The 144,179-nt window shown below is 42.4% G+C and overlaps 2 protein-coding genes across 11 annotated transcripts in view; one reads left to right on the plus strand and one right to left on the minus strand.

The window, feature by feature from the left end:
- The first annotated feature begins 6,225 nt into the window (after nt 1-6,225).
- Nucleotides 6,226-79,932, plus strand: LOC138761992 (TNF receptor-associated factor 2-like). Of its 6 annotated transcripts, none has more exons than XM_069935123.1 (11): nt 6,226-6,310; nt 12,414-12,646; nt 13,558-13,636; nt 17,496-17,594; nt 25,012-25,173; nt 31,319-31,393; nt 35,507-35,581; nt 55,450-55,881; nt 56,494-56,671; nt 73,494-73,642; nt 74,898-79,932. In XM_069935123.1, the coding sequence occupies exons 2-11, from the start codon at nt 12,444-12,446 to the stop codon at nt 75,114-75,116; spliced, it is 1,671 nt and encodes a 556-aa protein (XP_069791224.1). In that variant the 5' UTR covers nt 6,226-6,310; nt 12,414-12,443; the 3' UTR covers nt 75,117-79,932. The 6 variants fall into 6 exon arrangements, with proteins under 6 accessions (XP_069791224.1, XP_069791240.1, XP_069791208.1 ...); XM_069935139.1 differs by lacking the exon at nt 6,226-6,310 and adding an exon at nt 6,422-6,563; XM_069935107.1 differs by lacking the exon at nt 6,226-6,310 and adding an exon at nt 6,574-6,793.
- A 6,847-nt stretch (nt 79,933-86,779) lies between these two features.
- Nucleotides 86,780-144,179, minus strand: part of LOC138762014 (F-box/WD repeat-containing protein 5-like) — a 62,718-nt gene continuing 5,318 nt past the window's right edge. For all 5 annotated transcript variants that reach the window (XM_069935184.1, XM_069935176.1, XM_069935204.1 and 2 more), the window contains exons 3-9: nt 137,217-137,374; nt 136,124-136,298; nt 127,506-127,654; nt 105,480-105,936; nt 101,795-101,942; nt 92,352-92,564; nt 86,780-88,467 (exon numbers count right to left, since the gene is read on the minus strand). In XM_069935184.1, coding sequence (XP_069791285.1) covers nt 88,230-88,467; nt 92,352-92,564; nt 101,795-101,942; nt 105,480-105,936; nt 127,506-127,654; nt 136,124-136,298; nt 137,217-137,374 — 1,538 coding nt within the window. In that variant the 3' untranslated portion in view covers nt 86,780-88,229. The remainder of the gene's footprint in view (nt 88,468-92,351; nt 92,565-101,794; nt 101,943-105,479; nt 105,937-127,505; nt 127,655-136,123; nt 136,299-137,216; nt 137,375-144,179) is intronic.

A 144,179-nucleotide genomic window follows, 5' to 3' on the forward strand; every position in this document is an offset into this window, starting at 1 on the left:
ATTCGACAGACTCAGTAAACCTATTGTCCAAACTGCGCTTGAGTTTGGAAGACTGTGGGGAGGTCTCCGGTACAAGTTCAGTTGGGACAAGAGAAAAATTATGTCACTTATGGGAGGGAACTATAGCCAATGTCAAAAGAATAGTTTTCTAAGGTGGCTGCAAAACAGGATTAAGTAACTAGGAGTCAAAATAGATAATAATCTAAACAATTTGTACAAATTAAATTATACTCCCTTGCTGTGAAAAATCGAGGAGGACCTAAATAGGTGGATGTTCCTGCCCATAATGCTGATGGGCAGAGTCAGCTGTGTGAAAATGAATGTGTTGCCAAGACTTCAGTATCTCTTTCAGACATTCCCCGTGGTGTTGCCCATGGCTTTTTTTCCAATCCCTGCTCTCATGACTAAGAATATTCCTATGGAATGGGAAGGTAGTCAGGGTCTCTATGGAGAAATTGACCTGGGATTGCAGTCTGGGCTGATTTCGAATGCAAGACTTTAAAAAATATTATTGGGCAGCCCAGTTGAGATACATCTCCTCACTCTTTGTGGGGGGGGGGGGTGGGTGGTGGTGGGGAGAGAGGTACCATCCTAGGCACAAATTGGTCTGCACTTGGTGGGCGAGAGGGTAGCAGAGGACTTTATTTATAAATGGGATGCCAAATTGTTATCTGGAAAAATAGACAGCCCCATATTTTAAAAAAAATTGTATTTGGAATATTAATCAATATTTAGGAATAAAACTGGGGCTGTTCCCAAAACCCCCCGACTCCAAATTGACTAATACCTTTGATGGTAGGTAACAAGATCCTGTACAACTCGCATCGAAATGGAGTTAGGTGCACAGAGAACTGTTATGAGCAGGGGCAATTAATGTCATTCGAACAACTTAGGCAGAAGTATGATTTATCAAATAAGACATTCCACTGCTACCTTCAAATAAGATCTTTTCTACAGAACAAATTAGGTCCAACCGTGGTCTACCAAAGTGCAGTGACATAGAGACTTTGATTCAAAAGGGGAATCACATGGAAATGTATTTCGGCAATTTGTTTTCCACTCCAAGTGGGTGGACCTAAAAGAAGTCTCCATAAGTCAAGGCAGAGGTGGGAGTTGGATTTAGGAATAACAATTGATGAGCAGTGCTGGTCCAACGTGTGTAAGACCAGCATGATTGGAGTCATCAATGTGAGGTACAAACTGGTGCAATACCTGACACCGCAAAAGATTAATAGATCTAAGCCAGAACTATCAGATCAATGTTTTAGATGTGGCATTGAGAAAGAAACCTTTGTGTACGTGACCTGGATGTACAAAGTTGAGGCCCTTCTGGGTGGAACTAGGCGAAGTCCTAGGGAAATTCATAGGTAAGGAATTCCCACAGGACCCAAAGCTGTTCCTGTTTGGTAACATAATGGACATAAGACTTAAAATGAAGCTGTCCAAATTCCAAATTCAATTTGTAATGATCGCAATGGTGGTGACCAGGAGGTGCTTAGCAGTTACCTGGAAGACCGACTCTTGTCTAAGTATTGCACAGTGGAGCAAGGAAATGCAAGCCTGTGTTCCCCTGGAGAAAATCACCTTTAACTTAAGGGGAAGGTTCGGCACTTTCCAAAAAGTTTGGTAACTGTACTTGAACCACAGAGGAGCACGGTTATGAAGAGGAAAATTTTGCCTCATGGCCCGGTTCGCTCCAATTCCTCCCCAATTTTGAGGGGGGCGGGGTGGAAACGAGGGGTCAAGGGATCCACCTAATTCCAGTCAGGGAAAAAGAAAATAATGGCCTAATCCTGGGCTGCCAGGCCATGTCAGACCTATAACTCCCCGATATGATTTACTCCTTTGTTGTGAATGTTTTTAATGTCTTTAGTGTTTTTCTTTGATTGCTTGTGTGTCAAGGGTTGGATGTTGAGTGATTGAGGTGGGGGGAGGGAGAGAGAGGGAGGGATGTTTGGCTTGGACTTGATAGAAAAACTTGATAGATTGGGTAAGATTAAGTTGCAATCAGTATAGATCTGTAATTACTGATAATGTTATAAACTGTTTTAGTCCAAATTTGAAAACTACAAATAAAATATATATTTTTTAATTCATATAGATTTAACATTGAATCCTTTGGTGGTCTTCTTTGACACAATGGGAGAGAATCATTCTTCTCTGTCTCTGGTTCAGAGCATGCTATCTCTTTTGCCTCTCTTGGCAAGGTGAGCAATTTTACTTAAATGGAAGGATGTTGCCCCACCTACTCATGATCAGTGGTTGTGAGACATCATGTCTTGTTTGAATATGGAAAAGATCTGTTATTCAATTAATAATTCAGATATAAGGTTTCAGACGTTATGGGGGTTATTTATGACTCATTATCTTACTTTATAATTTCATCTTATGGTAATTAAATTGTTTGACTCGTATCTTTTCAAGATTTTTTTCTTTACCTTCAATTTTCTTTTAATATTAATCATGTATAGTGTCTGGCAACGATGATAGGCAGGGTTTGAGTTTTTCTCCTTTTTTCTTTGTATTATTTTTTAATTCCTTTTTGTTATTAGTTCTTTTTTTATATAGATATATATATATATATATATACATACATATATATATATACTACATGAAATATGAATTATGGATATAATTTACGTTAATGTTTTTGATACATTGAATGTTTTATTAATTCTATATAATTATCCATGTAATTTTATTGAATTATATTATCTATATATGTTATATATTAAAATTAATAAAATATTTTAAAAAGAAAGAATCATGAATGGAAATTGGAGATAATGTGGCTAGGTAAGATATAGTTTCAGAGAGAAAGGGATTTAAGGGTCATCGTGGATGAAGGTTTGGAGTTGAGGAGTATGGCAGGATTTGCTGTATCTATTCCTGGTATGAGGAAGCAACTAAAGAAATTAAATGTGCATAAAATTAGATACAGATTTTAGAAGAATGAGAGATGGTCTTATCAAAACATTCAAGATCCCTTGAGGGAAATGATAGGGGAGTTGTCACAATGTTTCCACGCAGAAGAATCTCCAAGAGGGAATTAAGTTATGCAATTAGGGGACCATCATTTAAAGCTGATGGTGGTGATCCTTTGGAAGTCTAAAAAAAAGAAAATGGTGCTGCTGCTGGAACTGCTGTAATGGCACCGCTACCACTGAAGCGGACCAGGGAGAGTGATGAGCAGAGATATAGTGCTGAAGCACAGGGTCCTGCTACCTGGTCCTGATGCGGACTGCTCTGCACAGGGTTTAAATGGCATGTTAAAGGAGCTGATGATGTTTTTTTAAAATCCTGCAAAGGTGGTGGTGCCTGTGCTGGGAAGTGTACTATGAGGGATTGAAGACTCCAAAGGAGTTACAGACTGCAGGGTACCAAAAACAGGAAGAAGAAGCATAGGAGACGATTCTACAGAGAAGGTGACCATGGTAGCAGACCTGCGAGGGGCTCAAAAGCTGAAGGACTCACACAGGCTGAGGGGTGCTGAAATTGGCTCTTGGGCACCTGGTATTGGAACAAAGATTAGAGAGGGTCAAGAAGGGCTCCCGAAGGGCCTCGGTGTTTAATGCTTTCTGATCTTATCGGAGGTTTGGATCTCCAGCTCGGGCTGCCAATGGTTTGAGCAGGTACTTGTGCAGCTGTAGAGCCTGTGGGAGTACTGGAGGTGAATCCACGGACACACGGTGTCTCTGAAGGGACTCTGTTTTGCTTCTCTTTCTCATTGATAGGGTGCTGGGCAATGCTCATAGCAACTCTGTTTGCCTTAAGGCAGGCAAAAGTTGCAGTATATCGTGTACATTACAATTTTATGTATTATTGTGTGACAATAAAAGGAACATTGAACATGATCATTGGGGTGCTTAAAGGGGAGATACATCTCTGATATTTCCAAAAAGTGAGGGCTTAGGGGGACTGGGGCAGAGTAGCCATGGTCATATTCAGGAGCCAAGTGGTCCACTCCTCCTATTTTCTTATCTAGTGACCCAAAGATGTCTGATGTTTCAGAGAGGATGTGAGGAGTGGGACTTTGAAAAAAGAATGTGACTTTGTCATGGGGAGGATGGAAGATTGAGGGTTAACAGAAAAACAGAGGATTGAGATATTAAGGGTAAGCTCGTTATTGGGAGCGTAGAAGAATGAGGGGATTTTGGATAGAGATGTACAAAATTACGAAGGGTATCAATAGAGTAAATGCAAGCACCCTGCTTCCACTAAGGTTAGATGAGACAAGAACTAGAGAACATGGATTAAGAGTAAAGGGAGAAATGTTTAAGGGGAACTTTAGGGGGAGCTTGTAAATATAGAGAGTGTAGAACAAGCTGCCAGTTGACTTGAATGCTGACTCCAACTTAACATTTTTTTTAAATGGATAGGTACATGGATGGGAGGGGAATGGAGGGCTATGGTCTGGGTTCAGGTCATTGGGAAAGGCAGAATAATTGTTTGGCAGAGCCTAAATGGGCCAAAGAGCCTTTTTTGGTGCTTGAGTATTCTATGGAGGATGGAAGATGTATTAATGAAATGGAGGGGGGAGGGGTCAGGTTGGAGCTTGTTGAGTCTGGGATGTTTGGGGGGCAGGATTGGGTGGCATTCAGATAGTATGATTTGGATATGCTTTGGGAGTAAGGGGTTTTGGCAGGATTTAAGGAATTTGGAGTGGTTTGGTCAGGGTTAGGAGGATCTAGTTGGGGTGTGGTTTCAATGGGCTTTCGGTGTTGGTGTTTAGAGTATGGGTTTGTGTGTGGTGGAATTTTGAGTTGGGATTTGTGCTGAAGTTTGGGCTGTGGGGTTTGTTGGGAATCAGATATTCTCTAGTTCAAAGTGTTGAGGTCTGGGTTTGGGGTTGTGATGTGGGAACGTTGGGATAAGGATGTAGGAGTACCTGTACTGGTGTTGGTGTTCATGTGAGGAATAGTTGGGGTGAGAGTTGTTAGGTTTATGAGTGTGGGGTATTTGGTCTTAGGCTGTGGGATGTTTAGGGGTTGGGGATTGTGAATTGAGTATAAGTGTTCTGGATGGCACTTTAAGTTCAGGTTTGGCAATTAAAATTTGGGTGCACAGGTGTTGGGGGTCAAAGTGTGGGATGTTTGCAGAGCTGGATGTCATGAGGTTGTTGGGGCTTACATGTGTTGGTGTTTGGATGTGTGGGTTGCTGGAATTTGTGAATGTAGGGGTTCTGGTGTGGGGGGGGGGTATTGGGTCATCTATGTGAATATTGGGGTTTGTATTGTTGAGATTCAGGCTGTCAGGGTCCAGGTGATGGATTGTTGGGGATTGTAGTATGGGGTTGTTGTTGTTTGTGGTGTCCTGGTCCTGGAATGTAGATTGTTGAGGTTCAGGGTTTTACATTGAGGTTAGGTGAGACAAGAACTAGAGCACATGCATTAAAGATGAAAAGTGAGATGTTCAGGGGAAACATCTTCATGTAAAGAGTAGTAAGAGTGCAGAATGAGAATGTGGGCTTGATTTTGTCATTGAAGAAACATTTTGTTGGGTACGTGGCAGGGAGGGATATGGAGGGCTTTGGTCTGGGTGCAGGTCAATAGGACTAATCAGAATGTTGGTCCAGCACAGATGAGATGGTCTGTTTCTGTGCTTTAGTGGTTTTATGGTTGGTGTTTGAGATGGTATTGCTTTTTATTACTTTCAATAATATACTTGCATTATGTAACCATTAATCAATGATTATTTACTCATTATTCAGTTAATTCAGATATTATAGTTATTTCAGTTATTCACTTTTACCATTAAACAATTATAATCAAAGGAAGGACATAAGGATGGAGAGAGAAATTGAATCACATGGTAAGAATATAGGATAAAGAGAATGGGTTAAAGTTAATGGTGGCTTGGAATAACATCGAGAATATGCTTTGAAGCATGATTAGACAAAGGAATGAGAAATAATGGTGGCAAACCAAGGATTGGTCTGCTGTTAAGATAAGGGACATGATTGATTGAACAAGCAAGGTTAGAATTTAACATAAAAAGAGGGGGATCAGTGGGCAGTCAGTGACAGGTCTTTTTGATTGCCTCAACTTTTTGTTTTTGCAAATTAAGATTTAAACTTTTCTGAAGAATTCTTCGTGTTGCCTGACTCATTTTTGGACATCAAAAAACCACAACAATGGACCTAGGGTATTCTGATCCTGCTGCTGAGGATAGGGATGTAAGGATTTGAATGTGGGGAGGTTGGGGGTCTGGGTCAAGTGAGGGAGTGTTGGAGTTTGGGTGTGGGATGTTCCGATAATAAAGCTTGACATGATGATCGTGGACCCTTGACCTTTACAGAGTTGGTGTCCAGGTGTGGACGATTTCGGGTTCGGGGCTAGGGGAGTGGGAGCGTTGGGGGACGGGAGAGGGAGGGGTTGTTGCGATTGCTGAAGGTGGGGTGAAACAATGAAGTCAAATTGCCGGAGAAAGTCCGCAGATCGGAGCGTTGGGGATTCGAGTGTGGCGTCGCCTCGCTCTTTCTGCTCGCCCTCCCCCGCCGCTCTGGTCCTGACCCCGCCCAGCAAGCTTTCGGTTCCGTCCGGCGGCGTTCCGTGGAGCGACCGGTGAGTGGGGCCTGTACTTTGGGGAACGGGCTGCAACTGAGGACGAGGTGCCGGGATCCCGGGCCCAGCTGGCTGGGCGTCAATGAGGCCGCTCCCCTTCAGCCCCACCGCCGCACGGCCCAGGCCTCGTTCATCAGCCTGGACTTGGCGCCGAGCCGGACACCGCACCCATAGCCGGCTCGACCACCCGATGTGGCCCGGGGTCGGAAACGGGGACAGGACGGGCGGAGGTGCAGTTAATACACGAAAGTTCTGGAGAAACTCCGCCGGGCCCGCAGCTTGGAGAGAAGACCAGGGCGACGAAGGGCCCAGACCCGAAACGTCCGTCATGCCCCTTTGCTTCTTCTGAATGCTGCGGGAGCGGCGGAGTTCCTCCACCACTTTAGTTCTAAACTCGAACGAAGGTGTCCGGGTTTGGGCTGAGGGGACTATTGTGTGTGGGAGCGTATTAACATTCTGGTGATGAGGCGTTGGAAACGACCAGACTGCAGCTGAAGCATGTCTTCAATGATGGGGGTTGTTGGTTTCAGAGGGACTGGAATACCGCTGGATGTTGTGAACGGTGCATTCTGTCGGCTCCGTGCACTCAGTAAAGGGAGAGTGCACAGTAAAATAGTTTTTGTTTAAAAATACCTGGCTGCTATAAAGCTTCTCCAACGATGAGAATGGAACACACCTCCACGTGTGCCTTGGAATTAATGGGGAAGAGTTTGGGGAAGCAAAAGGTAAGGCACTCACGACAGAATAGGCAGCCTTAGCCTCTTGTAGCCACAGCATTAATGTGGTTGAATCAATGCTGACTTCCAGGATGTTGATGTGGGACTTGGTAATGGCCGTGCCATTAAATGGACAGCAGATTTCCAATAGGTTTTACTGCAGAAACATTCGGGTGATGGGAGCATAGAGAAGGAGGTTGTTGAGAGAGGGAATGTTGACATGATGGAGTCTAGGTGTGGAGCTGGTAACCTGGCTTCACTCAGGGAAAATGTCTGGAATGTCTTGGCGTGGAAAAGTCTTCTCCCTTGTAGATTGACCAGCAGGTTGCATGGTTGCAGCAAGTCTGACCCCAGGAGCAGTTGGGCCACGGTGGCCAGTATGAATTCCTATGTGAATCTGCTGTTGCCAAACTTATAGCTGGACTGCAGGTGCCATAGGTCCATATTCTGCTGCTGTTTGCTGCCCTCAGGGTGGGTGCATTCTTCCTGCTGTGGGTGTCGTGTCCTGTCAGGGGCAGGACACTGATCTCCGCTCCTCTGTCAACCAAAAAGTGGCATCTGGACTGTTTGCCCCAGACGTACAGGAGGCTGACCTGGTGGCCACCTGCCTTAGCTATCAGCGGCAGCTGGCCTCGGCATTTCCTGAGAACGTGCAGGTGGGTTACAACCCCACCTCTGGTGGTAGAAACACCACTGCTTGTTTGGCTGTGAGTGTTCCATTCCTGGGCCCAATCTGATTTGCTGCTGCTGTGGGGCCTCATAACCTGTCCAATGGACACCGTGCTCTCATTAGCCCTCCATGGCACATCTGCCTGTGCCACCTCTTTCCAGGCTCACTGAAATCAGTGTTGACCAGTAGTAGGTGTATGTCCTCAGGTAGCCGTTCCAAGAGTGCCTGTTCAAACATGACACAGGATGTTTGTCCTTCAGCCAGGGTCAGCGTTTCGTTCATCAATGCTGACGGGAGTCTGTATCCCATCCGGAGTAGGTGTGTGCCTCGCTCGTGCCGTGAGAGGCCAAAGGTCCTTATGAGCAGCTCTTTGAATGTTACATATTTGCCCTCTTCTGGAGGTGAATGTATAGTCTGCAACCTGGCTTGCCGTCTCCTGGTTCAGAGAGCTTTCTATGTAATAGTAACATGTCGAGTCTGAGGTTAATTGCTGAATTTAAAACTGGTCGAACCACATGCTTGGCTGTGATGTCCAGAAGGTGGATAGTTTCAACATGACTGCGTGCATGGATGAGCCAGTAATCTTTGGTTCAAATAATGTCTGGACTATTGGGGTCACCTATTATAGTGATGTGCTACACACAGCGCTAAGGTAATGACAACGTACAAGTATGGAGTTGAACTCAAGAATACTTTATTTGGCCCCGAAGCCCTGACTTTACACGCACTTACGTTTCCACCACTTCTGGCGGAAATGACGTCACTGGCGAACACAGAGTTCTTCTTGGATGCGGGCTATCTCTCCTCGATAAAGGAAGCCCCACGCCATCTTGGGAGATGGCCTCTTTGCCGATGTGTGACCACCATTTTTGGAGCCAGTTTGCGTGGGGCACCACAGCGTTCAATTTTCCCATTTTCTTAAGAATTCCTTGGCCGTCTTTTGTTGAATTCCAGAACACTCATTCCTAAGCATTGATGCTCTTTCTGGCACATATATCAGCTTTTTCCCACTGTAATTGACTACTGTATTTTAATTTCTCTTGTAATGAAAGGTTTGATTACTTTTTTAATTTGAGTCTTGATGGAATCTATATCTGTTACAAATCTTGTATTTCTATTGTTTGTCATAGCCTGCTGTCCTATTCCTTATTATAGTTTCCTTCAATCTGTCCCCAGAATAAAACTTCTTTTAGGTGACTGTCTTGGGACAAGTTTCCCTATCATAGACAGATGATATTCAGCCACCTGGCATATGACTTTTCAAAGTTACAATGTTTGCTGCATGGTGGTGTTAGTGTGACTCATTATGGTTTTCATGCAACAGCTGCTGGATGCTTTGGCTGGTACTATATTTTATGATTAAAAATTGATTTTTTTTCAGTATGCAATGAAAGGTGTTCATTTAATTATAAAATAGGTTTTGTTTTGGATAAATTTGCCCAGTTGTAGGCTATGAGCACATTATGGTAGGCTACATTATGATGATCAGTAGGTGTGGTATTCTTTTTTGACTTACGATTTTTCCACTTGCGATCGAGGTTTACTGAATGCAATCCCATCGTAAGTAGAGGAGAACCTATGCTGTGTTCATGGAATGGCCTTTCACGAAATTCAATAGAACTTTCACAATTCAAAATTGGAGCTTACTAAGAAGTTTTGTCAAAGTTGAGATTTATTGTTATTTTTTAAAATAATTTTATTTAATATAAAACGACAACAAACATATCACAATATTTCAAACAATCCAAATACATGGTATTTTATATATAAAAAAGAAAACAAAAAAAGAAAGAAAAACCTCCTCAAAATTCCTCCCCTGACCCCCTACAAACTTTAAAAAGGAGACAAAGAAAAGGGACAAGAAAACCACAACAGAAGTACTTAATTTTACAATACTTCTAAACTTCTATATATTCATAGAGACCGATAGGTGAAAGGGAATGTTTGAAATTCATTTAAATTTTAACACCGACAGTTTATAAAAATATGGGTTCCATATTTCACAAAATGTATGATATTTATCTCTTAAATTGTAAGTAAATCCAGGATTCAATTCCAGGGAGGGGTACAGAGGCCCATGTCTTGGAGTTGGCTGATCAGTTTTGAAGGGATGATGGTGTTGAATGAATCGAACAACTGAAAAGTGGCAAAGCAGCAGGTATGGATGGAATCCCCCCAGAGGTCTGGAAGGCTGGCGGCAAAACTCTGCATGCCAAACTGCATGAGTTTTTCAAGCTTTGTTGGGACCAAGGAAAACTGCCTCAGGATCTTTGTGATGCCATCATCATCACCCTGTACAAAAACAAAGGCGAGAAATCAGACTGCTCAAACTACAGGGGAATCATGTTGCTCTCCATTGCAGGCAAAATCTTCGCTAGGATTCTACTAAATAGAATAATACCTAGTGTCGCCGAGAATATTCTCCCAGAATCACAGTGCGGCTTTCACGCAAACAGAGGAACTACTGACATGGTCTTTGTCCTCAGACAGCTCCAAGAAAAGTGCAGAGAACAAAACAAAGGACTCTACATCACCTTTGTTGACCTCACCAAAGCCTTCGACACCGTGAGCAGGAAAGGGCTTTAGCAAATACTAGAGCGCATCAGATGTCCCCAAAAGTTCCTCAACATGATTATCCAACTGCACGAAAACCAACAAGGTCGGGTCAGATACAGCAATGAGCTCTCTGAACCCTTCTCCATTAACAATGGCGTGAAGCAAGGCTGTGTTCTCGCACCAACCCTCTTTTCAATCTTCTTCAGCATGATGCTGAACCAAGCCATGAAAGACCCCAACAATGAAGACGCTGTTTACATCCGGTACCGCACGGATGGCAGTCTCTTCAATCTGAGGCGCCTGCAAGCTCACACCAAGACACAAGAGCAACTTGTCCGTGAACTACTCTTTGCAGACGATGCCGCTTTAGTTGCCCATTCAGAGCCAGCTCTTCAGCGCTTGACGTCCTGCTTTGCGGAAACTGCCAAAATGTTTGGCCTGGAAGTCAGCCTGAAGAAAACTGAGGTCCTCCATCAGCCAGCTCCCCACCATGACTACCAGCCCCCCCACATCTCCATCGGGCACACAAAACTCAAAACGGTCAACCAGTTTACCTATCTCGGCTGCACCATTTCATCAGATGCAAGGATCGACAATGAGATAGACAACAGACTCGCCAAGGCAAATAGCGCCTTTGGAAGACTACACAAAAGAGTCTGGAAAAACAACCAACTGAAAAACCTCACAAAGATAAGCGTATACAGAGCCGTTGTCATACCCACACTCCTGTTCGGCTCCGAATCATGGGTCCTCTACCGGCACCACCTACGGCTCCTAGAACGCTTCCACCAGCGTTGTCTCCGCTCCATCCTCAACATCCATTGGAGTGCTTTCATCCCTAACGTCGAAGTACTCGAGATGGCAGAGGTCGACAGCATCGAGTCCACGCTGCTGAAGATCCAGCTGCGCTGGATGGGTCACGTCTCCAGAATGGAGGACCATCGCCTTCCCAAGGTCGTGTTATATGGCAAGCTCTCCACTGGCCACCGTGACAGAAGTGCACCAAAGAAAAGGTACAAGGACTGCCTAAAGAAATCTCTTGGTGCCTGCCACATTGACCACCACCAGTGGGCTGATAACGCCTCAAACCGTGCATCTTGACGCCTCACAGTTTGGCGGGCAGCAACCTCCTTTGAAGAAGACCGCAGAGCCCACCTCACTGACAAAAGGCAAAGGAGGAAAAACCCAACACCCAACCCCAACCAACCAATTTTCCCCTGCAACCGCTGCAACTGTGTCTGCCTGTCCCGCATCGGACTTGTGAGCCACAAACGAGCCTGCAGCTGACGTGGACTTTTTACCCCCTCCATAAATCTTCGTCCGCGAAGCCAAGCCAAAGAAAAGAGTCGATAAATAGCATCCTGATGCATGCATCTTTGCTGTCCAGGTGTTGCAGGGCTTCGTGTAGAGTCAATGAGATGGCATTTGCCATAGACCTGTTGCTGCCAGTTAAATGATAATTCCATATGCCTATTAATCAGATGAGAGTTTACTGTAATTTCTTCACTTCTAATTTATTTGTAATGCTAAAGTACCACAAAGAAACTGGTTCAATGCCCAGGTACCAACTTTAAATGTCTGGAAAATTTGTCTGTAATTCCCAATTCTATCCTTATACCATTCCCATCTGTGTACTGTCAAACAAGGTGCATTTCTTTTTGCACCTATTGTTTTCAATTTCTCCATCTTGAGATATTTTGGGTTTGGAGTGCTAAAATCTATATTGATGTTCTTTCATGGGCCATTGACTCTTGGTACATGTCAGATTGCAGCAATATTATGCATGAGCTGGCAGTGAGAGGTGCAGTTCAGAACTGATGTGATTTTTTTTGTCAGACATGACCCACTTATTGAATCTTGAATCTTCTGAATCTTATGAAGTTGCAATGGCTTATTTCCTTTTCTCAGGCAAACTGTCATCTCTGGAGATTACAACACATGGCAGCAAGGAATGAGAGGAGCCCACCAAACTCATTAGAATCCCAAGCACTGGGGAATCATACTGGTTTTCCTAAAGAAATTTTAGCAGGTAAGGTCGAGGGGAAGTACCTGTGCTGCAAGTGCCACGGAATCCTGAGGAAACCCTTCCAAGCACAATGTGGTCATCGTTACTGTGCCTCGTGTCTGATGGGCATTGTCAGGTGAGAAATTCCCATTAAAGTCACCTATTCTAAGCTCTCATCCGACAAAGTCAATCTGGCAATTTTTGTTATATATAGAGAATTTTATTATGCCTCAATGCATCATGGGAGAAAAATTAAATTGTCATATCAAGATGTTTATTATCTACAATGTGCACTCGGCCCTCTTGAGCAGCATCATGTTTGCAGACTGAAACCAGTTAACTGCCTGAAAACTCATTCCTGTGAGATTAATTCTGCTGTCTTGTGAAGAACTACTGAATCAGAATGTATTATCATGAACACGTCACCAATTTGTTGTTTTGAGGCAGCATTTCAGGTGAAAAATTGCTATAAATTGCATTTTTTTAAAAATGAGTGTAAAAGAGAAAATTGAGATAGTGTCTGTTGTCCATATAGAAATCTGATGGCAGAGGGGAAGAAGCTGTTTCTGAACTGTTGGGTGTTCATCTTCAGGCTCCTGTAGCTCCTTTCTGATGGAGCAGTGAGGGTATGGCCTGGCTGATGAGGGTCCTTAACAATAGAGGCTGCTTTCTTGAGATATCACCTCTTATAGATGTCCTTGATACCCACGATAGTGCTGGCCGAATTCACAACTCTTTGTACAGATGCCTTTTACTGTTTGTGGATCGGTACCTCCATACCAGACAGTGATGCAGCCAGTCAGAATTCTCTCCACCTGTTAACATTTGCAAGAGTCTTTGGTGACATACCAAATCTCCTTGAACTCATCATGAAGTAGAGCTGCTAGCATGCTGCTTTCATGATTGTATTGACATGGAAGCCCCAGGAAGAACAGGATATGTATTAAAGGATACTTTGAGGCAGGGCAAGGAGAGACTGCTTCAGTGGTGAGAAGTTTCTCCAGAGTGCTTTTATTTTGACTGCTGATTTGTGGCTTTTTTTTCCAGTACTGGCCCACAGAAGTGTGCAGCCTGCATTAAAGAGAACATTTATGAAGAACCGCTATCTCTTCTGGACCTCAATTCAGTAAGTCAAATGCAACAAACAGCAATGAATGTTACAAGACTTTCCAAGATATCCATGTTGGGATGAAAGAAAAAATAACAGACCACAGCTCTCACATCGCCTCGTTGGTTTGGGGAAATCAGATTGCTATTCTTGCGATTTAATACAGAAAATCATGGACCACAGCATCCTTGTCTTGTATGTAGAAAATCCCTGTCTATGCTTAGTGAATATCTACATGTGCAGGCTTTTCCCTGTTAGTCTTGAGCTTCTTCCAAAGATGTGAAAGTCTCACCCATGGTGTCATCGGCCTGCTTGATGTCTCACCAACAGTGTTAGACCACATCCCCCTTACTTTGCAATCAAAGCCCCCTTTTCTGTGGCTTCGCCCACTACAGTTACCCTTACGCATTCCAATACAAATACACATAAAACATTTACGATACCCAAGTCTTTCTTGACTCTGGGTGTTTTACAGTCTCTACAGATTCAGTCTCTTCGGTCTCTTTACTTCTCATCCAGACTTCGTTCTTATTATGCCAGGCGAACTCTGTGTTTCAGACGGCAGAATCTCTGGACCTGCCTTTGCAGGAGTGTCTATTTCCGGCCCATGCTGTTGTTGCTTTTCACCTGGAGACTCTGGTATGGGCACGAGATGTTGGTGATTCTGTCTCCGTGTTCCTTGTGGACTATGTCCGACTATGGGCTGTGGTGCACAGAAGTTGCTGTACTTTTGTGTGTCGGAGATCCACAACTCATCTCCTAGTGCCAGCTTTTCCAGGTCGCTCGTTCTGTACCTATCATTATACCACTTTGCATTCTTATACCTTTTCTCCCTCTCCTCTTTCTGGATTTGCAGCAGGTCTGGGAGTTCTGGCTGCAACACCTCGGGAGGGGTCTGTAGAGTTGTGCAAAGGCGAAATCGCATTAGCAATTGGGCTGGATTGTAGCTGTTACTCAGTGATGGCTCTGTACGCCTGAGGGGCATGGTAAAGGTCTTTTGCTTTCTTGAGAAGGTTCTTCACTGTTTGTACTGCTCATTCTGTCTCGCCATTTCTTTGTGGATACTTAGGGCTACTGGTTACATGCTCTAACCCATAATCTGCAGTGAAGGCTTTCATGGATTCGCTGCATGGACCCTCGCATCGTGTTGGTCCTTCATGGTCCCCCAAGTGAAGATATCGTCTATGTGGCAGACAACTCCTTCCAGGCCTACGGTAACCTCGGTCACCATTCTGTTCTGAAAGTGTTCAGGGACAGAGGAGGTACCAAAGGGTAGGCAGTTGAAATAGTAACCCCCGAATGGTGTGATAAATGTCATGTAAAGAGCTGATTCTTAGTAAAATATAGTGCACCAGTGAGCATGCCTAGGGTTTGATCCACCGAAGGAAATACAAACTTTTCTCTGCACAGTTTTCTCTGCACAGTGATCCATTCAAGGGTGTCAAGTCCACACAAATCTAAACATCTTTATTCTTTTTCGGTGCTACCACCATGCCTCAACACTATTCTGTAGACTCCTCTATGCAGCTGATAACTCGAAACTTCTCCATTCTTTCAAGCTCTCTCTTCACTTTGTCCATGAGTGGCAATGGGATCCTTCGAGGTACCTTCAGTAAAAATGGTATGAAAATGATGTATGGCTTCTGTACTAGCCCGAGTCCATTGCAAAATTTGGGGTATGCCTTCCTGACCGCCTCCTGGTCTAGGGCGCCCAATCTGGCCACTAGCTGGAGCCTCACTGAAGCTGGTCTGCTCAATAGTGCCGCTTGTAAGTCTCTCACCATGTACACTTCTTCTATGGTGCTTCACCCTCTATAAGAGCGTTTTTTTTTTTGTTTTGTTTTTATTTTTTGCTGATCAATTTCACTCCCCCCAGACCTTTGAGTGGCTTCTGTGTTTTTTCTAGCTTGCTGTCTCTGGGTATAATTCTTTTAAACACTTGCTTGAGAATGGCTGTTAAATCGGCCCATGTCGATTTTGAAGATCACTTTGCTGACTCCTACGTTAATGTTGGCCATCCAGGGCTCCTCGCCTGATGTTATTTCTCCGAGGAACAATTTGTCCACTTCCTCCTCTACCTCATTCACCATGTGGGTTGACCTACAGACTTTTCTGTAGTGTCCTTGTTTGCTGCAGCTGTGGCATTCTGCACTTCTGACTGGGCACTGAAATGCTAGGTGAAACTGTAGTTTTCCGCACTTGGGGTATGTCTTGCACTCTACTTGGCTCTGCATCATTCTTTTAACTTTTTCTGTCTGGTGTCTGCCCTTTGCCTTTAAACATCTGCTGTCTTCCTCTCAAGTTGCACTGCATCTACTGCTAGTTTGCTTGCATACATTTTTCGCAATTCAGTTTACTGCTGCTTTATCACCTCTGACTATCTAGCTATTGTGACTGCTTTCGTGAGGGTGAAGTCTTTGTCAAGTTGCATCCTCTCTGACTTGACGAATCTCTTAGACCCACTACTAGTCTATCACGTAAAAGTTTGTCATGCAGATCCCCATGTTCGCAGTTTACTGCCAGTGCATGCAAGGCTGTAATGAACGCGTCTTCTGTTTCCGCAGGCTGCTGCACTCTTGTTAAATTTCGCTCGTTCGTAAATTACGTTCTTCTTAGGCACAAAATAATAATCGAACCCTCTCCGTACTGCTGCCACTGCATGCCTGCTAAGTCTAGGCCTCGTAGCATGTTGTCAGCCTCATCTCCCATGCAGTATACCAGCGTATTCACCTGGTTAACTTCAGAGGAATTATTTAAATTACTTGCCAGTCTGAAGTGCTCGAACCTTCTTATCCGCTTCTCCCACTCCTATGGCTTTGAGAAGTCGAAGGGTTCTGCAGGTTTTATTGTGAAAGTTACCATTGCAGGAGTTGCCACTCCCAATTGGCTCATCCTCCATCTTAGCTCACCTCTTTCACTTTTATTCTTTCACAGCCCGTCCTTCTCTCTCTGGCTCAAAGCTCCACTTCTGACACCATGTTGGGTTCAGACACACTTGTTATAAAAATATCCTTAAGCCTGGAGTCGCATTTGTAGCTTGTTTTATTTTGCCATATGCTTGGAGAAAATCTACATGGACAGGCTTTTCCCTGCTAGTCCTGAGCGCCTCTCTCTCTTCTCCCCCCCCCCCCACTACCCCCAAGGTGCGGAAATCCCGCCCCATAATGTCATCGGCCTGCTCGATGTCCCACCAGTAGTGTTACACCACGTGGGTAGGGATAGATATTGAATCATTGCTATCTCTGGAGTTCAATACCAGTGGGTGTTGGTACATTATGGTTATACTGTGTACAATGTGAGTCTATGAAGGAAGCATGGTAAGGGATGGATTTTAAATATCAGACTATTTGGGTGGATTTAATATTTGGCTTTGCCTGGAGGGTTTGCTTTGTCTGAGTAGAAATTTTCAACATTTGTGAACTGGGAATTGGTTTGCTGTGGAAATTGTCACACAATATGGCCCATCTAGAATCAGTACTCTGTCCAAATGGGTCTGACTGGATGTAGAATTAATATTACAACTTAGATATGTGGCCAAAACTATAATCACAGATTCATTGCAAGGTAGCAGGAAGCAATTTAATCCATTGGGTAAACGCTGGCTTCCTGCAGAGCAATGCAGCCACTCTTTTTATTTGTGTCCATTCAAATCATTTCTCCTCAAGTACCTATCCAATTTCTTTTTTAAGCTCTGACTCTGCCTGGAAACATTTACTTCAAGTTGAGTAGAATTCTCTACATTTTAAATTATATTGGTATTCTTTTCTGCCGAGATAACATGCAGTGATTCTAATGTTTTTATTCACAGTTCTCCTCACTGGTAACTGGAATAGCAAACTGGGAAATGAGGCATTATTGTTGTATTTTTGTCCTTTAGGCTTTCCCAGACAATGCAGCTCGCAGGGAGTTGGACAATCTACCTGCAGTTTGTAGTGATGAGGGCTGCCCATGGAAGGGCACCATCAAGGAATATGAGGTGAGAGGGAGACATTTCATGTAAAGCCAGAAATAAAAGTGAACTGACTGGAAATGGGCAGAAGATATGGTGGTATCAGAAAGAAAATGGCTGACAAAACATATTTTGTTTTAGTGAGGAAATGGAAATCCCCCAACCTCCAACCACAGTCTCTGACAGGATGGGTTCATTCCAGATACTTTGTTTTCTTCTCACGTCCCAAAGGTAAAGCAAGATGATGTGTTGATTGCCTCTCTAAATTGTCCCAAGCATTGGTGGGTGGTAGAATTGATGGGAATGCAGGTTACAGGAATGATTAGTGGGTGAATGAGCTTCCTCTATGAGCCAACATGGACTCAGTCAAATATGTTCCATATTTCCTTAGGACATAGTCGACAAAAGGATAGACTCCTTTGCAGGAACCATATGAGAAATAAAAGGTTCAAACAGGATATAGAAAATGCAGATTCAATAAAGGGTTGAAAGAGAGAGTGAGGGGATGAGTGCTCATAAAGATTTTTAAAAATAACAGGGCAGCAAGGATAGCGCAACACTAATACACCGCCAGCGACTAGAGTTCAAATCTGGTGCTGTCTGTAAGGAGTTTGTATTTCTCCCTATGTCTGTGTGGGTTTCTTCTGGGTTCTCTGGTTTCTTCCCACATTCCAAAGACGTATGGGGTTAGTAGTTCAATTGGTCATATTGATGTATTTGGATAGTATGAAGATATTCTGTGACATTCCTCTATTATGTACTAGATCAGCAGTAATAGAAATTCACCAAGACAATTGTATTTTCTGTTACGAGCCCAGAGGACCCATAAATCCAGCAGCAATAGATATTCACCAAGATAAATGGTTACTTAAACAAAAGTTGTTTTTAATTATCTTTAAACATGAAAACAGGATCACATTTTAACTTATCACAATTAACTTAACTAACCTAACTTAACCCCCTTCTAATTCTAAGCGTACGTGTACGTAATGTGTGTGTAAGTTCAGAAAATTTCTTTGGTTCACAGTCCGATCTCACTCTCATTCCTCCAAGTTCACTGGTTGCAGGAAATTCTTATACTGTGCACAGAATTTAACATTTATGAATTTCTCCAGGGTTTGGTGCTTGAAAGGTAAATGATTGCCACTCAGTAAGGTTCTTGTCGGATTTCAGAGAGAGATTTGTTGTACATTTTCTTCCATCCGCCAGTCCTCTCTCTTGCATGAACCACAAGGTCTTTGACCAGGCTGAACTAAGAACTTACAACCTGGCTTCCAATTGGGGTTTTCCACAAGCTTGCCAGCTTGTCCTGTTCCAGACCCAGCCGCTGTTGCTGACTGTTAACACTGTAGAAGTGATCTCTGTGTCCCTCTCTCAGAGAGAAAAAACCTCTTTGACTCTCTCTGCTTGCAAAACCACGTGACGCTCTTAGAGCAGCAGTTCCACTGCAGACAGAATGCGGCTCCGACAGGCTCTTTCATCTGTTGCCTTTTTGTAAGCAACAATCCATTAGTGAAGTCTCAGGCATTCTCCAAAGCTTTTGCAAAGGCTCTAAGTCCCTGACATGTCTAGCATTAGCAGAGCTCCAGGATTTTAAATAAGATCTGTTTTAAAGTGTTTGTATGTGACCTACACTAACAAACCCTGCCCCAATTGATCTCCCAAAAACATATCTATATACTCTGTCACACTTCAAAACAATATTTTTTATTAATAACATACTTCTTACTTAACTCTAAACTTAACTCTAACTTAACCCCACTATGTGCAAATATGTGTGCGGTGTAAGGTAAAACATCATGAGATGGGAATGTGTAAGGAGTTACCCTGTACAGGGCTGTAACAAGATGTGAATGCATCCTTGTACTTACAAGATAAGAGAGACATTGATGGATTGAGAGGCAGGAAGCTAGCAGGGAAAGGATAGCAACAGTTTTAGTCATTGGACAAGTAATGATATGATGATGTTCTAAGCATGTATCCAAGGGTATAAAAAATCACCATTTTGCTGATAACGGCAGAATGCATTCTCCGACTAACATTGTTAGTCGCAAGTGTTACAATCCGGTAATAAAGAACAAAGAACCCTGATTTCGACTCGGTCTGGTGTTTGTCTCACTCATTCATGAACAAAGCAGACCTAACAGCGGCAAAACCCAAAACCATTACAGTTCAAGCCTGTTTCTGAAGAGATGATTTTAAAGTGGTTAGTTTTGTTTTTAAAAACTCAAGATTCTTTAAATTGTTGCTCAAAAGCAATTGTGGAGTAGCTGTAATGCATCAGTCTTCTCAAAACTCACAAAATACTTGTAGTTTTCAGAGAATTGTTTCTTCATATGAATAATTTACTAGCACCTCTCTTGCTTGAAGGTTTCAGAACTTGTGTTTTCTTCCACAATGATTTCACAAATTCTAATATTAGTCTGGTGAAATAACCATTACAATGGTTATGATCCAAAAACAAGAATGATTTTGCTTTCTTTTACCCAGAATTGGGTCAGTTACATGTGGCTGTTTAAAATACCACAGCAGTCGTATCTTGACCAAGAGAAACAGCAGAGTGGTCATCCCTTCTGGAGCCACTGTCAGACTGTGTTACTCACAGAATGTTATGGCATTTCTGCCCTCCGATGTTTTTGGTTCAGTAGTATTAAAGTTGCCTCTTGAAATGGTGTAATCACCTGACATGATTTCTCTGCTGCCTTCTGTTTGAAGTATATCTCTTCCAAAGGTTCAAAAATCATGGCAGGTGGTGGCCTTTTGGCTGTTTCAACATATTATCAAACAAAGGCCTGCTTGTTTGACCAAGTGTTTCATGAGTGTTTGAAGTTCTTCAAACCACTCAAAAGTATGAATCATGAGCAAAGGGACTCTGGCCTGCTGACTATTGAATCCAAAAGTTCTCTTTGTGTACACAGATGTTTCTGAGCAAATATCTATTGTCTTGGGTTCAGTGAAGAATCACTTCAGTTTTTATAGTTTACACAGCTTTAGCCAAACAATGAATTTAACAGACATTTGGACTTCCAAATGTATATAAGGGTCTGGGTCTGTGAATGTCCCCTGTCCAGCCCACAATTCCTTTACTAAGAAATATATAAAATAACTAAAGATTAATAGCACAATTCTGTCACTCCTCAAGGATAACTGTCAGGACTGTTGTCCTTTCTGCTGTCTGAATGATTTGGCTTGGGTTTGTAGCCCCCATCCCCACCCCACCTCAGAACCAGCAGGAAGGTTTGTCTGCCCTTTCCTTATGGGACATACCATTATACCTGAAACAAAAGAGCTTTTAAAGTGTCATACTTGCTAGTACATGGTGGATCCCATAGGAAGTCACTGATCCTCAGGGCACCAACGAGATGGTGTCCACCTCAACTTTGCGAAGATGAAATTGTGTTTCAGCCTGTGGGAACCACAATTCCGGCACAGCTGTCCAGAAAGGCTTCACAGTAATGACTGCAGAGTCCATGTTTGTCCAAAAATACATTTTTTGGACTCTTTTGGGCCACCAGTTGTGGCCACTTGAATCACAATGGACACAACAAAATAATCACACAAGGCATTTTTAGAGTGAATCAAATGGATTTACTCTTCATAACCTGCGCAACCTTTTAAAAGCGCTGACATCACGCACTGACGTCACGTAGCCGGTTTGATACCTTTAGGGAGTTGTAGTGCTGCCGTAGCGCCACTGCGCAGTGATATTTTGGTTGGATAAATGAAGAGAAGCCACCTGAACCAAATGGTGTCATACATAAAAATGTTGGAGAAACTCAGCAGGTTATGTAACATCCATAGTACGTAAAAGGCAGTCGATGTTTCGAACCTGAGGTCTTTATTGGGAAGCCTTTGACTTCCTAAGAATTCTGCGTGACCTGCCGAGTTTCTCCAGCATTTTTGTGAAATGCACTAGATGCAAACATCTGCAGATTTTCTTGTTTAACTGAACCAAATGATACAACTTCAGAGGATGTGGGAACAGAGGCTTGTGAGTATTTACACACAAGCCTTTGAAGGCAGCAGGGCAAGTTATAGAGGCTGTTACAGATGCAGAAAGGAACCTTTTTTGCCGATTTGTTGTGAGTTTTTGTGCAGCACCTGAAAAAATGCCTTCTGAATATGCACGTCTATTAGTTTCCCTTTACATACACTAATTATTACATTGTTGAATAATGGATTAATTTCTCAAACACAATTTCACTTTGATAAAACAATGTGGACTCTTATTTGTAACCTGTACTCTAATCATTGATTTTAGTATTTTTTCAATGACTGATGTCAGCTAAGCAGGGCTATGGTTTCCTGTTTACTATCTCCCTCTGTTTTTGAAAGTCACGATTATTTTTATATCCTTGGGGACTTCTATGAGAAACTTTGGGAGATCACAAACAATAGATTTACTGTGTCTGCATTCGCCCCTTTGAACACCCTTGAATGCAGGCCCTAAGGTTCAAGACATATAACAGTTGGAGAGACTCAACGGGTCGCTCAAAGGCCATGGAGAGAATGGTCAGTCAATGTTTCAGGATGGTATCTTTTACTGAGACTAAATTAGGAAGGGCAACATCAGCTATATCCAGAGTGGATGGGAGGAGGGGGAATGAAGTCTGGGAGAGGTATAAAGCTTATAGGGTATTGAATAGGAGGTGGGAGAGACAGAGACCTTGGAGGTGGGAGGAAGGTTAGAGAGAGGACTAATTGAAGAGGTGGGGGTGTGGTCAGCTAAAGTAAGAAAAATAAATGTTCACGTCATTGGATTTAAAGCTGTCGAGGAGGAATATGATGTTCCTCATGTTTATGTGTGACCTAACCATGACAATGGATGAAGTCAAGAAATGACATCTGTGTGAGAATGGTGAGGGGGGAATTAAAATGGTTAACTGGGAGTTCCAGCATGGATTCACAAGCAGGAGCTCAGCAAAGTCCTGTTTCTGCCTTTTATTTTTCTCAAGTGATTATAATTATTTGAAATTCATTCTTTGTGTACATTATTTACTACTTTAAATTGTGATGCTTTTAGTGTTCACTACCATGAAGACAGATATTAAGTATTTCTAGGTGCTTGAATAAGATCAGGATTATCAGTGATTCTCCTTTGGTTTAATAATTTGTTTTCACTGCTGTGGTGGCGCAGGACTGTCATGGTCTTGGAACTGCTTGGTTTTAGCACTTCAGCATCTTCAGAGAAACTATGGAACAATGTTGTGCAACAGTACTCCAGTTCTGCATAGCATTCTAACCACTGAATACCTGAATTCATGCACACTTGTGATACTATTGGTGAGGCCAAATTTGGAGTATTGTGTGCAGTTTTGGTCACCTACTGTATATACTTGTGTAATAGTTGACCCTTTGGCCCAAAAATTGTGTGTTTTCTGTATGACCCGTGTAAAAGTCGACCCCCCCCCCCCCCATATTTTTGGCCATCCAAGCTCCCAACACCCCGACCACAAACCTCTGCCTGATTGCCCCCCCATCCAAGCTCCTGATTCCCTGACCGTGAACCCTCACCCTAGCTGCCCGCCCACCAGAGCTCCCGATGCCCCTATCGCAGATCCTTGTCTCAGCCACCTACCCACCGGAGCTCCTGATGCCACAGACTATAGACCCTGGCTGCCCGCCATCCAAACTCCAGATGCCATGAACGCCGACTTACCACCTTGTCCTGGGCATCCAAGCTCCTGATGCCTTGAACAACGCAAGTACTTTTTGCGATCAAATGTATGGCCCGTGTAAAAGTCATTTTTTTCTTTTCCATCCCCAAATTTGATCTGAAAAATTGGTCCAAAAAACTATTGCGCGACTATATACGGTAACTACAGGAAAGATGTCAATAAAATTGAAAGAGTGCAAAGAAAATTTGCCAGAATGTTGCTGGGATTTGAGTTACAGAGAAAGGTTAAACAGTTTAGGACTTATTTTCCCTTGGAGTTTAGAAGAATGAGGGGAATTTTAGTAGAGGTATACAAAATTGAGGGGTATAGACAGAGTAAATGCCAGTAGACTTTTTCCACATGGGGGAGGTGAGATACAAACCAGAGGACATGGATTTAGAGTGAAAGGGGAGAAGGTTATGGGGAATATTTGGAAAAATTTCTTCAGAGAGTGGGAAGTGAATGCAGGCTCAATTTTAACATTTAAGAAAAATTGGACAGGTACATGGATAGATATGGAGGAATATGGAATGGGTGCAAGTCAGTGGGATGAGGCAGAACAATAGTTCAGTACAGACTAGAAGGGCTGAAGGGCACATTTTCTGTGTTGTAATGTTCTTTAGTTCTAGCAATCTATCTGTTAGATTACTGGTACATTTGGGTTTGATCTCTTAAATAAATGGAATGAGGGTCTGGTAGCTGTTATGCATGCGAAGTAAAAAAAAAATGAAGTTCAGGTGGGAACATGAACAGTTTCTCACTTTAACCCTTCTCTCAATGGATGAGGATTTGACCTTGGTTCAACAATGGTTAATGATTTAACTTTTGCAAGCACAGCTGTGATTGGTTGATGGCTGGGCAGTTTGATCAGAACTGCAGATTTACTGTGTGGAAAGTCCCTGAGAGTTTCAATACCCTGCTGTAACAACAGAACAAGTGGAAAGTCCCTAAGATTTGCTGCTTTAGGTGATATAATTGTCCAGCACTTCTACAATTTTCTGCCACAAAGCTGCTCATTGTTTTTTTTTAAGCAAGAGTTCATTCCATTTCCATGTTTTTATTTGCAATGACTGCAACAAATTGAACCACTTTTAAATAAAGCAAAACCTTGGTTGATCTTGCATTGGATAGCTTACAAAAATAAAGGACGTGTCCAAACTGAAATCCCCTTCTTCATCCTTCCATGAAGCATTCCAAAGAGAAGTAGAATTTTGGGTCAAACCATTTGGATGAAGAAAGTAGAAAGTGAAGACAGACTCCATTCAAGGAGTGTTCTAATAAAAGGTTATCAAACTGATAGACTAACCCTGTTTCTCTCCCTCATGATGCTGTCTGACCAGAGTTTTCCAACAGTTTCTGTTTTATTTCACCGTTGTTCTGCCTTAGTCAGAAAATGTATTATGCTCTCAAAGTCCAAGTGCTGACCTTGGGTGGAGGATATGATGGATTTGCCTATTGGTTTCAAATAACAGCTGGATATCCACTTTCTCTCTGCATTTGCCTGGATGGCCAGAATAGATGAATTAACACCTGCTAGTTCATAAATGGCAATGCTATCACTGAGCCAAAATATTTAATCTGTTGATTGATAGTTTAAGCTTCCCTTTTCCCAAGTGCTGAAGTTTTTTTGTACTTGTTGGTGTCACATGCTGGGTAAATGCACAGTAGTTAGATGATGAAAGAATTCTATCTCAGCCAGGGAAGTGTTGAACACTTGCTTTCCCGGCAGTGTTGCAGACATAAACTTGACCTCTGACCTTATTACTTGTATCAATTGTTTATTGCAGGCCGACCATGAAAGAAGGTGTGAATACGTCCTGGTGCCTTGTGAAGCATGCAGCAAGAAGGTGCGTCTGGTTGATCTACCATGGCATTTGGAACGTGAATGTCCTGAAAGAAACCTCAACTGCAAATATTGCAAAATGTCGTTCCACCACAAAGATATCAAGGTCATTCTCTTATTACAGTTATACCTAAGAAAGAAAGATTTATTAAAACTTGAAATTTATAGGCCAATTTCATTATTAAATGTTGATTATAAAATTATAGCTAAAGTTTTAGTGAATAGGTTGACTAAATATTTACCGAATTTAATTAATTTAGACCAATCTGGATTTTTAAAAAGATACTGTGCAGATAATATTGCTAAATTAATTAGTTTAATTTGTGTTTCCTGAATTTCGGATTTTTCTGGATTTCAGCAAGCCAGATTTAAACCCACCCGAATTCTGCTGCCGTATCCACCCCCACCCCCTTCCAGTCGCGCTGCCGGTTCCCCCCCCCACCACACCCGCCTGACTCGCACTTCCGGTTTCCCTCTCTTTCCCCCCTCCCCCCCACTGCTCGCCTGCCCCACTTGCCAGAATTTGGAGCTTTCTGGATTTTCTTTGGCTTGGCTTCGCGGACGAAGATTTCTGGAGGGGGTAAAAGTCCACGTCAGCTGCAGGCTCGTTTGTGGCTGACCAGTCCGATGCGGGACAGGCAGACACGGTTGCAGCGGCTGCAGGGGAAAATTGGTTGGTTGGGGTTGGGTGTCAATTATCTCAAAAAATTTTTAAGGATTTCAATACATTTCTTAGGAAATTTTTGTGGAAAGGGAAAATGGTTAGAGTATGTTTGGAAAAATTAACTTGGAAATTTGAATTTGAAGGCTTACAACTTTGACATTTTCAAAATTATAAAAAGCTGCCCAATTGAAATTTATTAGTGGAATGTTTGATTTAGATAATTCAAAATTATTAATTGATATTAAGGATCCACCTATATTGAAACACTTAATTGAATTATGGAATAAAGTAGATTATGAGATAGGTGGGAAAGTTATGATTTCGTGTGAAAGACCTTTCTATCAAAATAAACTTTACTTTTACTGTTAATAATCAATTTTTGAAGATATGGAATCAAATGGGGATTAAAACAATAGAAGATTTTGAAGCTGGTAATTTTATTTCTTCAACAAATGAAAAAAAAATTATATCCCGAATAATACTTTTTTGTTATTTTCTAATTGATTTATTAGGCCAAAATTTAAGATAACCTGGACAGTCTGAATTAGAAATGTTGATTAATAAAGAAGATCTAAATAAATTTATTTTAGAAATGTATGAACTACTTCAAAGAAAAACATCTGAACCAAATATTCATTAATCAAGAATGAGATGGGAAATTGATTTAGTTTGAAAGAGAGATGAAAATGACTGGAGAATGTTATGTAAAGATAATATGACTAAAATTATAAATGTAAGTTGTAGATTACAATATCATTTTTACATCAATTATATTTAACACCTCAAAAATTAAAAAAATAATTTAATACAATTGGACTGATATTTTAGATGTGGTAGAGAGGTAAGTTCATTTTTCCATTCGACTTAAGGTTAATTATTCCATTTGTAATAAGGTTAAATCTTTTTGGATACAAATTAAAATTTTTGGTTTAAAGGTAAAACTCCCATTGGATCCAATGTTATTCTTATTGGGCATATATTAAAATGGTTAGTCTAAAATTAAGATTAACTATGTATTAAATTTTTATGATTAGCTTTAGCTAGTTCTAAGAAATGTGTAGCTATTACTTAGAAATCGGATATGCATTTAGGAATGCAAAGGTGACATACCGAATTGAGATCTTGTATTCCTCTTGGAAAAAATAACTTGTAGTTTACATGATAAGTATCATTCCTTTCTGAAAATAACTTGCCTTGGTAGTGATTTTCGGTTTCACAGCAGTTGATTTGAATTTGTGTATGTATTTTTGATAATCTCCTCTTTTTGGGGGTAGATGGAGGAGGGAGGGGGGGGAATCAGGGTTATATATCTCATGTACCTTGTGTATATTTTTAAAATAAAATATTGTTTTAAAAAGTCATTCTCTTCAGCAAAGAATGAATTCACTTCCCTCATTTACTCGGCTGTGCTGAAACATCTCCTCAGCCATCAGATTTGTTGCTGCAGTTTGCTTCAGTAGGCCTGCCATTGCTTTTTGATTCTAACCACTGTCCATTTATTTTCACTAAAGAACTGAGCAGATAGCTGGGAATTTTTGATTAACTGGCAAATATTTATGGTAACTACAGAAGTCAGCCACGGATATTTCTTTCGGCGATGTCTCAACTGGTCACAGCCACTTGCATTTTAATTTAGTTGTGGGATATAGACATTGCCAAGGTCAGTTTTTTTTTATTGCCTATCTCAACCTGCCTTTGTAAAAGTTCAAGTTCATCTGTGGTGGTATGGGTAAGCCATGTTTTTGAACTGCTTCAATGCAGCTGCTATTATGTTTGTAGTGTAAAATTCTGATTATTTGGTATGTAATTCCTCACAAATCCTAATGATTTGGCATCTGTCACACTGGATTCTTCTTCTCTGTGCTCTCAGTAAATACATTTTTCCCCTTTTGGTGTGCTCCCTTTAATCTTGCTGAGGCCCTGTTTCCTGTGTTTGAACACCAGGGACCCCTTTTTAAATTCACTAAGACCCTGTTTTCCATGCTCCTTTTATACTAGTTGGGTCACATTTTCGCAGTCCTTCTGAAAGCACAATTTTATGATACCAATATGCAACATTTATAACAAAAAAAAACAAAAATATATAAGGGTATGAATACAAGGATTCCAAATTGTGTAGAAAATATGCTTGTGAGACACCCCCAAAGTCCCTTGTTCGTCAGCATAAATCGGAGTTTTGCTGTATTTGTGTCTTAGACCTAAGAAAGCAGTGGTTAGGTAGTATGAAGATTAGAAACAAGAACAAGTCAGTTGGTCCCTTGAGTCTTCTCTGCCATTCAATAAGCTCCAATTCTGGCATCAAAAATATTTCGTCCTTCTTCCCCATATCATTTTACTCCATTTAAATGTCTCATCTCCTCTGCTGATTTCTGTGGGAGAGAATTCCAACAAGTCACAACCTGTGAGGAAATAAATTTCTCATCTGTAATGATGAGAAAGAATTAAAAGTAGGAAATGCTTCTGTCTTCTGAAACTTCCCTTTCACTGATTCCACCGTAACCTATCTCTTTTAGGAAACCCAGGATTGTCTTGTCTGATACTTTTACTGAAGCACCTTGGAGCTGAGATTTATAAATTTTACAAAGGACACTTCTAACCAGCAGATCAGATAACTCAGCAAGGATCTGGATGGAAGCACAAATGACTGTAGATGACTGTATAATTGGGGGGGGAAAAATCAAAACTCTTGGAGGATGCCAGAGGGCCAGGCAGCATCTGGATGGTCAACATTTCAGGTTGAGATCTTGCATCAGGAGTGAGTGTAGAGGAGAGATAGCCAGTATAAAAAGGGGTTGGCCAGTAATATGTGATGTCGCCAGGTGTGATGGGAAGAATGGAATGGAAAGGAAGAGACTAGTTCAACAGAGAGCAAATAGAATAATTATTAGGAGGGGAAGCTGTGGGTAGATTTGGAAGCTGGGAGATAATAAAGAAAAGAAGAAAGGACTGCATATGCTGGAAATCTGATGAGTACTGAAGGTAGTTGGTGGAACCAGATAAGGGAGAGATGTTGGGCAGATGGAACCAGTTGGGGAGGAGGGGACTAGAGCCCTAACTGGGTCACAGGAGGAAGGGAGAGAAAAAGACAGTTCTCAGAACCTGGGTGGATTGAAGGAGAAAGAAAGAAAGAAATGCAAGTTAACTGAAATTGAAAAATTCAGTGTTGTAGATTGAATAGAAATGGATGCAGAATAAAATTCCACCCACTCTATCCTTATAACATCCCTGAGTCTTAACATCAAACACATTTTGTTTGCTCCACCAGCTGCTCTGAGGCCCTCTGTGTGAGGTGACATGGTTCAGCTGAACTATGGCAATGCTCATTGGGGGTTGAACTGTGAGCGATAAGTGGGTTTAACAGAAGTCACTTCTAGCTTATCTCAGTGAAACACGAAAGTCTGCAAGATGATGTTCAACAAGAATGAACAGACTTTTAATTCTATCAGCTTCACCCAGTGTACTGGAGAGCCAGCTTTGGGAAAACAAACTGGAGCAGTCAGATTGCTAAGCAGTGAGGGAGTGGTAACTGGAAAGGATACAATTTACTCATGTTCAGCAATCTGATGTTAAGTGTCATTTACTTGATTACAACACTCTCCCCAAGTCTCTGAATGTTGAAAGTGGTCTTGGGTTCCTCGGAGATCTCAGTAGTTGTGTGCTATTTAATTGTCTGGGACAAAAGAAAGTTTAGGCACGCACGGATTCGACTGGTTGCAAAATCTTCCAGAAGAGAATGATCTCACATTTAAATTTTAAATTTAGACATCCAGCATGGTAACTAACCTTTCTGGTCCATGAGCTACAGCTCTGGTATGTTTTGGAGGGTGGTAGTAAACCGGAGCATCTGGAGGAATAGACATGGGCAGAACATGCAAACTCCTTACGGACAGAGCTGGATTTGAACCTGGGTCACTAGCACTGTAACAAACCATGCCACCCTTTACTTGACAAAATTGGGTTATAAATTAAACATGAAGCATTCTGCTCCCTGTCAGTGTTACTGTGATAATATTATGGAGAATAGGAAGCAAGTACAATGGGCAAAGCTTCCAGGAAAGCCCATTGTTAATTTAATGTCTGTTTAGTGCCGTATATATCCTCATTCCTGATTGGTGTGCTTTTGGTGTGAAAATATAGTTTCACTAATAGATCATTGAGGCATATTTTAGCACTCAAGTGTGTTATCTGTCTAATTTGATTCTTTCTATAGGGCAGGTTATCTGATGATGCACATATTCCAACCCACTGCCTTTTCATTCAGAATTTCCTTTTCTAATTGTTTGCTCCCTACAGATTCAGTTAGTGTCGGAATCCTCTCTCCAACTTGAGTCAGTTATTGTGGGTATTGCCACCCAGGCCTGATCTACTTATGAGTCACGGTGTAGGCACCCCCTCCCCTCTCCACCCTGACTAACTGAAGGGGTCTAACACCAAAATGCCATGTAGTGAATCATTCATTCTGATATGTGATCGTCCTCCTCCAATCCCGAAACTAGTTATTCAATTTGTAAGGTTATTCAATTTCCAATGTAAGGTACAAAATGTATGAATACCAAGTACAACTTCTATCTGTCCATCTGAGTTATTTAATATATGGATATGTCCCATTTTCTTAATGTGAGATACCCCTTCCCCTCGAGTTGGTCAGGTTATGGACATCCCTTCTCCAATGCAATGTGAGTTATGTGAATTATTAAATTTAAATTTAAAAATTTTGATAGACAGCATGGTAACAGGCCATTTTGGCCCACCAGTTTGTGCTGTCCAATTTACAACCAATTAACCTATACCCCCGGTACGTTTCGAATGATGGGAGGAAACCAGTGCCCCTGGGGAAAACCCACGCAGATATGTGAGAGCGTACAAACTCCTTACAGGCAGCGTAGTATTTGAACCCTTGTCCTGATTGCTGGCGCTGTTAAGGTGTTGCACTAACCGTTACGCCAACTGTGCTGCCCTTTGAGTTACCTGGATGTAGATGCTGCCCAAAACTAAGTGTGTGCTAATCCTTCCACTTGATTTGTTCTGTCTGATTGTCCGTCCAGGTTATTGCATGAGTGAACACCATTCTGGGTGGGAACAGCTTATGGATTCTCCCACTACTAATAGTTAACAGATGTGTAGATACTGTTCACAATTGCTTCACTGTTTAAGGTAGTTGACAATTGAATTGTAGTTCTGAGTTCCCAGAATTTTTCAATGGTCTATGCTGTGAGCTAGTCTCAAACCAGAATTTCAATATTTGTGAATTACATGTCTAATGCAAAGAATATATTGAGAGCCTGATTGCTATCCAGTGATCCAGACTGAAATTTAACTGGAAGTGTGACCAACTCTGATAAGACTCTTGCTTGACATGGAGCCTTTTCACAATGTCTGGCAGTCCAAGCGAGCAATGAATTTCATGAGCTGCATTTCTACTCCAACCTCATTGAATTGTTAGTGTCAGACAAGTCTGAAGTATGAGGAGGGGCTGTGGCGGACCCAGCCTTTGTTTCATTTGAAATTTGTTAGATTTAACTTATTTGTTTGCTATCACTCTTGTGAAATAGATTCCTGAGGTGTCATTTGTACTTGGCATCCACAGGCTCATGATGAAATCTGTTCAAAGTACCCATTAACGTGTGAATGGTGTGGGAAAAAAAAGATTCCAAGAGAAAAGGTAAGATCTGTGTGGATATAAAAATCAGTCTGATTAGATCCCGTGAGAAGGGAAAGCACAAGAGCCATGCTTTGCTAACTGTGAAATTATTTCTTTAATTTCATATACTTTCTACAGTAGTTATTTCTGCTTTTTTTAATCTCCAGAATGAATTAACTCTCTCACAATTGCATACCTTTAGATACTGTATGGGATACCACTGGGTTATTTTATTAGAATTGACTTCAGGATATAAATAAGCCAGAGCCATCTTTCCTGGGCACTGGTGAACACTGGGGCATGTTTTCCTGATCACTGACAATGACGTGGGATGTGGTTCCCTTGAGACAAATAGGGCACAGTTCCAAGACATTAATGACCACTGGAGCCTAAATCCCCAGGCTCTATTCAAAACTTGCATGCAATCCCCTGGGCATTAGCCTTTGGTGCATGATTCCCAGGGCGCCATAAACAGGTGGGGCTTGATTTCACCTATGTTCTGGTTCCCTGAGGCTCTGGCGACTGATCAGGGCCTGATATCCCTGAGCACTGGCAACTGGTGGAGCCCAGATCCCTTCACATCTTACACCAACATCTGTTTGCACTGATTTACTTTGATTTACCAATATCTGTTTCCTAGTTTTGAGGACAGTTGGAGCATGGTTTGCAACATAATGTGTGGTAGATGAGTTTTCCTCTGGTTATTTCTTTATCCAGTATCTCCTTGAACAATGGAAAAGTTTTATTTATTGCCTTTTGCTAATTCCATGGTTCTTATAAATCTGTGAGCAAATAAGGTCCTTAATAACTTTTTAAAATTGACTTAATCTTGTATGGTTTCTTAATTATTTTGGAGATTTATTTTTTCTGGTCAATGTTCTGTCTCCACAATTCTCACTTTCATTGTTCCTAAAATTTAAGGAATTGTCCATGCTTGTTTTGATTAGTTGTGTAAACTATATTTGCTGCAATGTGATATTCCAGCAGGTGTATTTAGACTCAACTCCACACACATTGTGCCTGATTTTTGTACCAGTCATTATCTGGTAGAACTTCTAGTATTTATTAAAATTTCACAAGCCTGAAGTAAAAATACAGAACAAAGTAATCTAAACTGTTTCCAGGAACACTTTTCTGGATGTGGAGGGGGATAGTGTAGATTTGGCCTTCATTCTGTAGAGTAAGAATGACAGGTTTTCTAACTGAAATTTACAAAGTTCTTACAGGGCTCAAGAGGTTGGTTGCAGGGAAAGATGTTTTCATTGCCTGAGGATCTGGATCCAACCGTCACATTCTAGGAATAAGGGATCACTTAGAGGCTAGCAAAGCAAGAGCAATAGATTTCTGGACATTATGAGAATCGAGGGGCATGAGAATAATGCAGGAAAATGAGGTAAAAGATCAGCCATGATCTGGATGAATGGTGAAGGAGGTTTAATGGACCAAGTGGACAATTGCTTGTGTTCAAGCATGAGAATACCCAGAAAGATGTAATGGAATGCTATTAATAACAAAATTTAAATGATTGTTTGTGTTCTTTAAAAGTATTTGAGTCTGAAGTGGGAATATTCATTCCCCAATAAAAATATTTTGCATCAAAATGTGTACCAAGTTGTTTAAGAACTTTTCCCTCCAGCTGACCTGTCACAAAGTCGAATATGAGAAACTAATTAGTTGGAGGGTCATCTTCTGTAATCTCTCCCCTTATCAAGTTAGTATCAGAAAAAGATGTACTGAGATCAAATATCTAAAACGTTTGCTGAAATTTCATAGTATCAATCAAGGAATATTGAGATCTTAGCATGAGATATAGCATACTTCATTAGAAATATGACCAAACAATATAGGAACAGGAGTAGGCCATTCGGCCCATTGAGGCCTCGTTACTGTATTGAGGTACATTGATCTAATTGGACTAAAGATGAATGTAACAAGAGGTGGGGCTAAACATTCAGGAAACGGACTTGGAATATGAGAATATTCAGTGAACGAAGGAACAGAAGCTCCATTGAATAAGCTCAATTTTTACCTCCGCACCACGAAACCACACAAAGCCCCCCCCCCCCCCCCCCCCCACCCCAATTCATAATATCCAAAAATGGATTCCTGCCTTGAATTTATTTACTCAACCATAAGCTATTTTGGATAGAGAATGCCAAAAGGCCATTCTTAAGGAAATTGGTTCTTGGAATTTGGAAGTTATAGCTTGGTGCCAGGACATCATCTCTCCTTCAATGTTAGTCTGACCAAGAAGCTGGTTAGAGACCAGAGGAAGGGGCAGAGTTCACTTACCAGTCTGCATTATTGATGCTTATCTGGAGATTGTAGTCATCTTTAAGTTCCTCGATAAATATCTCCGGTGACTTGTTCTGGTCCACCCAAGAAAGAACACCAATGCCTCTACTTCTCAGAAGCCGGAGGAAATTTTACATGTCACCAGCATCCCTAAGGTGCACTATTAAAAGCATCCTGTCAGAGTGCTTCACTGCATGGTTTAGGAACTTCTCTGTGCAAGACTCTTCAGAGGGTTGTGAACATGGCTCAGACCTTCACACATAAGCCCCTTTCGCACTGGCACCTTGTCCCAGTAATGGCTACCTAACTGATTAAGGATCCAATGTAAAATCTCCTTAATCTGCATGCAGGCATCCAATCACTCCAGGGATGATGCAACCTAGGTAGGTAGTATCATCCCCAGTGTCTGATGATGCCTGCATGCAGATTAGCCCAGTGTGAAAGGGACATAGAGTATCCTGGGATAAAGTAGTGACATGTTTATGATGTTTTTGCGTGAGTGCAGGAACATGAAGGAAACAAAGATTAAAAATAAGGTATAAAATTTGCTGACCTATATAAACCTTTATAAATTTCTAAAAGACTGTGGGAAATTTGCAGTGGGGGTGGGGAAAAGAAAGGTGGCGGATCTATCCTCCCAGAATTCTGTGTGGCAGAGAAACCCCTCCATGAGTGCTTTGTGCATACAGCTCTTTTTCTGCTGCACAGAATTCTGGGAGGGCAGGTCTGCCATTGCTCTTTTCCATGGTCTTTATAAATTGTGTGCTATTGCCACTAGGACTTTCCCATGTCTTTATAAATCATGCAGCTATGTGTTATACAACTTTCCCATGGTCTTTTTTAAATTTATAAAGGTTTATATAGGTTGGCACAACAACAGGGGTTGTACAAAGTACTTAATTATGATATAATTAGGCATGATTAATTTTGTTTAAATACAAGATCATAATACATTGATTAGGATTTAGGGCAGGCTCGATGCGTCACTCACCCGTCACCAGTGGACTATAGAATCCCTCTCTCTGGGGATGCCTTGTGATGAGTATGAAGGGACACGGAGAACCAGTTAAGAATGGTTCAATGAAAAGCCAGAACGTCTTCCTTAACTGAACGACCAATCTACTGGTTAGCCAGTGTTAAAATGGCTATAGCCGCCGCCTCTCTATTTCCATCATACTAAAAGACTGATCCCACCCAGTCATGATCACTTCACTCCCTCCCATCAGGAAGAAGGTTCTATGAAGTAGCGGCTCAGATGGTGTCTTCAGTGGTTGGGAGTTGAGAGCCTTTAATGGCTATCTTCTGCAGCCTTCTGCGTCAATGGGTGTTCAAATTATCAAAACATCTGCTTGTAACCAACCTCTGTCAGTGTACATGTGACAATAAGTTTGAACTTCATGCAATGTATTGCTATTGAGGAATGGAACGCTATGTTTCAGACAAAGGTTTTGAGAAAAATTGTAAGATAAAATTCAGGATGGTTTGGTTACTGAGTAAATCACCTCCCCTTCAGAGAATTGCAGAGTGGAAACAACAAATCTGATTCAGTGTAAATTCTTTTTCACTGTTCAACAATAGATTTCAGTTAATGATGTCATGAGCAGATTTGTTGAATACTAAAACAGAAGGAATGTTGTGGGCTTTATATGAGTAAGTCATTTGTATTTTCATAAACTGGAATTCTAGTTGGTCTTTTATTTGACCATTCCCAAAAGTAACTGACAAAATGTTTATCCTTATTTCACCCCTCCTCTCCTCTGGTTGCAAGGATGTGGCTTTGAATAACAGTTCAGAGTTATTTGTACATCTTCACTGAGGGTTATTTTGTTTTCTTTGCAGTATGGAGATCACATTCGAACATGTGGGAAGGTGAAGCTCTTTTGTCGCTTCAACCAAATTGGCTGTGAAATGGCAGTAAGTGCATTTTTTCAGTTTTGTTATGTATCATAGCAGCAGGCGCTGCTTATTCCTGATGCCAAATCAGAAAGGCAGTTTGGTGCATGGATAAACTGACCATGCAAGGGATGCAAAAGGATAGATTTTTCACTCAGAGGGCACTAGGCACGTGGAATGAGCTGCCAGACAAAGTGATAAAGGCAGGTGTGTTAGTTTCCTTTTGGGATGAGAAAAGAACACTGAATTGCTACATGGAGGGGTATGGGCCTAATGCAGGCAAGTGGGACTAAAGCAGGAGGGCACATTGTTCTGCACAGACAAGCTGGGCCTGTTGCAAATCAACTTCTTCCCCCTCCACAAACAAATTTCTGAATGGACAATGAACCTATTTTCACTAATTATTTTTAAAAATCTTGTATATATGAAATTGTAATTTATAGCAACTTTGTGCTATAAATGCTCATTACTATTGCTGCAAAACAACAAATTTTGTGACAAACCTGATTCTAATTCTGTGACTGTACTATGGGCCTCTATGATGCAATTTTGTCAATTGGGATTTATCATTTTATTGATCTAAGATTTATTTGAGCATTGTGGGTGAAACAGCTCATAGTTCCAGTGACCTTGATTTCCAGAATTCTCAGTTTGGAGTTTCTATCTCCTCTCTGTGACCACAAAGATTTCCTCACTATCCTCCAATGTTGGAAAAATATGCTGAGAGGTTAATTGCAAACCATAAATTACCCTTCGTGTACATAAATAAATTAAAAGGGAATGGAAGGGCATGAGAGAGAAAACGTTGCAGGGCTACAGGGGGGAAAAGTAGAAAATGTAATGGGAGCTGTCACGGAACTAGTGGGCTGAATAGCCTTGTGTTTTAAAATGTGAATGTGATTGCCTTGTTCATCCATGACTTTTCATACAGTGGTTCTTCCACAAAAGTGGTTGAAAATATTGGTCTTGTAATAAGAAAGGATAACTTTGTAAATCCAAAAACCTCAGATGCTGAACATGTGAAATAAAGGCTAAATATGTTGGAAACACTCAGCAGATGAGGCAGAATTTATGGAAAGAGAAACAGTTAAAATTTCATGTCCTGTGCTATTTATTAGAACTGTAGAAGGGAGAGGTGAGGAAATGATGGATGAGCCACAAGTGTAGAAGAATCAGGATAAAAGCAAAAAGTTCTGGAACTACCCATCCTTTGATTAAGCAGCAGTTGGCATTGAATAACTGATTAGAATAAGGTCAAGTTGTGGGGAAGAGGTAGAAAAAGGAATGTTCTCTGATGGGGTGGAGACTACATTTGGTGAAAGCTGGTAGGGCCAACTGAGTGGTGAAAGCATTAATGATGGTGAATATTCTGGTGGAGATGCAAGTAATGGGGAGATAGAAATAAAAGCAATGGTGGAGCAGGCTTAACAGGCCAGATGGCTTGCTCCTACTTGTGCTCTTGTGTAGAGCTTTGCCTATTATGAAGCTGTGCTTGGGGATGAGATGATGATGAGGGTGTGAAGCCATGGTAAGGCAAAAAGGAAGATAACTGATATGGAAGACGTCAGACTCTGAACAAAAATGTTTCTGAGACTTGGGGGAAGGAATGGTGACTGGAGTTGCCTCTAACCAGACAACAGTGTGGATGAGGGGGAAAATAGAGAGATACAGCCATGTAATCAAGGAGACTAGAATTTGTATTTCTTACATTAAAGGAATAATTGAGAAGTGTATGGCACCTATCAGAGCAGTTCCATGCAAATTTGTGTCTCTCATGTCCATATAACCTTGATTCTCCTGTAACTTAACTGCACAAGAGGCAATTTACAATAAGCAATTAATCTACCAGCAGGAGTTGGAGCATTTAGGAAAATATCACACAGAGAACTTTTATTTTAATTTTTCACATTATAGTGAAAAGGGTGATTCAAACAACTCTAACATTGATGCAGCTGTGTAAAGAGCATAGTTGACTGAGTATAGAGAAACATTGAAAAGAAAGAAGGATTAGTACCAAGCAAGGGCAGTATTAGTGCACCACTGTGGGGATCATTAATGAGCCTGATGGCTGCAGGGAAGAAACTCCCTTCAAGATTGTTGGAATGCACTTTCCGATGGGAGGAGGAAGAAGAGGTGTGTCTGAAGTGTAATGAATCCTTTATGGAGGGGAAGGAAGTTTGTGTTGTGCTCTGAGCAGCATTCACTACCTCTACAGCTTCTGATCTTGAGCAGAGTAGCTCCTGTCCTATGTTGTGACACAGCTAAGCAAGTGTGCTTTCAATGACGCACCTGTCGAAGTTGTTGAGGGATAAGGGAGACATGCGAACTTCCTTCGTCTTCTAAGAAAATCGACTTGACTGAGTGCTACAGGTACCACGTAACCCATTACTACCTGTTGGATGGTCAGTGACTAAACTGGCTCCCCCATCAGGGCTTGCCTGGTGTGGAGGGTGGCTAGATATCTTGCAGAATGAAAAACAAGGCCTGTCAAATGGTGTACGAACCCTCTCGCAAGGTCAACGGCCATCGAGCAAACATGTGCCATGAAGCCTGGTAGGGGCATCCCTTGCATCGCAGCTTGGTCTGGCCATTCACTGCAACAGAACTTCCCCCAGCCATCTTGGACCTCACCATGCTGCTGAATCGGGGAGGGGATGTCGAGAAGGTAGGTCTGGACCTGTGCAACCCCATCTCACCTAAAATTCTTTCATGTATATCCTGTTCCTTTCTGAGGAGTGGGGCATTCCTCAACACACCCAAGTCCTGTAGAGAATGACAAGTGGCGAAGTGGTAGGCTTGACCAGCTGGGAGCCGTAGTCACAAGTCTGCATGCAGGTGGCAGGAGGAGAGTGGTCGCACATGGATTACAGAGTGGAGATCCAGTGAGGCAGCACCCTCTGTGTCTGAGCAGTCTTATTTAGGAAGGCACTGATTACCCTACAATGAGGGAAGGGCCTAGAAAAGGGGATTCAAACAAACCTTGCTCACACACCCCAACCTGGCCAGTCTCTGCTGCAGCTGGCGGGTCATCCAATGCTAGTGGTAAGAATCATAAGTGGAATCTGATCATCACCTTGTGGACTATATGAACCCTATTGGACAATGCTGTTTCTGATCACCTAGAGAGATGTACTGCACTTGTTGCTTGTGTGCTCAGGAACTACAGAGTGGACATTGTGGCTCTCCAGGAGTCTTGACTTGCTGGAGAGGGTGCACTATGAAGAGAAAGGAGGGTACAAATTCTTCTGGTCTGGCAGGTCTGAAGATGCAAAAAAAGAATCTGGTGTGTGCTTGGCTATCAAGAACTGCCTTGCAGCAAGGCTACCAACCCTGCCTGTTGCTGTATATGATCAAATCCAGACCTTATGAATACCTCTATAAGCAAAACGCCACCTCTCCATAGTCACCGTTTATGCCCAACTCTAATTCCAAGGAGGCATTTTATAGTGAGCTGAAAATGACATTCATTAGCATGGCAACTTCCAATAAGCTGCTGTTGCTGGGAGATTTGAATGCTTGGGTTGGCAAGGAGTCTACTGTGTGGCCTGGTGTGATTGGATGCCGCAGGATTGGTAATGGTAACGGACTACTGCTTCTCTCGATGTGCACAGAATTCAAACTGTGCATTACTAACACTCCGTTCAAACAAGCTCAAATGCATATGGATGCTGGCATCTCATTGACAATGTCATCACCTGCCAACGAAACACCTCTGACATTCCTATCACTGGAGTTGAGCATGGAGCTGAGTGTTCAACTGATATGGTCAGATCTACGTTTATCGATCAAACCTCTATGCAGACTGATTGCTGCCCAACCACCTAAAAAAAAAAGCTGAACACCACCAAATTGAAACACTGTGAGTGTGCCTGATGCCCTGAAATCCTCCATGGAAACTGCTAAGCAGACTGGTTGAGAATCCACCAGATAATATTACTGAGCACTGGAATGCTTTCAAAGAAACAGTTTACAGCATTGCCCAGGAGCTATTCCAGCCCAAAATCTCCTACTATACTCCCTCTACACCCACCACTGTATAGTAAATATCGTTTCAATTTGCTGACAACAGTAGTGGGCCAAGCATCAAATAATGTCAGATGGAATATAGAAGAGAGTGAAAGTCCAGTAGCATGATCCACTCAACATCAATGAGACTAAGGAGATGATCACTGACTTCATGAGAGGAGGTAGAGATCATACCTTTGGCACTCAAGTGGAAAGAGTTTCAGGTTTTCTTAGGAATTGACATCGCCATTGACCTGAGCTGGGACATGCATAGTGACATGACAGACATGAAATTCCATAAACATATCAACTTTCTTTTATTCTTCTGGCTCTCCAGCCTGTAGGATGATGACGATGCTTCCTTTCAGTCAGTTTGTGGGGTTTGGTATGCACGTCCTGGAGTGGCTGGACAGGCCGATCCTTGACAGGCCCTGCTTGCCACATACTTGGCAGGTGAGGCCCGGAGGGGCAACGGGTAGAAGCTCTGTTGTGGCACTGGCTGTGCCTTTCCACTGTTGCCTCTGAGTTTTTTCTCAGCAGCATCCACCCCTTTTATAATGGCGTCCCTCTACTGCGAGTGACCTTGACCCCGATCCTCCCATGTTGATGGGGCAATATCAGCTTTCTTGAGGTCCTGTGCAAAACATCCTTGCAATGTCGTTGCCAGCCGCCTCAATTTCAGGTACTACTACACATTTGGCTGCACAAGATGCCTTGGGTAGTGTTCCTTCAGGCATTCTGATAGCGTGTCCTGCCCAGCGCAGTTGGGCTGATATCACCATGGTTGAAACAGCTGGCATTCCGGCTCGAGAAAGGGCCTCAATATTGGAGACTTTGTATCGCCAGGTGATCTACATCAGAGAACGCTGATGACATTGCTGCAGTTGGTCAAGCTGAAGTAAGTGACTCTGATATTGGCATGACGTTTAACGTCCATATAGCAAGGCTGATATGACAACAGCCCTGTACACCTTGCATTTGGTGGTCAACCTGATGTCCCGAGACCAAACCCGATCTTTCAGTTAACCAAAGGCAAAGCAGGCCTTTCTGGTTCTTGACTCAATCTCTACATCTAGAGAAGCTGAGGATGTTATGGTGCTGCCCGGGTAGCAAAAGTTGTTGGCAGCATTGAGACGAGTGTCATCAATGAGGACAGTTGGTTCTTCTTAACTTGAGCCAGGGGCCGGTTGGTACATGCATCTTTTTCAGACTGATTGTCAATCTGTAGCTCTTAGCAGCACTGGCCAAACAGCTGGTGATCTCCTGTAAATCTTTGAGAGAGAGGGCAACCAGGGCACAGTTATCTTCAAATTGTAGCTTGTGAGCCACAATGTCCTTTTGTTTTTGCTCTCAGTCTTCAGAGGTTGAGGAGCTGGCCATCAGCCCTCGTTTGTAAGAAAGCCCCTAACTTCATGTCTAATGTGGTATCCTGAAGAACAGCAGCGAAGAATAATCTAGGAACCAAAGCACAACCCTGTTTTATGCCATTGCTGATGGGAAATGGGACTGACAACTTGCCACACATATTGATGCAGCCTTCCATACCTTCATGGAATTGATGGATTACGTCGGTTAGATGTGAGGGGGCAACTGAATTTTGGTAACTTCCACAGGCCATCTCAACCAACATTGTCAAACGCTTTAGTTAGATCAACAAATGTGATATAGAGACTTCACTGCTGCTCAACATATTTCTCTTGGAGCTGCCTCAGTGAGAAAGTCATATCCACTGTACTACGGCCTATTCAAAAACCACACTGGCTTTCTGGAAGGACGTCTTCATTGATGTTGGACACCAAATGTCAAAGAATGATCTTCATGAGGCATTTTCCTGCAATTGACAGAAGAGATATGCCATGATAATTGTTGCTGTCTCTCTTGTTTCCCTTGTTCTTGTAGATGGTCACAATTGATGCATCTTCGAAGTCTTGTGGTGGTTCTGCAGCTCCCCACAACTTTGTGAACAACTGGTGCAGGCAATATGTAATGATAAAATGTCAGATATATTCAGAATTTTGGAATTTACTCAATTTATATTCACTTAATGAAGATGATCAAAAATTTATGCAAGATATCTTTTTGAAGATAGCAGATACGCAAGGGAACATACTAAGAGGAGGGGATTTTAACCTTAATTTGGACTCAAACATGGATAAAACTGGAAAAAAAACTAACAGAAAGAGCAAAGTAACCAAATTTATAATTAAATCGATGCAAGAAATGCAACTTTTGGATGTATGGAGGAAACAACACCCAAAGGAAAAGGAATATTCATATTATTCGGGTGGACATAAAACATACTCAAGGATAGATCTATTCCTGTTATCAGCCCACATTCAAGGGAGAGTTAGGAAAACAGAATATAAAGCAAGTCTATTATCGGACCACTCACCCCTGTTATTGGCAATAGAGCTAGAGGACATCCCACCAAGAATATATAGATGGAGATTAAACTCCATGCTACTTAAAAGACAGGATTTTAGAGAATTAATTGAACGACAAATTAAAATGTACTTTGAAATAAATACGGAATCAGTGAAAGATAAGTTTATACTATGGGACGCAATGAAAGCATTCATCAGAGGGAAATAATAAGTTATGTAACTAAGATGAAGAAGGACTACAATCGGGAAACAGAACAGTTGGAAAGGGAAATAGTAAATATAGAAAAAGAATTAGCAATAAAGGAAGATACAACTAAAAGAAGAGAATTGGCAGATAAAAAAATAAAATATGAAACACTACAAACATATAAGGTGGAGAAGAACATAATGAAGACAAAACAGAAATATTATGAGCTAGGAGAAAAAACGCACAAAATCCTAGCGTGGCAACTTAAGACAGAACAAACTAAAAGAATGGTATTGGCATTAAGGAAAAAGGACAAACAAATTACATATAATCCAACGGAGATCAATGATAACTTCAGGGAATTCTACGAGCAACTATATCAAACTGAAAACGAAGGGAAGGAAGACAAAATAGATGAATTTCTAACTAAAATTGAACTACCGAAATTACAAACAGAGGAGCAAAATAAATTAATAAAACCATTTGAAATAGAAGAATTACAGGAGATATTAAAAAAACTACCGAACAATAAAACACCAGGAGAGGATGGATTCCCAATAGAATTCTATAAAACATTTAAAGACTTATTAATTCATCCCCTCCTGGAAGTAATCAACCAGATTGATAAAACACAAAACATACCAGATTCATGCAAAACAGCAATAATTACAGTAATACCAAAGACAGGGAAAGATCCACTTGCACCAGCGTACTATAGACCAATATCTCTACCTAACACAGATTATAAGATAATAGCTAAACTATTAGCAAACAGATTGGCCGACTATGTACCAAAAATAGTAAATCTAGACCAAGCTGGATTTATTAAAAAAAGACGAACAACAGACAATATCTGTAAATTTATTAACTTAATTCATGCAGTAGAAGGAAATAAAACTCCAACAGTAGCGGTTGCTTTAGACGCAGAGAAGGCCTTTGACAGAGTAGAATGGAATTATTTATTCAAAGTTCTACAAAAATTCAGCAAGAACACTTGCTCAGAGAAATATATTAATTGGATTAAAGCATTATATAAGGGGCCATTGGTGAAAGTGACAGTAAATGGATATATATCAAAACAATTTAACTTAAGCAGATCAACAAGGCAGGGATGTCCACTATCTCCCTTACTGTTCGCGTTAGCTATAGAACCACTAGCAGAACTGATAAGAACAGAAAATAAAATAAGAGGGATTAAAAATAAAAGAGAAGGAATATAAAATCAGTCTATTTGGAGATGACGTTATAATATACTTAACAGAACCAGAAATATCAATAAAAGAATTACATAGGAAATTGAAGGAATATGGAGAAGTATCGGGGTACAAGATCAACGTAAATAAAAGTGAAGCAATGCCAATGAATAATGCGGATTCCACAAAGTTTAAGAAAGAATTGCCATTTAGATGGCAAACACAAGCAATGCGATACCTAGGTGTACAACTAAATAAAAACCTCGGCCATCTATATAAACTCAATTACCATCCATTAATGAAAAAATTACAAGATGACTTAGAGCATTGGAAAGACTTACCACTAACACTAATAAGAAGGATGAACTGTATTAAAATGAACATTTTCCCAAGGATACAATACCTATTTCAGTCATTACCAATACACCTAACAGAGAAATTCTTCAAGGAGTTAAAGAAAATAATAAGGAAATTCTTATGGAAAGCGGGGAAACCGAGGTTAGCACTAGATAAATTAACAGAATGATACAAACAAGGAGGCTTACAACTACCAAACTTTAAGAATTATTATAGAGCCGCACAATTAAGATACCTATCAAATTTTTATCAAACAAGGGAAAAACTAGATTGGACCAGATTAGAACTACATAAAATAGGGGAGAAGATACATGAACATATACTATATAAATGGGATGAAAAATTGGTGCAACGTAGGAATTCACCGGTATTGAATCATCTGCTCAACATTTGGAAGAAGATTCATGTAGAAAGGAATAAAACAAATTACCAACTACCAAAACTAATATTGACGCAAAATCAGCTAATCCCTTTTACAAAAGATAACCTTTCCTTTAGAGAATGGGAGAGAAAAGGGATCAAAAGAATAGAAAATGACAGAAGGAGAAGATAACGAAAAGAACTGACTCAGTAAAATTTCTTGTTTATTTTTATTAAGTGACAACATTGTTTAATGGGTTTAATGTATCTTATAGATTGAACTTTAAATAAATAGGAAAGGGAGTGAGGGAGGGAGGGAAGGGAGGGGGGAAAAAGGGGGAGAAACCGACACTATATTTAAGAAGGAAAATGTCTGTGTGTATCTTGGTCAATATGGTTTATAGTGTGAAAAATAAAAAATTAAAAAAAAAAACAACTGGTGCAGGCAGGATGTCCGTGTGTTAGCACCTAACAGGTAGATCTCGGCTGCAAAACTGTTAAGCCCTGGTGCTTTGTTGGGTTTTAGCTGTTTGATGGTTTTGACCACTTCATGAAGAATAGAAGGAGCATCTAGCTTGAACGATATGGGTTAAGGGTATACTCTGCCCATAGGAGATGGTTCCTGGTCTATTCAACAACTTGTAGAAGTGTTCTTGCCATCTTTTCATGTGCTCTGACGTCTCAGTGAAGATGGACGTATTGTCTTTGCTCAGAAGTTGCAAGGTAACTTGCTTTGGACCATACACAATCTTGATTGCTTCATAGAAGCTTCTTGAATCACTACAGTCAGGGAAGGCTTGTAACTCCTTGGCTTTGTTTGCCCATCACTAGTCTTTCATAGCTCTGAGCAGCCTCTGCAAAGTTGATTTTCCACTCAAAAAGGCACTTTTTTTCGAATGAGTTTGGGTGTTGAATAAGGGCTTGGTGTGTAACTGATTTAACTCTTAGAAGGTCTTGTGCAGATTGGTTGTTCTCATCAGACCAGTCTCAGTGTCCATAGGAGCTAAATGTATATAATGATGTTTCGAGCCTGAGCCCTTCTCAAGGTATGAGTAAAAGGCAAACAGGCACCTGAATAAAAGCAAGGGTGGGGGAGGAGTGCAGACCAACAGACAAAAGGTGATAATTGGATATGGCTGGGACAGGAAAGGAAACTTGAGAATTGATTGGGGAGGGTGGTGGTGTGTGACTCTGTGAATGCAGATGTGGAGGAAAGGAGACAGAGTGAAAAAGAGTGATAGCGAGAGGAAAGGAGAAAGAGGGCTAATGGAAACTGGAGATGTCAATGCTAATGTCATCTGATGAGAGGGTGCCCTGACGGAATATGAGGAGTTTTTCCTCCAATTTGTGGGAGGTCTCAGTCTAGCAGTGCATGAGACCATAAACAAACATGTCAGCATGGGAATGGGTTGGGGAATTAAAATAGGTTACCACTGAGAGATCCCCATTATTGCGGCGGACAGAGCTGAATTGCTCAAGAAAGCTATCTCCCAATCTTCATCTAGTTTCTCCATAGAGGTAACAACAGTTGGAGTACTGGATGCAGTAGGTAATCCCAGCAGATTCTCAAATGAAGACTTTCTCTCTTGGAAGGACCATTTGGGCCCTGAATGCTGGTGAGGGAGGAGGTGTGGTCGTAAATATGGTATTTTCTGCGGTCATAGGTGAAGGTGTCAAGTAGACAATTGGTGAGGAAGGAGGAGTGGACAAGGGAGTCATTGAGGGAGTCTTCCCTGTGGAAGACAGAAAGCGAAGGAGAGAGGAAGATCATGTGGGATTATTTAGTTGGTGGTGTAAATGGCGGAGGTGATATGTTGGATGTGGAAGGTAGTGGGTAAGGTCAAGAGGAATCATGCCCTTGTTGCATATGGGGCTGGAGGGGGCAAGGGCAGATGTGTGGATGATGGAGTATCTGTGAGGGCCAGGTTGATGGTAGTAGAGGGGAAGACGTGGTTTTTGAAGGAGAACATCTCGGATAATCTGGCATGGAAGACCTCATCCTGGGAGCAGATGGGATGAGAGACAGAGGAATTGAGAGAAAGGAATGGAATCCTGACAGGGTATGAACAGTTGTAGTCAAGGTAGCTGTGGGAATTGGTGGGTTTGTACAAAACATATATTAAGAGTTTGTCTCTCAAGATGGGGACAGAGAGATTGAGAAAGGGAGAGTGTTGCTGGAGATCGATCAAGTGAATTTGAGGTTGGGGTGGAAATTGGCAGCAAAGTGGATAAAGTCAACAAACTCATCATGGGTGCATGAGGCTACATCAAAGTAGTCATCACTGAAGCAAAGGAAGAGTTGTCTGTAAAGGCCCATAGGATGGATTGCTCCATGTAGCGAACTAAAGGGCAGGTATATTTGGGGGCCATGCAGGAGCCCCTTTGACTTGGAGAAAGTGGGGTGAGTCAAAAAAGAAGTAATTGAGAGTAATGGGAAGTTCTGCAGGTGGAGGATGATGGTGGTGGAAGGGTTGAATCTGTTGTCAAGAAAGAAGCAAAGGGCTTTGAGGCATGAGGGATGTTGTTTCACCTTTGTGTTCTTGACATGTATGCACTAAAATACAGCTTTACTAATGTGCTGTACAATTTCTTTGCACAAATCTGCAGTAACTTAGCTGGGCTTTCAGCTATGCAGTGGCTAGGTCAGCACAGCCACCGAGGGCAGCCAGCGGGACTGATTATCTGAAAGACACTCAATGTAAGTTTCTTGAACACAATATGAGGGGCATTGCTGGTTTTCTCTCAATGAGGGATTTGAACCATAAGCCAAGTCAACAATTAATAGTCAGTGAATTGATGCTGGTTTAACTATGGGTGAGAGTACCCACTGGGGAGGGAGATGTCTCTGGAGATTTGGGCATTTTCTACCCAATGAGTGAAGTCCTGAAAGCACTACAGGACCAGACAAGCAAAAGTATCATGAAGAAATTAGAGGCAAAGAGGGTTGTGCAAAAAAATGCTTCCTCTTTAACTGTCACGAAGTAGCATTTAATGGTGTTTTAATTATTTTCTTTTAACCTTCCAAGAGCACATTGAGCAGGATTCCAAAGTTTTGCTGCAGCATTTGGTGAATTTCTGTGTTTTTGTAGACAAAGATTATTCTACTTTTATGTACTGAGACTGTGGGTACTTAGTGATTCTAGGTGGTTTCAGGGGTGATATCAACAAGGTGTGTATGGAGGTAAACCCTAGGTTCCTCTATGTGCCAGGTTATTTGTTATCTTGTGCTACTGTTGATCCTCTGAGAAAAATGAGTGTATTTGGCCAAGAAGCCACCTTCACCTGGGTGTACTTCTGTATCTTCTGGTTTGGAATCAAGGATAGACATGTGGACGTTGAACGATTTGGTATTTCTGCTTGGATGGAGGTAAGGCATCCATACTTGCACCACCTAGATCCAGACCCTCAATATAGTTTGTGAAATGTCGAATGAGTGAGCAATTTCAAAGGGAAAAAAAAGTGAGGGAGAAGTTTCTGAAGTGTATTCAGGAGAACACTCTCAACCAATGTGCTTCTGGCTGTGAGGTAGGTGGTATTGATAGATTTGGTTCTGGAGCATGGACCAGGCCAAGTGCAGCAGGAATCTAAAGGGAAATATCTAAGAAACAGGGATAGTATTGCGAGCTTTAGAATAGTGAAAAGAATGCAGTCCATTGCAAAGTTGAAATAGCCAATTAGAGAACAGCCAAATGTTAATGAAATGAAACCTGTTTGGCTTGGGTAAATTGTAATACAGCCACTTCGTTCCGGGATATTTGTGATTTTATTGCGCTATGCCTTCCGTGTAAAAGGCACGGACATTGAATGGGGGGGGGGGGTTGTGGTGTGGTATTCCAGTCCCAGTCCCACCTTTATTCCAGCAATAGAGGTAGTAACAGCGTTCGATCGCCATCTGTGTAAAAGGGGTCATCTGGAACCAAGAGGGGAAAGTATGTGTACCTTTATTTTTAGTCTATAGGTAAGCATTTAAAACTTGGACAAAACATGGAAGTAGGACTGTCCCAACAGTGCGCGGGGCAGCGGGACCAGCCTCCGACAGCCCGCCACCAGCCCCCCACTCTGATCCCACTGCCCATTCCCAACTGTTTCCAGGTGTCTCTAGTCACTTTGTGCTGTGAGCAAGCTTGTCTATGGGCTTGTCCTCAGTTTGTAGTTTGAAGCCCACTGCATCACTCCTCCCAATAGCCCACCACCAGCCCCCAACGATAGTGGTGATGAGTAAGGATTACCTAAGGTGGTATGTGAGTGGAAATAAAAAGTTTGAAATCCACTGCTATAGATCAATACTTGCAGTAGATTTTCCCGTACTTTTTTATAAATTGTGCACGTATGTTTTATTAAATTGTGCGTGTATTTTCCCATGCTCTTTTATAAATTGTGGGTGTGTTGTATTCCTGCTACAATTTTCTCACATTCTTCTATTAATTGTGTTAATAAAAATAACATTTGATTGTAAACCCTTTTGTCTAGACTCGTCTCTCTTGAACCTGACACTTTCTCAACACACCAATGACTAGTGTGGGGACTGACAGTGGGCCGCCAGGAGATTCTCCCATCAACCCCGCCGCCTCCACCGACAGCCCTAATTTCAACTTCACATACAAGTCTGGGGGAACATTTTTGAGCCATTTTTGGGAGAAAAAAAAGTGGGTCTAACATACGATCTAATATGCTATGTTATATGTGACACTAGACGCCAATGCTATTGTGTTACATGTCCTGCTTCTTTTGATCCCTGAATGGAGGTTTGCTGTGTAAAATTACACACCGACCCACCATAGTTTCTACATCCTTCCTATAATGAGGTGACCAGAACTGGACACAAAACTCTTGTGTGGTTTTACCAAAGATTTGTAGAGTTACAACATGACCTCCCTACTTCTGAATTCAATCCTCCATTAATGAATCCCAGCATCTCATATGCCTTCTTAACTAGCCTATCAATCTGAGTGCCAACCTTGAGGGATGTATGGATTTGGGCCACAAGTTCCCCCCGTTCATCCAGACTCTTAAGTAACAATTAACCCCGTACTCAGCCTTCTGGTTTATCCTTCCAAAATGCATCACCTCACACTTAATTGGATTGAACGCCATCTGCCACTTTTCTGTCCAATTCTGAAACCTGTCTATATCCTCTTGTAGTTTTTTTTAATATTATTTTTTATTTGATTTGAAAATGTACATAATAAAATCTTCAATATTACATTATTATTTTTAAAAACAATAAAAACAGTCCCTCCCTCCCTCCCCCTTTCAGAGCTTTACATGTCTTTTAAATATATAGAATACAATTGGGGAAATCACATTTGGTGATGTATAATAGTAACATAGTCCTTTTTAATTACTGTATTTGGGCCCCTCTATGGTCCAGGTATGCCTGCCAGACCGTTAGAAAAATGTAATATTTATTTTTTAAATTGTGATTTTTTTTTTTCTTTCCATAGGTATACCACTGTTCATTTCCACAATCCAGTGTGCTATAAGTAGAAGGGAGTCAAGTGATCGCAATACATTTTGCGACTGCCAGTGCTATTTTTATAAATGAGATTTGATATTTATTCACTTTGTTGTTTATTTCCAAAAAATTACCTAATAGTTATAGTTCTGGGTCACCCACGAAGACCACTCCTGTTATCCTGGTTAATTTTTCTGTGCTGTCTTGCCAAATTAGCCTCACTTTCACACACGACCACGTGGCATGTAGAAGAGTTCTTGTCTCAGTCCCACATCTGAAACTCATTTCTGAAACTTCAGCTTTTGATCTATGCAACTTCTGTAGGGTAAGATATAATTGATGTTTAAAAAAAATTGTACTGAACCAGTCCCTATCTTGCATTTATAATTGATGTCCTGCTGTCCTTACACCAATCTGACTGGCTTGTTTCTGAAATCGCCACACCCAAGTCCGACTCCCATCTTTCCCTTGACCTCTGTAATCCTGGTTTTGCACTTTTGCTCTGGAGAGCATAGTACATTTTTGTTATAAATTTGGATGTATTCCCCATCCAGACCATTCATTCCATTTCACTAATTTGTTCAATTTCACTAATTTCAGGTGGGGTCATTGTTGGTCCTCATCTTTCTCTTAAGAACAATCTAAGCTGGAGAAAACAAAAGAAGGTCCCATTGGCCACTCTGTATTTGTGTTTTAGTTGTTCGAAGGACATAAGAGTTCCTTCCATACAGCAGTCTTTAATATATCTTATGCCTTTGTCATATCACAAATTTAATATTCCATTGCCTAAGTTCATAGGCAATAACATTTTTACACAATGGTGCTTTTATTTATATCCCTACTTTTTTTCCAATACATTCATTCATTTCTTCCCACGTTGTGATCATGTGTATTAGAATGAGATTATCTGTCATCTTCTTGTAATCTTTAACAACCAGTTCCATCCACAACTTCTCCAACTTTCGTGTCATCCATAAACTTACTGACCCATCCTTCTGCCTCTTCATCCAGGTCATTTATAAAAATCATAAAGAGCAGGGGTCCCTGACAGACCCCTGTAGCTCTCCATTAGTCTCCTTCCACTACTATAACTTTGCTTTCTTCCTACAAGCTAATTTTTTTATCCACACAGCCATCGATCCCATGCCTCATGACTTTCTGGATGAGTCTCTTGAGGGGGTTCTTATTAAATGCCTTGCTAAAAATCCACGAAGACAACATCTACAGCCCTACCCTCATCAATTTCTTTTGTTACCGTGTCAAAAAAAACTAAATTAGGATTGTAAGGTACAACCTTCCCTCCACAAAGCCATGTTAACTGTCCTTGAGTAGACTGTACTTTTCCAAATCCTCATAGATCCTATCCTTAAGAATTCTCTCCAATGGTTTGCGCACCACTGACGCAAGACTCACCGGTCTATAATTTCCAGGATTCTCCCTGTTACCTTTTTAAACAAGGGGACTAAATTTGCCATTCTCCAGTCCTCTAGAACCTCCCTTGTGGAAAAAGAGGATTCAAAGATCATTGCTACTGGCCCTGCTATTTTTTTTTCCACTTTGCACTGGGGTATATTGCTTCTGCCCCCTGGGACTTGTCAATCTTGATATTTTTAAGATCCAACACTTCTGCTTCCTTAAGCTCCACATTGTCCAGCACACAGGCCCATTCAATTTCTACCTTTTCCCTTTGAATACTGATGCAAAGTATTCATTGAGAACCTCCTCTGTCTCTAAGTACATGTTGCCTCCTTTATCCTTTAGCAGCCCCACCTTCATTCTCGTCATCCTTCTGTTCTTCACATAAGCATAGAATGCCTTGGGGTTCTCCGTAATTCTGCAGGCCTTTTCATGCCCCCTTCGAACCTTCCTTAAGCTCCTTCCTGGCTGCCATATAATTCTTATGAGCCCTTCCTAATATCTAATATATGATTCCTTCTTCCTCTTGAATAGTTGTTTGACCTGTTTCATCAACCATGGTTCCATTTTCCTACCATCCTTGTCCCAGAGGGACAAAACTATCTTGATCCCTACACAAGTGATCCCTAAACTTCTTCCACATTACTTCTCTACTTTCACCCTCAAACATCTGTTTCCATTTTATTCTCGCTAGTTTCTGCCTCATCCCTTCATAATCATTCCTTCCCCAGTTAAGCACTTTCCTAGTTTGACTGTTTTTATCCTTTTCCATAGCTATGTTGAAGCTAAGGGAGTTGTGGTCACTCACCAAAATGCTCTCCCACCGAGAGGTCCACCACCTGTGCAGGTTCATTCCCTAGAACTAGATCCAGTGTGGCCTCTCCTCTAGTCGGCTGGTCCACATGCTGTGTCAGAAATCCTTGTACATACCTTACAAATTCAGCCCCATCTATCCTTGCAGTCAATATTAGGGAAGTTGAAATATTGCAGGATTTCTGTGAAAAAAGCATAAAAGCTTGGCAGGCAAACTAATTCAACTTCAATCTCTGCATTCCATGAGGTAGATGGGTAGAAAAATTAAATCCAGTGCTTCATGGATAAGCAAAACAATACCAAGCAAGACCAAGCAAAAAATAAATTGAGGGGTACCAAGAAATGTTGCAGCGGATCAGAGAACAGGAACAAAATTTGTCAAGTGGAGGACATTGATGACTGACTAGATAAGAATGAAAACTATCTTTCCTAAAGAAGATGCTGGAGGAGTCGACTGGATTTTGGATAGGTTAAAAATTGGTGGTGGAGAAATTGGAAGGGCTCACTGCACTTGTGTAGAAATTGCATTATCCAAATGGCATAATTCCAAGGCTGTAGGGGGTAAGGGAGGAAATTACAGAGGCCCTCATACTCTCCCAAATATCTATGGATTCGGAGGACTGGAAAATTACATATTTACATGCTTGCTCAACAAAGTAAAAGGGTGTAGGGATACACCCAACAATCACAGACCAGTTAGTTTTACCTTGGTGGTAAAGAAGTATAAATTGATTTGATAAAGTTAGAGTCGGCAGGGATTTGATACAGGAAAATTGTGCCTGACTGGATCAGCACCACAGAGTACGGACCTTTCAGCTAATGATGTTGAGGTGACGTATAGAATCCTATTCCAATCTAAATCTTCCCTCCCTCAGCATGTAACGCTCCATATTTCTTGCATCTGGTGCCTATCTTTTAAATGTCCTTATTGTATTGGTCTTCACCACTCTCCCTGGCAATGCATTACTCTGTACCCTCTTTCAAGCTTTCACATTTTTTTAAAATTTAGACCTGCAGCATGGTAACAGGCCCTTTTGGCCCATGAGCCAATTCCATCCAATTATACCCAATTGACCTACAACCCCCAGTACATTTTGAAGGGTGAGAGGAAACTGGAGCCCCTGGGGAAAACCCACACACACATGGGGAGAACATATTAACTCCTTATAGACAGTGTGGATTTGAATCCTGGTCTCAATTGCTCTCATGAGACGACCAAAACTGAATGTGATTCTCCCAAGTGTGGACTGAACAGAATTTTATAGATTGACTAACTTCTGGCTCTTGAACTCAATCCTTGACTAAAAAAGCCCAGAACTCCATACTCCTTAAACTACCCTATCGACTTGCACAGCAGCTTTAAAGGATCCGTGCACTTAGTTTGCTGATTTGTGTGACATTGAAAATATTGAGGTCAACAGTCACTCAGAATAAAGAGAGAAAAGACTTTCAGCAAAGATCCCCACTTATGTTTGGGACAAAGGCACATTTTTCCTTTATTTGCCCCTGTGCTCCACAGTTTTAAATTTGTAATCAAACAATTCACATGTGATTAAAGTGAACATTCTAGATGTTATTCAAGGTTATTTGTAAATATTTTGGTTTGACCATGTAGAATTTTATACTTCGTCCCCTCATTTCAGGAAACCGTAATAACTGGGACATTTGGTTTCACAGGTGTTTGTGAGTACTCAGGTATGTTTAATTGCCAGTATAAGAGAGCTAGTAATATTGCTTTGCAATATTAGTAACTTGTATATGGATTATTATGTTAAACTCATTAAAATATATATATTTTTTAAATAGCTAGGCTTGATTCTAAGCTTTTGATCCCCTTTGGAGTCTGTAATTTCCATTTTTCAACACGATGAAGTGTCAAAGAAGCCATTGTGAAGTGGAAAAACAAGAATAAAGCAGTGAGAGACATCGCCCAAACTTCAGGATCACCAAAATCAACTGTTTGGAACATCATTAAGAATAAAGAGTGTACAGGTGAGCTCAGTAATAGCAAAATGGCTGGTAGGCCAAGGAAGATCTCCACTGATGATGACAGAAGAATTCTCATCATAATGAAGAAAAATCCCCAAACCCTTGTCTGACAGATCAGTAGCACTCCTCAGGAGGCAGGTGTGGATGAATCAATGACTACAGTCATCAGAAGACTTCATGAACAGAAATAGAGGCTACACTGCAAGGTGCATACCACTAGTTAGCCACAGAAAGTGGATGGCCAGATTAGTTTGCCAAGAAGTATTTAAAAGCACCTGCAGAGTTATGGCAAGAAGTGTGGAGGCGTAAAAGAACTGTCCAAGATCATACTGTCTTATCTGTGAAAAATGGTGGTGGTGGTATTATGACTTGGTCATGATGGCTGTCACAGGTACTGGTGCACTTATGTTTATTGATGATGTAACTGCTGATGGCAGAAGCAAAATGAATTCTGAGGAGTATAGAAACATCTTGCTCTAGTTCAAGCAAATGCCTCCAAACTCATTGGACAGCGCTTCATCCAACAGCAAGACAATGACCCAAAACGTACTGCTAAAACACAAAGGAGTTTTTCAAAGCTAAAAACTGGAAAATTCTTGTTAGTCACAATGTAAATCCAATTGAACATGCCGTCTGTTGAAGACAAAACTTAAGAGGGCAAGGCCCTGAAACAAGCAGGCGCTGAATATGACTGCAGAGGAGGCCTGGCAGAGCATCACCAGAGATGATACTCAGCACCTGGTGATGTCTATGAATCACAGACTTCAAGCAGTCATTGCATGTCACTAAATGTGACTAATATACATTTCATTGCTTTTGTGGTGCTCTCAAATTAGGGACTATTTATAAGGTATGGTAATTTCTACATGGTCAAACCAAACTGCACACAAATACCCTTCAATAAAATCTAAAAGGTGCGCTTTAATCATGAATTGTTTGATTACAAATTTAAGGGGTGTCAGACTAAAAGTGGTGACTGCCTTACAGTAGAAAAAAGTTAAAGAATTTCATGTATGTTACATTCTAAATGTAGTATTACATGACAATAATGGACCCTTTACCTTTAAATCTGTGAGCACAGAGGCAAGTAAAGGAGAAAAAAAAAAGCAACTGTCCCAAACATGGAGGGCACTGTACACTTGAAGGGTCATGAACCTGAAACATTAACTCTGTTTTTCAGGCCACAGAAGCTGTCCAACTTGCTGAGTAATTCCAGCATATTTAGTGTAATCTCCACTTCTGATCCTTAATTACTCTCTCCTAATGGGCATACATACAGGCTTGGTGGTCAGGTGTGTGAACTGGTATTTAGCGGACTCTGAGATCCTTTCATTATTTGGCACATGTGGTGTTTGGGGAGGAAATGGTAGTGCTGCCGGAGCCACTGTAATTGCAGTTCTGTTGCTGGTGCGGACCCACTGGAAACGAGGAGCAGCAATACAGCGCTCCTGCAGGGTCCATCTGCCCAGTCAACTGCTGTTGGCTCAGCACAGGGAAAACGAGAGTTTTTTTGGACAAGATCTTCAGCGAGATCATCACATCAAATACTTGGGAGCAGCAAACATTTCCCTCCTGTCATAACATGAGTTTGAAAGGCCTGCAATGGGTTCTCTCCTTCAAAATGTTCAATGTCATCCAGCATTTGAGGAAAGCGTGGTGCCTTTTATCTTTGCTGCTTCTATGTGTATCATGAATTTTTTTATATATAAGGTCTTCAATTGATTTCACAGGTTGAGAAGGAGAAGTTAATTGAGCACGAGAACCTGTGTGCAGTGGAACACCTCCGATTGATGCTGCAGCACATTATGGGACTAAAGAGTAAAGTAGAAAGCTTGCAACCTCAGAGCCTGGGGCAGGGCAGTGTTACGGTGAACCAGCTGCTGACTTCAGTTCGACAAATGGAGGAAGCAATTAGGCCACACTGGTCTCTTCCTCTCGGCCAGCAGAGCAGCTCCTCCCCTGAAGTCCTGGGGAAACTTTGTCCCTCTGAAAAGCTTGAAGATCTGCAAAAGCAATGTGAAGCCCTCAAACATAAAGCTGACACGTTTGAAAATATTGTCTGTGTTCTCAACCGTGAAGTGGAAAGAGCCTCTGTGAGCATGGCAGCATATGAGCAGCAACATAAACTGGACCAGGAAAAGACTGAAAACCTACAGTCAAAGGTACGTGAAACATGGGACAGCAAACACTTGCTCAAAAAGGTGTCACTAACTCTCTGCTGGAGCATCAGCCCAGGGCTATGTTCAGACACGGCGATTTATTTTTGCATTGACTCTCATAACCTGTGTTAGCAGCAATTCATTTGTTGCACCTCAGCATTGAGAAACCAATGAATAAGGCGAAGCCAATCCTGTGGAATGTCTGGCGTACCTTTGCTCTAGTTTAATTACAGGAGAGATTGTACTAACTCAGTGCGTGGCTTCTAAAACAAATCCTCTTTCTTCCTGCAGCTCCTGAGTAATACTGAGTAATCCATTATTTAGCAGCATAATATAAGAGGAGGTGAGATGAGTACATAGATGTGAGGAGATTGGAGGGTAGGTAGAACTAGTGGAGTTTCACGTAAATCAGTGTGGACAAGAAGGGCCGATATGGCCTGTAAATTGTTATATGTGTTACATGCTGAGTGTTTGGGAATAGGGCTGGGAGTGAAAAGAGCTCAACAATCAGGTTGGCTGGTGTGGCATTCAGCAATGACTAATCAACCTTTCTGTGATTTAGAGCCCCGTGTTTTGCTTTGTCATGTTCCGCTCATAAACTGTTGCTATCTGCAGGTGTGTCAGATGGAGCGTGTGGCAGCCTTGAAGGACTTGGCCATTGCAGATCTAGAAATGAAGCTGCAGATACTTGAATTCAGTACCTACAACGGAATTTTCATCTGGAAAATATCAAATTTCAACAGGAGGTGGCAGGATGCCAAATCCAACAGGTCACCTGCCATTTTCTCACCAGGTTTGCATTGCATTATTCATTATGACTTTAGGGAACATCTGACTTCATCCCAATATCTGCCGTCATGATAGAGTATGAGCTTGGTGATAACATTTTGTTGCCTAAAGTATCCAAGGAGATTGCAGACAAACAATGAAGGCTGGGTTCATGATTTTTCAGTTTCCAAATGTGCTGGAAATAAGGAAACCCATTTAGAGCAAGATCGACATGGGTGCTTGGCCAAAATGGAAGTGCACAAATCGGTGATATGAACAATAACCATGAATGGTGGATGGGCACCTGTGCACCTGACTGGAAGTGGCACAAAATATTATCATCTCTCAGATCAGTCCCTATGCTTATAGCTTTCCCGTGTGCAGACCCTGTGCTCACTGACCTCCCTCTGTCCACTCCCTGTGCTCACTGACCTCCCACTGTCCACTCCCTGTGCTCACTGACCTCCCACTGTCCACTCCCTGTGCTCACTGACCTCCCACTGTCCACTCCCTGTGCTCACTGATCTCCCACTGTCCACTCCCTGTGCTCACTGATCTCCCACTGTCCACTCCCTGTGCTCACTGACCTCCCACTGTCCACTCCCTGTGCTCACTGACCTCCCACTGTCCACTCCCTGTGCTCACTGACCTCCCACTGTCCACTCCCTGTGCTCAGACCTCCCACTGTCCACTCCCTGTGCTCACTGACCTCCCACTGTGTCCATTCCTGTGCTTGCTGACATAGGAACATAGGAAGTAGGAACAGGAGTAGGCCAAAAATGGCCCATCGAGCCTGCTCCGCCATTCAATACAATCATGGCTGATCTAATTTATGACCTAACTCCACCTTCCTGCCTTCTCCCCATATCCCCTAATTCCTCTATCATGTAAAAATTTATCTAACTGAATTTTAAATATGTTTAATGAGGCAGCCTCAACCACTTCCCTGGTTAGAGAATTCCAAACATTCACTACTCTCTGAGAAAAACTATTTTTCCTCATCTATGTACTAAATCTATTCCCCCAAATCTTGAGACTGTGTCCTCTCATTTTAGTTTCCCCAGCCAGCTCAAAAAACCTTCCTACATCTATCCTATCCATACTCTTCATAATCCTATATGTTTCTATAAGATCTCCTCTCATTCTTCTAAACTCGAGCGAATACAATCCTAGATGATTTAATCTTTCATCATAAGTCAACCCCTTCATCCCAGGGATCAACCTAGTAAACCTCCTCTGGACCGTCTCCAAAGCCAGTATATCCTTCCTCAAATATGGAGACCAGAACTGGACACAGTACTCCAGGTGCGGTCTCACCAGTACCTTATACAGTTGCAACATTACCTCCCTACTCCTGAATTCAATTCCTCTAGCGATGAAGGCCAACATTCCATTTGCCTTCTTAATAACCTGCTACACCTGCAACCTAACTTTTTGTGATTCATGCACAAGCACTCCCAAGTCCCTCTGCACAACAGCATGCTGTAGTTTTTCACCCTTTAAATAATATTCAGCTCTTTTATTTTTCTTGCCAAAGTGGATAACCTCACACTTACTAACATTGTACTCCATCTGTCAGACCTTTGCCCACTCATCCAGCTTAACTATATCCCTCTGTAGACTCTCCACATCCTCATTACAATTTGCTCTTCCACTCAATTTGGTGTCATCCGCAAACTTGGCTACACCACATTTTGTCCCCTCCTCCAAGTCATCAATGTAAATGATGAACAGTTGTGGGCCTAACACTGACCCTTGCGCAACCCACTTACCACTCTCTGCCAACCTGAAAAACTCCCACTTATCCCGACTCTCTGCCTCCTGTCGGACAACCAATTTTCAATCCAGGCCAGTATACTTCCCCGGACTCCACTTTCCTGTAACTTACTGATAAGTCTCTTGTGCGGCACCTTATCAAACGCTTTCTGGAAATCCAAATATACAACATCAACCTGTTCCCCTCTATCCATCTCACCCATTATATCCTCAAAGAATCCTAACAAGTTTGTCAAACAAGATCTTCCATTTCTAAAACCATGCTGCGTCTGCCTGATTGAACCCTTACGTTCCAAAAGTTTCACTATTTCATCTTTAATGACGGCTTCAAGCATTTTTCCAACTACAGACATCAAGCTAATTTCCAGACTTCAGCCTGTGACCTCCCACTGTGTCCACTCCCTGTGCTCACTGACCTCCCACTGTGTCCACTCCCTGTGCTCACTGACCACCTACTGTGACCACTCCCCGCGCCCGCTGACCTCCCCCTGTCCACTCCCCGCACCCGCTGACCTCCCCTTGTCCACTCCCCGCGCCCGCTGTCCTCCCACTGTCCACTCTCTGTGCCCGCTGACCTCCCACTGTCCACTCCCCGTGCCCGCTGACGTCCCACAGTCCACACCCCGCGCTCGCTGTCCTCCCACTGTGTCTACTCCTCGTGCCCGCTGACCTCCCACTGTGTCCACTCCCCGCGCCCTCTGCCCTCCCCTGTCCACTCCCGTACCCGCTGTCCACTCCCGTACCCGCTGTCCACTCCCGTACCCGCTGTCCACTCCCGTACCCGCTGTCCACTCCCGTACCCGCTGTCCACTCCCGTACCCGCTGTCCACTCCCGTACCCGCTGTCCACTCCCGTACCCGCTGTCCACTCCCGTACCCGCTGTCCACTCCCCGCACCCGCTGTCCACTCCCCGCACCCGCTGTCCACTCCCCGCACCCGCTGTCCACTCCCCGCACCCGCTGTCCACTCCCCGCACCCGCTGTCCACTCCCCGCACCCGCTGTCCACTCCCCGCACCCGCTGTCCACTCCCCGCACCCGCTGTCCACTCCCCGCACCCGCTGTCCACTCCCCGCACCCGCTGTCCACTCCCCGCGCCCGCTGTCCACTCCCCGCGCCCGCTGTCCACTCCCCGCACCCGCTGTCCACTCCCCGCGCCCGCTGTCCACTCCCCGCGCCCGCTGTCCACTCCCCGCGCCCGCTGACCTCACCCTGTCCACTCCCCGCGCCCGCTGACCTCCCCCTTTCCACTCCCCGCGCCCGCGGGCGCTCCCCCTGTCCACTCCCCGCGCCCGCGGGCGCTCCCCCTGTCCACTCCCCGCGCCCGCGGGCGCTCCCCCTGTCCACTCCCCGCGCCCGCGGGCGCTCCCCCTGTCCACTCCCCGCGCCCGCGGGCGCTCCCCCTGTCCACTCCCCGCGCCCGCGGGCGCTCCCCCTGTCCACTCGCCGCGCCCGCGGGCGCTCCCCCTGTCCACTCGCCGCGCCCGCGGGCGCTCCCCCTGTCCACTCCGAGCGCCCGCGGGCGCTCCCCCTGTCCACTCCGTGCGCCCGCGGGCGCTCCCCCTGTCCACTCCGAGCGCCCGCGGGCGCTCCCCCTGTCCACTCCGAGCGCCCGCGGGCGCTCCCCCTGTCCACTCCGAGCGCCCGCGGGCGCTCCCCCTGTCCACTCCGAGCGCCCGCGGGCGCTCCCCCTGTCCACTCCCCGCGCCCGCGGGCGCTCCCCCTGTCCACTCCCCGCGCCCGCGGGCGCTCCCCCTGTCCACTCCCCGCGCCCGCGGGCGCGCCCCCTGTCCACTCCCCGCGCCCGCGGGCGCGCCCCCTGTCCACTCCCCGCGCCCGCGGGCGCGCCCCCTGTCCACTCCCCCCGCCCGCGGGCGCGCCCCCTGTCCACTCCCCGCGCCCGCGGGCGCGCCCCCTGTCCACTCCCCGCGCCCGCGGACGCTCCCCGTGTCCACTCCCCGCGCCCGCGGACGCTCCCCGTGTCCACTCCCCGCGCCCGCGGACGCTCCCCGTGTCCACTCCCTCTGCTCACCAGTTCCTTCTCCATCTAGTCCCTCTATTCACTGACTTTTCTTTGCTGATGTTTCTCCTGACTTCCAACCACTGTCATTGTTGCTGAAATGTCTATAAGTCCTTATCTCTGGAAGTTGTGACCCCGGAATATGAGCATCTTACTTGTGTCCTGAGGACTTGATCCTGTTACGGAATCTGCCCTGGGATTCTTTTAACTGAAACTTTATCATTTGATATTTTTTGTTTATCCACTTTTAAAGATCCCGTATTTAACAAATCTGGCTATTTCCAGAAAGATATTATTTCTTCTTAATGTTGATTTCTGTTCGAAGGTAGACACAAATTATTCATTTGACTTTACATGTTATAGAGCTAAATGTTCATTCTTTTTCTCTTCATTATTCATTAAAAAAGTTCAGTCCTCTTTTGGCTACCAGTATATTTTCATGCTCCTCTTTAACTGTATATATTTTAATTTAAATTCACCTTCCAAACTCCTAGGTTTCCCCCAGTGTTGAGCTGCCAGTGTTAGTCATAAACTTTCCTTTGAAAACATGGGATTGGGCAAGAATATACCATTGGAGTCTAAATTCCCACATTTCTTTTTTGGGAAATGTGTTTGATCTAAACCTCCCTTGAAGTTGATCTAAAATATCACTGTGAGTGAGTTGGGTGTGTGGAAAGTGCATGTTTAAATGGGATAAATAAATGTATGATGTTACAGGGGCACGGGTAAATCAACCCTGTGATATCTGTCCCTGAGGCCAATGGTAGAATATCCTTCAAAAGGTCCTGATGTCGTACTTGTCATGGTACTGAAAATCTGTGCCAAATAGCTGGAGGACATTTTCAATCTCTCATTGCTGTAGTCAGAGGTTCCCACCTGTTTCAAAAGGGCATCAATCATACCAAGAAGAATAGAGTGAGCTGCCTCAATGAGTGTCGCCCGGTAACACTCCTACTGTAACAAAATGCTTTGAGAAGTTGGTTGTGGCCAGAATCCACTTGTTCCCAAGTAAACACCTGGACCCACTGCAGTTCACCACAATCACTCTACAGCAGATTCAATTTCACTGACTCTACACTCAGCCCTGATTCACCTAGATAACAGCAACATGCACATCAGGGCACTCTCAGTGCTGGTCAGCAAGCTTCAAAACTTGGGCCCCTGCACCTCCCTCTACAACTGAATCCTTGACCCTCATCTGAAGACCACAGTCAGTACGAATTGGAAACAACATCTCCTCCCTGACAATCAACACAGGTGCACCTCAAGGATGTGTGCTTAGCCCAATGATCTACTTGCTCTAAACCCATGATGGTGTGGCTAAGGACCAATTAAAATCCCATCTACAAATTTGCTGATGTCACCATGGTCATCGACAGAATCAGACAGTAATGAGGAAGCGTACAGGAGAGAAGTCGATCAGCTGGTTGAGTGGTGTCACAACACAACTTTGTACTCAACATTAGCAAAACTAAGGAGCTGATTGTGGACTTCAGGAGGGGGAAAATCAGGAGAACACAAACCAGTCCTCATCGAAGGTCAGCATTGAAAAGAGTTAAGAACTTCAGAGCTGTTGACATACAGTCATTTGAAGATCTCTCCAGGGCCTCGATGTTGATGCAATCATAAAGAAGGCTGTACTTTGTGATGAGTTTGAGGTGTTTTCACCAAAGACTAGCAAAAAAATATATATATATCTCTCTATATATATATATATAAAATATAGGCACATTATCAAATTCAATGACACTATGTCACCAATTTGCCCCCCCCCCCACCGACCAAACAGGGCAGTTGTGTTCCCAATGGAGTAGGTTGGTGTGGGAACTGCTCCCCAGTGTGCCAAGGCAGGGAAGAGGAAGAAAATTCTCTGTTCACTGATTTGCATGTCTGGTTTCTCCGTCTTAGTTGGCATATGTGTGGATCTTGATCACCACCGTCTGCGAGCATGCAGTGTGAGTTCATCCATAAGGTGCCAAAGCCCTCCCTTGGCTAGCACATCCCGCGGCTTGGCTTCACATTTGGGCACTCGCTTGGCATATAGCCCAGATTATGTTGCTGTGCTCTTCCATGGTAAGGCAGCAGACAGGCCAGCAGGTGTGCATCTAGGGTGTACCTGTATTCTCATGGGAGCTCCCCATTTTTCGAGGCTGTCATCTGATACCAGGATACCGTTCCTGCTCGCATTCCCTTTAAGCAGGTACCACTTGTACCTGTGTTGGTTCTCTGTAACGTTAGCCAGGAGTCAGGACTGAAAGTTGGCCAAATTAATCTGAAGCACCCACCCCATGAGGAATTGGTATCTGTTAATGGGAGGACTGTGGAGATGCTGACATTGCCAAGTGGTTACAATATATATATGAACAGTTCCTGATCCGCAACATTGTAATTTAAAAAAAAGAAAAATTGATACTAGATAACTGAGCTGAAAGTCTTTAGTGAGAATTATATACCACTGCTCAGGGTTCAATTAAAAGGATCTATTACAAAGGCTGTACTTAAAAGATGCATGACAAAGGTTGTGAATGTTGTTAAGGTGGAGTTTCCTGCTTAAAGTTTTCTTTATAGTTTATGACAAACTAAATTTGATAATGGCTTGATAGGAGAAGCCAGAGTGTAGTGGTGAATGATTGCTTCTCAAGACTGGAGGCCTGTGACTAGTGGTGTGCCTCAGGGATCAGTGCTGGGACCATTGTTGTTTGTCATCTATATCAATGATCTGGATGATAATGTGGTAAATTGGATCAGCAAGTTTGCAGATGACACTGAGATTGGAGGTGTGTGGACAGTGAGGAAGACTTTCAAAGGTTGTGGTGAAATGGATTTTTTCCTGCAGGGTGGTCTTCCATTAACAATGAAATCTTTGCCCTGCAGAGATGGCAATTTTCTTCACACCCTCTTGGAGAGTTTGTTAGTGTGGAAACATGGTAACGACATTTCTCCCGATTAGAAATCGGGGATCTCACTGTGTAGTGGGGCATGAAATAAGATCGCCCACCCCCTGAGCCAACCTGAGAATGCTGCCGGGTGTCAGCATGAGCAGCTTTTGCTTGAGGAGACCATTTATTCTTTCAATTAGACCTGATGCCTATGGGTTGTAGGGGATGTGCAACAGCCACGAGATACCCGCCTCCGTTGCCCAGTTTTGTACCTTAGACCCCGTAAAATGTGACCCCCTGTTCAGACTGCTCCTCCCTTGGTGCTCCATAAATGGAGAAGAGGTATTAGTCCCCGAATAGTGTTGTCCTGGTCGGCCTGCTCACTGGACACTGCCACCAGGACACCAGAGTAGTTGTCCACCATAGTATGAAGGCCTTTTACTTTTGGCATGGGAGAGGGCTGACATAGTCTTCTTGCCAAACTTGGCCTGCCCCCGAGCCGAATGTGACCCAGTGTACCTGTCAACCAGCCTCGTGGTATAACCTGCTGGCATGTGGGGGAATTGTCTACTGCCATTGGCTCCAAATTTTGGTTTAATGCCACCCCAAGCCCTCTGGTTTCTGACGCACTCTGTTGGACACCAGGTGACCACTCTTCCTGTGGCCTATGTTGTCAGGGCACCGGAGTCTACATCATCGGAGCAGATGGAGACTGTGCAGATTTATGCTGTATGGTCCATGGCGGCATTATGAATGACCGCCGTTGTGACCCTGTTGATTTGGGCATCCACATGATGGACCATGAGTGCCCTCTGCCCAGCCTGCTCCCAAATACACCTCCAGAGCTGCTGATCCCACATTGGGCGATTGTGGATCTCCCGTGTCATGCCAGTGAGGCATCCAAACAGCCATCCTGTTCGTCACCGCCCATGAGTCTGTATAGATACGAAGTGGACCCGTTGTGATTTTTTTTTTTTAAAGACTTTATTTAAAATTTTTATAACATGAATACAATCAAGAATTACATTTAAAGAAAAATAGAAAAAAAAATTAAAGAAGGTATGATTACAATATTACATCAGAAAACTACACAAAATAACCCCCCCCCGTTAATTGTAACACAATATTAATAGTCTAACTTAAAATTAGTCCAACCCTCCCCCCAAAATAAAGAGTGAAGAGTTAATAAAATTGACAATATTCATATATTTAAATCAAACATAATACATGTATTTAACAAATGAAATCCACTTTAAAACTAAGTTCAAATATTAAAATCATATATCAACCACATATCTGTTATACAAAAAATCATAATTAATAATACATAAATACAGAATTTCCATTAATACCAAGTTTCCTTTATAATTCATCGAGAGAACAAAAACATCCCTTAGAAAAACAATCAGATAAACTTTTTATTCCCTTCCCCTCCCCTTATATAAAAAAGAAAAAAAAGAAAAAAAAGTTCAAACTCTTATAAAATTCTCCATATTCTTCATTTATAACATCTTCAAAATTCTCTATCGAAATTAACTTAATTTTATTAAACTCTTCTCCCTCAATGTATTTGTACTTAATTTTCTTCTTTCTTCTTATCACCTTTCCCCTCATCTTCCTCTTCATCTAATTCAACATCCTCAATTTTTGACTTATTATCTTCTGTGACATCATCCTCTTAAAAAAGGAAGAAAAAAGAGAAACCCCCCCCCAAAAAAAGAGAAAAAAAAACTCCTAATTCCCTCTCAATTACAATCAGAAAACAAAAAGAATTTTAAAAAAAATTATTTATTTTAAAAAAAATAAAAAAAACCTTCACTTCTTAACCCAAAAATTAAAAAGAAAAAAACACAGGTCGGAGGTCACAACTACCTCCTCCTGTTTAAACTGCCCAAAGGTACCACTCACAGGTAGCTGATGACTTCTGGAAACTAGTGCCCACCCAGTTCCCTCTCCCAACTCCCATTTCATTAAACTATCATCATTATTTAAACTATTTAAACTCTTCTCAAAAAAAAGATAAAAGATTTATTTTTTTAAATCAACGTTACCACTTCGGTCACCATTGCTTCCATTTCTTTTAAAAATCTGGATCCCACCTTACATCTCTACTCTCTTTGGAGACCTTGAAGGACTACATCGTTCCTGAAACTGCATGATTGGTAGAGACTGAGCAAAGTCCATAACCTCTTTAGAATTGTCAAAGAACTTTGGCTAATTTCCAACCTAAAAAGTCTTCAGTACCACAGAATACCTGAATGTTGCCCTATGTCTTTTTTTCCACAACCGTTCTTTCACAGAATTAAATTTGTGTCATAATAGCATAGTATTAAATCTCCATCTTGAAGCTTTCTGAACATATTGTGAACTCAAATATTCTAATAATAATAATGAATGATCCGAAACCAATCTAGCCTTATACTCCACAGATGAAACCCTATCCTGCAAATGTGCTGATATTAAAAAATAATCAATTCTAGAAAAAGAATTATGTCGCGAGGAATAAAAAGAAAAATCTTTCTCTGTAGGATTAACTCTTCGCCAAATATCAATTAAATTCAAATCTGCCATCATATTAATCACTTGGATTGCCATCTTAGACTTCTTAATTACTCTTGAGTACTTATCCAATAAAGGCTCCAACACCACCTTCAAATCTCCCCCAACATCACATTAGTGTTCGATTGTCCAAGTAATAAAGACATATCCGCAACAAAAGCTGCATCCTCAACATTAGGAGCATAAACATCAAGCAAAGTCCATGCCTCATTAAAGATTGTACAATTTAATTTTAATAATCTTCCACCATTTTTCTCTTCACTCTGTAACTGAAATGGTAGATTCTTATGCACCAAAATTGCCACACCTTTTGCCTTAGAATTAAACGAAGAATAAAAAACTTGCCTAACCCATTCACGTTTGAGTTTCAAATGTTCCTTATCTATTAAATGAGTTTCCTTTGCCATTGCGACCACCGTTTCTTCCATTTCTTCCAGAAATCAAATTCCCTTCTTGCAGCTCTGCCCTCTTTGGAGACTGTGGAGGACTACGTCGTTCCTGGAATTGCGTAATTGGTAAAGACTGAGCAAAATCCTTAGCTTCTTTAGGATTATCAAAGAACTTTGGTTGATATCCATCCTGAAAAATCTTCAGTACCGCAGGGTATCTAAATGTTGCCTTATATCCTTTTTTCCACAATAATTCTTTCACAGAATTAAATTCACGTCGTTGAAACATAATTTCCTGACTCAAATCCGGATAGAAGAAAACACGATTACTCTAAACCATCAAAGGAGATTTGTTTTGCTGTGCATATCTAATAGCCATACGTAAAATAGTCTCTCTATCACAGTAATTTAAACAGCAAACCAGAACAGGTCTTGGATTCTGTCCTGAAAAAGGTCTCCTTCTCAAAGCTCTATGAGCTCGTTCCAATATTAAACCTTCAGGAAACTTATCTTGTCCCAACACTTGTGGAATCCATTCAGTGAAAAATTTTCTTGGATCTGGCCCTTCTATGCCTTCTGGCAAGCCGACAATTTTCACATTATTCCGTCTGGATTGGTTCTCCAAATAATCAACCTTTTTTGCTAAATTTTTATTCTGAATCTGTAACGTTTCAATTGTTTTATTCACATCTTGCAATTGATCTTGGACATCAGATAATCCTTGATCACACATCTCAAGTCTTTCAATAGTTTCGACTTTAAAAGCTTCATAATCAGCCATCTGTTGAGTATTGACATCCACCAATGCATTAATCTTAGAAGTAAGATTATTCATAGAATCACCTAAATGCATCATTGAAGAAAATATCTTATGTTCAAGACTCTTGAAAAGTATATCAACATCAGTAGATCCAGACATGGTGGGATTCTGCTGTTCTTGTGGAATCAGAGGACCTTCTATCCCTTCTTTTAATTTAGTAGCTTTTCTTGCAGTTTGACTCCGTGTAATCAGTTTGCCTTCACATGGGGTGGCACACAATCACAGACCTGCCACAGACCCCCCAGAAGTATCAGGAGGCTGATGATCAGGGTTATCTTTGATCCAAACCTCCTTTAAAAGCTTCGTTACGTCAGTATCTGGAAGAGCTGTTATAACTGGTGATATAGCAGTCAAATAACAACTCTTTAACTCTCCAACTGGTGGCGCCCCAGCTAATTCAGCAGTCAAAGTCTCAGTAGATGTTGTTTGAAATACTGGCATCCGGCCAGCCCTTTGTTCTAAAGGCAGCTGAAAATGACCTTCAGAAAGACTTACGGAATCAGAACGGAGCTCCAAGGCCGAATTCTTCGCTTCTTTTCCTGGATCCATTTCACGCTGAGTCGTGGCTTTTTGTAAACAAGCAGGCTCAGATAATTTCGGAAAATATAATTTTTTAACAATCTGTTGATGTTTCCTTTTACTTTTTTTTAACAAATGTACCATTAGGTATTAATTCAACACCTCATACTATTTATAAACTTTTTTAAAAAGTTTTAACGGGCACTTAAAGACAAAACAATAAGTTAGAGTCAGGAGAGGACTGGAAGGCACGTCTGTGCCTTACGCCATCTTGCCACGCCGTTGTGATTTAATAGCGAGCGTTACAACAGCCAGCTCCGCGAGTTGGCTGGATCCCCCCCCACCGCTACCTAAGTTAGGGTCTTACTGATGCATGAGTGTCGTGCCGCCACTCGTCATAACTGCTTCCCATTTTTTCATCGACAGGAGGAGTCCGTGAACCATGCTTACTGCTGGTCGTCTTTGGTGAGGGACTGACCCAAGGATATGGGGGAGGGATTGATGCCAGGGACAGCGGAAAGGGGATCGTGACTCTCAGGGAGGGATATAATTTCTCATGCAGCCTGCTGACTCCTTTAGCCCTGCCTCTGCCTGATCGGAAATATACCATCTCCATTTAACAATAGAGGTACACTGCACGTGACCCTCTTTGTGGGTGGCATCAGAGGATTTAATCCACTGCATAATCGGCAGGTGAGGCTGGAGTATGACAGTCTCATTGACCATTTGGTGCTTTGTGGTGAGGAGAACCAAATAGCTTGCCAGGAGTTAGCGATCAAAGGGGGTGTAGCAGAAGTCGAGTGGAACTCTGCACCATTAATTTTCTGCCAACAGCTCCACTCAGCTGTTATGGTAGCTGAGACTTGGAGTTCGAAGGGGACTCCCCAATGAGGGGACTCCCCTACAACCCATAGGCATCCCGAGAGACCGGAGCCTAGTAGCACTGTCAGCTCCACTGCTTGGTTTGTCATCTTGAATGCTAGCTGCTGCTCAGGGCCTCAGTGAAATGTGGTGGTCACATTTGAAATGTGGGAGCAGTATGGTAAGATGGGGGAATGTGCTGCCACCAGTAGCCTAAAAAGCCAATGAAACTCAGTGTTTCAGCCTCTGCTATGTTTAAAATTTTATTTCATGCTCCCTCCAGGATATTCCTCTGTCCTGAGTGCTACTGGATTCCCAGGAAGAGGGCCACCTGGCTGGGATCCTGTATTTTCTCCCGATTGATCGCCCACCCATGAGTGCGGAGCCCAGAGATGAGAAAGTCCAGTGCCTGTGCTACTGTCTCCTCCACGGGGCCCTGGATCTGAATGTCATAGATGTCAGGGGGGGGCGATATTTTTTCAGTTGTGTGCTATTAACCTGTAACAGAGGGTAGGACTATGGAGCTATCCCTGGGGTAGGTGACAAAAAGTGTATTGTGTGCCACCCCATGTGAAGGCAAACTGATTGAGGCTTAAGGGGATAGAGAAGAATGCACAGACGAGGTCCACCATGGCATACCAAGGTTTGTTGTCCCTACCCGCGATATCCTCGACCAACATGACCACATGGGGAACAGCCTCAGCGAAGGGGAGGAATTTATTTAATTTGTTGAAATCTATTGTCATGCGCCACGTGCCATTTGTCTTGCAGACGGGCTAGACTGGACACAGCGGGTCTGATCATCCCCTCATTGGGGAGGGTATCATTGCTTCCGTAATCTCCTCGTTGCCTCCTGGCACCCAATTCTGGTGGTTGCAGACTACCTGGGAGGCGGGGAGGGGGAAATGACAAGGCGAGAATGACAAGGGGAGTCTATTTGGCCGTCTCAACAACAATGGTTGCCTGGGCAACCCCCAAATGTGAATTTCCCTTTGCTAGTACACAGTGACTGCCCCTTCAGTTAATTCATTCTGAGAATGTACTCGGGGGAGGTTGTTCCCAGGACCAGAACCTATAAGCTCACCACCTATGGAGAGGCGGAGGGTAACCTCTGGCAGAGAGGATGGACCCCTCTAGTTCCTCTATACTAACTTCTGGTTCACTCCACCCCTCGGGATTCCCAGGGATAATTATGTGTTCTGCCTCGGTGTCGACCAGCACGGGATGTTTCCTTTTTCCCAGTGGACAGCCAATGGGATAAACGTCCTTGGGTCACCTGGGTGGGACAGGACCGCTGAACGGATCCATTGGGTTCCCTGGCCTCCATCCTATGGGGCAAGAACAGAATCAATTGTTGCACGCAGCAGGGGGTGTCTGATGCGATTATGTGCTTTGGTGGCCGATTTCCTGTTGCACCAGTGAGATAATCTCTGCCCTGAGAACAGCAGGGGCCACCCCAGCTGAGGGAAGAGCAAAAGGCTGCATAGCGGGGGGCATGGCTTTTTTCTGCAGTACTCCTGCCACATAGCAAACATGGCGCGGGTAGAGATGCCATGTATGTGGCATGTATGTATGTACGGTCTACGCTGACACATATTAGGACATATTACATGTCCATGCAGGACAAGGGAAATGCATTCTCTCCATTCCTGCCATCACAGTGTCATGTTTCCACATGGTGAACTTGTGCGTGTACCCCCTTTGTGGGTGCTCCCTTTACCAGTTTCTCTAACCCTTCATGGTTTTGCTGGTCACTGGTCCCATCAAGGGCAAGATCACCCATTGGCATACAAGCCATGGGGGCAGGGTGGCATTTCCTCTCCTCCTCTCCCCCCCCCCCCCCCCAGTGTGGTTAAAAGTGAGGAAAATTCAGCTCTCTGTCTCCTGCTTTGTCGATCTTACCTTCCCTCACAGCCGCAGCCTTACTTTATTAGTCTGTGGCATCCCGTCCCGTGGTCTGTTGGCTGGCTGGGATTTATACTTTTGCACATGCATGAGTGCCGGCTTGTGCATGTATGATGGATTTCAGTACTGGTGCTGGCAGGCGCGTGTGTGGTGGGCTTGGAGACGGGGGAATGTTTAGTGCAGCTGGTTTGCAGGTGCTTAGTTCTGGCATGAACGGCAACAGCCGCAATGTTTCAGTCGATGTGAACCACCTGCAGAACCTCATCGAGGCCGAGCTGGCTGATCACCCCTGTGTGCCAGCTCACTATGACTTCCTGCTCAAGCTGGGGCTCTCACTCAACAAGGTGAACATGATCGAGCTCATCAAGATGTGCCTGGACAGTATGGTGGGCCTGCAGGCCGCGACAGGCAGGCTGAAGGCAGTGGAGGAGAAGGTCAGGGGCGCCCCATATCAGGAGGTCTAGTCTGCTCTCCAGGGCCTGATGAGTGAGAGCCTCTTCCAAGAGTCAAGCCTGGATAGGCTGCAGGTCATCTTCAAGCATGTCGAGGGCTGGATTGTCTCCCCGAAGGAATGGGAGCGAGCCATGGAAGTCATCCGCACACTGCTGGTACTCTACTTTGAGAAGGTGAATGGCCACCACCAGGTGTAGTTCGGCCACAGGGACACCATGGTGAAGCATCTGGCCCCGCGCCTCACTGACCTGTCACCCAGGGTGAGTGAGGGCCTCGGCGATGGCTGGCCCTCTTGGCCACCAGCCCAGCCTAGTCAGCAACTCTCCCCTCACCCCATTCAGCACCTCACCCCCATTCAGCATGCTAGCAGCCAGTTTGTGGAGGGGACAACAGCCTGTATCAGTGACTGAAGATGAAATGGGAGTCAGCTTGGGTTCATTTCGGACTCCGTGTAAAATTTCAGGCAAATCAACCCCTTTGTCTCCCTTAACAAAAGGATCCCCATATGCCTATGAGACCACCCCTCTAAGGTCAGGGCGGACGGTGGTGACTTAAGTGCCCCACCAAGATTGGTTACCCTGGCGTCCTCAGGGAGGTTGCGCCTAGGAGCCCTACTGTAGAGGCTAGTAATAAGGGCCAATTTCCAAATGACCCTTGTGGTCGGCTCATCACGTTCCTTTCTAAAAGAGTGAGGAGTCTGACCGACACCGCAGTCACCACCCGATCCCATAGCGTGGTCCCCTTGTTGAACCCTTCAGTTGACAGTCTACTGCACGGACAGACTGCCCAGAATACTGGCCTCTAGGTGGGAGAGTCAAATATGGGGGGCCCCACTCATCCCACAGCTGGAGTAACCATGCAGCTAAATGCTCGCCCGACTGCTGACTGACTCTGTCCACCATCGTATTCCCGAGTCTCGATAGCTCCTCGGCTGTCTGCTCGGACCCTCTTGGTAATTTCTCCATTGTGGACGGCTAGTTAGGGGGGTTCTTGTGGTGGGTCTGGGACAGCGTGGTTACTGGACAGGCTTGCAAGGTTTCCAGAACATGGGGAGTGGGGTGGGTGGGTGGGGGGTGGGGGGGAAGAGCGTGCATAATCAGACTCGGCTTCTTCAAAGTTGTCATTGTCCAGCCCCACATCCCCACCTCCCGACCATTGATCACTCTGATCCCCACACATGGGGTGAGCAGGTATGCAATGACATGCACCTGATAGAACACCCACATACAATCTCCCACGTGGTTAGTACTCCACGTGTGTCTGGCTGAAACTCTTTAAACCCTGCTTGCAGTGCCAACTGTTGTGTTTGGAAATTAAGTTAAGTGGGTTCACAGAGAGATGAGTCTGGACACAAGTGTTACAATCAAAGGTAACTTATTGAACACATGGGAGTCAAATGGGGGAAGACCTCAAATGATACTTAATTACTCTACGACTAAGTAACTAGATATTCATATCAGACCCAGGTTGGACTCCAATATCAGTGGCCGTTTCTTCACAGTAGGAGACAAAAACTATAACGGTGCAAGCAAGCACATTGGGAAAAAGGAACTTCAAAACTGGTGCCTGCTTACCCTACCACACTCTCCTGCACATGTACACACTCACAGACAGGGACTTCCAAATGCATTTCCGATCCCCTGCACCAACAGGGGTGCAGCTCTCTGCAAGCACTGATCTATTGCAGTACTACGGCTCAACTTATAGTGCACACCTTACCAGTGACTCCTCCAGCGTTGTCCACAGTCTCAACCTGGCATGGAGCAATGTCCAGGATTTGGACCAAGAGGCAGAGAGAGAAAAATGTGATGCAACTTCTGAATAAGTTTCAGACAGGGAAGTCACGTGACAATCCACAATGTTCCAGACAAGGAGGCTGAGTGTTCCAACGCAATCTACATATAACAAGGAGCCTGAAGGCGAACATCCAATGGTACAGAAACGGCTTCTTCCCCTCTGCATCAGATTTCTGAATGAACAGTGCACTATCTCACTTCCTCTTCTTTTGCATTCAATTTTTAAAAAAAATTTGCATCTGTAATGCGGCTGTGAAACAACAAATTTTGTGACACATTCATAACAATAAATTCTGATTCTGAATAGAGGTGGAAATGGTTTGTGTGATCCTTGAGGAGTTGGTGAATTGCTACCATCTCAGTATTAGAATCAAATAGCAGGAAGCCAGCCCAATGAGTACACACCCAGCAAAAAGCACCCATTTCACTTGAATCCATTTCATTTTCCCCTACATTGCATTAACCCCCGCCCGCCAATCACATTCTCCTACTCATCTACGCATTAGGAGAAATTTACAAAGTCAGTTGACCTACCAATGCAGTTATCTTGGAAATGTGGGAGGAAATTGAAAAACTTGGAAGGAACTCACCTGGTGACAAGGAAATCGTCCAGGCCTCAGATAGGTAGGACCTGTGTTGAGGATTGAACCTAGGTCTCTGGAACTGAGGGTGAAGCTATGTGAGCCGCGCCACTGCTCCATACCTCTGTGTGCGTCAGCCCTGCTGGTGGCTGCTTCGTTGTTCATCAGTCTCTCTCATGTCTCAGCCAGTTGGCTTGGAAGTGCAATTGTTTACTGGCTGCTTGGGCATTGTGCACCTTGCTGTCTATGCCCATTGTTACAGCCTGACTCTAATACCTGTTAATTGTTCAGCTTTCTACACTAGTAAGTATGGGTACAAGATGTGCTTGCGGATCTACCTGAATGGTGATGGCGTGGGCCGTGGCTCCCACTTGTCCCTCTTCTTTGTCGTGATGAAAGGAAACTACGATGGATTGTTGAGGTGGCCATTTAGACAAAAGGTGAGTGAGAGTCACAGCATGGAAAGCCCCTTCGAACCAACATGCCCATGCTGACCAAGTTGTCTACCCAAGTTAGTGCCGTTTTCCTATGTTCAGCCCATATTCCTCTGCTTTTCCTATCCATGTACTTGTCCATGTTTTTTTCTAACATTACAATTGTACCACCTTCTACCACTACCTCTGGCAGCCATTCTGAATACTCACTAGCCTCTGTGGGAGAAAAGGTGCCCCTCCGGTTCCTTTCACATTTTTCCCTCGCCTTAAATCTATGCCCTAAGCTGGGTAAAAGGCCATGACTACCTTATCCATGCCATTCATAATTTTATAAATATTTTTAAAGTCCCCACTCAGATTCCTTTGCTTCACAGAGAAAAGCACCAGCCTCTCCTTATAATCAATGTCCACCAGTCCCTGCATCCTTCTTGTGAATATTTTCTGCACCCTTTCCAGCTTAATTATGTCTTTCTTATGGCTGGGTGATCAGAATTCTGCATGTGCCTCCAAATGTGGTCTCACCAACATCCGTCCCCACTCCTGTACTTGGTGCCCTGACTGATGAAGGCAAACACACCACATACCTCTTTCACCATGTTGTGTAACATCCTGTGAAATGAGCGGTCACTTCCTCATGAGCATATGATGCGGGAGCTCTTACAGCAGTCGGTGAAGCGGAGATGTATTTGTGTGTGGTGATTCTGTCGCAAACTCATTTCCTAGCGGTTGTCATTAGTCTGCTGGTAATCAAGCTGTTGCTGAGCAGAAGGTAGGTTGTGTTGCTGAGTGGACTGGGGAGGAGGGAGGGGCAGAAGGTGAGTATGTGGTAACTCACTTGAGAGAGGAGGGAACATAGGGTGGAACTAGTCACAGGGAGGGAGGAGCATGCCAAGGGGTACCTGTCATGACAGAATGGGATGGAGGAGGGGGTAGGACAGAGGAAGGGGACCCTTCCTATGGGGCCAATATGTGGGGCTGTGCATGATCTGACCGTAGTAAAGGTAACATTTGGCTTTCATCAGGGCTCTGGGCACCAGTCCTTGGCATGAACTGTGATTAGGAGGTCTGAGCCTGTGGGGAGTGGCATTTGTTTCAATAGGCAGAGTTCCCTGAGGTGTCCTGGGGATATGTATCAACTTGAGATAATGCTTCTGATACTCGCACAGTGACTGTTCTCCAGCAGGACCTGCCTGGCTGTGCTAAGTTGGGGAAGTTCTACATGTGGTTTATGAATATTGGCTTGTTCTTGCCTTCTCTACAGGTGACTCTCATGCTTTTGGATCAGACTAACCATGAACACCTCATTGATGCATTCCGACCAGATGTCAGTTCATCCTCTTTCCAGAGACCAGTCAGTGAGATGAACATTGCTAGTGGGTGCCCTCTGTTCTGTCCGCTGAACAAACTAGAAGGCAAGAATAATTATTTGCGTGATGACACCATTTTCATTAAAATTATTGTGGACTTAACAGACTTATAATAAACCATTATTATCTACAGTAAGGCCAAAGTCCTCCAGGAGTTTGCTATGCCATTGTATTGAGGGGAAATAACAGTTGACAAGAATATGCAACGGTATAGGGTCGTCGGTCCCACTACCGGTCAGATCTTGTGTGCTGAGCCAATCAGCAAAAAGCCCATGCAGTCCTCGTGTTCCTGTTCCAATCTACCTGCAATCAGTGGATGATGTACCGCTTGTTGCTAAACGCAGTGTTGGTACTGAGAGATCGTCTAACTAGTCTTTCTGTACAGGCCATCTTTGTAAGTGAAATGTGTAGCTAAAGACGAGGTACAGTGAATTTACCTGTCGCTTCCCATCTTTCCCTTTTCTCTTGATGAAAGAGTTGGAACTTGTACATTTGTGAATGAAGTGTGAACAGAGATCTGGGTTGCTAGAGTCAGCTGGGTTAATGGAGGTAGGGAGAAAGTAGTGTTATTGTGTTACCTATTTCCTTTGTTCCCAAGTTGAAGTGAGCAGTGTGTTTCTATCGTGAGAAAGCTATTGAGCTTTTGATGATAGCTTCCACTCCCCCACCCCCTCCCTTAGTTATGACATGCACATTGCTGTTTCGTCTGGGAAAGGAAACTCGATGTGTTGTGCACACAACCCAGTCTTGGAGGATTCTCAATGGCAGCAGTCTGCTCCATCTTGGTTCATGTAGTATCAACTTCACTAAACCAATCACTGGGGAGTTGGTGTCAGGAGCTCGCTCTGGTGTGCTGAGGGGAGAAACGAAAGGGGTGAGAAAGGGGAGGGAAGGGAACACCACTGAGCCTGAGGTCCCACTCCTGCCCAGAAGGTAGCTCTCCTTGATGATGCCAGGACAAAGAATTCTTCTGACTGCTTGCAGCTGGGAGACAGCAGCACACAGTTTGAGAGGGAGAGTTGAAGAGAAAAGTCAATAGGGGTAGGTAAAGAAGAAATGGAAAGAGAGAGGGGAGGGAGTTACCTGAAACAAGGACAATCGTCATTCTAATTTCATGTCAGGTGAATTTTATTCAACCTGAGGTCAGTTCGTCTCCGAAATGTTAAAATATTTTCAGATAAATGAGGATTTTGGAGAATCCGATTTTGGATAATTGGAGTTGTACTGTATTACTGAGTGTAAAAAATTTAAAAAAAAACAACAGATGTTGGGAAATCTGAAATAAAAACAAAATTTTGGAAATACTCAGCAGGTCAGGCAGCATTGAGCAAATTAAACAGCCCACGTTTCATGTCTGTGGCCCTTTGTCATTTCTGTTTTCTCTTTCAACAGATGCTGCCTGACTTGAGTTTTACCAGCATTTTCTGTTTTTATTTCAGATTATGGAATGTTTTGGTTGTGTTTATGTACTCTTAATACAGTAAAATCCCCGTTATCCAGAATTAAGCAACCAGCAAAGAAAATCACCAAAAAAAGGTTAAAAAAAACCGAAAGTTTAAAATTGATGCCCCTAGCAGTTAGTTCACCAATCACGCAACACGCCATCTCAAGCAACCAGAAAATGCACTTGTCTGACATCTACCAATTCCCATAGGTGCTGGATACTGGGGGTTTTACTAAACAATAATAGACTGCAGTCTATTATTTTATAGACAATATATAATATTTAGTTTTGCATTAACCGGTTGTTTACAGAAGTATTGGAACGTGCAGATCTGGCAATAGTCGAAGAAGATGGAGCTAGAGGATTCCTTTTCCTGTCTCCATCTTCTGTCAAACACACCTGGGTGGCCAGGGTTGTCACAAGGAGGGATTTCAACTGGGTAACAATGTCGTGAGTTCTGCTGCTGAGGAAGGTTATCGATGCCCAGGTTTGGAAAGAAGATTTAGGATGAGGTGTTTTGGGTTCTTTTTAAGCTGGCTTGTATTTGTGGAAAGTACATATTATTCATGCTGTTTATTTCCATCAGTAGAATCATTGGGCTATTGTCCTGTTGATACATTGTGAAGATATTTTCAGCAGTAGACAGTTAGGCTAATGAAAGATGGAACTGTTTATTTATCGAGATAAATCACAATTCAGAGATAGTCTTGATTGTACTGTTCATAGTATTCCTATTCACTGTATCCTGAAAACTCACTGCTTCATGGAAGGAGAGCCACTACTTTGGCACGGTGTTCTGGATCTGATCCTCTTAGAGGTTCAGCACTGGAGAAGGAGGGTTGATGTATTGGGAAGAATCTCCATATAAATGAGACTGATATCCCAAAGGTTGGAGAGTTCAATGGTCAGGGTAATATTTACAATCAATTGTGTGAGGAGAACACTACTGTTCTGCTTATCCTATGGTGAGACAGTTTGTATACTAGAGCACATTTCTAAGCAAGGATAGGTCATCATATCATTGAGTCAGGGTTCTGGTGTTTGGAGACTGTCCCTGACCTCTGCACTGTGCCTTTACCACCCACACCTACCAGCTACCTAGGGAGACATTGAGGTATTTAGTGTGCTGTGGTTTTACAATGATGTTATTGAGGGATGAGGAGACTTCAAGATGGTGGATGTTTGTGGAAAACATTGCACCTTTTGTTAATTGTTGGTGGAATGGTTAGATATGGAGGGCAGAGGAGGCTATTTCATAAAACATAAGCGGATAATGCTGAAACCATTTAGAATTTGTGAAGGGGAAAACCGAGCCAATATCCGACTCATTACCCCATTGATCTGAAACCCCAATTCTGCACCCTCCTCCTCCCAAAAGATGACGCAAACTCTGTCAGTCACCCAAGTGGTCCTGATGCGAGGATATTGAACTCTGTGTTAAACCTCCAGGGCCTATGGACTGACAAGTTAGATGACAAGGTATTGATTGCATCTTGAGCCTGTGTCGTTTTGATTTAGAAGATGAAAAAAACCAGGTCAGAGTGCCATTTATTCAGTTTTCCTTCTTCTGAGCAGTCATTGACCCATTAATCTCCCTCCCTCCCTCCCTCCCTCCCTCCCTCCCCCTCTCTCTCTTCCCACCCTTAACCTACTGATCATCTCCGGCATTTTCTGTTTTTATTTCATATTTCTAGAATTAGCACATTTTTGCTTTTCAATATTTCCAAGGGATTTTTGTACTCTGGCCAGTAGGTCTTGTACATAAATCTGAGAGTTGTGGAAAACAAAATTTAGCAGCAAAGATAAAGTTTAATGGCACTCTATGGAACCATGATAAGACTGATGTTAAGTAATTAAAAATTAATTTAAAATTTTAAAAATTAAATTTGTGTTATTCTGGAAGTATATTGTTCAGGAAGACAGCTGACTTCTGTACCAAAAAATATTAAAATACAATTATCAAAAAAAGTTTATAAATTTATTTCACGGTCGATAATTGCTCTCCTAGTCTGGAAAATGGACCATCGTGGTTACTTGCGTGTAAGACTGTGAACACTGCCACTCTGTCAATATTATGAACCAACAGTTGGAAAATGGTGCTTGCATTGGTTCATTGATGACGTCAGCTCACTGAGTTCTGGAGTTCGAGAAACCCAGTCAATTGAGTCAGAAGGCCTCAACAGAATTTGGGTCCACAGATAATGAATTTTGTCCACAACATTGACCAGCGAAATTTGCACTTGCATTCATGGAAATTTCTGCATGGACTTTTCTTAGCCACATAATTTCCAAGCTAAGGTTTGTGCATAATTAATGGTGACTGATGTGACGTTTTAATGTTTACGTGTTATTAAAAGTCCAACGTTCTAATATCCAGGACATACAGTGTCCGCCATAATGTTTGGGGCAAATACATTTTTTTTCCTTTATTTGCACCTGGTATCCACAGATTTTAATTTATCATCAAATATTAATGTGATAAAAGTGCATATTCCAGATTTTCTTTAAGCTTATTTGTATTGTGACAGAATATGTTGTGTTTTATATTGTATATAGATATGATTTTGGGAGATAAAGTGTGGCAAGTTTTTTTTTAGTGTATGTCACATACAAACACTTCAAAACAGATCTCATTTAAAATACTGGAGCTCTGCTCAAGCTAGACAGTCTGGCTCTGAATACCTTTGCAAAAGCTTTGGGGAGTGAACAAGGGACTTCACTAATGGATTGATGCTTTGAAAAGCAACAGATGAAAGAACTTGGAGGATTAGATTCAGAGGTGCAGTCTGTCTGAGTGCTGCTTGCTGTTCTAAGAGGGTCATGTGGTTTTCTGCAAGCAGAGAGAGTAAAACTGGCTTTTTTCAGACAGAGAATTCAGTTTTGCAGTTTTTACAGTTCAGCAGCAGCAGCTGGGACTGGAACAGGACAAGTTGGCAAGCTTGTGAAAAAAAACCCATCTTGAAATGGGTTTTGAGTGCGTAGTTCAGCCTGGTCAAAGCCCTTGTCCATACAAGAGGAGAGGACTGGCGTCTAATGATTCACTTGGAATAATTAACACAAAAAGGAACTCTGTGGTGACCTGAAAGAAAGAGGTTATCATCTGGAAAACCCTGATGGGGCAAGTTTCTTCAGCAAGACACTGATGTGGCTGATTACAAGGGATCAGTTTGTGTCCGGCGAACAACAAATCTCTCTCTAAAAACTGAAAAGAACCTTCTTGAGTGGTAACCATTTACCTTTCAAACACCAAAGCCTGGTGGAATTCATAAATGTTAAATTCTGTGCACAGTATAAGAATTGCCTGCAACCAGTGAATTTGGAGGAATAAGAAGTGAGATTGGACCGTGATCAAAGAGCTTTTCCAAACACACATTACAAACACGTGCGCTTAGAATTAGAAGGGGATTAAGTAAGTTAATAGTAAGTTAAAGTTTGATCCTGTTTTCATGTTTAAAGATAATTAAAAGCAACCTTTGTTTAAGTAACCATTTGTCTTGGTGAATATCTATTGCTGCTGGGTTTTGGGGTCCTCTGGGCTCATAACATTTTGAGGGCTTATCCTTTTGGATTGAAAATTGGAGTTTTGGGATTTTACACTTTTTGAGTTATTGTAATTTATTAGTTAATTGGTTTTTCTGAGCTAATTTAAAGCGTGTGTGTGTGGAAAACAGCAGCAGTGGGTGTTGATACATTTTTGTCACAACCATCGCCTGCAGAACAGGAGAAAAGAGGAACTGATGGTTATTTCTAAAGCATTAAAGCTGACTGAAGTTAAGCATTGGATGATGAAAATACAAATACAGAGGATTATAATGAAATTTTATATAGGTGAGGGAAAATTTATTGAGAAAGACTTAGATAATTTTCCGGAGGATAGATCTTTTGAATTGCAATTGGAATTAGAGAAACTGAGGATGGAAAAGGAAAGAGAGAAATGGAGGGTGTGGAAAAACGAGAGAAACAGAACTTTGAGTTGTAGATACAACAATATGAGGCAGACCAAGCTGAAAAATAGAGAAGAAGCTGAAAAAGAGAGGGGGCTGAAAAACAGGATATATGAGGCAGCGGAAACTGAAAAACAGAGAAAGTATGAGTTAAAGGTAGCTGAAAAACGGAGGGAAGATTATGAAAGACAAATAAAATATGATGGGAAAGACTGAAAGGGACAGACTTTCAATTAGAGAAATTAAAAATTGAGATGGAGGGAAGTAAGAATTGAGGTTGTAACTCCTGGGGAGAAGTAAATCTAGTTCCTCCTTTTGATGAGGGAGATATAGATACATATTTTCAGCTTTTTGAAAAGGTTGCTGAGAGCTGATGATGGCCAAAAGAAAACTGGCCTCTTATGCTCCCAAGTGTACTGAAATGGAAAGCACAAATTGCATCCTCTAGCTTGACTACAGAGCAAGTGGCAAATTATGATACTGTTAAACAAGCAGTATTGAAAGCTTATAAGTTGGTTCCAGAAGCATATAGACAAAAATTTAGGAGCTTGGTGAAAACATGGAGCCAATCTTATATGGATTTTGCTCTGGAAAAATCTGTGTGTTTTGACCATTGGTGCACCTCAAAAGGAATAAATAATGATTTTGACATTGAGAGAATGAATATTAATTGAGGAAATTAAAAGGTGTGTTCCAAATGAGATTAAATTATACCTGGATGAAAGAGACGGGACGTGACAGCAAATGGGAAGATTAGCGGATGAATTTGCCCTGATTCACAAAAATACATTTCAGAATAGTAAACATTTTCAGAGGGTTAATGTGGGACGATTAGTAAATCTGGGGAGAATGTTAAGAGAAAAGATGAAGGTAAGGTGGGAAAGGACAGAACTTCTGGATTTGTATGTCATTTTTGTAAGAAACCTGGTCATGTTATTGCCAATTGTTTAGTGTTGAAAAAGAGACAAGAAAAGGTTTTAGCAGAAGCATGTATTTAGACAGTTGAATTTAAGGAGAACAGATGTTCCAAAGCTTGTAAGGGTGTCATGGATGTTTTCAAACCTTTTGTGTCAGAGGGCTTGGTTTCAGTAAAGGTGGGAGAATCACAGGTTCCAGTTAAAATTCTTGGAGATACTGGGGCTGCTCAGTCACTGTTGTTGGAAAATGTTTTAACTCTTGATCAGAAGACTGACACAGAGGAGACGACTTTGATTAAAAGAGTTGGAGGTGAAGTAGAGTCAATATCTCTTCACAACATAATGCTAAATTCAGAATTAGTTCAAAGGACCTGTTGTAGTAGGTATAATTTCAAAGTTACCCATGCAAGGAGTCTCATTTATATTAGGGAATGATTTGGCAGAGGATAAAGTTGGGTCAGTTTTGAGATTAACAAATCGGCCTAGTAAGGTGGAGGTTGAAGAGGGTTGTGAGATATATCCTGCATGTGCTGTTACAAGGTCTTTGTTTAAGAAAATGATGAGAGCAGAGGAAGATCCAGTTGATAGAGACTTGCCCAGTGGTTCTAAAATAGTCTTGAAAGAGCAGGGTAATTGTGAGAGTAAGGATTTCTCTTTGTCAAGGAAAGAGTTAATTTAGCAACCGAGGTAGATACAGATCTTATTGACTTCAAGGACAAAGCAGTAAGTTAACAGGAAATTAAAGAAATAGCTTGTGTATACTGACTGAATGGTGAATGGTTAATGAATCCTTATTTAGAGGAAAAGGGGAGTGGAGAACAATCTATTACGGGTGTTAGTTGTTGACAGGGTTGAGGAAGTTATGGATCATAAGATTATGGAAACAGAATCTTGTGAGGGTAACCTTAAAGAAACCATGGTTCCTGTGTGCCTGTCTAACACAGCAATTTTGGAAAATTTGGAGGAAAAGTTAGGCCATCTTAAGTCACAAGAACAGATGCAGTTGAGAGAATTAATTTTGATATGTACAAATTTGTTTCCTGATGTTCCAAAAAGGACATCAGTGATTCATCATGATGTGGGCGTAGGAGAAGCAAGACCCATAAAACAACACCCATATAGAATAAACATTCAGAAGAGTAAAATCATGGATCAGGAGATGGAATATATGTTGAAAATTCCCCAGTCAATTCTACTCAGTCAAATGCATGGGAGCAAAATAGACCTCCCAATATATATGAGGAGTCTTTAAAATCACTTGCTGTCTCTGCTTCAGTAGAAAGTTGAGATGGATGTGGACTTCTGACTATCTGTTCGTTTTGTGGCTGAATATCCAAGTAAAGCTGTTACTTATTTTTCCTTAGGCCATTAAATAAATAAATATGCTGCCAAGGAACCTAGTCTGGAAATGAATAAACTGCGAAGTTTTAATTATTTAACCAACATCATCCTAAACATTTGGCTGTTTTTTTTTCTTATAATTTGGAGTCTGTGGAGATGGGGGGGGGGGGGTGTCCTTTTTAAAAGATCATGACAGAAATGTGCTGGGTTGACTGTTTCGCATTTCTTCTTCTTCTTTGGCTTGGCTTCGCGGACGAAGATTTATGGAGGGGTAAATGTCCACGTCAGCTGCAGGCTTGTTTGTGGCCGACAAGTCCAATGCGGGACAGGCAGACACGGTTGCAGCGGTTGCAGGGGAAAATTTGTTGGTTGGGGTTGGGTGTTGGGTTTTTCCTCCTTTGTCTTTTGTCAGTGAGGTGGGCTCTGCGGTCTTCTTCAAAGGAGGTTGCTGCCCGCCGAACTGTGAGGCGCCAAGATGCACGGTTTGAGGCGATATCAGCCCACTGGCGGTGGTCAATGTGGCAGGCACCAAGAGATTTCTTTAGGCAGTCCTTGTACCTCTTCTTTGGTACACCTCTGACACGATGGCCAGTGGAGAGCTCGCCATATAACACGATCTTGGGAAGGCGATGGTCCTCCATTCTGGAGATGTGACCTACCCAGCGCAGTTGGATCTTCAACAGCATGGATTCGATGCTGTCGGCCTCTGCCATCTTGAGTACTTTGATGTTAGGGATGAAGTTGCTCCAATGAATGTTGAGGATGGAGCGGAGACAACGCTGGTGGAAGCGTTCTAGGAGCCGTAGGTGATGCTGGTAGAGGACCCATGATTCGGAGCCAAACAGGAGTGTGGGTATAACAATGGCTCTGTATACGCTTTGTGATGTTTTTCAGTTGGTTGTTTTTCCAGACTCTTTTGTGTAGTCTTCCAAAGGCGCTATTTGCCTTGGCGAGTCTGTTGTCTATCTCGTTGTCGATCCTTGCATCTGATGAAATGGTACAGCCAAGATAGGTAAACTGGTTGACCATTTTGAGTTTTATGTGCCCGATGGAGATGTGGGGGGGCTGGTAGTCATGGTGGGGAGCTGGCTGATGGAGGACCTCAGTTTTCTTCAGGCTGACTTCCAGGCCAAACATTTTGGCAGTTTCCGCAAAACAGGACGTCAAGCGCTGAAGAGCTGGCTCTGAATGGGCAACTAAAGCGGCATCGTCTGCAAAGAGTAGTGCACGGACAAGTTGCTCTTGTGTCTTGATGTGAGCTTGCAGGCACCTCAGATTGAAGAGATTGAAGAGACTGCCTCGGATGCCCCCCAAAGTTCCTCAACATGGTTATCCAACTGCACGAAAACCAACAAGGTCGGGTCAGATACAGCAATGAGCTCTCTGAACCCTTTTCCATTAACAATGGTGTGAAGCAAGGCTGCGTTCTCGCACGAACCCTCTTTTCAATCTTCTTCAGTATGATGCTGAACCAAACCTGTTTCGCATTATGCTTCACAAGTTCACTGTGTCTTTCACTCTAACCATTTTCCTGTTCATCCGTTGATTCCCCGCTTTAAAAAAAAGCATGTATGCTCTACTCAAATCACACCGTCTGAGGTAGTGATTTCCATTCTGACCCTGAGAACAAATGACTGTATTTGTGGTGTAGTCTTGGACTTCCCACAACACTCATTCTTTCTGCCTGAACAATTCCAGCATAAAGAATCTTGCATCACAGCCTTCTATCAATATTAAATGGCCATTCTTAGGCACAGGACAAGATACAATAAGATTATTAAAGCTTTTGAGACTACAAATAGTTCAAATGCTCCATAGTCCCAATTGACAGAAACAAAGGTTTTACTATGGTTGAAGGAGGCTACATATGATATTCCAAAGCACTCTGGCCAGTTCAGTTATTCCAGATGATGACTGAGAAGAAGTTGAAAAGGCCATATGCTATCTATAAAATTCCTCAGGCATAGATAATATGGATGCTGATGTTCTAAACTTGGAAGTTACAAATTGTGGTCAAATTCCACAACATGAGAACCTTAGAGATGCCGTAATCATTTTGACCAACCTGAAGAAAGAAAACCATTTCAACTATGGTAATGGTAGAATGTTCTCCCCTGCAGTCCAATGCAGGGAAAGCCATCTCAAACATCACCAACTTGCCAGAGAGCTGCTCTGTAAATTACTGTGTGACACTGAAAAAGGAAATGCAGGATACAGTATCATATATGACCTCCTTCAACCATAGTAAAACTTTTGACTTTGTCATTTGGAAGAAATATGGAGCATTCCAGCGGCACAGTCGGCTTAGCGGTTAACAGCATCAGCGACCGGGACAAGGGTTTGAATCCAACACAGCGTGTAAGGAGTTACCCATGTCTGCATGAGTTTTCCCCGGGGGTTCCGGTTTCCTTCCACTGTTCGAAACTGGTCTGGGGGTGTAGCTTAATTGGGTGTAAATTGGGCGGCATGGACTCGGCCGAAATGGCCTGTTACTGTGCTGTATGTCTATTAAAAAAAATTAAATTTGTATTCTCAAATGATGCAATATCCTCGTTGTATCTTATCCTGTCCCTTAGGGTGAACACTTAATTTAGTCAAAAGACTCTGATGTGTCAGGGCAGATGGAATTAGCAGAGAAGCAGCCCAACCAGTAAGTAAAGATTTATTTTTCATCTAATAGATACTACAATGTGGATGGGACCCAGGAGCACAGTCATTAGCCGCTTTCAGGTGCATTCTCCGCCAAGAGAATGCAGAAGCAGATTCAGATCTGTGGAATGGTCGTTCAGGTGGCAGCACTGAAAGTGCAGTGCTGGCCACCTGAAAGGGACAGCTGCACGGGAGGTGCCTCGGAGCGCACTCTGGCTCCTGTCCCTTCAGGCTGTCAGTTTTGAGGCGGCCAGCGCGGGCTGTCCCCACACTGATCCCACAGCCCTGTGTTGGTCCCCACACTGATCCCATTTCCCCGCTCTCTCCCCACAGCCTCATGTCGATCCCCACACTGACCCTACTCTCTCCCCACAGACCTGTGTCAGTCCCCATTGATCCCACTGCTCTGCTCTCTCCCCACAGCCCTGTGTTGGTCCCCACAATGATCCCACTTGCCCGCTCTCGCCCGCTCTCTCCCCACAGCCCCGTGTCGATCCCCACACTGATCCCACTTCCCCACTCTCTCCCCACAGCCCCGTGTTGATCCCCACACTGATCCCACTGCTCTGCTCTCTCCCCACAGCCCTGTGTTGGTCCCCACACTGATCCCACTTCCCCACTCTCTCCCCACAGCCCTGTGTTGATCCCTACACTGATCCCACTGCTCTGCTCTCTTTCTCCATAGCCCCGTGTCGGTCCCCACACTGATCCCACTGCTCTGCCCATGCTGCCCATCCCAGCATCCTGCGCCTGCCGTCCCTGCGCTGATACAGGGCTGTGGGGAGAGTACGGGCCAGTGGGATTAGTGTGGGGACTGACATGGGGCGATGTGGAGAGAGCAGAGGAGTGGGATCAGTGTGGGGATCGACACGCGGCTGTGGGGAGAGAGGGGTGTGGGGAGAGAGGGGTGTGAGATCAGTGTGGGGATCGACACGGCTGTGGGGAGAGAACGGGGAAGTGGGATCATTGGGGGACCTACAGGGCTGTGGGGAGAGCACGGGGCAGTGGATCAGTGTGGGGACAGCCCGTGCTGAGAGGCAGCGGGGAGGGGTGCTGTCAGGCGCTCGTCTGCTGATTGTTATCCCCTTAGCAACCGCTTTCAGGTGGCTACATTCAGGAGCCAGGGGGAACCTCAGTGCTTCGGCGATTATCCCTCCCGGAGGAGGGTTACCGAGTGCGCCTCGCAGCCGTCTCTTGCGCTTTCAAGTGGCCTCCCGACAAATATGCGGCTTTACATCAGGGTAATTTGGCTACCTGAAAGTCCCTATTGAAGTTTGTGGATTTTGAAGGGAATTTTTATGGGTAACTAATATTCTTTACTTTCAAAGTAATATCACCAGTAGTGAAGGAGATGTCTAACTGCTCATTGCTTTCGTCTGAAATGGGATTTGGAATCAATTCTTCACTGATCTTCCTATTTCACACTCTCAAAGATTCTTGGTTGCTATAATGGAAGATGGAATTTCAGTTTAAATGGCAGGTTGACTGAAATATCATTTTTATTGTTTTTTTCAAAACATTCCTTTATACTATTTCACGTGAATATCTTACACATTTGGCACAATGAGTCTATAATACACTTCCATGATGAATAATTCTGGCATACCTTTGCCAGATGAATCAAAGGACTTCGGGGGTGGGGGAGTTGTGGGGGGGGGGCAGGGGTTTCAACACCACCTTCTCAAGAACAATTACAGGTGGACAATCAATGCCAATCTTGTCAGTGAAGCCAGCATCTGGATAAATGTTAAAAAATAACACTGAGCGACTTGCCTTGTATAGTATTTAAAAACTGGGATAATTTGGCGCAGATTTACTGGTGTATTCAAAGAACAGGTAAGCAAAACAGTAGCACACCACCAGCAACCTGACCTCTGCAATGTTTTCTATATGGGTTTCCTTCAAAGACACATGTGATAGATGAATTGGCCAGTATGAATTACCCCTGGGGGAGATGGTGGGTCAATGTGGAGTATAAAGAGTGGATAAATGGGTGCTTGAGGGTAGGTGAAAATCAGTGGGCCAGAGTGTTTGTTGCCATGCTGTACGACTATTAATGTGCCCTGAGGTTTCTAATTGTCCAGCAGTTTTGAGCTCTTCTCCAGGATGGATCAATGGAATATTTTAAAGTTTTTTTATTAGGGACTCTACTCTTGGGAATTTTGAAATAATGGTCCAGTTTGATACGGCACTTGAGAGCCAGATGAGCTTGGGGCTGGAAGGTTAGGGAAGGGCAAAGGTGAAGATACACAATTAAAACAAGGTTCTATTGCCATATTTTGACACAAAAAATTGTGAAACTTATGGTAAAAAGACACTAATATTTAAGCTTTAAAGCTTGCTATGGCGATTGTGTATGAAATTACAAAAAAATAACTTTGACAGGGGACTTTAGAAAAGTATTCTCATGCCTGTGAACTATTGTACTGAGCAGTGACACCCTGTGAATCTGTTTATTGGGTAGAGAAATATTCTGGAATTAGACGGAACAAACTGGCATACATTTTAGATTAAGATTAAAATACCCAGAAGGCAGACCCAGTTGTAAATGCAGAATTCCAGTCCTAGAGAGTCAAGTTTGTTCAGTTACTCTGCACTAAGTTAACTTGGCTGTCAGCTCCACCTGCAAGGCTACTCCAGGAGTAGGAACCCTAACTGAACTGAATTGTTGAGCCAGCAGCACTTATTCAAGAAGTGCTGGTTGCTGATTTGTGATGACATGCAAATTAAGTCAATGTCCAGCTGTAGTTTGTTAGAAGCACTTGTCTTTAGATTAATTCAACAGCGATTAAGTAGTAACAGTTGAGTGTCTGAGGGACCAGGAGGATAATGTTGAAAACTAATGAATTTGATAATTTTCCCTCTGACCCCACTTTCAAGTCACTTCAGATTCCCTTCTCAAACCACCATCCTTACAGCTAATTTTTTTAGTCACATTTTATTGAGCCAAAAGAAGGAGAATTTCTTGCAGTTGGGCTTTGTGTTGATGATACGCAGGATCCGTGGCGAGCGCCAGACCTTCAATGTACAGTCATCACTGGCTGTGATCAGCATCTCCTGGTCCACAGGGCTAAAAGCCACAGAATTCACCACATCCTCATGCTGTAGCTTTGCCAGGCAGATGTTGTAGTGCCTGTCCCAGATGTAGCCATGCCGGTCCTCAGCACCACTGGAGAGAGATGCACATAGAGATAGCGAAGAACCAGCGGTCACATTTCAGATCATAATTTTCCACTTTAATCCATTGTAGAAACCTAAAGCACAAGACTACACAGTGTGGAACTAGCAGAGCCACCACCTCAGCTCCAGTGACACATTCAGTCCTGATCTTGGGGTGCCTTGTGGAACATAGAAATCTACAGCACAGTACAGGCCCTGCAGCCCACAGCAATGACCCAAACTAATAAGGTCGTCGAACAACTCCCCAGAATTTCCATAATCCTCCATTTTTCTCAGTTCCTATTGTACCTGCCTCCACCACTGTTGCTGGAAGCACATTCCATTCACCTATAACTACTTACTTCTTTCATTCCCCACTGTACTTACTCCCAAGCACCTTAAAGTGATGCCTACTCGTGTTAGCCATTTCAACCTTGGGAGAAAAAAGCCTCTGACCAGCCACACCATTAATGCCCCTCATCATTTTGTTCAACTCTATCAGGTCCTCCCTCGCTCCAAGGCTCTCCAATCCAGGCAGCATACTTGTAAATCTCTGCATATCCTTTCTGCATCATCCACATTTTTCCCCCTAATGAGGTGACCAGAACTGAACACAATATTCCAAGTGGGTTTAACCAAAGTTTTATATAGCTGTAACATTACCTCATGCTCTTGAACTTAATCGCACATTAATGAAGGCCAACACCTTCTTAACAACACCAGTGACCCATGGAACAGCTTTAAGTGTCCCCTGGACATGAACCCCAAAATCTCTCAGTTTATCCACACTGCTCAGTGTCTTCCTATTAACATTGTACTCTGCCTTCAAATTTGACCATCTGAAATGAACCACCACTCTTTTCTGGGGTAAACTCCACCTGCCATTTCTCAGTCCAGCTCTGCAACTCTCCAGACTATCCACTTACTAACCCACCCTACCACTTCATCCAGGTCATTTATAAAAATCACAAAGAGGAAAGATTCCAGAACAGATCACCACAGAGAATTCTTCCTTAACTACATTAGTGCTGCCTCACGCACCCATGATGAGCTCATCAACTTTATCCACTTTGCAGCCAACTTCCATTGTGACCTCAAATTAACTTGGTAACAGTTAGCGAAATGCCTTTACAGCATCAGTGATCTGGATCAGACCTAGGTTCGAATCCCACGCTGTCTGTAAGGAGTTTTCTCCAGGGCTCCAGTTTCCTACCCCCCTTCAAAAATCAAACCCACCAAATTATAATTACCTCAACGACACCTCTCACACACTGACTCCTCCATTCTTCCATCTCTGTCGTATCTCCTCCCAGGTCGAGGTCTTCCATGCGAGATCATCCATGATGTCCCCCTTCTTTAGAAAATGTGGTTTCCCTCTACTACCATCAACTCAGCCCTTACCTGCATATCCTCCAATACCTACATATCTGCCCTGGCCCCCTCCACCCCCACATGCAACAACAGGATTCCCCTTACCTAATAAGGCAGCCTCCACAGCCAACATATTATTCTCTGCAATTACCGACACCTACAATGTGAGCCCACCTCCAGACATATCCTCTCCTCTCCACCTTCCACAGGGACTGCTCCCTTCGTACTCCCTTATCCACTCACCCCTTCCCAGAAATTTCTCCATTGTTATCTACCACTGTGACCGCAGGAATATTAAAATTGCACCCACACCTCCTTCCTCACCATCATTCAGGGCCCTAAACAGTCCTTCCAAGTGAGGTAACACTTGAGAATCTGCAAGAGCCATCTGCTGCATCCAGTGCTCCCATTGTGACCTCTTCTACATCGGAGAGAGTGGATGCTGACTGGGAGATCACTTCGTTGAGTACTTTCACTCTGCCTGTTGTAATAGTGTGGATCTCCCAGTGGCAACCCATTTTAATTTCCTGCCCCATTCCCATGGCGACATGTCTGTCCACCGTCTCATGTACTTCCAAGCTGAGACCACCTGGTATATTGGGGGAACTGCACATCACATTCCATCTGGGCACCCTTCAACCAGATGGCATTAACATAGAGTTCTCTGGTTTCCATTAGGCCACCTATGCCTTCCTCTCTTCCCCATTCCTCTCTCTCTCCTTTCCTCCAGCTCTCCACCCCCACTCTCTCCATTCAGAGAGCTATCCCCTCCCCAATCACATGTCAGCTTTTTATTTCTCTTGTGCACTCCTACTCACATTCACTGATGATCTCTTGCCTCTGGGCCTGTGCTCCTCCCCTGCCCCTCCCCCACCATTTTATTAAGGTGCCTTTCTGCTTTTTGCTCATATCTTCATGAAAGGCTCAGGTCTGAAACAATATTTATGGACAATATCTTTGTCTTTGCTACATAAATAATGCTGGATGACTTGCTGAGTTTCTCCAGCATTTTAGTGTAAACTCCAGCAAAACCACACAGATTTGTGCACTTGGATATCAAGGGTATTTTGAAGCACAGACATTTCTGGCTTCCTCTCTTTGCACTTTCATCCTCCCAGACTATATCCCTTCACACTTTCCCCCCATTGAACTCCATCTGTTGTGACTGTACCCTGCTGCACCATTGCGGGCCTTTCTATTTGCCTAAAACAAGTCCAGTCTATGACAGACTAACCCCAACACTGAGCCCAATCCATCCACAGGCAAATACCAAGTTCTGATGGACCTCACAGTAAAACTGAGGCCAGTATTTCATGGAAATTTTCCAATCCACAGAGACTAATTTATCACAGTATGTATTCACAAAATAAACTCAATTCATCAGAAACATCTGGGGTTTTGCTAGGTTGGGAGAGCTGTTCAGCAGACTTGACCACCAATAGTCTAATGTAGTTGTACTTGCAGAATCGTATTTTTCAGCTCATCATCGGACTTTTCTCCCACAGTTCCCAGAGCACATGCTATCACATGAATACAGACCCACCAGGGGTGTCTACACAGAGTAGAGAAAATAGGAGAGTGCGGCCCTGGGGAGTTTTCAACAGTGTCTTTTAATGGAAATTAAAGTGTTGAATTCCAAAAAACCCATCTCCCATTTCAAAAACAAATTCCTGCCTCTACCTCATCTATCCCTTACATAATTTTGTTTCTAAAAGATCCCCTTTCTTTCTAAATTCGAGCTAGGATGGTCTCAGACAAATCCACCTAATCTATATCTGCATGTAGCCCTATATATGAAGCTTTATGTACAGAGCTCAACTGATCTCCCAACATCCACACCCCTCCTTATACATGGAATCCAGTCAAGCATGAATACTCTCCAGAAAAATCCAATCCATGGCAAACCATTTTCTGATACTGAGCCTACCTTACGGAAAAGCCCAGATATATTCAATGTAGATTTTAGTCTATCAAGTAATCTCTCTAAATATCATTAATTTCCATATTTGACCCAAATCCATCAGAAAACTCTTCCAAAGATCCAATTTATTGTGTCCTTTTACCGCCTCCCTGCTCCCTCTCAAACTTTCCATTCTCCATATCCCACATTTCTAATATCTTATGGATTTTTCTAAAGAGTGCAATCAACATCTAAAATGTAGTGATATAAAAATGTTAATACTATTCTTTTAAGACAATTTAATTTCATCTGATACATATGAATTGGTATCAATCTCTGAATCTTCTTGTAATTGAGCAGCAGTTTCTCATTTGATGAAAGTTGGCTCTCAATCAATTGCTCTGCCCTGGTAATGAATGACCCTCCAGGGGTCCAACTGTGTGCACATGATCTGCAAGCAATGGCTAGCGGCTGAGCTTGGTGGTGTTAGCAATACTTTCAAGGCAAGTTATGATTCTGATACATACTTCCATGAGACATGGCTACCTGATGGTAGATGGGAGAACAGGTAGGAAAAGCACACCCCTCAGATGGAAAGGGTTGAAAGGAACTAATCAATTTACCTGGCAACATAATCCCTACTGACGTCCAAGAAGATGAAGAAGCACTCATCATTGGGAGTGTAAGCTGTGTGTGCCCGCAGAGTCTGTGTTACTTCCTGCATTGTCTTCAAATCAAATACGTGGATATCAATCTCCTCAGCGATGGGTGGAGGGTTCATGGGGTCACTGATAACACAGCCCTTGGGCCACGCACGACTGTTTACATATAAATACCTGAAAGGCAGAACAATGTCATATCAGACCTATGACAGGTTTACTGTCCAAAACCAGGGGCACACACCCAGCCAGAAATTAATTAAACAACACAAGTGGAGTAGGAAAAGGCTGCCAAAACACCTCAATGACACATTTCCAATTAACTTCTGAAACCAACAATTCTAAAATCCAGAATGCCAATGAGTAAACATTCTAATTAAAACTTCTTGTACAAGTCCTAAACAGCCAACCCACAACACATAAAATACGCCTTTTCAAGACACCAATCAAAGTCTAAACTAATCCAGCAGTGGGGTGGGAACCAGAATGATAGAGCTGGTTATTATTCCCTATCCTAATTCAATGTTCACTATGCAGAGGGACCTTGGTCAATGTGAGATCAGTGTAGAACAGGCTTATGTGCTGAAGCTGGATCTTATTAAACAAGTTCTTTAATGAGTACAACTCCAATTATCCAAAAGTGGATTCTCCAAAATCCTCATTTATCCATTTTAAAAAAAAATTCAGATAAATGAGGATATCAGAAACAAATCCGAAATCCTCATTTATCCGAAATTTTGTTGGAGCCAAACTGACCTCAAAGGTTGAAAAAAATTTCACCCGACATGACAATTATCCTCATCTCTCTGCCCTCTCTTTTTCCACTTCTTCTTTACCAACCCCTATTCACTTTTCGCTCCAACTCTCCCTCTCAAACTGCAGTTGGAAGAATCCCTTGTACCAATGTCATCAAGGAGACTGGCCTCCTGGGCAGGAGCAGAGACTTCGGGCTCCCAGGCAGGAGAGGAACCTCAGACTCCTGGGTTGGGGCAGGACCTCGGGCTCAGTGGAATTGCCTCCCCTCCCTTCCTATCCTCTTCCCTCCCTCCCTCCTCAGCACACCAGACACCAACACTGAATCCTCCCCTTGGCTTACTTCCACAGTGTGCCTAGGGGATGATCTGGACTCAAGACCCCAGCGCCGGGAGCTCCGGTGACTGGGGAGATAGAGCCCACTGACTTGCAAGTGACGAAGCCTCCTCGGGGATCAGTAGCAGCGCTGGGTTCACGTTGGGGGTCGGCAGCAGCAGTTGGGTGGTCTCAGTGATCGGCAGTCATGCTGGGTTCATTTCCGGGATTGGCAGCAGCAGCATTTTTATGGTGAGAATTAAACATTATTTTAATGCTTAAAAAGTCTTCCCTTGTTATTTGTTGCTGTTTAAACATTGATACAAGTGATTTGCTGTTGCTGCTAGGCTGATTTAAAAAAAATGACCAGTTATCAGAAAAAAATGTTTATCTGACATAGGCCTGGTCCCAACCATTTTGAATTAATCAGAGTTGTGCTGTACTGGATCTTGTTAAAAATATTTACATTGATAAGTGCCAGGGACCAGATGAGATATACCCCAGGTTACTACAGGAAGAAATTTCTGGGGCATTGCATCCTCCCTGGCCACAGTGGAGGTACCGGAGAATGGCAAATGTAGTCCCCTCATTGAAAAAAGGTAATAGGGAGAATCTTGGGTATTATAGACAGGTGAGTCTTACGTCGTCGGTAGGCAAACTATTGGAGAGGATTCTTAGAGACAGGATTTATGAACATTTAGAGAAACATAGTCTTCCCAGAGATAGTCAGCGTGGCTCTGTGAGGGGAGGTTCACGCCTAATGGGCCTAAATTAGTTTTTTGACAAAGTGACAAATTGATGAAGGTAAGGCAGATGTGGTGCTTTAGAATTTTAGTAAGGCATTTGACAAGGTCCCCCATCATAGATTCATTCAAAGTCATGAGGCATGGGATACATGGAACCTTGGCTGTGTGGATTCAAAATTAGCTTGCCTGCATAAAGTAGAGAGTAGTAGTACAGGGAATGCATTCCTCCTGGGAGTCAGTGATGAGGGGTGTTCTGTGGTGGTCTGTTTTTAGGACGCCTGTTCCTTGTGCTTTTTAGAAATGACCTGGATGAAGAAATGGAAGGATGGGTCAGAAAGTTTACAGATGACATGAAGGTTGGAGGTGTTGTGGACAGTGAAGATTGTCATGGGTTACAACAGGATATTGACAGGATGCATAGTTGGGCAGAGAAGTAGGAGATGGAGTTCAATATGGATATATGAGGTGAAGCATTTTGAAAGGTCGAATTTGAAGGTGCAGTACATGGTTAATGGCAGGATTCTTAATAGTGGAAGAACAGAAGGATCTTGGGGTCCAAATCAATAGATCTCTTTTTTTTTCACACTGTGAACCATATCAACCAAAATATATACAAACCTTTCTCATTAAATATACACAGTGGCATTTTTTCCCTTTTCTCCCCCCTACCTTCCCTCCCCCCTTCCCACCCCCCTCCAAAACCAATAAATATTCAACGTATACAATACAATAAAACCATAAAATAATGTCTTCACACAATGAAAAATAAACAAGAAAAATGTGTCATCTACTTTTACACACTGAATCAAGTCATTCTGTCTTCTTATCATTTTAGGGGGCTGGAGGTCCGAGGCAAGCCCTCTTTGTTATGTTCCATGTACGGTTCCCAAATTTGTTCAAATAATGTAACTTTATTTTTTAAATTATATGTTATTTTTTCCAATGGAATATATTTATTCATTTCATTTACCCATTGCTATATTCTCAGGCTCTCTTCCATTTTCCAAGTTGACATTATACATTTTTTTTGCTACTGCTAAGGATATCATAATAAATCTTTTTTGCACTTTATCCAATTTGAGGCCTAATTCCTTACCTTTTATGTTACTTAGAAGAAAGATCTCTGGATTTTTTGGTATGTTGTTTTTGTGATTTTATTTAATATCTGATTTAGATCTTCCCAAAACATTTTCACTTTCGTACATGCCCAAATTGCATGTACTGTTGTTCCCATTACCTTCTTATAGTGAAAACATCTATCTGATAATGTTGGATCCCATTCTTTTAACTTTTGAGGCGTGATATATAACCTGTGTAACCAATTATAATGTATCATGCATAACCTTGTGTTTATTGTATTCTTCATAGCTCCAGAACATAACTTTTCCCATGCTTCATTTTTTATCTTTGTTTAAATCCTTTTCCCACTTTTATTTAGATTTATATCTTATTTCATAATTTTCCTTATCTTGGAGCTTAATGTACATGTTCATTATAAATTTATTAATTATCATTGTGTCTGTAATCACATATTCAAAGCTGCTTCCTTCTGGTAATCTCAGTCTGCTTCCCAATTTATCCTTTAAATAAGATTTTAGTTGATGATATGTAAACATTGTACCATGAGTTAGTCCATATTTGTATTTCAACTGTTCAAATGTTAATAAATTATTTCCCAAAAAACAATATTCTATTCTTTTGATTCCTTTTCCCTCCCATTCTCTAAAGGAAAGGATATCTATTGTAAAAGTGATTAGTGGGTTTTGTGTCAATAACAATTTTGGTATTTGGTCATTCGTTTTTTTCCTTTCTAAGTGGGTCTTCTTCCATATATTAAGTAGATGATGCAATATTGGTGAGCTTTTATATTGCACCAGCTTTTCATCCCACTTATAAAGTATATGTTCCGGTACCTTCTCCCCTATTTTATCTAGTTCTATCTTAGTCCAGTCTGGTTTTTCCCTTGTCTGGTAAAAATCTGATAAATACCTTAATTGTGCTGCTCTATAATAATTTTTAAAGTGTGGTAACTGCAAATCACCTTGGTTATACTTCTCTGTTAATTTATCTAACGCTATCCTCAGTTTCCCCCCTTTCCACAAGAATTTCCTTATTATTCTCTTTAGTTCATTAAAGAATTTCTCTGTTAAGGGATTTGGCAACGATTGAAATAAGTATTGTATCCTTGGGAAAACATTAATTTTAATGCAATTTACCTTCCCTATCAACGTTAGCGGTAATTCTTTCCAACGTTCTAAGTCTTCCTGCAATTTCTTTATTAGTGGCTGATAATTTAGTTTGTACAAGTGGCTTAAGTTATTATCTAACCTAATACCTAGGTATCGGATTGCTTGTGTTTGTCATTTAAATGGTGATTCTTTTTTAAATTCTGTATAATCCGCATTACTCATTGGCATCACTTCACTTTTCTTTGCGTTGATCTTGTACCCTGATATTTCTCCATATTCCTTCAATTTCTTATGTAATTCTTTTATTGATATTTCTCATTCTGTTAAGTATACTATGATGTCATCTGCAAATAAGATGATTTTACACTCCTCCTTTATTTTTATCCCTTTTATTTTATTTTCTGTTCTTATCAGTTCTGCCAATGGTTCTATTGCTAAGGTGAACAATGAGGGGGATAATGGACATCCCTGTCTTGTTGACCTACTTAATTTAAATTGGCTCGATACATATCCATTTACTGTTACCTTGGCCAATGGTCCATTGTATAATGCTTTAATCCAATTAATATATTTTTGTGGTAGATTGAATAAATAAATAAATAGTTCCATTCTACTCTGTCAAAGGCTTTTCCTGCGTCTAAAGCAACAGCCACTGTTGGCTTCTTATTTCCTTGAACTGCATGAATTAGATTAATAAGTTTACAGACATTATCCACTGTTTGTCTTTTCTTAATAAACCCAGTTTGATCTTGTTTTACTATTTTTGGTACACAATCGGCCAATCTGTTTGCTAATAATTTCGCTCTTATCTTATAATCTGAGATAAGTAGAGATATTGGTCTATATGATGCTGGTGTTAATGGATCCTTACCCGTCTTTGGTATTACTGTAATTCTTACATGAATCTGGCAAGTTTTGTGTTTCTTCTATCTTTAAATGTTTTATAGAATTTTATTGGGAGTCTATCCTCTCCAGGCGTTTTATTGTTCAGCAGCTTTTTTAATATATCCTGTATTTCCTCTATTTCGAATGGTTTTATCAATTTGTTTTGTTCCTCTTCTTGCAATTTCGGCAGATCAATTTTAGCTAAAAACTCTTCTATTTTATCATCTTTCCCCTCATTCTCAGTTTGGTATAATTGTTCATAAAATTCCTTAAAGTTCTCATTAATCTCTATTGCGTTATATGTAATTTGTTTGTCCTTTTTCCTTGATGCCAATACAGTTCTTTTAGCTTGTTCTGTTTTAAGTTGCCAGGCTAATATTTTGTGTGCTTTTTCTCCCAGTTCGTAATACTTTTGCTTTATTTTCATTATGTTCTTCTCCACCTTGTATGTCTGTAATGTTTCATATTTTATTTTTTTGTCCACCAATTCTCTCTTTTTCGTGATATCATCCCTTTTTACTAGTTCCTTTTCTGTACTTACTATCTCCCTTTCCAACTGCTCTATTTCCCGATTGTAGTCCTTTTTCATCTTAGTTACATAATTTATTATCTGCCCTCTAATGAAGGCTTTCATTGCATCCCATAATATTAATTTGTCTTTCAATAAACTCTCTAAATTCCTGTCTTTTAAGTAGCGTAGAGTTTAACCTCCATCTATATATTCTTGGTGGGAAGTCCTCCAGTTCTATTGCTAATAACAGGGGTGAATGATCAGATAGCAATCTAGCTTTATATTCAGTTTTCCTAACTCTCTCTTGAATTATGGGCCGACAACAAAATCATATCAATCCTTGAGTATGTTTTATGCCTACTCGAATAATATAAGTATTCCTTCTCTCTTGGGTGCTGCCTCCTTCATATATCCATAAGTTTCATTTCCTGCATTGATTTAACCATAAATTTGGCTACTTTATACTTTTTGCTTGTCTTTTGTCCAGTTTTATCCAACATTGGATCCAAATTAAGGTTAAAATCCCCTCCTATCAATATATTTCCTTGTATATCTACAATGTTCAAAAAAATATCTTGCATCAACTTTTGATCCTCCTCATTTGGGGAATATATATTTAGCAAATTCCAAAATTATGAGTATATCTGACACTTTATCATTACATACCTCCCTGCTGGATTTATAATTTCCTCCTCCATTTTGATTGGTACATTTTTATTAATTAATATGGCTACACCTCTAGCTTTTGAATTATATGATGCTGCCGCTACGTGTCCTAGCCAGTCTCTCTTTAATTTGTTATGTTCCACTTCAGTGAGATGCGTTTCCTGCACAAATGCTATATCTATTTTTCCTTTTTTCAGTAAATTTAATAACCTCTTCCTTTTAATTTGGTTATGTATTCCATTAATGTTTATAGTCATGTAGTTCAATGTGGCCATCTTATATCTTGTTCACACCTCATTTCCGCTTCCTCACCACCACCATCCCCCTTTTCCCCATTTTCATCTCTCAGTTTTCCCTTTTTAAACTCAATGTATGACAACACATTTAAAACATAAAATACTCCAACAATTCCCACACCCAATATTACCTTAACCCCAAATGCCCCCCCCCCCCCCGAGTTGCCCCTTATCCCTTGCCGGACAACCTCAACTCCCCTTTTCATTTGGATTGCGATCTTGTTCGCGTGTCAACTGATTTCGCAGTGACGGTTATTCTCTCCCCCCCCCCAAAAACACTTTTTTTTAATACACACAGGTAACAAAGCTCTCCTTTTTTTTCCCTCCTTACTTCCTTCTTTCCCTTCTCTTTTCCCTCTTTAGTTCTTTACATATACATTGTTTTTACATCTTTATATATACTTCATCGCCGTTCTTCATTCTTATTGCATCCCTTCATCTCTCCTTCTGTCCTGCAAACGCTCTGCAAATTCTTGTGCTTCCTCCGGATCCAAGAACAGTCTGTTTTGCTCCCCGGGTATAAATATTTTAAGAACAGCTGGATGTCTTAACATGAATTTATAACCTTTTTTCCATAGGATCGATTTTGCTGTATTAAACTTCTTCCTCTTCTTTAAGAGTTCAAAACTTATGTCCGGGTAAAAAAATATTTTTTGACCCTTGTATTCCAATGGTTTATTGTCTTCTCCAATTTTATTCCTTGCTCGCCCCAGTATATTTTCTCTTGTCGTATATCTCAAAAATTTTACGAAGATGGATCTTGGTTTTTGATGTGTCTTTGGTTTCGGAGCTAGTGTTCTGTGTGCCCTTTCTATTTCCATTTCTTCCTGCATTTCTGTCATTCCCAGGACCTTCGGGATCCATCCTTTTATAAATTCCTTCATATCTGTGTCTTCTTCACCCTCCTTCAGGCCCACTACTTTTATGTTGTTTCGCCTACTATAATTTTCCAACATATCAATTTTCTGAGATAACAACTCTTGGGTCACTTTAATTTTTTTTGTCACTTCCAATTTTCCTCTTAAGTTCTTCACTTCCATTTCTACAGCCGTTACTCGTTCTTCCACATTTTCTACTCTTTTCCCTATTTCTGTCATGACTAGTTCTAATCTTTGCATTTTATCTTCTGTTCTTTTCATTTTTCTTTTAATTGCACTAAATTCTAATGACAATCATTCTTTTAATGCTCTCACTTGTTCTTCAAAAAAAGCTTTATCTATATTCTGTCCATCTGTTTTACATTCTATTTCTCTGTGAAGATCTTGGTCTTCTTCTTCTTCTTCTCTTCTTTGTATCTGTGTCTCTTCTGATTTTCCTGATAAGTTGCTTGTATCACTTTGTCGGGCCTCTTCTTGCTGGGCCTCTTGCTGTTGGTCCTCCACTTCTGAGCTGCTCATCTGTTGGGATTCCTGCTGCTGCTCCTCTTGCCGTTCACCCCGTCAACTTTCTTTCTCACCTGGTACCTCACTCCCTCTCCTGGCGCCTTCCTCATCTTCCAGCTGAGAACCCTGGTGTCGGGGGTCCCTCAGCTGGTCGTGCTGTGGTTGTCCGCTCCTCGGCTAAGCCCCCCTCCCATTGGTGTTTTCTTTGACCTTTGATTGCGCAGTTGCACACTTTTGTTTGGTTCAGAGAGCCATTTTTGCAGTCCATCGGTCGGGGGGTTGCAACTCCGCAGGGCTGGCACCAACCTCGGAGAATGGACGTTTTTTGCCATCGTGGCTCCCTGTTCCTTCGTGCAGGTAAGGCCTTTTTCTTTCTTTTCCAGTGACTTTTCTTTTTTTCCAGTTGTTTTTACTTTTTCCTTCTTGGGTGCCATCTTCTTTCTCTTCTCTGCAACTTTATCTTCTATTTCTTATATTTTATATTTGTTGAACTTTGTCTTTTCTTGACTTTTATCTTTTTTTCTGGAGAGGGGTGGTTTTACCCTGCCGGCCACTACTTCATCACGTGACTCCTCCAAATCAATAGATCTCTTGAGGTTGCTCTGCATGGTAATAGGGTAGTGGAGAATGTTTATGGTATGCTGGCCTTCATTAGTTGGGAGATTGAGCTCAAGAGAGTGTGGTAACATTGCAGCTCTATAAAATTCTGGTTAGACCAAGCTTGGAATATTGTGTTCACTTCTGGTCGCCTCATTATAGGAAAGATGTCGAAGCTGAAGAAGATGCAAAGGAGATGTACCAGGATGTTGCCCGGATTGGAGAATGTTTTTTAGAAGGCAAGATTAACAAAGCTGGAGCTTTTCTCTTTGGAATGAAGAAGGATGAGAGATGACATAATCGAGGTCTTTCAGACCAAAGGAACTGCTCACACTAATCATCTGAGAATCTCATATGCACAAAACAAAATCTATTTATTTATTTATGCAGATGATATGCTTGTTCTGCATATGCATTGTTTGCCTGTATGTGTGTTATGTCTGGTTATGCGTCTGCATGTTTTTCACCAAGGACCAGAGAAAACTGTTTCGTTGGGTTGACCATCAGATGATAGTAAACTTGACTTGGCCTGACTTATGAGAGGGTGAACAGCCAACAATTTTTTTTTCTGGGTGACCATAGCAAATACCATGGGACAACTTTTTAAGCTCAATTGAGGAAAGTTTAGGTGAGATTTCAGGACTTTTATTTTACAAAGTACATTGTTTGGGGTGGTGGTGGAGGCTGGTACAATAGAGACATTTAAAAGACTTTTAGGCAGGCATGTGGTTGCCAGTAAAATTGAGGGTTATGGGTATGAGGTGAGGTAGGTTTAGATTTTTGAGTAGATTTATATAGGTCAACACATCATGGGCCGAGGACCTGTAATGTTCTATGTTCTAATCATATATTTGTTTAAAATATTTACATGCATTGATGAAGGGTTGAATTTTACAGAGATGTAGGCAGTGAGGCATTTGTGCACATCTAAGAGGCTGACCCCTTGTTCAGTGGTGCAGGGTTTCCCCCCTTTCTGGGTGGTGGTGGGGCCCAGAGACTCAGCTCCAGATGATGGCTGGTGTGGTAAAACTAGATGGACTGTGATGAAAACTGGCCAAGTTACTAACCTATGATCTGGAGACAGACCCATCCCAATGATGTGACCATGGACATCAATCGTGTGGTCCAAAGGATCGAAGAATTCATTGGAGCTCCGTTCTTCACCCAGTACTGGTCCTGTTGTGGTCATGTGATGGGGCAGAATTTGCTTAATACCTGCAATTATACCAAAGTTTACAATATCAGGAAATAAAAAAGCACATCTCCTTTTATGAGTGCCTCCAAAAACTATTCATACAGGGGGGTGGATGCATGTTGGACTGTGGACTAGGGTGGGATTGACATGAGGGTAAATGAAAAGCACAGTAGAGTCAGGACTGTAGTTTGGACTGATTCAGGGAAGAGAGGAGTGAATTACTAGCATGTTCATGTCCTGGTTCCAGCATTCCTTTCAGTGTAATGACTTTTCATACAAAGTCCATATCATCAATCTCTCCTCCTCAGATTCCTCATTTGCATCTACCTGGCTAAGGATCATGAACAAGTGGGACTCCCTCCTAACACCTTCCCAAAAAGCAGACAACAAGAGTTTGTGTATGGCAGAAATAGCCCTAACCCCACTGTCCCACACCAACTGTCAGCTCCCTTATAGTGATGGATACGTAAATCTATCAACCTCTAAGCTCAAGGTCTTACTTGGAACACAGAATTTGAAAGATTCGCTATCCTTTCATTGAATAAATATTTCCATAATTCAATCCTAAAACAGCTGAAGCTTCTCAGAGAGGTTGCACCACCAAGCTGATCAATACCTCCCTGACAAATCCCTTCAAAACTCCTTTTTTTCCACTGACAACATCTCTAATTCTTGCAAATCTCGTTGCAACACATCCCAGACCAAAAGAGCACAGTGGTTGGCACAACGTTATTACAGTGCGAGTGACTTGGGTTTAGAATCTGTCTCTGTCTGTAAAGAGTTTGTACGTTCTCTCCATGATCTGTGTGGGTTTCTTCTGAGTACTCCAATTTCCTCCCACCCTCCAAAGACATATGGGGATTGTATCTTAATTGGTGTATTTCGGTGGCATGGACTTGTGGGCCAGAAGGGCTTGTTACCATGCTGTTTGTCTAAATTTTTTTAATTAAAATTTTAAAAATTAAGATATGGTGCCAAACAGTGATCAATTGTTTTAAATCTTCTGATGATGGGTTATGGATAAGAGGGCAGGAAAGAAAAGATGAGATATTGGGGGGGGGGGGGGGGGAGGTAGCTCTGTGAATGCTGAGGTGGATGAAAGGACGTGGAGGGATGGGGAATGAGAGACAGGCAATAGGAGGAGAGCTGGAGGAAAGAAGACATAGGCACAGGGAACGAGAGAGACACGGGGAGGGTTGTGAACCTAACGGAAACCAGAGAAGTTGATAATAATGGCATCTGGTTGGATGGTGCCCTGACAGAATATGAGGTGTTGATCCTCCAATTTGTAGGCCATCTCAGTTGGGCAGTACATGAGACCATGGTCAGTCATGTCCCTTCTGCTATCAGATTTCTGAATGGACAATGAACCAAGACACTACCTCACTTTCTCTTCTTTTGCACTAATTTATTTATTTATTTTTTAATAGTGTATTAAATGCAATGTAATTTATAGGAATTCTTGGACCTGTAATGCACAATACTGCTGCCGCCAAACCACAAATTTAGTGACGTGTTCATGACAATAAATTCTGATTCTGATTGTAGTTAACAATGTAGTTACCTTTTGTAACAATTTTTTTGCAATGACCATTTCAATTAGTCTATAGAAGACACCATTCCACAGACGATGCTGTAGCTTTGTCACTTTACTCCCTCCTGACACCTGGAGAATGAAGCCTCATATGCCAGGCTGCTGTTCACTGACTTCAGCATGGCATTTAACACGATCATTCCCCAGAGGCTGATGGAGAAGCTATCGTTGCTGGGACTCAACATCCCTCTCTGTCACTCGATCCTGGACTTCCTAACACAGGGGTCCCCAAACATTTTAGACCATTGACCCCTTCAGGGGCCAAGAGGTCACTCATCAACCCCCAGGCATGAAACAATATTTAATTTATTTATTTGTACAGCTGAAATACTTGTCCTTTATGTATACTTTTTTGTCTGTATGTGAGTTATGCCTGGTTGTGTTTTGCACCAAGGGCTGAAGAACGCTGTTTCATCAGGTTGTACTTGTACAATCAGATCATAATAAACTTGACTTGCTTGTTTTTTAATGATGGCGAGTGGTGTGACTTCCAAGGGGTGGAATGTAGTGTGGATGGTCATGTGACCTCTCTGTCAAGAATCTGGTAGGGAATGTAAATTGTGGGGAATTGTGTGACCTCTCTGACTGGAACCTAGTCAGAAGTTGCATCACCCGCCAATCAAAGTTAGACTGTGCCCACCTTAATGTACACCTGACCATTGGCCACATAATAATCTAGTGATTACTTGGGCTGGACCCTCCAGCTTACTGTACGATAGTCCACCACATGCAGTAACTCTTTCTGTTTTGCTCTTCGTACAGCTGTAGATAGCATCTGAGCCATGCCCATGATAGACAAGGAATGGCAGGTAGTATATTGCACTCCTTAGTTGTGATATAAGTCTGTATAAACATTTGCTGGTATCGGTAGTGTTATGTTTGATGTAACTGATTATCCTGTGATGTGTGATTGAGAGTACGAGTGTGTTTTCCTTGGTGTGATCCCCTTACGTGTGTTTTAATAAAGATTATTTCTGCATTCAGCCAATGTCCAAACCTGCTATTCTTTGAACGCACCAAACTTTTTCCTTCCAACACAACACTGATAACGTGGCTACAAGAATATGTTAGAGGCTACGAATCCAACAGCGAGTAACACTTGTAAAACCCCAGAGCTTATCCATTATCTACAAGGCTCAAGTCAGAAGCACTCCCCCCTTGTCTGGATGAATGCAGATTCAATGACATAAAAAGATAGGACAAAGCTGACTGCTTGAGGCACAGTAGCAGCAGTTTATATCAAGATGCACTGCAATTCCTCAGGCAGCATTTTCCGATCCCACCACTAGAAGGACTAGAACGGCTCGAGCATAGGAAAACCATCATCCTGACTTGAAAGATATTGCCATTCTTTCCCTGTCCTAAACAGCATTTGTGGGCACCTCAAGGAATGCAGTGGTTCAGGGCAGCAACTCATTACGATCTTTTCAAGGGCAAACTACAGATGGTTCAGCCTGCACAGACCACATCTATTGAATAACTAAAAAAAATTAGGTTGCCAACAAAGTTATTGTCACAGAGCAGTGCACACAAAAATGGCCCTCACCACATGCATAGTGATCTTTTATTCCATCTCCACTCATCTGATTTACCCACATTAGGTCTGCATCTTTCTAAGTCATGGCTACTCATACAGTGATTGTATCTGATTCTACCACCCCTTCTGGCAGTGAGTTCCAGATAACAACCACTCCATGTAAAAAAAAAAGAAACACGCGAGATCCCTTTAAAAGTCCTTCCTCTCACTTTTTTTTTCCTCTGATTTTCTGCTTTTTATCCCTTGTACTTCCCACAGAGCTTTCTGTTATTTTATTTTCTATGAAGCCTCCCCAAATCTTTCTCAGAAAATACACTTTTCTCAGAAAATACCTTTAAACCTGCTATTCAAATTGTTACCAAGATCCAAGACTGACAACAATGCTGAATACATTATCTTGGAGCTGGTGCAATGTGTGAAACTTACCTATCTGATGGGGAGTATAGGTAAGGCTTCCTGTGGTGAAGATCAAATACTTCTTGTTTTGAGCTGTCTGATGTTCTGACAAGATATCAGTGTCTGTATGCTTCATCTTGGTTTGTAGAAAAAGTTCTGCCACTCGTGCCTCCAACTGCTTCTCATCTATCAGGGGCTGAAGACCTTCAGAGAGAGTGCTTACTTCCACCTCTGCACTATCCTGAACACCAGCCGTGGCCTCGCTCATGCTCTGCTTCGGTTTGTTACAACATTCGTCCTCACTGTCACTGCCAAGGCTAAATACCCGGGGGAATGAACTGTGTCCTTGCTCCTCAAGGTCCAGCAGAAGGTCAGGGGTGTTGTGTCTGCTGCAGTCTGCCACCATGACTGTGCGAATGGTGCTGGCATTCCGATTCTGTAGCTGAAACAGTCTCTTCACCACATTTATGTTTTCTGATTGAATATCCTAGCATGTAGGAAGGCAGAGAGTACATCATTAGGCACAAAGATGATAATCTGCTCACACATGATAAACCACTGTTACCTTAAATATACATCAAACCGTGGAACACCATTGTGACAGCTGAACATTTGAAAGAAAAGCTGGAAACATCCATCATGTCAACTAACAGATTCAGTTCAGAGAATGAGTTTAAGTACATATCAATGATCTTTCATCAGAACAGGAACCTGATCAGAGATTTTTTTTGTGAACAGTGGTTAGATGAAGGTCAAAGAAACAGCAGAATTGTGGTGGAGAGGGATCAGTTGAGCTTCTGCAGAAACACAGACCTGCAGATTGTCACAGTGAATGATGGACATGTCGAGGGGCTGAGGGTAGGATGCTAAACCTCAACTCTTTACAAAGCATCATCCCCCTCTCTTCCCAGTAATTAATCTGGTTAATTTTAACTTTACTCCCTCTCTCACAAGACCTGTATTTCAGATATGCTCGTAATAATTAAAGTAAATCTTTTCAATAAAAGCCAACACATAGTTTGGCCTCTAAATTGCTTGCTATACCTGCATTAACTTTCAGTGACTTGGATCTTTACAGCACAGAAACAGACTCTTTGACCTAACTCATCTATGCCAATCAAGTTGTTTATCAAAGCTGGTCCCACTTCCTGCTTTGGGCCCACATCCCTTTAGATCAGTGGTTTTCTAACTCCCCCCCAAAAATCACATTCCACTTTAAGCAATCATTATACCATAAATGCTCTGTGATTGGTAAGAGATTGCTTAAGGTGGTATGTGAGTGGGAAGGGAAGGTTGAGAACCACTGCATGGGATATCATACAAACTCCTTACAGACAGTGTGGGATTTGAACTCTGGTCCCAATCTCTGGTGCTGTAACACCATTGCACTAACATCTATGATAACCTTGGCTCTCTCTGTGTGATAAAGGTGCCCCTCAGGTCCCTTTTAAATCTATCCCCTCTCACCTTAAATCTATGACTAGTTTTAAACTCCCCTACCCTAGAAAAAAATGACTCTTCATCTTGGCTCCTCATTATTTTATAAATTTCTTTCAGGTTACCACCTCAGCCTCCTATGCTCCAGAAAGAAAGGTTCCAGCCTATCCTTATAACTGAAGCCTGATAATGTGCTGTTGTGTTTTTTTTTTGCACCCTTTTCAGCTTTGTTACATCTTTCCTATAGCTGGGCAACCAAAACTACACACAATGCTCAGCAACATTTTGTATAGTTGCAACATAACATCCCAGCATTTGTACTCAATGCCAAACCGACGAAGGCAAGCATGTCAAATGCTTTCTTCATCATCTGACTGGTTGTGGTGCCATTTTTATGGAATTCTCCACCTGTATCCCTAAGTCTCTCTACAATGCTCTCCAAAGTCCTCCAATTCACTGTTCAAGTCCTGACCTGGTCTAACAACTGAAGTGTAACACTTCTCACTTGTCCCAGTTAAATTCCATCTACCATTCCTTAACACATTTTCTCAGTTCACCTACACCCTGTTTCAAATGTCTGTCCCATTCCCTTGCTGGCATGCCTGGCCATGGTCTAATGCACTGTCAGACTGAGATCACCTGCAAATTGAAGGAACAATACCTTGTATTCCGTTTGGACACCCTCCAAACGGATAGCATTAACATTGGCTTTTTCGGTTTCCATTAGCACCCCCCATCCCTCCCTATGTCTCCTTTCCTCTGTCTGTCTGTCTGTCTCTCTCTCCTTTTCCCTCTTGTCTCCTTTCACAGAGCCCCCCCCCCCCTCAATTCTTACCTTTCCTCTCATCATATCCAATTAACTCCTTTTGTCTGTTGGTCTGTACCCTTCTCCCTCACATTCTTCCCTTTTCACCAGTCTTTTAATAGAGGTGCCCATCTGTTTTTTACTCATACCTTGAGGAAGGGCTCAGGCCCAAAACGTTGGTAATAGATCTTTACCTCCTATGGATACTGTGAGACCTGCTGAGTTCTTCCGGCATTTCTGTGTTTTCAATCTTCACTGTCCATTATTCCACTAATTTTAGTGTTATCCACAAACCAACCATTTTAATTACATTGATATTCCAAGTGACAGAGGATCCCTCATAGATTCCTGTGGCACCATGTATCACAGGCCTCCGATCCATCACTACCACCCTCTCACTCTTACCATCAAGCCAATTCTGTATCCAACTGGCCAGCTTACATTGGATCCCATTTCACTGACAGAGATGTGAACAACTGAACTCCAGAACCAGTCATCAATCCACGCCTGCATTAATGCAATGGGCAATTTTGTTTGATAATCACTTGTGTAGAAACTTTTGCTGATCCAAAAATATCACATCAAATGATTGACCTTTATCTATTTTTCTAGTTATAATCTGAAACATAATTTGCCTTTCATAAATCTACATCGACTCTGCCCAATTCTAGCAGTATTCTAAATGCTCTGTTATCATTTCCAGCAGTTTCTATCATTCTTATGACAGGATAATGTGTTTTCTCTTACCATGGAAGGTGCAGGGAGCTGAGGAACAACAATGAGAATATCCCAAGGTATTTCTCAGGAGAGATTGAAGACCAGAGGAAAGGAGAGACTGAGAGCAGGAGTTGCAGAGAACCATAGGTTGGAAGAAAAGATACAGCAAAAGATGGAAATCATAGTCACAGTGTCACACAGCACAGAAATAGGCTCAGTTCACTGTCTGTGCCAATTCACAAACTTTAATTTTACACTAATCTGACATGTATTGTCATTTAAATCTCCCCCAGATTCTCTACTACATACTAGGAACAATTTACATCTTTGAGATGTCGGTGGAAACTGGAATACCTGGGGGGTGAACCCAGGTACTCACAGGGAGAACATACAAAATCTCAATATAAGACAGCAGTGGAAGTCAGAATTGAATCAGGGTCATGAGACCTGTTATGCACCACCTATAATAGCTGTGCCATTCGAAGAAATTAATAAGAGTATTAAAGAGAGGTGCACAAGGGTGGTGGGGCGGATCGTAATGGCGTAGGAGAAGGAGGTGGAATTACAACTCTTCGGGGGGATTAAAATATTAAGCCTGAATTAAAATTTGATTTTAAATTTAAACGATATTAAAATCCTCTGGAGTCTATCTAGAAGCTGTTGAACATGGCAGCATGAGGAAAGAAAGCTGTAAAAGAGAAGAAAATCATAAGTAAAGATGCTAAAACAAATGGAGGAAGAACGGCCTAACTTGCAGTTGGAGCCTGGGCCTCAAGTTCCGAACCCTCTGCAAATGACTCGTGTGATGACAGCTTATTTCTAGCCAAAACCAGCGCCACCTCCTGAGGACACCGGCGAAGATGGTGCTAGATTGATCCAGACCTCCATTCAAGAATATACTGACCTTATCTGCATGCACAAAGGTTTATTTCCATGCATGCCTGAAGAGGAAGATTATGCATTGGAATGGTTGCTCCCTAGCACCATCCGCAGCAGTGCTGGTGGAGGAACTACAGGCAGATATACTGTCAAGAGTACCTGCAGTTTTGACAGCTGGTGATCAAAAGAAGGGAGATCAAGAAGAATCAGATGAAGATGAAGATGATCAAGAAGTTGGAAAAGAAATACCCGGAGGTTTGAGTTTTGGAAAAAAGAACCAAATATGAAAGATCTTTACATACTAATAATGGATCACTATGAAGTTATAAGGGCTGATGTTAGAGATGATATGAAAGAAGTTAAAACTGAAATGTTGAGGTGTGCTTCAGAAGTGAAGGAAGTTAAAGCAACAGTTCAGAATTGATTTGGATCTGAAGAGAGTTAAAAGCGATATGGATATTCATAATGATAGAATTGAAAAAGTTAAAAATTCAGATACACTCTGAAAAAAACAGAGGATATGTTGGAAAATCAAAGTAGACGGAACAATGTTAACATTGTCGGACTTAAAGAAGATTTTGAAGGAAGTGGCGATCCTGTGGAATTTTTTTCAAAAATAGATTCCTGGAATCTTGGGAGAAGAAAATTTTCCAAATGGAATTGAATTGGAAAGGGCTCATAGAGGTTTATGAGGAAACCACCGCCAAATCAACCACCTAGAGCCATATTGATTAAATGTCTGCGATATCAAGATAAAGAGAAAATTTTAAGATTGGTGGTCCAGAAAGCTAGGCAGAACATAGGACCTATGGTTATTGATGGAAATTAAAATGTTCTTTTATGTGGATTTAAGAAAACAATTCAATCCAGTGAAGGCAATTCTTTGGAAGAAAGGCCGTAAGTTTACTTTTAGATTTCCAGCTATGTCAAAGGTGCTTTTGGTGAATGAACGGCCTAAGTTTTTTATGGATGAAGAAGCACAAAGATTTACAGAATCACTTCCTACTGTTAAGGAAAAGCAGCAAGAATTATTGAGTTTAAGTCCTGAATGAGAAATTCAAAGAGAGGTGCTGCAGATCCAAATTATACCAAAGTTATGCCGAAGCAGATTGCAAACTGTCAAAAGGAGTCTCAGTTGCAGACGGAATCTCAGATGGAAACATCTTTAAATGATGATGATCAAATTAACGTGGCCCTTGAAGTAGCAGGTGATTTATTATTTTCTAATGTGTAATTAATTAATTCTTCCCCTATGGGGGGATGGATGTTCTTCCTTGCTTGTCCGAATCATTAAGCACCATATCGTGGCTGGTGCCATGACCCGTATGGTGGAAAGAAATAGTGCTGTTATATTTTTATTCAGCACTCTTTGGGTTTTGTTTACATAGTTTTTTAAGTATTTATTTCTCTTTTGTTTGGTTATTAATGGAATTTTCTTTTTTTAATTCATTTAAGAGACAGAGATGTACACAGAAGTCAGTTTGAGATGACAAAGAGACCTGGGAGAATAGAATTGGAAGAGATTTTTGATTTGGGATAAATGGATGATAAAAAAAATTTCTTTAGTTTTCATATTAATGGGATAAATAGATAAATTAAAAGGAAAAGAATATGAAGTTATGCATTTTTATAAGAAACTCATTTGACAGAAAAAGAACATTCTAAATTAAAAAGGGATTGGGTGGGCCAAGTTATCGCTTCATCTTTGAATTCTACAGCAAGAGGAGTGGCTATATTAATTAAAAATACATTATCATTAAAAAATTTTGATACTATAATAGATCCTGTGGGGAGATGTTTTGATTAATTGTCAGATTTATTCTGAAATGTGGGCACTTATGCACCAAATGTAGATGATGAAAATTTTATAAAGAATACTTTTTTACTCTTGGTGGAAATGCAGGAAAAGGTTTTAATAGGCGATATCTGTTGGGAATAAGCCCGCCCTCTGCTGGACATCATGACACCTATGTCATGATGTCACTCTTCCATATATATAACACTGTGTGTCAGTAGCCAGGCTAGTCTAATAGTCTAATTTATCCCCTCCATAAATCTTCGTCCGCGAAGCCAAGCCAAAGAAGAGAGACTAATAGAAGTAAAGGATGAAAAAGCATCACATCTCCAAGTCTTAATTGTGTGAGTTGTGACAGAGTAAATAGATATGTTTTTGGGAGATAAATTGGAGCAAAGTTTGTTAGTGTAGGTCACATACAAACACTTTAAAACAGATCTGATTTTAAATACTGGAGCTCTGCTAATGCCAGACATATTGGCCACACAGTCTTAGCAGAAGCTTTGGAGAGTGCCCAAGAGACTTCACTACTGGATTGTTGTTTACAAAAAGGCAACAAATGAAAGAGCTCATCAAAGCCGCAGGCTGCCTGGAGTGGAACTTGCTGTTCTAAGAGGGTCATGTGGTTTTGTAGGCTTTTTCTCAGAGAGGGATAGAGATACACACACAGAGATCAGTTCTTGAGTGTTACAGTCAGCAGCAGCAATTGGAACTGGAACAGAAGCTGGCAAGCTTGTGGAAAACCCCATTTTGAAGACAGGTTGTGAGTGCTTAGTTTAGCCTGGTCATAGTTTAGCCTGGTCAAAGCCCTTGTGGTTCATGCAAGAGGAGAGGACTGGCTGTCTAATGTTTCACTTGGAATAAGTGAAGCAAGAAGAAACTCTGTGATGACCTGAAAGAAAGAGGTTATCACCTGGAGAACCCTGAGGAGGCAAGTTTCTTTGGCAAATGGCCGATGGAAGTAGATGTACAACAAATCTCTCTCTGAAATCCGACAAGAACCTTCCTGAGTGGCAACCTTTCAAGCACCAAACCCTGGTGAAATTCATAAATGTTAAATTCTGTGCAGTTTAAGAACTGCCTGCAACCAATGAACTTGGAGGAACGAGAAGTGAGATTGGACTGTGAATCAAAGAACTTTTCTGAACTGACACACACATTACATACACGTGTGCTTTGAATTAGAAGGGGATTAGTCAATAGTGATAAGTTAAAGTGTGATTCTGTTGTCATGTTTAAGGATAATTAAAAGCAACTTTTGTTTAAGTAATCATTTGTCTTGGCGAATATCTATTGCTGCTGGGTTTATGAGTCCTTTGGGCTCATAACAGAGGGCATACACAAAATGGCAATGAGGATGAGATACCTGTACAATTATTCTAGCCAAATGGCAAACTATCATGTTATCAGAACTACACCACAACTATCAAGGAATGGTACGAATGAAGGCACTGGCCCAGATGCATGTCTGGTGGCCCTCCACAGACAGAGATATTGAAACAACAGTAAGAGAATACAAAGTATATTAGTCAATGCAGCCAAAAATACCGCAAGCCAAAGCTAACCCATGGAAAAGGCCATCCAAACCCTGGTATCGGATTCATGTAGATTTCGCTGGACCATTCATGGGTGAGACTTTCCTAATAGCTGTGGATGCACACTCCAAATGGCCAGTAGTTTCACAGCTGAAAAATACCAAAGCAGATCCCATGACTGTCTGACTACGAACTATCTTTGCCATTTATGGATTACTTCATGAACAATGGGCCTCAATTTACATGAGAACATTTTTAAAAATTTATGCATTACAACAATTTCAGACATATTTTGTCCACATCCTATCACCCAAGTACTAAAAGGGAGGGAGAAAGTTTTGTACAAACATTCAAAAAAGCAATGAAAACCATGAAACTTCTAAATGCCTCCTTGACTTTCAAAATCGCAGATTTCTTACTGGGATACAGAAACACGCCACATTCTACCACACAAAATGTTCCCCGGCAGAACTAATGTTTGGCCACAACCTGCAGACCAGATTGTCCACAGTTCATCCAGATCTGGGTCTCCGATTGCAAAAAAACACATTGCCACAGACCTCACCTAGAACATTGGAAGTGGGGGAGAGAGTTCAGGTACAAGTTAATAGACAATATAGAGACCCATGAGTGGTAGGAGTAATCTTTCAAAAATTGAGCCCCTGCTCATACTCTGTTCTAGTGGGGAAAAGATTGTGGAAGCGACACATTGACCAATTACATGCATTGACTGACACTAAGGTCCATGATCTGCCCCCATGAACTGGAAGAGGTGGAACCAGACCTGCCGTGGCCTGCCCCAACCATCCCACCCCTCAGACTGAGTGGAGGGGAGGCAGAGATGGTCGCGGAGCCAAGCAGTCCAGTGAGGAGTCTAGTAACTGAGACATGTAGTCAGGAGGCCAGTGAAGATGGGCAGTCACTGCCAAAGGTCAGCGAAGGCAGGCAGTCAACGCTGACCCGACTATTTACGGGTCCCAACCAAAGACCAGCACAGCAAACCACGCCAAGGCGGTCCAAAAGAGAAAAAAGACCACCTGAACACTTTAAGGACTGTGTGTCCTGATTATTATTAAATATTTTACCTTTTATAATTACTCATGAGATGTATTCTAATTCTCACTGGGCCTGATGTAATCTTATTAGTTCGAAGGGATCCAGTCAGTATTTACAGCACACGGGGGGTGGGGGGAGAGAAGAGTGTTCATTCGGAAGCAGTACATGATGAAAATAAGATTGCTAAGTTTTTATCTCATATTACATCTGGGAACAGAAAGATTTGAATGTAGCATTTATGGCAAGGGAAATTAGCGAGCTAATGAGTTCAATGCAAAATAATAAATCACCAGAAGACAGATTTCCTGTAAAATTTTATATGAAATTTAAAGATCTTTTAATATCTCCATTTATGTGTTAAATTATGCTACGAAGGTACATTTTCTGCCATAATCCTTTTTAATGGCATTTATTACAGTAATTCTGAAAAAAGAGAGATCCAATGAAACCAGCGTCTTATAGATCAATTTCATTATTAAATGTTGATTATAAAATATTAGCTAAAATATTAGCAAACAGATTGGCAAAATATTTACCAAAATTAATACATATGGATCAAACTGGATTTGTTAAGGGTTGGAAATCTTCAGATAATGTAGTGAGGCTTCAGCTTGATACATTTGATTCCAACAGGGGGAGACTGGATTGTGGAAGTTACTTTGGATGCTGTAAAGTTTTAGAGAAATGTAAATTGGGTTCAATGTTTATAGATTGGGTTAGAATGATATATAAAAAAAACTTATTGCAAAGGTAATGACAAATGGACAGATTTCAATGTCTTTTGAATTAACGAGATCAAGTAAACAAGGTTGCCCATTGTCACCAGCTTTATTTGTTTTAGCAATAGAACCGTTATTGAATTAATAAGATGAGATTCAAAGATTGTGGGTATTAAGGTGAAACAAGAAGAATATAAAATAAATTTATTTGCAGATGATGTTTTGATTTATTTAACAGATCCTTTAAATGCTTTGCATCAACTTAAAATTAGAATAAAATAATATGGAAATATTTCGGGATATAAAATAAATGGGGAGAAGAGTGAAATTGTGTCTTTAGTTAATGGAGATTATCAGAAATGTATGGAGTAATTGAATCTAGATGGCCAGATCTTGGAATATAATATTTAGGTTTCATGTGCAACCAGATGTGACAGAAAAATTAAATTGTTTACTTATTAAAGAAAATTAAAGAAGATTTGGAAAAATAGAATATGTTACCTATTACTTTGATGGGTAGAGTAAATTGTATTAAGCTTAATGTTTTTTCTCGAATACAATATTTATTCCAATCGATTCCAATCTCAATTCCCCCAAAATATTTTAAGAAATTAAATGTTTGTGTTAGAAAATTTTTATGGAAAGGAAAACTGGCTCGGGTTTTTTTGGAAAAACTGACGTGGAAATACAATTTAAGAGGTTTACAGCTCCCCAATTTTATGAATTATTATAAAGTAGCACAGTTGAAATTTGTTAATGTAATATATGAGTAAATAATGTTCCAGCATGGGTAAATATAGAACTTGATAAAATAGGAGAAACAGATCCAAAACATTTTATTTATAAATGGAAAGCAAGATTGTTAATAACAAATAAAGAAACAACCATCCTGAAAACTTTAATTGAACTTTGGAAGAAAATTGAGAAAGATATTGGTGGAAGAGGTTTTTAATGTCTGGAAGAAAACCTTTATTTCAAAGTAGACATTCCATTTTCTATGGAAAATAAACTTCTAAAAATCTGGCAAAATTATGATATTAGGAAAATTAAAGATTGTTTTGAAGCGGGAAATTAATTACTTTTAGTAGAATGAAAGAAAAATTTAAGATATTGGAAAATACAAAATTTTGTTACTATCAAATTAAGAGATTTTTCTGTGAAATTTTGGTCAAGATTTAGTATTACCAGCAGAGATAGAAGTAGAATTATTATTAAGTAATAGGGATGTAAAGAAATTTATTTCAGAGATGTATAAATTATTACAAAATAAGGCTCGAAAAGGAATTCATAAATCAAGACATAAATGGGAGGTAGATTTAAATAAAATAGGTGAATGTAGATGGATTCAGATGATGTAGAGAAAGCATGAAAAGTAAAATAAATGTGAGATATCGGTTAGTTCAATATAATTAATCAGGTGTAGCGGGCTGAGCAACCGCGTGGTTAGATGGGCTGAATCGCTGCCCCAGTTGGTTGGTACAAGATGGCGTGGGCCCTGTTCCCTTCTCAGAAGCCTGCGTTTGGTGACACGAAATGCCTGGGAGATGTTGCCACTTCCTAGTGGAACACTAGCAACACGCTGACGTCACTCCCATAGACTAGTATGCCCCAGATAGGAAGTGGGTCGTCCCCGAAAAGCAGTGCGAGAGATTCAAATAAAGTTAGTTACTGGTTCACCCTCATGTTGTGTGGATGTACTTCTTTTCAGTAGCGCTGCCATTAGCAGCCGCTACAGTGGTGACCCTGACAGTTCCAACGTCTTTGGAACCCACCTCAAATGTGACAAAATGCAGGATACCACTACTGCTACAGTCCCAACAGCTGCGACCAACGTTGTGGGCATCCATTTGCCGCCCTTTGGGGCCAACCAGCCCAGGACTGGTTAAAACTGGCCAAGTCTCAGTGCCAGGTCAGAGGCATTGTCTCAGAGGACACCAAATTCTGCTATGTCATCAGCACCCTGAATGCCGCTACTACAGCCAAAGTAAGCTCCTTTGTGGAAAATCCTCCAATGGAGCATTAAGTACCAACAATTCCTACATTTCCTCCTCAATTCCCTGGAACTCAGATGGGACGTGCATGCTGTCCACATCCTGAATATGCAAGGCCTGGGCAATAGAAACCCCTCAGAGCTCATGCACAAAATAGTGGCCTTAGCAGATGGGCACACAAACTCTTTCTTGTTCAAAGCCCTGTCCTCTCCAAGCTACCAGTGTGTGTTTCCTCTGCAATATCAACTCCCCACACCTGGTAGCCACAGAAGCAGAGAGAGTTTTTCACACCCCACAGCAGAGCTCGATACATGTACAACCGATCTATGATGTCGGCACCTCTGTCTCACCCCCTGTACCAGGGGTTTCCCCTCTGTCGGTTCTGCCAGCAGTAGCCAAGGCCCACCTGCAACGCAACGAGTGCTCAAATGGAGCGATATTGTTTCTAACTCCGCAGATGGGGTCGCAATACCCAGCGGTGCGTCCTTCCACACTCACACCTCAATGCCAAGTTAAGTGCGGTGATGGGAAACGAACAGGTTGGCCACTGACAGTGGCCTCAGAGGTTGGCACACATAAAGGCCTACTCTACCTAAGGGACCAGCGGACATGGAAGGATTTGCAGTTAGGCATCCATGCCTAGACCTTAACGAATATGCCCTTTTACTGGCCAAGTATCCATCACGGTAAGCCAGCACATGGTGTGGAGCACCACATCGAAACCACTGGACCGAGGAGTCACGTGATGGAGTAGTGGCCGGACGGTGAACTCCAGCCCTCTCCAGAAAAGTCGGGAAAAACAAGAGAAAATACAAAGGCACAGAAATACAAGTTAAATAAAAGTGAGTATAAAGGTGGAAAGAAGATGGAGACAAAAGGAGAAAAATCAAAATCAACGGAAAGAAGAGAGGAAGAGAAAACAACGGAGGAAAAAGGTGAAGGCCTTACCTGTCCGAAGAGGCCCACTGTGGAGAGAAGACCCCACTACCTCAGGTCGGTAGAAAAAGAACTACAACAATGGCTCACAGAGCCGAGTAAAAGTGCGCAACCGCGCATGCGCGAGGAGTCGCGCATGCGCGATGCGCATGAAAAGAAACACACCGACGGGAGGGGGGACCAGCTGGGGAGTCGATCTCCACAGCCGGCAACGACAGCTGCAGAACACCTGCAGCAAGAAGAGACCACAGAAGACAATGGAAACAAGAAAGAAGAGGAGGAAAGGGCAGCAAAGAAACAACAGATGGCCAACCTAGAGGAAGAAGAGGAAGAGTACAGTGAAATAGATAAAGGGAAAGGCAAGGTAAAGGATATACTTGCTCTTGTTAGAGGATACATGGAGTCATTTAAAGAATGGCAAACACAGGAATTCAATGATTTAAGAAGAAGAATAAACAACACAGAAAAGAAAATAAATAAAATGGATATGACCTTAACAGAAATGGGGAAAAAAATGGACAAGATGGAAGAACGGGCAATAGCAGCAGAAATGGAGGTAGAAGACTTAAAAAAGAAATTGGAGGAATCTAATAAAAAAACTAAAGAGACACAAGAATTACTAGCCCAAAAAATAGATATAATGGAAAATTATAACAGAAGAAATAACATAAAGATAGTGGGCCTTAAGGAAGATGAAGAAGGCAAGAATATGAGGGAGTTTATAAAAGAATGGATCCCTAAGGCCCTAGGATGTCCAGAACTACAGCAAGAAATGGAAATAGAAAGGGCACATAGAGCATTGGCCCCTAAACCACAACCACAACAAAAACCAAGATCTATTGTAGTAAAATTCCTAAGATATACTACAAGAGAAAAGGTACTGGAGAAGACAATGGAAAAAGTAAGAGAGGGCAACAAACCACTGGAGTATAAAGGGCAAAAAATCTTCATTTATCCAGATATAAGCTTTGAACTCCTAAAGAAGAGAAAAGAGTTCAATACAGCAAAAGCGATTTTATGGAAGAAAGGATATAAATTTACACTGAAGCATCCTGCGGTATTGAAAATATTTATTCCAGGACAACAAAACAGACTATTCTCGGATCCAGAAGAAGCACGAAAATTTGCAGAACAATTACAAAAATAGACTGAGGGATGAAGACGGGTAATGAGAGCAAAAATGATCACGATTGATATGTATGTGGGTAAAGACAAAAATAGACTGAGGGATGAAGACGGGTAAGGAGGGTAAAAATGACCATGATTGATATGTATGCGGGTAAAGAGGTATAAGAGTGAATAGAGACAATGGGCATATGTGAAAGTATCTGTAATTAGAGGAAAACATAGAGAGTATAGACAAGAATTAATAAGGGAAGGTAATGGAATAGAGAGAATAAGGAGGGAATTAAAAGAGTGACCTTTGTGACATATAAAAAGCGAAATCTTTTCTGGGGGGGCTGGGTGGGGGAAAAGAGCGGTCACTGCAAAATCAGTTGACGCTTGCGAGTGGATTCGCAAATCCAAATGGAGAGGGGAGATGTGGTTGTCCGACAAGGGATAAAGGGCAACTCAGGAGGGGAAGGGGAGATTGGGGATAAAGAAGATAGAAATAGGAGAATAAGGAAAATGTTGGATGTTGTAGGAATGTTGTCTGGTAAAGAGTTGAAAATAGGAAAACAGAAATGGAAAAGGAGGAAAGGTAATGATGGAAAAACGGAAAGAGAAGATAAACAAAATATAAAATGGCTACGCTGAACTATATGACTCTAAATATTAATGGAATACATAACCAAATTAAAAGGAAGAAACTACTAAATTTACTGAAAAAGGAAAAAATAGATATAGCATTTGTCCAAGAAACACACTTAACTGAATTGGAGCACAAGAAATTAAAGAGAGATTGGGTAGGACATGTAACAGCAGCATCGTATAATTCAAAAGCAAGAGGAGTGGCTATATTAATTAGCAAAAATGTGCCATTTAAAATAGAAGAGGAAATAATAGATCCAGCAGGGAGATATGTTATGATAAAATGTCAGATATATTCAGAGCTTTGGAATCTACTTAATATATATTCACCTAACGAAGAAGATCAAAAGTTTATGCAAGATATCTTTTTGAAGGTAGCTAATACGCAAGGGAACATACTAATAGGAGGGGATTTCAATCTGAATTTGGATCCAAATATGGATAAAACGGGGAAAAAAATTAACAGGAAGAACAAAGTAACCAAATTTATAATTAAATCAATGCAAGAAATGAAACTTGTGGACATATGGAGGAAACAAAACCCAAAAGAAAAGGAATACTCATACTACTCGACTAGACATAAAACATACTCAAGGATAGACCTATTCCTGTTATCAGCCCACATTCAAGGGAGAGTTAGGAAAACGGAATATAAAGCTAGACTATTATCGGACCACTCACCCCTGTTATTGGCAATAGAGCTAGAGGACATCCCTCCAAGAATGTATAGATGGAGATTAAACCCCATGCTACTTAAAAGACAGGATTTTAGAGAATTTATTGAAAAACAATTAAAAATGTACTTTGAAGTAAATACGGAATCAGTGGAAGATAAGCTTATACTATGGGACGCAATGAAAGCATTCATTAGAGGGCAAATAATAAGTTATGCAACCAAGATGAAGAAGGACTATAATCAGGAAACAGAGCAGTTGGAAAGGGAAATAATAAACATAGAAAAAAAATTAGCAATAAAGGAAGATACAACCAAAAGAAGAGAATTGGCGGATAAAAAAATAAAATATGAAACATTACAAACATATAAGGTGGAGAAGAATATAATGAAGACAAAACAGAAATATTATGAACTAGGTGAAAAAACACACAAAATCTTAGCATGGCAGCTTAAGACAGAGCAAACTAAGAAAATGGTATTGGCAACAAGGAAAAAAGACAAACAAATTACATATAATCCAAAAGAAATTAAGGAAAACTTCAGAGAATTCTATGAACAATTATACCGAACCGAAAACGAAGGGAAAGAAGGGAAAATAGATGAATTTTTGACTAAAATTGAACTACCAAAACTACAAATAGAGGAACAAAATAAATTAACAGAACCATTTGGAACAGTAGAAATACAAGAGATAATAAAAAATTTACCAAATAATAAGACACCAGGAGAGGATGGACTCCCAATAGAATTCTACAAAACATTTAAAGACCTAATAATACCGTCCCTCCTGGATGTAATCAACCAGATTGATGAGACACAAAACTTACCAGATTCATGTAAAACAGCAATAATTACAGTGATACTAAAACAAGGGAAAGATCCACTCTCACCAGCGTCATATAGACCAATATCTCTGCTAAACACAGATTATAAGATAATAGCTAAACTATTAGCGAACAGATTAGCAGAACAGGTACCGAAAATGGTAAATTTAGACCAAACTGGATTTATCAAAAAAAGACGCACAACAGACAATATTTGTAAATTTATTAACTTAATTCATGCAGTAGAAGGAAATAAAGCACCGGCAGTAGCAGTTGCTTTAGACGCAGAGAAGGCCTTCGACAGAGTAGAATGGAATTACTTGTTCAAAGTATTGCAAAAATTCAGTTTACCGGAGAAGTTTATTAATTGGATTAAAGCATTATATGAGGGACCGTTAGCGAAAGTGACAGTAAATGGACATGTATCAAAGCAATTTAACTTAAGCAGGTCAACGCGGCAGGGATGCCCACTATCACCATTATTGTTTGCGCTAGCTATAGAACCACTAGCAGAATCGATAAGAAGAGATAATAATATAAAAGGAATAAAAATAAAAGACAGGGAATATAAAATCAGTCTGTTTGCGGATGATGTGATAGTGTACTTAACAGAACCAGAACTATCAATAAAAGAACTATATAAGAAATTGAAGGAATATGGAGAAGTGTCGGGATACAAGATAAACGTAAATAAAAGTGAAGCAATGCCTATGAATAACGCGGATTTCTCAAAATTTAAGGAGGAATCCCCATTCAGATGGCAAACGCAGGCAATAAGATACCTAGGTGTGCAAATAAACAAAAATCTAGGCCAATTATATAAACTCAATTACAATCCACTAATGAAAAAATTACAGGACGATTTAGAGCATTGGAAAGAGCTACCACTAACACTGATAGGAAGGATAAACTGTATTAAAATGAACATCTTTCCAAGGATACTATACTTATTTCAGGCATTTCCAATACAACTGACAGAAAAATTCTTCAAAGAGTTAAAGAAAATAATAAGGAGATTTTTATGGAGAGGGGGGAAACCGAGGATAGCACTAGATAAATTAACAGAATGGTATAAACAAGGAGGCTTACAATTGCCAAACTTCAAAAATTATTATAGAGCCGCACAATTAAGGTACCTATCAGATTTTTATCAAACAAGGGAAAAACCAGACTGGACGAGACTAGAATTAGATAAAATAGGGGAAAAGATACCTGAACACATATTATTTAAATGGGACGAAAAATTGGTACAACATAGAACTTCTCCAGTATTACACCATCTCCTCAATATATGGAAGAAGATTCATGTAGAAAGAAATAAAATAAATGACCAAATACCAAAACTAATATTGACGCAAAATAAGCTACTCCCTTTTACAATAGACAACCTTGCCTTTAGAAAATGGGAAAAAAAAGGGATTAAAAGAATAGAAAATTGTTTTTCAGGAAGTAGATTCTTATCCTTTGAACAAATGAGAGATAAGTACAATATAACTGGAGATACAGCGCTGGCATATTACCAACTGAGATCCTACTTGAAAGATAAATTAGGAAGCAACTTGAGTTTACCAGAGGGAAGTAACCTTGAATATGTGATTACAGATACAATGTTAATCAAAAGATTTATAAAAAATATGTATATTAAACTGCAAGAAAAGGAGAATGAGGAAACAAATGGTAAAACTAAACAAAAATGGGAACAAGATTTAAATATAAAGATAAAAAAGGAAACATGGGAGAAGTTATGCTCTGGAACGATGAGAAATACAATAAATGCGAGGCTGCGTATGATACAATATAATTGGTTACACAGACTATATATAACACCGCAAAAGTTAAATAAATGGGACCCAACAGTATCTGATAGATGTTTTCGATGTAAAAAAGAAAGGGGAACAACAATTCATGCAATCTGGACATGTGAGAGAGTAGAAAAATTTTGGGATGATCTCAATCAGATATTAAATAAAATAACAGAAAACAATATACCAAAGAATCCAGAGATCTTTCTCCTAAGTAACATAAAAAATAAAGAATTTGGAATTGACTTGGAAGAAGCACAAAAAAGATTTGTCAAGATAGCCCTAGCCGTAGCAAAAAAATGTATTATGTCAACCTGGAAATTGGAAGATAATTTGAAAATACAACAATGGTATATAGAAATGAATAAATGTATTCCATTAGAAAAAATAACATATAGTTTAAGAAATAATATTGAAATATTCGAACAAGTATGGGAGCCTTACATTAAATACAATAGCAAAAACCTACCGGGAACAAACATTACCTAAGTTGATGGAAGGAGAAGAAAAGAAAAGAATGGACTCAGTAGAATTTCTGGTGTATTTTTGTTGAATGACAACATTGTCTAACTGAATTAATGCAACCTAGATTGTATACCTAAAATGGATGAGGGGGGGGGGGTGGGAGGGTGGCTTGGGAGGAGGGAGGGGGGAGGGAGAAAAAGTCACTGTAAATGTGTGGAAAAGAAAAAGTGTATATCATGGCTATTGTGATTTATGGTGTGAAAAATATATATAAAAAAAAAAAACCACTGGACCACCAGTGCATGCACAGGTATAGCGCCTCCCGCAAGATAAATTCCTCCAAGCCCAGACCGAGTTTGCTGCCATGGAGGAGTATCATTCGCCATTCAAAAAGCCCCTGGGTATCCCTACTGCACATGGTCCAGAAAAACTCCGGTGGTTGGCGTCCATGTGGTAAATACAGACAGCTCAATAATGCCACAGTCCCAGATTAGATACCCCATCCCACACATCCAAGACTTCACTACACAGCTCCAGGGTTGCCAGATTTTTTCGAAGATAGGCCTCGTCAAGGGATACAATCAGATTCTGGTGCATCCTAACGATATCTATTATACCTTTATTATAATACCTTTTGAGTTATTATACCTTTTGAGTTCCTCCAGATGCCTTTCAGATTAAAGAATGCAGCCCAGACTTTTCAGTATCTTATGGACGTGGTTGGCAAGGATCTCGATTTCAACTTCATCTATCTGGTTGCCAGCTCTGATGCCAGCATACACAGGAAGCACCTGACTCGCCTTTTCAACAAGTTGCAGGAGATCGGACTCACAGTGAATCCGGCTAAATGCCAATTCGGCCCAGAAACAATTGATTTCCTTGGACACCATATCACCAGCAAGGGTGCCACGCCGTTGCTGGATAAGATAGAAGCCATCCAGGATTCCGCAGGCCAAGCATTATCCTAGGGATGGTGAACTTTTATCATCGATTCCTCCCAGGAGCACCCACCCTCATGCAACCCCTATTTTACCTCATCAAACTCGGCGACAAGGTGCTCCAGTGGACACATAAAACCGTTGAAGGCGGCTAAAGCGGCACTAGTGGAGGCTACATATTTGGCTCATCCTGACTCTTCCTCCTCCTTGGCCCTTACAACAGATGTATTGGACAGAGCAGTTGGTGAGGTGCTTGAGCAGTGGGTTGATGAACAGTGGCGCCCCTGGCCCTCTTCAGCATACATCTCTAGATTTCAGAGCTCAAATACAGCACGTTCAACCATGACCGACCGGTTGGCCCTGTACTTGGCAATACGACATTTTCAGTACATGCTAGAAGGAAGGGTTTATGTCACCTGCACAGCCCACAAGCCACTGACTCATGCACTCAACAAGGTCTCAAACCCTTGGATGGCGAGGCAACATTGACACCTTTCCAACATTTTGGATTATACTACAGACATTCCCCACGTCGCAGGCAAGTCCAACGTTATGGCTGACGCTCTGTCCAGACCGGCCATCTCTGCTATCTCAAGAGGGCTCGATGTTGCTCAACTGGCCAAAGACCAGACAGAGGATGCGGACATCCAGGCCTACTGGACTGCCATCACCAGCCTAAAGGTTAGAGATTTCTGTCCTTCACCGGGGAGCCCAACTTTACTGTGTGACATATCCACAGGGTTCCCCAGACCCATGCTACCCATGACCTGGCGATGGCGGGGACTCGACCACATTCACAGCCTGTCACATCCTTCAAAAAGGTCCAGGGTCCACCTGCTGTCCAACAAGTTCATGTGGCACGGCCTCCGCCGTGACATAACTCTATGGGCTAAGGCTTGCTTGAATTGCCAGTGCACAAAAGTGCACAGACACACCAAGGCCCCTCTCCAGGGTTTTGCTCTGGTGCAACACCAGTTGGCCCGCTTCCAGTGAGCCAAGGTATGCAGTATTTATTGACAATAGTTGACAGTTTTACCCGTTGGCCAGAAGCGATACCCCTTCCCATATGTGACATAGAGACCTGCACCAGAACTTTCTTGTCCACTTGAGTTCACGTCCTCACTCTGGTCCAACATAGCCAAGTTCTGTGGCAGGCAGTTACAACAAACCATGGCCTACCATCCTTATGCAAACGGCCTCATCAAATGTTTCCACCACCATCTGAAAGCAGCCCTGAAAGCTCAACTACAAGGCCCGAATTGGATGGATGAACTCCCATAGGTGTTGTTGGGAATTCACACAGCGCCAAAAGAAGACCTGCCAGCATTGTCCGCTGAGATAGTGTACGGCTCTCCACTTACCATCTCAAGGGACATTCACTTCAACCATCCCAGTCCACAAACCAGTGCCTTAGACATCCTTCAGTACTTGAGAGAACAGATTGGTAAGCTGAAACTTTCACCACCTTCCTGACACAGTTCTCCATCCAGCCACATTCCTGTGGATCTACAGTCCACCAATTTTGTTTTTATTCGTAGAGGACAGCAAGGAACGCCCCTGCAATGACCCTACAAAGGCCCATTCAAGGTGTTACAGCACAATGGTGTTGTTTTCACCCTGGACATTGGCGGGCAGCAGGACATGTTTACCAATGACAGTGGATTTACCAAAGGCAGCGCATTTGAACTCAAGCCAGCCTGTCCCGGCTCCCAGGTCAGACACAGAGGCCACCCGCCTAAAGACAGCACTGTGACTTGTTCAAAGGATGGCAGCAATTCTGGGGGGGGTGGTGTACCGGGCTGACTGATCGCACAGTTAGATGAGCTGAATCGCAGCCCCAGTCGGTTGATACAAGATGGTGCGGGACCCCCCCCAACAACCTTCCCTTCTCAGGAGAAACCCGCATTTGGCGACACGCATTGCCTGGAAGGTATCACCATTTTCTGGTTACACATTGCTGGGCAGGTAGTGACTCCGCAAAGCACTGACGTCACTCCCATAGACCAGCGTGCCCCAGACAGGAAGTGAGTCATCCCCTAAAAGCAGTGCGAGAGATTCAAATAAAGTTAGTTACTGGTTCACCCTCGTGTATGTGGACGTACTTCTTTTCAGTAGTGCTGCTGTTAGCAGCCGCTACACAGTAATATTTAACACCACTAAAATTAGATAATATGAATTATGTTTATTCAGATTTATGTTTTAGATGTGGCCAAGAAGTTGGTACTTTTTTGCATTCGACTTGGCAGTGTTCCACAATTAAACCTTTTTGGCTTGATTTGGGTAATTTATTAGAACAAATAACTGGAGTAAGATCCCACAGGATCCAATGTTACTTTTACTGGGAGATATTGGAGGAATTAAACCTAAATTTAAATTTAATATGTTTCAAGTAACATTTGTTCAAATTGCTTTAGCAATAGCAAGAAAATGTATTGTAATAATTTGGAAATCAGATATTGATTTGGGAATGGACAGATGACTTGCAGAAGTTCGAAGTTTTATTCCACTTGAGAAAATTATTTACAATTTAAGAGGTAAATATCATATATTTTGTGAAATATGGAGCCCATATTTACAAACTGTTAGTATTAAAATTTGAATGAATCTTGAACATTCCCTTTCTCTTATGGGTCTCTATGAATAAATAAGTTTATTGGAAAGTGAAGTGCTCCTGTTGTGATTTTTTTGTCCCTTTTTTTTCTCTTTTTATAAAGTTTGTAGGGGGTTGGGGGGGGTTCTTTCGTATTTTTTACTTCCTTTTTTATATAAAATACCACAAGTATGGATTAAATTTGTAATATTGTGATATGTTTGTTGAGTGGTTTTATATTAAATAAAGGCTGTCTACAGAGAAGAGGAATGAAGGTGGAGGAACAACTTTTTTTGCTTTTTATTTTTCCTTACGCATGTTACTTCTTTGCATGTTTTACAAGTTCCACCTCCTTGTTCTATATGGCAGTGTTTTCAATGACTGAGGCTAAACAATGGGCAGCAGAAGACATTACAGCAAAGCCTCATCCTCTACTTAACCCACTCCTACACTCATCCCCAAACCTATATATTTCTTTCAGAAACACATCAATAAATATTAGTTGTGTAATCTCCTTTCTAAACTAACCCACTAATGCTGTGACATAGCTTTCTACTGCACAATAAGCTCTCCTCTTATTACGCAGCATAGGCTAGAAATTCAACCAGGAACCTGTTACTTGCTTTCTGTAGCTTAAAAGGAGGTGGACTCTCTTAAAAGGAGGAGAGATACAGAGACAAAGTGGTTCAGGGATGGAACTCTTGGGCTTAGCATAAGCTGTTTAAGGCACAGCTGCCAAAAATAGAGGTAGGATCTGTGATAAACAAGTTCTAGAAATTTAGAAATCCTATGATCTCAAAGATTACAGAGATATTGATTGATAAAGCAATGATTATGAAAATTTGAATAAGAATATTTGTGAACTTTCTAACTAAATTACCTTAATAATGTTAAAGCCTAATAGAGGTGGTACAATTGTTGATTCCACCCATAACTTTCTGAGGGAGTTGTGCAATCCAGGTTAAGAAGCACTGTTCTATGGAATGCACTAATGACGAGTCCCTGTTTTGGTCTCTCTCATCATCTGTAGCCTAAGTTCAACATCAGAAACAGAAAGTGCATTACATCCCAAATTGTCTACACTTTGACAGGCACATCTTTCATGTGCTGGAGGTGGGCAAGAAATACTGTGTCTTCACCTGATAGGCTTTGTTTAACCAAAGCACCGAGCAAGATGTCATGTTTCCAATCCAGTGCAGATTCCCAGAGATTAAATGTGTTTCATTTAACCAACAGCCAAAGACATCGTAGGGTTTATTCCTCACTCGGGATAGCAACGTAAAGTCATCTGGAAGTGGAGAGCAAAGGGAAGAATAATGGGAAAGTGTGAAAAATGCAGCATTCATTAAATTATACAATTGTATCCCACAGAAAGCGACTGTTCAAAAGAGTTGTCCAATTACACTCCCCAGCCCTTTCTCCTTCAGCCCAGTATTTTTCTTTATCTAATTCTTATTTGAATGTTACTTTTGAATCTATAACATCACCCTTTCTGAGAGTGCAGTCAAATCATAACCTTCTGCAAATAATTTATTAATCTATATTTCTTCAAATGCCATTTTACTTTCCCTTTATATTATTTCCATTGACATTAGAATGACAAAATGGAGATACAGGAACTTTTTTTTTTGGTCAGTCCCAAAGATATTCACCATTTACAGAGATTAATCATCAGCTTTTATTCTGTGATGTACAATCCTTTCTTTTTTTTTTGAACATGGACATAAAATTGACAATCAATCCTTTTGATCCACCAACATATCAAAGAAGAATTAGAAGACTTTTGTTTAAAACACATGTTGTGTGGATTGCTCGCAAGGCTAACATTTATTGTCCATCCTTAATTTCCCTCGACAAGTTATAAGGATTAATGTGAATTGCTGCGGTATTATTGGGAAAGAGATATAGGAATATCAGAGCCAGTACCACCAGGCTGAAAAACAACTTCTTCCCAAGGGCAGTGAGACTGCTGAATGACTAAATTAACTGCTCACAAAAACCATCTGAGACCCTACTATTTATTAAATAATATTTATTTATTATATATGTGAACATTTGTTCTGCATACGTGTGTTTGCATACGTGTGTGTGTGTCAGCATGTTTTGCACTGAGGACCGGAGTGCATTGGGTTGGACTTGTGTAATTGGATGATAAGTAAACTTGAACATAGCTTTGAAAGTATTTACATCCAGCAAAATGAAGGAACCAACTGTCTGTGGTATACTTCCAAGGCAGGGGAGTGTACAACTTGGAGGGAAACTTGGAAATAGTGATTCTGCTTTCGCATGCCACTCAGTCCTCACTTCTGCCCTGATATTGTTCAACAATGTGCTTATACTGCTATTCAGATCCTTTTAATTCTTCACCATGGAAGCAGACTCCTTATTTAAAACCTCAGCCATGTTCTCCACTGACAAAATATGATTTTGTTTTCTGCTTTTCCACAATGGCATGATTATCATTGATTTTGCTGCTTTTTTCTTTATTCCCCATAGTCTCCTATACCACCAGTATCTTAGCAATTCTTTCATTTTGACCAATTTAATCTCTTTGTTTTTCATCATTCAGAGAGAACTAGAAATAGGTGCTCTTTCAATTATGAATTCTGTAACTATGATCAGATCTCTGAATATCCCAAATTAGAAAATGCACTAGAAACATAAAACACTGAACTCATTGACTAGATCTACAGCAAGATGACACTGAAATCAAATACTGTCTTTTCCCAAGTACATTATAGCTCACTATATACAGTGGCATATGATCCGTGGGCACAAACCTGCTGATCTGAACTCACCAATCCTCTGCCTACAGTTCTGTTCTACAGTGAAGGCCATATACCAAAGTAATTCCATACCTCAGTAGAAAACTAGCACCTAGAAACACAATACTGGAGATGCCAAAAATCCAAAATAGAAACAGTGCCACTGAATATTGCCAGCGCTTTCTATGCTATGTCAACAACTGATACCATATGGATAATATATCCCAGCCTTGCATCTCCTTACGTTCCTGATTCCCAGCTTTGGCCACATACCTGCCTACATTCCTAAGACTAGCTCTATCTGAAAGCCCAAGTATACTGTCTTCCAAATCCTCCAAATTCACTGTAAAAGTGAGCCAACTTCATGTATTCTCCCAGACATAACACTGGTGTCTGATGTCTAGCAGGCCACTTTGCTCCTAAGCTAAATATCAATCTCCCAAAGTATGCACCCTGAACAGAGATCTATTATGCAAGAGGTTACCAAGCAGTTCTGTACTGTATCCCCTTGTATCTCCTGTACTGTGTCCCCTTGTAAAGAGACCAGTATTGTAACTCCTGGCCTTCCACTCTCTGCACATTAATCCCAACCTCACCATCAAACCTGGAGACAAGGGCAGGGTTGTTGTGGTCTGTCTCACTGAACTTTAGCTGGCTGAAGCCAGACAACTCTCAGACACATCCTCTTACTTACCTCTCCTACAAGACCCCACCAAAACTCAAACAACCACTATATTACGCATTATCTCTGAACTCATCACTTCTGGTCATCTCTCTAGCACAGCCTCCAACCTAATTGTTTCCCAACCCTGCACTGCCCGTTTCCATCTCCTTTCCAAGATCCACAAACCCAATTGTCCTAGCAGATCCATTGTTTCCGCATGGTCCTGACCCACCACACTAGGGTCCGCTTACCATTCCATTTTGTCACCTGGTCCCAACCCTCCCCACTTACATCTGGGATACTTCAGATGCCCTTCATCTCTTCAACAACTTCGTTCTCTGAATTTGACTGCCTCATCTTTACCATGGACATCCAATCACTATACATTTCCATCCACCATATCGAAGCCCTCAAAGCCCTTAGTTTATTTCTGAAAAAAGATCCAACCAGTCTCCCTTCACCACCATTCTCCTCCATCTGGCAGAATGTCCTAACCCTCAATAACTTCTCCTTTGACATTCCACTTTCTTCAACTTAAAGGGGTAGCCATGGGTCTCAGCTATGCCTAACCTTTTGTTGGCAATCCATGCTACAAGCCTATACAAGCAAGGTCCCTCAACTCTTCCTCCACTACATCAATGACTACTTTGGTGCTGCCTCATCCACCCTTGAAGACTTTATCCATGTGCTGCCAACTTCCACCCTGACCTCACATTCACTTGGTCCATTTCTAGCAACACCCTCCTTTAGCTCAATCTCTCCATCTCCATTTCGGGAGACAAACTCTTGATAGACATCTTCTACAAACCCACAAACACACACAGCTACCTCGACTACACTTCTTCACATCCTGTCCTCTGCAAGGATTTGATTCCTTTTTTTCAATTCCTCCATCTTTATGCAACTGCTCCCAGGACAAGGACTTCCATATCAGATGTCCACCTTCTTCAAACAATGTGTCTTTCCCTCTACCATCATCAATTCGGCCCACACCCACATACCTCCACTATCTGCACATCTGCCTTGGCCCTCTACGCCAGCATGCTCAACAAGGATTCCCCTTTTCGTCACCTACCATCCCACCAGCCTTCGCGCCCAATGCATCATCCTCCACCATTTCTGCTACCATTCACATACCATTCACATACAATTACACCTTGACCGCAGGAGATGCTCCACTTGCGCCAACACCTTCTCCTTCACCACCACTCGGGGCCCTAAGCACTCTTTCCAATGTGAAAGAAAATTTCACTTGTGAATCTGCAGGGGTCATCTACTGCATCTGGTGTTCCCATTGTGGTCTCCTCTACATCAGAGAGTCTGGACGCAGACTGAGAGATTGCTTCATTGAGCATCTCAGCCCTGTCCACCACAACAGTGTGGATCTCCCAGTGGCCCACCATTTCAATTCCCCACCCCATTCCCTTGCTGACATGTTTGACTATGGTCTCTTGCACTGCCAGACTAAAACCACCTAAAAATTGGAGGGACAATACCTCATCTTCTGTCTGGGCACCCTCAAGCCATAAGGCATTAACCTAACCACCCGTCTCCTTTCCTCTTTCTCTCTCTTTTCCCTTTTCTCTCTGTCTTTCACAGAGCCAAAATCAATTCTCACTAATTCTTCATTAGTACTCTTATCATATCCAATTAACACTTTTTGTCTGTTGATCTATACTCTTTCTCCTTTCTTTCCCCAGCCTTTAATTCAGATGCTTGTTTATTTGCACTCATACCTTGAGGAAGGGTTCAGGCCCAAAATGTCGGTAATATATCTTTACCTCCTATTGGCACTGTGAGACTGGCTGTTCCTCCAGCATTTCTGTGTTCTGACTATAATCACAGTGTCTGCAGACTTTCATGTTTCATTCAGTATTGTAACAATGTTATGCAGGCAGACTTGTCCTTATAGGTATTGTATTCAAATCTCATATAATAAATCCCAAAGCTATCTGCTCTCTATGCCAGTATCAACCTGTGGCAAATTAATACCATCCAGTACCATTATATTGAATAGCCCAAACAGTTTTGAACCAAGTACCCAATTTGGATACAGTAATGTCACTACCAACCATATAAACCTTGCAAAGACCTTCCAAAGAAAATCTGAACATCAATAGACAATAGACAATAGGAGCTGTAGTAGGCCATTTGGCCCGTCGGGCCAGCACCGCCATTTTAGATCATGGCTGATCATTACCATCAGTACCCCTTTCCAGCCTTATCCCCATAACCCTTAACTCCGTTACCCACAAGAGTCTTATCTAACTCTCTTTTGAACATAGTCAGCGAATCCGCCTCTACCACCCTCTGTGGCAGAGCATTCCACAGATTCACACTTCTCTGGGTAAAAAAATGCTTTCTCATCTCCGTCCTAAAGGGCCTACCCTGTATTCTTAAACTATGCCCTCTAGTCCTTGTCTTCCCCCATCATTGGGAACAAGTAATCAGACTTCACCTTGTCTATCCCCCTCAATCATGTCCCCCCTCATCCTTCTAAACTCCAATGGATACAAGTCCAGTTTTTCTAGCCTTGCTGCATATGACAACCCTGCCATCCCTGGAACTAACCTTGTAAATCTGCGCTGCACACCCTCTATAGCTAGTATGTCCTTCCTCAAGTTTGGAGACCAGAACTAGACGCAATACTCCAGGTGGGGTCTCACCAGGGCCCTGTATAACTGCAGAAGGGCGTCTCTGTTCCTATACTCCAATCCCCTCTTTATGAAAGCCAACATTCCATTTGCCTTCTTCACAGCTTTCTGAACCTGCATGCTAGCCTTCAGTGACCGGTGAACAAGTACACCCAGATCCATTTGCACTTCCCCACTCCCTAGCTTGTCTCCATTTAATGCCTAAAATAGAACAGTCTCACAGACCAGTCACACCACAACTCAGTATTACTCTCAGAATTATAACTTCCTGTTAATATGTCAGATTTCTTGAATCACAATCCCTAGACTGTCCCACTGGCACAGCAGATCCACCAGAGTCAATGGAAAATTTGTACACAGTTAGAATCTTGGAACTTCTCAGCACAAAGTTTTATTGTATCAGACAAGGAATACACCAGTGATCTTCCCTCAGCTGAAGAATTAGTACTTTTCAAGTTGAATATTCTCTTGGAATGAGCACCAAAAATAGCAGAGGCACAACAGAGATCCTAGTGGAGGAAATTGAAAGCAAAGTGGTTCAGAAGAATGACCAACTGTGCTGGTTTAGTCATGACTCTTCCTGATTAAATCTGCAGGAAGAGATAAACTAATCTGCTGCGGTTGCATCTGTCCACATAGTAATGACATGAGTAACCAAAGGAGAATCCTTGTAACATAAAGTCCTGCCTTCACATTGAAGAAGCTCTCCATTATTTTGTGCACCACTACAAATCTATTGGACATATGAGAAGCCCTGTGAGACAATAGGGACAGAATTGTATCCATTAACATCTTTGGGGCTATCATTGGCCAGAAGCTCAAGTGGACATGTGAGAAACTGGGCATCCTGAGGTAAGTGACTCACCTCCTACCAATGTACGAGGCACAAGTAAAGAGTGTGATGGAAGATTCTCAACTTGCCTGTATGAGGGCAGCTCCAATAACTATCAAGAAATTTGATACTATACAGCACAAAGCAGTCATCTGATGTGACATGTCATCAAAGCTTCTGAACAGTCTGTCCCTCCACCTCAAAATGGACTGTACCAAGGCTACTCTGCCAGTATTGTCCAAACCCATTGCCTCTGCAATTGGATATTGGCAAAAGCCACACAGAAACACTATAAACACTCCAAGTCATACACCATCTAGATGTGAAAATAAATTGCTTGCTTCTTCATTGTTGCTGGCTTATTCTGGGATACTCCATCAAACCGTGCTGTGACAGTACTTTAACTTTCATCAATGCGTTAGCACAAGGCATTTAGGAATGGGCAATAAACACAGGTTTTATCTGCAATGCACCCATTGTGTGGAATGGGGAGGGTCATGTGACTTCTTCATCTGGAATTTGATCAGAATATGGATTGTGGAGAGTCATGTGGCTTCTCCGCCTGGAACCTATGCGAAAGTCGCCTCACCTGCCAATCAAGTATTTGAATGGCCGACCTGTGCAGCTGATGGTAATTAGCCCGTGTAGCTGACATGATTGGTCCCCCAGGTGCCAGTTAACAGTTAGATTCGCCCACTGGTGTGAGTTACGCACGATTGATCCTCACAGGTCACGTGGACAGGCCCTGCATTGAAAAAACTTTGCTCATGGAGTCTTGTTCTCTCTCTTTTGCTGCTGTCTCAAGATCATCACTGATGTCCAGGCTGCAGGCTATGGGTTGGCACCGGAGGCATACTGCGACAAGCCCGTCCATGGGCGTATGAGGACTCTTTAGTTAAGAAGAGCAGAAAGGTTGATTTGCCCAAAATTTTACACAGGACCCACACAACACCCGGGCCACCTTGCATTTCACCTCCAGACCCAGACACAGGCCACTGCCTCTTCCATGAACCAGCTGCTGACGCAGGCACTGAGCACAGGAGAGCAATCCCCCACAGATCCGACCCCACTCCGTCTAAGGCCGAGACTCACATCCATTCCCAGGCCCGGGCCACTTCATCATCTAGAGAAGGCCCATTGCTGTAGGAACAATGCTGGGTAATGCTACCGGACCCTCTGACGTCATCACATAGAGATGTGAGAAGTTCACAGCAAGTCATTTCATCCATTACCAGCAGTCCTGTGCCCGGGCTGCAACAGCCCTGTCATATGATGGCAATCCCTTGCATATGCGTGCTGATGCCACAGACCCTGAACACTGGCACTGAGCGCCGTTGTCCCAGCAACAAGCCCGGTTCCCAAAGAAGGCCGCAGCCCATATCCGGACCCCAGAATGGAGGTGAGATGCATTGTGCCCCAGATGTGGTGGAGCAGGGCTGCCATTATTGTTAATTTGTTTATCTTTTTGCTTTCTCTGTCTGATTTATTTTCTTCTTGCCTGCCCAAAGTTTCCCCACTCTTTTGTCTGAGTTTGGGAGGGCAGTTGCACCCCCCCCACCCCCCCCCCTGCTCTTCCAGGTCGTACACTAATGGGCCCGACCCGGATCCCAAGCCATGGTCAATGCTGGAAAACAGATTCATTTGATATACTTGTTAATTGCAATTAATTTACTGTTCATTAGTGTATAGGCATTTTGTGCTTAACGCTTGCATTTCCAATTCAGAGTTGAGAACCTTCAACAGGGATTTATTTACATGTATGTGTAGTTATTTGTGTATTATTCTGTGTTAGTCCCTGCGATTGTGCCCTTTTGTGAGTTCTCCAGTGCATAAATAAATTCTACTGTTCAGTCTTTTTTTTATATAATCTTTGATTCCATTAAAACTATTATGACCACAACACACCCATTTCTAAGTTGCAAAAGAGAGATCCCTGCATGCAACCCAGTATAATAGTCACATATAATGCCCATCAGTGCTATGAACAGGTATTATACAGCAAAAGATTTATATCCACTGGCACTGAATCTCAATTGTAGAGTGAAAGACTAAATCCAGAGTTGAGTAATGCAGAGACAGCCCAGTCCCACCACATAGCATGGAATCTCACTCTCAACCCTAGTTCCAGTTCTGCTTCTGTTCTCACCCATTGTCCTAACTGGTTTTATCCCAGTTCTAAATCTAAATCAGATACAAGGCAGTTACACCATGAGAACGGGTGCCATAAACTTATCTAGCGTTCATTAGTTTAGGGGTAATTTAATTAAAGTTTAAAATGAAGATTTGATTTATAGAATAGGTAGAGAAAAAAATATTACTGGTGGCAAAATCCTAAACAGGGAGAAAGAAATCTTAAAAATTAAGCTTCACCATTTAGTGGCAAGATCTGGATGCACTCCTCCCATCCAGCTGGTCACAGAACAATGGAACTCTGTCTTCCACAAGTTGTGGATGCTAAGGGTTTACTGGTGTTTTCAAGACAGTTCAACAGGTTTTTATTACGGTAATTCAGAAATATCTAGGGGTATGGAATAAAGAAGAGTAAATGCAGCTGAGGTGCAGATCACCCATAATCTATATGAATATGGTAATGTGCATGAGCTGAATGCCACAGACATACTGCAAAGGAATAGGCCCTTCAGCCCATCATATCTATACCTATCTACACTAATCTCACTTGGTCCATAAAAAAATTAGTGATTCAAGTGCTCCTTGTCTTCCTCCACCTGTTCCAAACCTGGGCTCATTTACTCTCAACAGTTCCAAAACAGGCACTTATTTCTGGACTCATAAATTGCTAATTAATGTCAGTACAACTAGAAGCATACAAAATATTAGGTACCTAGATTGAAGACTGCAATTTCACCAGAGGATGAGCTGTGAGGCCCAATGTAGACTCCAGAAACAAGAAGAAGGGTATCTTCAGCATTGAACTGGGAGAACTGGGTGTAACTCCAGTTGTAGGGGCGCATATTAGCACTATGTAACACTGAAATCTCCACATCATTGTTCCATACCTGAAAAAATAGTGAACAACATTTTTGAAAACAGCAAGAGTTCATGTAAAGCAGCATCATGGACAATCTTATCAGCTTTGTGGTTTGTCATTATTGTGGCTAGTATCATGAATTGAGAACATGAAACAATCAGACTTTACAACTATTATCCTTCAGGGAAGAAAATGCATGATCTCTATGTAGGTCAGGCACATAGCAATATTAATGGCTCTCAACTATCCCTTGAATTTTCTTAGCACTTCAACACTAGTAATGGTTAGGCCATAAATGTGACATTTACATCCCATAAACAAATAAATAAGAAAAAGTAGAGTTAACGGATCTTTACAGATTTATAAATACATCTTGATTAACACCCTCCATAATGGTGACAATTTAGACATTGGAATATCACACAGATTACTATAAGACTAAAGGCACGGTTAGCATAGCAGTTAGTGCAATGCTATTACATTACTTTCTCCCCATGTCTGTGTGTTTTCTCTGGGTGCTTTGGTTTCCTCCCAGCCTCTAAAAATTTACGGATTGTGAGGTTGATACATGGGTGTATTTGGGCAGCTCAGGCTAGTGGCTCGGAAGGGCCAGTTAACATGCTGTATCTCTAAACTAAAATGAAAATTCTTGGCAATAGACAGCAATTAAAGGATGAATGAATAGATAGGATGATGTATGGGAAGGAACCATCCTGGGATCAACAAATCTCTGGAGACAGGAAAATGAAAGTGATCAGGGAAATAGGTTCAGATAAAAATTGAGAGAGATGAGGCCTTTAGAAGGAAGATCAAAAAGAGCAGGGTAATATTTTGGGGGTGGGGTGGAACAAAAGGTTGCAGAAGGCAGAGATAACTGGGACCAGCGGATGGAAAGGGAACCCTCATAGGGTGAAAACTGGGTTCCTCAGAGCAAGTAAGCTCCTACCTTGACAAAACAGTCCTTGGAGCAGGAGCCAAATAAGTAGCCATTATGAGAAAAGCTGACATGCAAGACTTGGTCTCGATGTTCCTTCAAAGTTGCCACCTGCACACAGGGAATTGTATCGTACAGTCTCCGGAACTCATCCAGCCATGAAAGAGCAGCTGCAAGAAACCAAATACAGCACAAACCTGTTATTCTGAATGTGGCATGGCAAAGTCTTAATTGAAATAATTTAGTGAACCATTTATCATGACTTGGTTCTCCGAGGTTTCAGTTCCCTTAATACAAATTTAAGTGGGTTCTAACTGGGTATGTCACTTAGAGGGAGCAACAGTCCAAAGAGTGTTGGAAAAGAAGAAAGGTTAAATAAATAACAATGTTGGGGCACTGAAGAACCTGCTTTCCTGCCAATGACTTGACTATAACTGCAACTAAATATTTAACAGCAAAAATCAATAATGGCACATATATCTTGAGGAATTGTTAATAAATGAAAGCAGATCAATTCAGTATGGACTGATTATAATGATAATACCTTTATCTAATCTGACCCTAGATCCTGCCTCTGGATTCACCCCATTTGCATGATCTCTGCTAATGTTGACATCTGAATCTACTCTCACTCCAGGACATCACTTCTTTTTCAGATATTAAGTACTTTTCAATTGATGTGCATTTAACCAGTGTTTTATCCCATGTCTCCGTTGCTTTTATCCATTTTTTATATTCTAGAAAGCTTAAGTGCTATAACTGAGAAAGTGGCTTCGGTGCAAGACATTGAGAGGTTGTGACATGGGCTGGATCTGTACTGGCCAAGGTTGGGTTGAGCTGAGAGTCAGTCCTGTGTTGAGCAAGGGGGTGGACGGAAGTCATGCCAAGGACCAGTCTGTTGAGGAAGGCAGTACACACGTTTGAAAACATACAGCTCTATATTCAATAATGGTTTATTTACTCCTGTTATCAGATTTTTGAACAGGCCTCACATCAGTAAAAGGTGATGCCTTACACTGTTTAATTGTACATTTCTCTTTATCACTATCCCCTGCAGTTTTGTCTTTATTCTTGCACCACCTAGTAATGTATAAGTTGGCTTCCTTGGATAGCGCACATAACAACACTTTTTTCCCTATTTCTCAGTACATGTGACAATAAACAATTCAATTCACGTCACGTGAATTACAGGGATTGATTTAACAGAAAGGGGAATGAAAACATGAGGGAGAAAGGAATAGAAGGATATGGTGATAGAGAGTATAGTGCGGCATGAGTGAAACACAAAAACTGCCTCAGAGCAGATAGGTCAAATACCCTGATATGTACAGTAAAATTCTGTAGTGCGAATGTGCAAACATTAATAGGAATCTCAAATCTGTATCCTTTGTAAAGTGAGAAACAGTTCATAATACTATGTTTACGAAGATTTCACTTCCAAAGAAATTTTTGATATTAAAATGGTCTTCTAGACATTCACCTGGAAAAGAGCAAATCTATGTCTACTCTATCAAATTGCTTGTGTATTTTAAACCCCCTTCACATAGACGTAAGCAAAAGAAATGTCATAATTTACCTGGAATAATTCTGGAGAATATGCAATGAACCCTTATGGAAAAAAATGTAGGAAGAAAGGAATGACACTGTCTCTAACACAGTGGTTCCCAACCTTTTACTTTCCACTCACATACCACTTTAAATATTCCCTATGCCATAAGTGTTCTGTGATTAATAAGGGATTGCTTAAGGTGGTATGTGGGTGGAAAGAAAAAGTTTGAAAACCACTGTTTTAATCATTCCAAATTGTTTTGTTATGTGCCCGGTTTCATAACTCCAAAGGAAATGGGCCAATGACAATTTTTCTCAAGCAAAATATTTCAGTAATAATTGGGTCTAGAGCAGTGATTCTCAACCTTCCCTTCCTACTCTCATACCACCTTACGCAATCCATTATAAATCACAGAACACTTATTGCATAGGGAATACTTAAAGTGGAATGTGAGTGGAAAGTAAAAGGTTGGGAACCACTGCTCTAACATAATTGGGAAACAGCCTGTCTTAATACAGCATCTGTTCAGTGAGATCGTATTTAAAAGCTTAGTTGTAGCCTTAATATTAGTCAAGGATGCTAACAGTTATTGATGCATTCTTCTTCAAATTATTATTATTTTTTAAAATTTATTTATCATTTGCATCAATACAAAAAAATTCAATAATACAATAATTATTGTAAGTCATACAAAATGATACAGGTACACAATCCTTTATTCAGACATCTAAAATCCAGAAAGCTCCAAAATCCGGCAAGTGGGGAGCGAGAGACGGCAGCGCGAGCCGGGCGGGCGAGAGACGGCAGCGCGAGCCGGGCGGGCGAGAGACGGCAGCGCGAGCCGGGCGGGCGAGAGACGGCAGCGCGAGCCGGGCGGGCGAGAGACGGCAGCGCGAGCCGGGCGGGCGAGAGACGGCAGCGCGAGCCGGGCGGGCGAGAGACGGCAGCGCGAGCCGGGCGGGCGAGAGACGGCAGCGCGAGCCGGGCGGGCGAGAGACGGCAGCGCGAGCCGGGCGGGCGAGAGACGGCAGCGCGAGCCGGGCGGGCGAGAGACGGCAGCGCGAGCCGGGCGGGCGAGAGACGGCAGCGCGAGCCGGGCGGGCGAGAGACGGCAGCGCGAGCCGGGCGGGCGAGAGACGGCAGCGCGAGCCGGGCGGGCGAGAGACGGCAGCGCGAGCCGGGCGGGCGAGAGACGGCAGCGCGAGCCGGGCGGGCGAGAGACGGCAGCGCGAGCCGGGCGGGCGAGAGACGGCAGCGCGAGCCGGGCGGGCGAGAGACGGCAGCGCGAGCCGGGCGGGCGAGAGACGGCAGCGCGAGCCGGGCGGGCGAGAGACGGCAGCGCGAGCCGGGCGGGCGAGAGACGGCAGCGCGAGCCGGGCGGGCGAGAGACGGCAGCGCGAGCCGGGCGGGCGAGAGACGGCAGCGCGAGCCGGGCGGGCGAGAGACGGCAGCGCGAGCCGGGCGGGCGAGAGACGGCAGCGCGAGCCGGGCGGGCGAGAGACGGCAGCGCGAGCCGGGCGGGCGAGAGACGGCAGCGCGAGCCGGGCGGGCGAGAGACGGCAGCGCGAGCCGGGCGGGCGAGAGACGGCAGCGCGAGCCGGGCGGGCGAGAGACGGCAGCGCGAGCCGGGCGGGCGAGAGACGGCAGCGCGAGCCGGGCGGGCGAGAGACGGCAGCGCGAGCCGGGCGGGCGAGAGACGGCAGCGCGAGCCGGGCGGGCGAGAGACGGCAGCGCGAGCCGGGCGGGCGAGAGACGGCAGCGCGAGCCGGGCGGGCGAGAGACGGCAGCGCGAGCCGGGCGGGCGAGAGACGGCAGCGCGAGCCGGGCGGGCGAGAGACGGCAGCGCGAGCCGGGCGGGCGAGAGACGGCAGCGCGAGCCGGGCGGGCGAGAGACGGCAGCGCGAGCCGGGCGGGCGAGAGACGGCAGCGCGAGCCGGGCGGGCGAGAGACGGCAGCGCGAGCCGGGCGGGCGAGAGACGGCAGCGCGAGCCGGGCGGGCGAGAGACGGCAGCGCGAGCCGGGCGGGCGAGAGACGGCAGCGCGAGCCGGGCGGGCGAGAGACGGCAGCGCGAGCCGGGCGGGCGAGAGACGGCAGCGCGAGCCGGGCGGGCGAGAGACGGCAGCGCGAGCCGGGCGGGCGAGAGACGGCAGCGCGAGCCGGGCGGGCGAGAGACGGCAGCGCGAGCCGGGCGGGCGAGAGACGGCAGCGCGAGCCGGGCGGGCGAGAGACGGCAGCGCGAGCCGGGCGGGCGAGAGACGGCAGCGCGAGCCGGGCGGGCGAGAGACGGCAGCGCGAGCCGGGCGGGCGAGAGACGGCAGCGCGAGCCGGGCGGGCGAGAGACGGCAGCGCGAGCCGGGCGGGCGAGAGACGGCAGCGCGAGCCGGGCGGGCGAGAGACGGCAGCGCGAGCCGGGCGGGCGAGAGACGGCAGCGCGAGCCGGGCGGGCGAGAGACGGCAGCGCGAGCCGGGCGGGCGAGAGACGGCAGCGCGAGCCGGGCGGGCAAGGGGGACAGACCTTTCCAAATAAATTCTCGTGTAATTTTATTCAAACTCCGAAAAAATAATTCTGGTACATGAATGGGAAGCGATTGAAATAAATATTTCTTCTCAGAAAAATATTCATTTTAATAAATTCACCTGTCCTATTAATGATATTAGTAAATCTTTCCATCTTTTCAGATCTTCTATCTTTTTCAATAGTGGTGAATAATTTAACTTAAATAAATTATTTATATTTCTATTAATTTTAATTCCTAGATATTTAATTGTATAATTTTTCCACTTAAATTTTGTCAATCTTTTACATTGTGAATAATCCATACCTACCATAGGCATCACCTCATTTTCATCAACGTTAACCCGATACTAATCCATATTCTTTTAATCATATATTCAACTTATTCAACATTATTTCTGGTCTTGTTAAATATACTATAACATCATCCGCAAACAAACTAATTTCATGTTCTTTATTACCTATCACAAATCCCTTAATTTCTTTATCAATTCTAATTATTTCTGTTAATGGATCTACTGCTAATGCAAATTTAAAAATTGACAATTGGCAAGCTTGTCTTGAAAACCTTTCTAACAAAAAAAAGGTTTTGATATTTGTCTGTTCATAACCATTTTTGCTTTTGGCTGATCATACAAAGCTTTTATCCAATTTACAAAAGTATTTGGAATCCCAAAAGCATTAAGTGTTTTAAACAAAAAATCCCATTCCAATCTATCAAATGCTTTCTCTGCATCTAACACAACTGCTACCGCTGGTACCTTTCTATTTTGTGCTATATTTATCAAACTTTAACTCTATTATCCGCCGCTCTTCTATTTTTAATAAAACCAGTTTAATCCATATTTATTAATTCTGGGAAAAAATTTAACTAACTGATTAGATAATTTTAATACAATTTTATAATCTGTATTCAATAATGATATGCATTGTGATTTATGGTGTGAAAAATAAAAAATTTAATTAAAAAAAAAAAAATAATGATATGCAAGTTGTAAATAATACATTCCTTTCTTTGGAATTACTATTATTAACACAATTTTAAAAGATTCTGGTAGGTAATGTACCTCTCTCATTAATACAGGTACTAATAACTCCTTAAACTCTTTATAAAATTCTGGTAGAAAACCTGACGCTTTATTATTCTGTAATGACATCAGGTTCTCATAAATGTTCATTCAGAAAAGGTATTAGACAATCTTAACTTTTTATCTTCATCTAACATAGGTTTATTCCATGAGGTAATCTATTTTCTATAACAGCTTTTTGGTTTTTGTATATTACCTCGGTACTGTTACTGAGAGAGGAGGAGCTTGGGACTCAAGAGAGCTGGGAGAGTCAAGAGCCAGCTTGAGATGAGTTATTTTAAAAAGCGAGTGGAAGGCAAATTAAGGGTTAAACTTAAATTAAGGGGCAGTGACAAATAAAAGGAGGGGTAGCTCAAACAGAGCGACAAGTGTAGAGTGGCCAGTGTGGGAGTGGTTCATGGTAGGAGAGGGACTTAGAGGCTTTGGCTCACTAGGCTTCTGCAAGCTGAGGACAAGCTTGATTCCAGTAAGGTAGAATCTTCGAATTTAAATTGGGAGGAGTTAATGAGACAGCTAGGGCAGTGGAATGTCCTGATTGCAGGATGTGGGAATTCTGGAACAGCACCATTTTCCCTAATGACTACATCTGTAAGACATGCATCCAGCTGCAGCTCCTGGGAGACCAGGTTAGGGAGCTGCAGCTGGATGAACTCCGGATCATTCGGGAGCCAAAGGCAGTGATAGAGAGGAACTTCAGGGAGACACTCACCCCTAAAAGTCAGGAGACAGTTAACTTAGTGACTGTTAGGAGAGGGAAGGGGAATAAGCAGAAAGTGCATAACATTCCTGTGGCTGTTCCCCTCAACAACAAATATACTGTTTTGGATACTGTTGGGGTGATAATCTACCAGGGCCAAGCCATAATGGTCACATCTCGGGTGCAGATGCTGGCTCAGAAGGGAAGGGGGAGAAGAAGAGGAGAGCTAAGGTAATTGATGTCTCATTGGTTATGAGAGCAGATAGGAGGTTTTGTGAATGAGATCGAAGCTCCCAAATGGTATGTTGCCTCCCAGGTGCCAGGGTCAGGGATGTCTCTGATCGAATTCATAGTATGCTGGAGGGGAAGGAGGAGCAGTAAGATGTTGTGGTCCACTTGGGGACCAATGCCATAGATAGGAGTACGGATGAGGTCCTGAAGAGGACCTGTAGATGTTTGTTGCATCTAGGGGCAGAGGGGACCAGGGCAGATGAGCAGGAGATGAGGAGGTCCTGAATATAAGGAGCTAGGAAAGAAACGAAAAAGCAATACCTCAAGGGTGGTAATCTCGGGATTGCAACCTGTGCCATGTGACAGAGAGGGTAGAAAGAGGAAGTTGTAGCAGATTAATGCATAGCTGAAGAGGTGGTTCAGATTTGTGGATCATTGGGATCTCTTCTGGGGAAGGTCTGATATGCACAAAAAGGATGGGCTGCATCAGAACTGGAAAGGGACCAATATCCTGGTGGGCAGGTTTGCTAGAGCTGTTGGGGATGGTTAAAAACAAAAACTTGTCAAGCAGGGGGATGGGATTCAAAATGTGAGTGCAGAGATTAGGGCAGAAGGTCAAAACTAAAATGTCATGTGTTCTGAGTTTGTGAGGAAGGACAGACAGACAAAATATAGATGTAGCCAGTTAGAGGAGTTGAAATGAGTCTATTTCAATGCTAGGAGTATTTGGAATGAAGGGAATGAATTTAGAGCATGGATCATTACATGGAACTACGATATTGTGGCTGTTACAGGACCTTGGCTGGAGAAAGGGCAGGATTGGCTGATTTAAAAGAAATAGGATGGGAGGAAGGAGAGGGTGGTGGTGGGGGGGAGGGTTAGGAGAGAGAATAG

Source organism: Narcine bancroftii, chromosome 1, assembly GCF_036971445.1.
Source record: "Narcine bancroftii isolate sNarBan1 chromosome 1, sNarBan1.hap1, whole genome shotgun sequence".
Classification (NCBI taxonomy): domain Eukaryota; kingdom Metazoa; phylum Chordata; class Chondrichthyes; order Torpediniformes; family Narcinidae; genus Narcine; species Narcine bancroftii.

What these genes read in the sequence shown, in the direction of transcription:
- LOC138761992 (XM_069935101.1), top strand. Translation starts at nt 7,223, where the DNA reads ATGAGAATGGAACACACCTCCACGTGTGCCTTGGAATTAATGGGGAAG. An exon ending in TCCACCACAAAGATATCAAG is followed by an intron (nt 25,174 to 31,318) that starts GTCATTCTCTTA and finishes TGGCATCCACAG; the next exon opens with GCTCATGATGAAATCTGTTC. An exon ending in AAATTGGCTGTGAAATGGCA is followed by an intron (nt 35,582 to 55,449) that starts GTAAGTGCATTT and finishes TTGATTTCACAG; the next exon opens with GTTGAGAAGGAGAAGTTAAT.